The sequence below is a fragment of the Passer montanus genome, unplaced genomic scaffold (genome assembly GCF_014805655.1).
Source record: "Passer montanus isolate IOZ18808 unplaced genomic scaffold, ASM1480565v1 scaffold28, whole genome shotgun sequence".
Lineage (NCBI taxonomy): Eukaryota > Metazoa > Chordata > Aves > Passeriformes > Passeridae > Passer > Passer montanus.
The window spans coordinates 3,440,920-3,585,098 of NW_024367483.1; the positions used below are offsets into that span (position 1 = coordinate 3,440,920).

At 40.5% G+C, this 144,179-nt stretch overlaps 1 protein-coding gene and 1 long non-coding RNA gene across 2 annotated transcripts; one reads left to right on the forward strand and one right to left on the reverse strand.

Moving 5' to 3' along the window:
• Positions 1-9,572: 9,572 nt before the first annotated feature.
• On the reverse strand, positions 9,573-114,348 carry HTR1F (5-hydroxytryptamine receptor 1F). The gene is made up of 3 exons (XM_039713294.1): positions 114,014-114,348; positions 65,014-65,114; positions 9,573-13,217 (listed from the first exon to the last, which is right to left on the reverse strand). Exon 3 carries the CDS (start codon positions 13,177-13,179, stop codon positions 12,076-12,078), a length of 1,104 nt encoding a protein of 367 aa, XP_039569228.1. The 5' UTR covers positions 13,180-13,217; positions 65,014-65,114; positions 114,014-114,348; the 3' UTR covers positions 9,573-12,075.
• Positions 79,876-112,242, forward strand: LOC120504111. The gene is made up of 4 exons (XR_005627948.1): positions 79,876-79,939; positions 86,235-86,317; positions 108,668-109,231; positions 112,114-112,242. It is a non-coding gene; the product is annotated as an uncharacterized LOC120504111 (long non-coding RNA).
• Positions 114,349-144,179: the final 29,831 nt, after the last annotated feature.

The window sequence follows — 144,179 nt, forward strand, 5'->3', positions numbered from 1 at the left end:
ATCCAACCTCTGCTGCCAACTCAAACCTTGGTCTCACTTTTACAAACATCTTTGCAACTGTTAATCTCTGATGTTGAAAAAGACACACCAAAAGAAAGCACACCCACCTGTGAAATGGAAGTGTAGAATGAATGGCTCTTTATTTTTCTGGGTTTTGGTAGATTTTTTTGGTTATTAAAATAGAAAATAAGGTGCTTAAAGAATTCCTCTTGTCCTACTTGAGTTTGTGCCTATAGGGCTACAGTTTGGGCTTTTTAACAACCTTGAAAAGAAAATGAGTAGATCAGCAAGGAAACGGCACATCACAATCATTTCCCATAACTATCAAGATTGTCCACAAATGGTGCTGGCTGTTATATCTGGATTTGATGAACTTCAGGCAGAAGCAGCCTGGAAGGAAGGAGCTTCCCTACATCAAGACAAAACAGCCACCTGGCAGGACAAACTGCTGGCTGACAGTGCTGTCATTCATATGAATGTCTGGTTTGGTGCCTTTTTCTTTTTTTAATCCCCATTTGCTTGGGGAGCACTCATTAGCCTTTTTGGGACAAGGTAATATCTGTATTTCTGTACTTGAAGAAAAGTCTGGGTGCTTGACTTTGCTCTTTTGACACACTTGGAAATGTGCAAATGGAAAAACCCATGAATTTGTGGGCAGTAATTCTGCACGTAGAGGTTACGTTTCTGGCTGCCCTGTGGTCTGTGAAGCCTGTCTGAGCAGTGGGCTACCTGTGAAGAAGTGGGTTGTACTGAAGCAGGAGGAGATCCAATTCTGCACGTAGAGGTTACGTATCAGAATCTGGCTGCCCTGTGGTCTGTGAAGCTTCTCTGAGCAGTGGGCTACCTGTGAAGAAGTGGGTTGTACTGAAGCAGGAGGAGATCATGGTGATGGGGTTAGAGCAAGGAAATGACCACAGTGTGGGGGATGTGTGAAAGAAGGAAATAGAAATACACCTCTAAAGCTCTAAAGGCCAGGGAGGAAATGGTAGCATATGTCAGTCTTTTGCTGCATTAATAAAGGATTATTTAGTATTTATATTTTGGGTTACTAAGCCATACTTTATATGTATAGACAGATCAGAAAATGCATTGCTGAGGGCAGTGATATCCCTCATTCCATTCCTGGCAACAAAGGCCAGAGTCATCTGGAGCACATTCATGGTCTGCATTGTTTCCACAGCTGATGCCAAGCAAAGGGCAAGCTGGACTAATTGGTCAGCAGGGGACTTCCTTGTATGAAAAAGGCCCTCAAAAGGCTCAGGAGTGACCATACCTTAATGACAGCAGGCTGTCTAGCAAGCAGTGTTTGTATTTCAGTGGAAGGACTAAAGGGACACAGGCCTGTCATCTTCCTTGGCTGTGTGTTTGGGCTGGCCTTTCCCTGACTGCAGTGACCCCAGCTCTGAGGACCTGAGAGCCAGCATGTCCCACACTGTCCTTCTGCAGCTGCTGCTGGGACACCAGCTCAGCTGAACACTGAGACACCTCCTGGGAGGGTGCTCTCCCTGGGTGCTGGGTTGTGGATTTCACTCATTCTGGTTGTGCTCCATGCCACGCTCAGCAGACTGGCTCGCCATCAATCTTCCTTTTCCTTACCAGGGCCTGGGGAAGCTTCTATCCTTATTTGTTTGAGATCGACTTGCTTCATTTTACCTTGGGGTCTTTGACATGTACCTTGTGTGATGCAGAGACGATCACTCACTCATCTGTGATCTCCTGAGATGTTGGTGACAATGTTTGAACTTCCCTGCTACAGTAATGAAACTCCAGGAGATGCATTTGAGCAAGGAGACCTCCCATGCCAGAACATTTGTCTGGATGTTCTGTAGTGACAGAAAGAAATAAATTGAGGCAGGGGAATAAGGGAAGGAGTTTACTCCACACTTGCTTATTGTATGGTGAACTACTGCAGGTAGAAAGAGTCCCTGTGATATTTTCGCACCAAACAAAGGTTGAAAATTTTAAAGAGCGCTATCTGGCAAGAGATCCTACCGACACGTTTCTGGGCAATTGAATAGGAGGATGTGGTTTGCACCACATCATGATGGGTTACTGTTCGTACATCTCTCCAAGCAACCTGAAAATGTAAATTCTCTACTGTTTAAAACTAGTTTGGCTTAAGGGTGTCTGAATATCTGTAATTACCACCAATATTAGCAATATATTCCACAGCAGAAGGGAATGAGATGGGATCACACTGCCACTGTGTATTCCCATGGAAATGCAGCGTGTATAACTGTAACTGGCTTCACAGTTGTGATGAAAGATTTGGATTGGTTTTTTTTATGCTTGGTTTGATTTTATTTTCCCCTCCCCCTTAGAATGCAACAAACCTTGGAAAGAAATTTCCAGCTCTGGTGAAGTTGCTTGTGTGGGTTTTTTTGTTTTTGTTTATTTGTTTATGTGTTTTGTGTCTGTATGACAGTGAAGAAAGGATATAGGACAGAAAAAAGAGATGTTGACAGAAGCACAGGAGTCAAAAAATCTGTCGTAATTTTTCTTGCTTAGCTTTGCAGAGCAGCTCATGTATTTCTGTGGCTTTTGTGCTGCCTATATTTAAAAAAAGAAGAAAAAGCAAATTCAAACTGCAAGTGAGTTGCATAAACAATTCTGGATTTACTTTTCCAGAAACAGGAATAGACTTGGACGGCTGACAGAAACCAGCTGAAGCATTTGGGTATAAATCAATGGTTAGGCAATGCATGAGAGAGAATTTTTTAACATGAAAAATGCCAGGGGAATTGGAAAGAGCCCTTTCTAGAATAGTTCCTGAGGTCTTCTCTTGCTCAGAAAAAATCTGCCGTCATGAATCCTTTATGTTTGGCAATTTCTAACTCTGAAAAAGGATTGTTTGTGGTACTTTAGCTCTGTGTTCATGTACAAATATTTGTGGCCTGTATGTATTTCTTTGTGTACATGTTCTGGTCTCAGCTGAGACTTTAAAGCTCCTCTCCTCAGTACCAAGAGTTTGTATTGATGTACTGCTGCCCAGTACTCCACCAAATTCAGACATGCTGTTGGTAGAATTTCACAGAAAGTGTTTGAAGACCGTAAGACTTCAGTTATTCACACTTCAGTATGATTTTTCTTTCCTGGAATGAAAGTCCAGTCATTGACCACTTTATAATTCCAGAGCATAATTCTCCCCTGCCCTGTGCTTTGCTTTGTCCTTGTGCAGTATGAGAGGGGCCGCAGATTTTGGAAATGAGCAAGTTTTGGCCACTTCGCACATTACTGTGCAATATCAAAAAGTGGTAAACAGCAACTGTGAACAAAACCTCTAGTCCAGTAACCACAAACAAGTCCAAATCAAAAATAGTTATAAATTATGTCATTACTTTAAATAGAGTGCTAAGTGGCTGTTCCTGTAGTACTTGCTATTGTTGATTAGTACTTAGAATTAAATCCTGAAATAAACACATCAGAAAGAAACGGCATCTCTAGAAACCACCTTAGAAGCTTCTACCTGTCACCGAGGCCTTTATTATTGTTTTATCAGCTCCCCTGATCTCTGGTGATTTGTAATTTTTCTCCCCTACGTACATTTTTCAACTGCATAGGTGTTTTTGCACACCATTTCAAATGACAGTATTTTCTGACCTTTGCTTGGGAGGTTGTACACGCACTGCTGAACTCCCCAGACTTGCCAGCTTTAATTGGAATTCTCTGGAGTCCCATTCAGCTCACAAAATGTTACTTCCTACCTCAGTCTTGAAGCAGCCATGAGAGGCAGCAAATGTCATGTTCTCTTTCTGGGAAACCTCCATTGCCTCTGGCACCTGGTTGTCCCAGGAGCCTCGTGCTATGGGAGTTTTAACCCAGTGGAAAGCTATATTGCAGCTCCCTCGTTCATCAACCCAGCCTTCAACCTGCTCTGTGCTCAGTGGCTCCTCCCTGGTTATTTTCCTAGTGATGATTCTTTATGTGAATCAACCATTCACTGAAATTTTTCTTCCTTTTGTGTGTGTGGTGCACCAAGTCTCTAAATGAGCAGATGCTGCCGTCCATCAGACACAGCAGCATTGGCTGGTTGAGGGAGGTGATTGTTCCACTCTGTTCTGCACTGGTGTGGCTTTACCTTGGGTCCTGAGGGCATTTTTGTGTGCCATGATATAAAAAAGACATGGAGCCATTGAGAATGGCCAAAGGAGAGCCCACTGCGGTCCATCAGACACAACAGCATTGGCTGGTTGAGGGAGGTGATTGTTCCACTCTGTTCTGCACTGGTGTGGCTTTACCTTGGGTCCTGAGGGCATTTTTGTGTGCCATGATATAAAAAAGACATGGAGCCATTGAGAATGGCCAAAGGAGAGCCGTGAGGATGGTGAAGGGACTGGAGGAGAAGCCTTATGAGGAATGGCTGAGATCTCTTGGTCTGTTCAGCCTGGAGAAGAGGAGACCGAGGGCAGAGCTCATCGTGGTCTTGAACACCCTCATGAGGGGAAGCAGAGCGGCCGACACAGCTCTCCTCTCTCTGCCTCCCAGCCCTGAGGGAATGGCATGGAGCTGTGCCAAGGAGGAGAAAATGGCCTGGATATCAGGAAAGGCTCTTAACCCAGCTGTGCACTTGAACAGGTTCCACAGGGAACTGGTCTCAGATCCAAGCCTGCCAGAGTTCAATAAGTACTTGGGCAAAGCTCTTGGGCACATGATGGGATTTTGGGGTGTGCAGGGCCAGGGGTTGGACTCGATGATCCTCCTGGTTCCTTTACAGCTCGGTATATTTATTCTCTGATAAACCCCACTACTGAACGGGGGTGCAGGCAGACATGGGGGTTCTGAGAATCCTGCTGGCAAAGGGGGGATCCCCTGCTGATGGTTTCCCCACTTGTCGGCACGTTTGCTCCCCCGCCAGCGGGCGGCCCGGGGTGCCATGCAGGGCACTCGGGGAGCGGGGCTGGGCTGCCAGCCCGGCCGGGAGGGTGTGTGGGGCCGGCAGCCGGGGCTGTGACCCGCGGGCAGGCAGCGGGAGCTCGGCCGGGGCCGCTGCCGGCTCAGGTGCCGCTAGAGGGACCCGCCCGCCCGGGAAAAGGCTCCGCGGCCCGGCACAGCGCCGGCCCTGCAGCGGCTCCGCGGCCTGGCACGGCGAGAACCGCCCCGGATCGCCTCCCGTCCTTCCTCTTCACCCCTGGCTGTGTTTCTTGCCCGCTGAGGAGGGTTTGCCCTCTCACGAAGTGTTCAGGGGCTCCGGCAAAGCTGCTCTGTCCCGTGAGAAGCTCTCAGTGAGAGCCTCTCCTTTCCTCTGTGCTGTGTTTCCCTGCCTGCACCTGAGTCAATAATCCCTCGCTGCAATCTGGTTTTCTTTGTACACTTGAGGTTGAGGGAAGGCAAAGCAGGTTATCATTTCACAGCCTTTCTTGTTCTCCTGAAGGATCTTTAAACGAGAGCTCTTTAGCCCAACCATACAAAATAAGTCAAACCTGATATTGAAATAACTTTTTCCCTTCCCTCCCAGTGTGCAGTGTGTTGTGGGTGAGAAGAGAGTGTGAAGTGGGGTGAATAGCAAAGGTGGTTCAGAGGAGTGTCACTTGATTTATTTTCTCTTAAATCTGGGCTGCTTCCTTCTATTTCTATTTTATGCCCTATTTGCAGGTTTAGAGCTTGGAGGGTGTTTCAGTTGCTTTTTGTTATTCTTCTCCAGTCAAGCGAAAGAGAGGAGTGCTGGAGTAAATTGTTATGGAGTACTTTAACACCGTGTTCAGTGAGCTGGAGACACAGGCGAGGGCCAGGCTGGCAGGGCTGGGGAGGATTGGCATACACTGGGGTATTTGACTGAGAAGAGCAGGAAATGTGGTAGTGGTTTGACTGTATAAGTTGTACTTCTGAAATATAAAGCAAGCTGAGCATCTATCCCTGCCATGTCTAAAGCAAGGGACAAAGTCTCCAGCTCTCCAGGTATTTGAGGTGGCTTTTGAGAAGGAGGGAGGGCATTGGAATGTAGATAAGATTTTAAGATCTCATTTCTTTTCCTCTGCTGTTTGTACCTCTGAAGATCTCAGTACTCGCAGTTCCCCAGCCTCACTGGCTGAGCACGGCTGGTGCTGACCAGAGTTGTCACAGCAGTTTTGGAGAAGGACCACGTGTGCTGGGCTGTGCAGTGCTGCACTGACCCTGTGTGGGATGGAGGTGGCAAAACCACCTCCTCTCCCTCTCTCAGCTTCGGGAGGTGCCAGGCAGCTCCGAAGTGAACTGGCACTTCTGTTAGCTGGATCTGAGCTGTGATGAGTTCAAACGAGTTTATTTCAAGGCTGCCAGGCCCTATAAGGAGAAATCTGCTCAGTCTTTCTCTCTCACTGTTCTCTTCCTCCTTCCCCTTTCCTGATTTGCTTTGCTTCACAGCTCTCATTTTCATCCCTCAGACAGTAACATGTGATTCCTTGTACAGTTAAGAAAGTGGTTCCTGTTCTCCCCCTCCTTTCACCTCCCCTCCACCCCAGGACCTCAGGATGAGGTGCTGGCTCCTTTCTTCCCTTACCTTTTGATTTTCTAACTATAAAAATGATACAAGACCTACCTGAGATAATTAATTAATTAGTATTCCTTCCACACTTTGAAAACCAGGTGAAAGAAATACTTGTCAAAATGGAGGAGACCATCAATGAATGAGGTTTGAAACAGTCCAATAGTAACATATCTTATATTTATGTGTGTGAAAAATGAAGTCCTGCTTAGCTGTTATGGATATATCTTGCTTGGAAAACTGTCTTGGGTTCAAAATGACTGCAGTTTACTGGCTGTTAAAGTAGATTTGGAAGACAAATCCCCAGGCTGAAAATGCAGCTTGAATTTTTCTTAAGTTCCAGTAGTTTGGCTGACAGTTCACCTCAAGCTTCAGAGGTGAACTTTTTGATGACAGAGAATGCAAGCCCTGTATTGACCAGAGCTGTTGAGGTGTTTCAACACCCTGAAAATGTAGCTTGAATTTTTCTTATCTTAAATTCCAGTATTTTGGCTGATGGTTCACCTCAGACTTCAGAGGTGAACTTTTTAATCACAAAGAATGCAAGCCCTGTATTGACCAGAGCTGTTGAGGTGTTTCAACACTGTTTTGCTGATGACTGGCATTCTCCTTGAAAGGATCTTTTTGTGTCTGGCTGGGGAGCAGTGCTGCTCTGTGTTGAGCCCACCTGGCCCTGAGTCAGTTGAGCCTGCCTCCAAAGTAGTAGATGAATGTGAAAGTTTTTTTTTCTGCTCTGGATGCAGGCACAGCTTTGCTGCTGTTGGTTAGTGGTGTGTGTTTGTGGGGCAACTATCTTCCAGTGACTGCCAGACTAGAAACATCTGGAGTGTAAACTGGCTGGTTCCTTATTTTGTGGCTGTGGACTGTTTCATGCAGCTTTGTGCTGTGAAACATAGGAAACCAGGCTTAGCCAAGAGCAAGTTGCCTAGCAGACGCTTGCTGTCATACAAATTAACCACAGCTTTTGCATCTTGGAGTGCTGCCAGAGCACAGAACCAGCTATTGCATTAAATGTCTACCACCAGTCATGATCTAAACCAAAAGTGAGAAGATTAATCCCTCTTCTAGCATTACCTAAGCAGTTAGCGCTTTTTGTGGTGTTAAACATGTTTTTCATTTTTAAACCCAAACCATAAAATACAGCTCTGAGTTTCGGATAAATGGGTGTACAGGAAGAAAGGAAAAGTCTTAATTTAGTGAGGGAAAAATATCATCCATATATAGGAGGTATCTTGCTTTAGAGTGGAAAGAGAGGCTAATTTTTATAGTGCTGCCTATCTAGTGCATAGCAATGAATGCCTTCAGAATGATATTTTAAACAATTTTAGGCCAGTGTTATGTATATAATATATATAATACTAGTGTATTATAAACAAGAGTAGATACAATTGGTTTGAGCTATTAGTGGATTAAAAGCAATAGCATTGGATAAGCAGCATCTTTGATTTTACACAGCCCCAACCAGGATCTGAAATTCATAATTGTACTAATGTACTCTGACTAATGAAACACAGTACTTTTTCCTTGCCTGAAAATATTCCCTTCTGAAATTTTCCTGAGTTAAGAAGTAAGTAATTTGAATGTGAAGTAAACAAATGAAATTTATGAAACTCATGCTTTGGTAAATTAGGATAGAAAGTGAGGGTATAAAGTTGCTTTCAGTTGCTGGTGTTCATTATGTGTGGGGGATTTGACACCAGAAATCCTGTTTTGAAGTTGGCCAGTAACCTTGGCTATTCACAGCCCTTGCTGCTGACTTTTTTTTGTTCTGTTCTCTGTAATCTTTCCTCTTAGCCAAGATCAGTATCATCAAAGATTTAATTTTTCTGAGTTACTTTATGATGGCTAGAAACACTGAATCACAAAACCATTTATGTTTCTTTTAGAGGTTTAGCTTTCCTGGTTGAGAAGTGAAGTAAGCAATTTGATTCTGGTTCTCCAGAAGACAATGAAAGATCCGAAAAAAAAAAAAAAATGGTTTAATTAATTTCAGGATTTCACAGGGGAATCTTGCTCGTAATTTTTAGCAGTTCTGCTATTGGTAGTACTGTCCCTGTAGTAGGACTGACGCATATTAGGATTCTTCTTAATCTTTACTGGGCTTTTACAAAGGTTTCCTCTCACTTTCTTGCAGAGGCCAAGTAGTAATGTGTACTTGCCTAGAAATAATGTGCTGAGTTTGTAACTACTGGAGAAGATAATTTGGCACGGAGCTATTTCCGTGCACCTCCCCAGCACCGAGAACAATCAGGCGCCAGCTGAAGACAGCGACTGCCAAAAGCGCATTTGGATGAGGTGGGTGTTTCTGGGTGGTACAGTCATGTGTTAACAAGTGTGACTGCATCACTAAAACAAATGTATTTCTGAGTCCCCAAGCTCTTTGTAGGGGTATGCCATCCCCAGGAGGAAAGGACACCGATAAAGCATCTGGCAGGGAGGAAAGGCAAATAAATGAGTACAGCACAGCGAGGTGTATCTAACTGCTTGCTGTTTGTAAAAACCATCCACCTGAGCTGGATGTCGTGTTCACAGCTGCTTCAGGAATCATTCTCTGTGAAAACTGAAGTGGGAGTGGGTCAGCTGCTCCAAATCCAGTTCTCTGGGTGTTGGAAGAAATCTAAACTGATGTGTGGGTAGGAGAAAGCAATGGGGAGGGCAGCTGCAGCAGTGATGGGGACCCAGGAAGCTTTGTGCAAACTCTGGAGGACATGTAAACCCTTTCCCTGAAATACACACACAGAGTATTTTGATGGAGGTGGGAAACCAGACACTTTTTTTTTCCTCTTTGCTGAGACTGAACTCTCACAGGGCACAGAGCTACTTGCAAAAAAATCTTTGCTCCAGTGCCTGAAATTGTGCTCCTTGAACCTGGTGCTAAGGTCCAGTGCAAGCCTGTGTGCCTCATGGAGAGGGAAAGCAGCATCCTGCAGACATCTTAATGTCTATCCATTTTGAAAGGGCAATTTTTGTATTTTTTCTGGATGCATCACATGCATGGGTAAATGCTAGAGATGAAATGATACTGTGTGGTGCTGTGTGGGGAAGTGTTTGGCACAGTGGGTTCTGTAAGGGAACGAGTGATGAGTCGCAGTCAGACACCAAGAAATGATGGTCCACAAGCCGCAAGTGCTTTTAATGGAATAACTTCCCACTTGTTTGATCAGATTTCTTGTAGTTGCCTCTCCCACCGCTGTTTTGAAGGGTGAGCAGATACAGCTCAGTGAAAACGATACAAAAGAAACCACCCTGCATCTTGAGAAATGTTTAGCAGCTTAATTAGTTTCAGAGTATAATACTGTTAACAGTGCATAAATGACAGATATTTTCTGTTTATCTACATATGGTTCCTTCTTTGAGCTTCACCCATTATTATTTAAATGAGTATTTTAAGTATCTTTTCTCCTGAAAAGCAGCCCCTATTTTTCCTTCCAATTTGACTTCACAAGATATTGTCAAACATCTTACTAGTAAGAGGATACACAATATAGTCTGTGCTCCAGCAGCCATAAAGAGAGAGGAAAGGGGAGAGGAATGGATTCCCCCAAGACACCCAGGTTTATGACTCAGGAAATGTGGGAAACAGAGGTCTTCAAGAGTGAATGATTTTGTGGGGTTTTCTGTGCTGCTTCCTGCTAATCTGCTAATCCTTTTGGAAAGCTAAAATTCATGGCTCTTTCTGGAGACAGCAGAGCACAGCTGATGCTGAGAGCAATTTTTTCTCTCAGCATAATGCAGCTGAGGTCATGGGGGCTGCAGAGGCTGTGCTCTGACTGCAATGGTAATAAAGCGTGCTGGCTTGCACTGAGCATGAGCCAATTCCACTCTGTCACATCCCAGTATCTTCAAAATTTAGCTGTGCCACTGCTGTGCTAGAGCTCCATGGCATGACAAGTGAGCTTTCCATTAGATTCCTGGCTGTGTTAAAATCAACAGCAAAGCAAATGCACTGTTTCTGCTAATTCTGAATAGCATTTCATTTGGACTTTGATGTGAAAGCAGAATACAGTAAGTTGCAATAACAGAAACAAATTAGTTCAGTATCTCAAGTTTCAAACCTTGTCATCTTGCAGGAAGCCCTTTTGACAGCTGTTGTGTCAGCTAGTAGCCAGTGGGGAAAATACAAAAAATATTACAAACTCCAGAGTTTGTAATACAGAGGAGGGAGAGGGGGAGAGACAAATGACAGTGTTGACTTTTTTGTTGAATACAAACCACTGAAAGTCTCTTGGAAGAACAATTGCAAGGGCCAGTGACACCTTTCCCCAACTAAAGGTGACAATAGTGCTGTCATTTCTCAGTTCCTTTGGCTGGTGGCCCGGGTGCCAAACTGGAGAACCTCTCCAGGAGATTGCTGCTGCTGACTGTGGGGTTTGTAATCCCTGTAAGGAGCCTCAAGTACCTGTTCCTGTGAGGCAGCACTGAATGTCTGACCAAGAATTTGAATCTGAGCTTTTAGTGACACAGACTGAATCTATTAGTCCTGAAAAGTGCAAAACCTGGGCTTTGGTGTGGCTCTTAACAACTTCATGTCTTGGCATCTAGAACATGTAAGTCAGGATTGGCCAAGCTGCCAATCTTTCGAGCCCTGGAAGGGATTTGTTCATAGAGATCATCTTTGACTAAGTAATTTAGGGTGGGCTGGAGTTCCTGTAATATATTTTTAATTCTGCTGGGAATGGGGATATGGATGGGTGCTCACGGGGAAGGAGGGATTTAGAGGCGAGCTTCTCAGTGAGCATCCCACAGGACCCCCTGCCTGGGTGTGCAGTGCATACTGAAGTCACTCCCTCTTTCCCTGCTGCAGAAAGTGCTGCACAGCCTCTCCACAAGGAGAACTAGCTGCTCTTTGAGTCTTCCCTTTCCCTTGGAAATGGTGTCTCAGAGCACCAGGCACTCCATGTACCCAGCTCACTGGAGGTGCCCCAGATGTTTGGTTGTTTCCCCTGGGGTTCTGCTCACATCTGCTGTGAGTGTGCAATGGCAGAGGGCTCCCAACACTCGATAGTTATGAAACTGGTAACCCATGAGAGCCCCGTGCCTGCTGCTGGGGTGCTGTGTAACACAGGGAAGTCCACCTGTGGGACAAAGCAGGGCTGCAGCTCACTGACTTGGGATGATGGTAGATATATTAAAGCTACTACCCTTGGCTGTGAATGGCTTGGCTCTATGCTGCAGGCCTGTGCCAGACTGTTAAAATCATTCTATGGCGTGTTTTATGTCATATATCAGTACGATTTAAAATGTGTGTCATTTTACTTAACATTTCATTGATGACTGAGGGTTGCTTTTAAAAAAGTTTTGTTTCTTTGTCTATTTCAAGTGCATATTTCCTTCATATTTAAGGTAATACCTTATGCTTCAAGCTAGGCAGCTGTGCAAATCCCAACTGGATCAGAGCTACCTCTTTTTCTAGAGCAAAACCAGTCCCAGATGATCCATCTCTTTAAAACTTGGGCAATTAGTGCTCCCAATATTACCTATACAAAAAAAGTCATTATAATGTAAATGCAGAGTCCTGGTGCTTCGCCTTAAATACAACAAATGCCATCTCAGTTATATAAATTTATACAGGTTAAAAAACAATGACTGTGTTCTCCTTATGTGAACAAAAGCTCTTAAAGGTATTGCCCGCATCGTACAAGCTTCTGGAAGGCTTTCTTGAAATCTTCATTAAAGATTGTGTAGATTAAAGGGTTAATAAGAGAGTTTATATATCCCAGCCATGCTAGGAAATTAGACATGTCCTCTGAGATATGACATGTTTCACAGGTGTTAACAACTACTTCTTTTACAAAAAACGGGAGCCAGCAGATCACAAATGCCCCCAAGATCAAACCCAGCGTCGTTGCTGCCTTTCGCTCTCTCGTGCTGGAGATTCTCTGTTTTTTCCAGGACTTCTCGTGCTTGGATTCAGACCTGGGACTTCGTAGGGTGATGTTGATTTTATCAGAGCTCACCAGGGGATCTGAGGTCTTCTCTGTTGTGCTGGGCATTGAAGCTGATTTGGTGCTTCTTTCACCTGCATCCAAAAGGACTTGTCCATTCACCCCCTCCTCCCTCACGATCCGGCTGACGCTTCTCCTGTGAAATGTCTTTGCTGCTTTGTAGATCTTGTAGTAAAGGATCAGGATCAAGGCCAGCGGGATGTAGAAGGCGCCAAATGTGGAGTAAATGGTGGAAACAATGTGGTCGTGTTTGATGATGCATTCGTCCTCCCTGCTGGTTGTTTGGTGCCTCCAAAACAAAGGTGGCATGGAGATAAAAATGGATATGATCCATACAACTGCTATCATGATGCCAGCGTGCTTAGGTGTCCTTTTCCGGGCATATTCCACGGCATCCGTGATTGCTCTGTACCGGTCCAGAGCAATGGCAGAGAGGTGCAGGATGGAACAAGTGCAGCACGTGATGTCCACGCTCAGCCAAATGTCACACACCACCTGCCCCATGATCCAGGTCTCCTTTACGATGTAGACAATGCTGAAGGGCATCACCAGGACTGCCACAAGGAAGTCAGTCACTGCAAGAGAGCAGATTAGATAGTTGGCGGGGTGGTGGAGCTTTCTTGTCACAATTATTGCAGTCATCACGAGAGAATTGATGGCCGTTGTCATTAGAGCAAGCACAGACAGGGTAATGGAAATGAGAATCTTGGATGTTGCCCATTTGAAAGGTTCTTCTGATGTACTGTTTTGTTCAGTTGAGTTTATTAAATCCATGTTCCCTTTTAAAGACGATCTTTACCCGTGGCAGTTACCTGTTGGAAAAGTAAAAATATTCAGATGATGCACCCTTGATTTTTGTCATCCTAAAAGACTGTGGGCCCTAAGCTTACAAAATGTTCAGACTTAACATTAGAAATTATTTTGGCTTCAAACTCCAGCCTGGTTCCTCGAGTGGCTAAAAATAGTTACTTCCCTTCCAGCTAGAGGCACTTATTCTGAATGCTTTGTAGAGGAGTCCTGAAACTGGTTAAATGTGAACAACCTCATCCTAAAGTAAGCACTAATACTACTTCTAGGCTTGTGCTGACTGCTCCACTAAGCAATGTAATGACTGTTGAAAACATTAATCCAGCAGGCATAATGCTTATTTTCCCCATATAAACTCATTTTCCCCATCAATAAGTGACTCATTCCTCGTGTATTAGCTAAACATGGGATTTCTTAACTGGGACATAGTTTTGAAGAGAAAATAGAATGTGGAACATTGCCATATGCCCTGGGGTGACACCATACAAACAGGAGAACAAAAAAAATGTTGTGAAAGTGTCATTTTACGTCTTCCTCTTGCACATCTCTAAAATGAAAGAGCTTAATATGTTTTAAAGCTTCAAATGGTTCACTTATTGCCTAAGTGAAATATTAGATGTACGTTAGAGTCCTAAGAACATCTTTACTTTTCCACAAATTTTGCTGTTCTGTGGTTTCTGCTAAAGAAAACGGAAGGAAACCTGGGCGCTACTTGTTCTGTTAATGACGTTTCTATGGAAATAGCTTAACTACTCCTGTGGCTCAGCAGGGAGGAAAATACAGAGAAACACTGATGAAATAAGTTCTTGGTTGTGTTCTGGGGATGTGTTCTTGTCAAGAAGAGTTTCTGAGTACCCTGCAGAACGCAGCTGAATTGGCGTTTCCAGCCTTTACTGTGAGTGACAAGCTCTGCTCTAAAGAGGATCAGGTTTCATCCTTTAGTGAGTGTTGACCTGCAATTTCTTGTGTAAGATCTACTTGATGAACACCTCAGTGGAGTTATCTCTCACAGATTTTTGAGTGTGGTGAGTGAGTTGCACTTGTGTTACATTGGATGTCACATGTAGGGAAATATGTGAAATTATTGAATATTTTTCTTTCAGAAATTTGGTTTCATTAACATAACTAAAGCTTTTTGATATTATGCTGGAGTGACTGAAAAAGAATCTCGTTTGCTGTTTATAACCTTGGACCCAACTCATTCACTTGGTTTGATATTTCAACCCAGGCAGTGCTTAATATGCTACTGACTGCTCAAGAGTGTTTTTAGCAATGATTGACCAACATTTAATTGAATGGAAGCACAAGAAATGGAAATATATTTTATGTGATGATATTTGCACATGCTGAGCAGATACTTGTCCTGTACATGAGCTGATCACAACATGTGTGTGCTTTCTGTGTTCCTTTCTCTGAACTTGAAATATACTTTACACATGTAAAAACAGATCTTTCATCATGTCAGTGTCACCTTAAAACCTTATGAATCCACACTAATTTCTGTTTTACAGATACTTTTGTCTGTAGCTAGCTGCCTTCAGGGAAAGAACAGACACATATGCTATTATCTGGTGAATGCTCAACCTTTGCTAAATAAATCTTCCTTTTCAAGCTTGTGCAAATACATAGGGGAAAAAAGTTTATTGGGGAAAAACTAAGATATCTGTTCATATTCCGCAGTTGATCATACTATGGCTAATCACTCATTATGTTTAATCACCTTATAAATTTCTAACTCTTTGGATATTAGTCCTTAATTGCAAGCAAGGAAAAAACAATTTAGAGCTAATGAAAGCTGATTAATCGTTTTTGAAAGATTCTTCAGTTTGAGACTATGGAGTAAGGAGGACATTATGGGTGGATTTGTAAAAGTGGTGAGTAGGAATGAGTATTGTCCTTAGTGCTGCTGTGATTTGGAGGCTCTTTATGAGAAGCACGGTGGCAGAAATGTGCACATTTCTGTGCAGTGATTCTGCCTCTCTGTGTGGAGGCAGAGCCATGCAGAGGGCTGTAATGCTCAGGACTGCTCGTGACAGAATTTGGTGGCTTTCCTGGTCAAGTGAGGTGGGGATCCTTTTCTAACTGGTGCAGCTTTACTGGGTGATCATTAACTAAAAAGATTGTTTTATAAATATGTGGAGTTGAAACATTGGCAGTATTTAATGACTGCTGCTTCTTTCTCTTTTGCTAATGGCCAGAGTGACCTAATTCTGGAATTTTTTTTAAGTGGAACTCAGTTCAGTCAGTTGCTATGGCTGGCTTCTGTCCACAGCAAGCAACCAACCCACTTTTAGGAGTATGAAGGATGATCCTGTAGACAGTGCACTGGGTTAGAATGCAGGAGAGCTGACCTCTGCCCCTCTGCTTTAGCCTTTCCCTGTCAATTTTTGAGCAAATTCATTACAGTGCTTCTGCTAATTCACTTGTAAAACAAGAGGAATTCCCTGGAACATTAGTTTGTTTATTTTTATTGCTTTCTCTTACTAGCATGATTTATCTCTTGTGGAATGGGTTTAGCAGTGACTACTTCAAGCATGCAGCTATTTTCAGAAGAATTACTACAGTCCAGATGTTTGTAAGGCTACTTTTGTGGAGTTGGCAGCTCGATGCCCTTCTTGTAGAATCTATCAGCTTATCACTGATAACTCAAATTCCATGGCACCTGTTCTTGCTGCAGATGGAAGTGTTGTTTTTTATTATTACCTTTTCAGTACTCAGCTGTTGTTCCAAAACTCTGGAAAGCCCTGAAATTTTGATTGCGTTACATTGTCCTGAATTTAAGACTGGTGAAAATGATGTTTTGTACTTTATTCATTATTTATTTATTATTATTTATGATTGTTGAACAAGAGCTCTGCAAACAAAGGAAACTGCTGTTCACCTAAGATAGCATGCCTCTTATCTTGGACATAGGAATATTATTATTATGGAGGAATTAGCCACTTCTACATATCTTTTTTCTTTTCCTTCCAGATCTGGCATATTAAGGTGACCTGAATGTAAATACTTCCTTGTCTGTAAACACACACATATATCATCTTACTGATCAGGTGGGAAGGCATGGGTGAAAATGTCTGTGCAGCCTTATCACAAAAGGAAACATTGAATTTGTCTAGAGGTCACTCAAGAAAAATTGATGTTGCTGGTGTTTCAGCTTTTTCTGAGCATGTGTGTGTGTTATTAAGCCCATAACCCGCCATTTGTGACTAAGATTTACCAAATAACAATGTAATTACTCTTGTTCAACAGCCTGAGTCTGCCTTTCCAGGTTGGAAAACAGTACTACTCTGCCCTTGAAAACATGAAAAATAATTAAAAATCCCTAATGCTGGAGAAACGTGACTGGGAATACCTTTGAGAAAGGCATCATCAGTCTGCTGTTTGGGGTTCTGAATGTAGATTGAACCGCTAGAAATGTACAGCTCTTGATTTTTGGTCCTGTTTTTGTCTTTTTATTTAATATTGCTTTAAGCATTGGTGGGGAGAAACTTGCTGATTAGGGTTTAAGTAGTGATTTTGAATACAGGTTTTCTGAGAGTACTGGGAGGGGTGGAAGAAAGTGTTTGCTTATTTTCTGTGTGGGTTCATTAGCAAAATGTGTCTTAATTAAATAACAGCAACGGAATTAGACAGCAAAACAAGCCAGGGATTGAATTTAGGGCAATTAAACTACTACAGGCAGCAATAGCAGTTTTTGTTCTTTAAGTAAACACAAGACAAAATTGTGCTGGGGCAGAGAAAGCTCCTAGCTTTCCACCTTCCACCAGGCTTCATCTGGTTTTGAAATGAAACACTTCACTTGCCAGCAGGTGTCCCATTTAAGAAAGAGGAGCTTGTACTTGGATCAGATAGGGGATGTGTACTTTCATCTTGAACTCCCATGTCCCAGTGGAGGAGGAAGGGTAGAGGGACACTTTCACCTGATTCTTGGTGTCCTTAAATTCTTTCCTGCCCATAACTCTTCCTAAGGCTCCTAAAGCCACAGTGCATCCCTGGGACAAGGTTTGTAAGGGAAGTTCCTTGCCAGCTGAAGGCTGCTGCAGCAAGCCTGCCTTTCCTGGAATGCAAAGTAGATGTCTGTCAGCAGACTGAAGTGCGAAGCAGAAATTACAAGGTTGCCAACTCTCCTTACCCACTCTGCATTTCTTCATGCTTAAAACCTTATTTTTTTTTCTTTTTCTTCCCCCCATATCTGCTACTTAACTCAGAGACAGAGTTATTTCCAGTTCTTAATCTGTCAGCAAATATTTGTATATGCATGCTAAAGTAATGCGTAAGATTCCCTGTTTAGGTGATGCTATCCAGTCCATGGGACTGAGCACAGTTTGGACCTGAAATGTATTGGCAGCTGGAGGAATATCTTAAAAGCTGTTTAGTTTTGCTGTATGAGCCTCCACAAACTGGAGTTATTTATAATTCCCACTTGTAAAAGGTCACAACAGACCTAGAAACACAGACAACAAATAACTGCAAAATTACAGATAAATCAATTGAACTAATATCAACTAAAGATAATGCGGAATTCTGTCTCCCAAGCACGCTTCAGAGAAGCAAGGGCAAATAAATAGGCTTTGCAGCATGCCCTGAATACCAATATAACACAGCAAGGAAACAAATCTGAGTCCTGGAGAATAGGTATCTCCATGTCTGAGTACAGCGCTCTGATTTCTTACAGAATAGCAAGGCAAAGTCCCTTTCTGTGCCTTGAACCTGGATTTGGTCCTTTCTTAGCTGTGTAACAGTCTTAAAAGTCCTCCTGTTGGCAAAATGATGTGCTGCAGTATGCTTTGTGTCAGGCACAACAAGGATTATGCTTGCTTTAAATTTTCTGGATGTCTCTTTAAATTCGTTCTGCCAGCAGAAATAATCCCAAATGGCTAAAATGACAAAGTCTGATGGACTTAGCCCTGAAAATTACCCCCGCAAATGTCTACTCTGTCATCTTATTTTTCCTGGAGCAAAACCAACAGAGATAGGTAATGCTTCCACTGAAGCAGCTGAAATGCAAATTCTGAAGCCTTCCTCGAGCTGCCAGGGAAGGGGAATTTGCCCTCTGCCACTGGGTGCTGACAGGAGAGATGCAAGCACCAACTCCAGCAGGACAGGAATGAAGACAGTGCTTTCTGGTAAAAGGGAAGCACTGGAATAACTCTGTCCTCATCTCCTTGGTGCAGTTAACTCACCTTCATATTTCCCACTCCTTTGCCAGGTTCTCTGCTTGTGTGTCTAGGACTGCAGTGTAGTCCCAGACTGCCTGTCAAGCCTGCCTGGAGGATCCCTCCCCTGCTTGTTGTCATGTTATCTGTAGCAACCACTGCATCTGCTTCTGTGGAGGAATGTGATGTTCAGAGGGTAATTATGCATTCCTTGCTGCTTCTAACGTTGAAGTTAAGGGTTCGGCTTTCTGTCTCCTTTTGGAAAATTAGTCACTTGCCTGTGTTTGCTCCTTATTTCATGTCCCTCTGCCATCTGTTTTAATCTAGCTGAGGGGTGTCGGGGGGAGGGAAGGAGGAGCAGCAAGAACACAGGATGATGGACTTGCTTATATAACACATGACTCCCAAATCCAGCTTCAGTTACTTGGGTGGTCACAGAGTGAACCTGTTAGGATTTGATAATTTTTGGCTGGAGAAAGAGAAAATTTCATTCCTCTATTCATAGTTCTCCAGAAGAGATGACAGTGATGTTTCTTTGTTAGATAAAGGGATTTGGTTTCCTCCCTTATTTGAAGCTGGTCTGAGCCCCTAGTCCAGATCTCTCAGGATAATGGCCTGGCTAGTTGTCTCTTGTGTTGTATATGTTGTGGAAGAGTCCCAGAGGATCAGGTCCTGGACAATAGTTCCCATGGGAGCTGCTTCCTGCCATCTTTTCTGCTGCTCATGCTCAAAGCTCTTTAAATAATATGTGTGAGAAATAGTGTTGGAGCACCCAATCCCCCAGTGTGAGCTCCACACTGAGCAAAATGGCACCTCCATGATGATAAAGACAAAATCCCATGTAACGCTGTGGCCACCACCCTGTGGCACATATCCCCTTGGACTTGGGGTTGGGATCTGAACTTGAACATAAGTGGGCCACTCACTTCCCATCCTTATTCTTTGGCATTCATCCTTAGTTTAGTTTGGATCTAACATGCCTGAAATGTTCCATTCAACCAAAACTTTTCTGTATTAAGAAAAAGTTTAAAAGGTTTACTTTAGTTCTGGTGAAGAAAAAGCAAGGTTCCTGTTTGTTTTTACTTGAAGTATTTTTATTTTTTCTTTTTTCTTTTTTTTTTTTGATTTGTAGTGAATCAAAGTGACTAATCAGCCATTACTTATCTAACTTGTACAACTAGATTCTTCCTAGGCAGGAGTGGCTTGCTTTCATTGCTGTCAACTGAATTTGTACAGAGGGTTGAAAATGCGGGTTCCTGTTTGTTTACTTGAAGTTTTTTTCTTTTTTCTTTTTTCTTTTTTCTTTTTTCTTTTTTTTTGATTTGTAGTGAATCAAAGTGACTAATCAGCCATTATTTATCTAACTTGTACAACTAGATTCTTCCTAGGCAGGAGTGGCTTGCTTTCATTGCTGTCAACTGAATTTGTACAGAGGGTTGAAAATGCAGAATGGCTTTGCTTGTGTTCCAAGAACACTGCCTTTTCAGGTAAGGGCTTGAAACCTGTAGTAATCACAAGGCAGTGCTGGAGCAAGGAGGTTGAGAGGCAGTTCGAGTTTGCTCAAACAGTCATAAAATGCAGCCTTGTTTCTCCCACTTCCCACTCATCCTTATGCTTTGAGGCCATGTGTTCTTTGACAGCCCTCTGAAAACACTTGTGTGTGCAGCTGCAAGTCCCAAACCTCCTTCACTGACAGACCACCCTCTGAAACTCTTTTACAAGAAGGAGATTCAGTAACAAAACAATCAATATTTTCAAATGCGTGCCTGGAAAATATCTCTATTTCAATCTATAACATAACATAATTTTCAGACTGTACCATGGTCCAACAGTTGGGGAATTATTTTTCTGCTGTGTGATCACCAGGATAGCTTTGAGGGAGAATTGTAAACTCTCAGAAGAGTTTGCTGGAAGAGGAGTGAAAGTGACACGTCCCTGTGCTCCTCATCTGCAGCAGGATTCTGTGTGACACAACAACAGCACAAGTCTGTGGCTGATCACTTACACTTAGGAGAGATGGCAGAATTCACTTAATCTTTAATCTCATCTCTGACTAGTTTTTGGAGACTGATGCTATTTTAGATAGTGTTTGTCTTACTGCATGTTTCCCAGTCTCTGTACTTCTAGCTGTGTCATTTGTCTTTGTTCTAATCCTCATCTGATCATCTTGGAGACTGAAGGTTGTTTCCCCTTGATCTTATTATCCATATGGCATAGGATAATCCTATCAGATGCAAGCTCTGCCTTGAGTTTGCCCTGAACAGCACTTCTCTAACATTTCCTTTATCAGGACTAACTGAGACAATTCAGGCTACTTCCCCTGAATGATGTGCATGTAGCCCTGGCCAAGAAAAACGTCAAGCAAAACAAACAAAACAGTCCTTAAAGCTGATGATTTTGGAATAGGGAGGGGTATTAAGAGCATCAACATTTTATAGGAAGTAGAATTGAAGATTTTTATTTTTGTCTTGTCTCCGTGGGAAAGACGGAGAAGAAAGCTGCCAGAAAAGCAGGAAGAATTTGTGGAAAGCTTTCTCAAAGTGATGCATCCATAGCATAGGATTTTGTTGTGGAGGAATGTTTGTTTTTTTTCTTTCAGACAATTATTTTCTGCTGGAGGATGCCTTGCCTTGATGACTTCCACTCGCCTTGGTGACTTGTACACTTAGGTTGGGGGCTGTCTTTCTAAAACTCAGGTTCTGTGCCTTCAAACTTAGATCTATACTAACCAGGACATGATTTTTGCTATACTCTGCATGGGGTGCCACAGTGCTGGTGATACAATACAGAGAACTGTTCTTGTGCCTGCTTTCTCCTGCATGGAGCCAGAGCATTAATGTGGGCAGGTAACTGATCAGACTTTCCATGAGCACCACAGGATAATCAAGAAGTCCTCATTTGCTACTTTCATGTGCTTTTCCTCTTGTGTGGAGTTTTTGTTGTTGGGATTTTTTTTTTTCTGTTTGTTTGGTTGGTTTTAATTATATTTTTTTAGGGATTTAAATTCTAGCATTGACACAACTGAATATTTTAGCCAGAAGAGTTATGTTCACTCAGTGAATTGGCATAAATGCTAATGGCAGAAACCCCATTAGTTCCAGGGCTGTTTAAACCATCTGTGTCTTGAGATCTGGGATGCAGCTATGCTGGCAAACCTTCTCTAGTGCAGATTGGGCTTTAGCTTTCTTTCTTTTCTCATTTCCAACTACTCTGCAGCTCTTGAGCGTGCCTTTCTCTTTACTTCAGTTTCTTATTGCACTGCAATGTGATTCTCTTTAAAAGCAGTGGCATTTAGGCAGAATAATCCCAGCCTACATGAAATCAAGTGTGTGGTGAGGAGAGCTGTGGAGATAGGGGAGAGTACATCACGTGCAAGAGTTGTGAGGAGCACTTGAGGAAGTGGAATGGCTGGGAAGGAGGGCTGCTGGAGTAAACCCCTGCTTAGTGTTTGCATGTGTCTGTATCCCTCACTGGTGCTGAATTGCATTGAAATGATACAAATACAGCAACTTCCTTGAAGAGCTAAGATGCATCAAGCAGCACTTCCACATGGTGCTGTGGAGGTCAGCATGTGGGATTTCTGAGATTTCTGGCAGGTCTCCTTGGCTCAGTGTGTGTCTGCAGCAGCAAGGATGAGAGGAAGGCAAACTGGAGCAGCTGCCATCAGCCCAGACTGGCAGCTGGTCTGGAAATGACTTGTGTGTGGTCTGGGACTTGTGGCAGGACTGGTACCCCAGCAAAATCTCCCAAGATCCCACTTTGGCAGAGAATGGATGTCTCTGTGGTCAGCTGCCATCAAAGCTTGCTGAAGAATTCCTGGACGCATTCAGCTTTGGGTGTATTTTTAGGGGTACAACACTTTCCAGAAAGCTTGCAGCAGCAGGACAGTGTCAAAAGTGTCCAAACACAGAAACAAGGATTTATCTTCCTTATGAAGTTTCCTGAATGTGCCAGGTCTCTTGTTGTAGATGCTGTGATTACTAAATCAGCTCTTAAGCTTTCTAATTCTTTGTGAACTCATTTTCATTTCTGATAGGAAAATAACAGACTGTCACACACAACTTTTTTCCTTTGCATAATTCAGATGTAGTTGTGACACTTGACACACAGCACAGATGACTGTGAATGGCTCCTTAAAATTTAAACAGATGATTCAGAATTAATTGTGAAAACCAACCTTATAGTTGTCCCAAGAATTCAGTACAGATGATCATTGTCTAAGAAGATCACCCAGCTCCAGCTGACCCCCAAAATTTCTCATTGATAAAAGCAGTTAAAGAATCTTGAATGATAGACTAAGGAAGAATTTAAAAGTTTTTGGTTTTCCTGTTGATATTTTTTTTTCCTTTGAGAATCTATCAATGTTGGCTTTCTGAGATCTTTTAAAACATAACATTGTGACTTCACCTTCAGCACTGTATAGAAGTTTAGGTACAACTTTGTCCTAGGGATTCTTGTAGGCAGCACTTTGGCTCTTTGTTTCCTGAGTAAGAAAAACCTATGCAGTTTCAAAAGGGGTTGTGCAACTCTAACTTTTAGATTTAAATTGTAATCATAACATGAAGAGGAAATAATTCTAGCAGCCGATTTCTCCTTAAGTTGTATGTTGACAAAATGAAATTTTTGTTTTTATATGATAAGAATGTTTCTTTGAAAACCTGGTGCACTCTTGCAATGTATTTTAATATATTTCAAAATAACTGTTAACAAAACCTGTTTGATTGAACTTGCACATGATAACATGAATAATATTGATAATATTAGTTTGGTTGTGAAAAGAAGCATTAAACAGACTGTGTCTGATTGCCCAAATCCACAGAACGTGCATGAGTGCTCTGAACTGCTGCAGGAGAGTTCAGAAAACCTCCAGTGGATTCTCAGCAATTGCAGGTTTTCTGTGGCCCCTGTTGTTTCTGAGAGAAATCAAGATTGTAAGATGTGCTTTCACATAATAACATGGTAAAAAGCAAGAGTAAAGGACAGAGCCAAACGGTTAAAGTGCTGATCTTCAGAGACTGGAAGAGGCCTGGAAAAATCAAAAGTGAGCCCTTGCTTCAGCATGATCTGGCTTGTTTGTTATGTATGGGAACAACAACCTCATGCTTAGCACTGCTGGAAATGCTGAATTCTTTTCCCTGGGCTGCTTAGAGCCCAGCTGTCTCATTGGGAAGCTGGAGGATTTCCTATGGACTAGAGCATGAAAAACTGTTTTTCTACCAGGAGATTGGAAAATACCAAATTATAACTTCAAAGCTGTCTGCTCAAAAAAGCTTTTTCACTTTTAACCTCTGAAGCTACTGAAATTTATGGAAAAGGGCTTTTAACATTTTGACATCGATGTACTGTTAATAAGGAATAAGACCTGTAGTACAGGTTCTACATTGTTTGCCCTTGTGTAGGTACACATGTGTATATTGCATCATATTTTTCCCCATCATTTCTGTGTTTTCTATTTTAAGAAGTCATCATTGAAAACGACATTTCCTTAGTGTTCAAATTACTTCTTTGCTCTTTGAAGCTGAAGGATGTTATAATGTTAACTCTTCTGGAAAGTAGCAATGAACAGATTCAGGCAAGTGCCCACTTGTGTAAAATACCTTGGGGATTTTTCCTCATTTTAAGTTTTCCCATTTTCAGCCACTAAATGCTGATGTTACATTCTGTGATTTTTTTCCTCTTTGTTTCTTTATTCACAATCTTTTGAATGTGACTACTGTAAAGTACTTTGGGGTTTTTTTCCTCATTTCAAGTTTTCCCATTTTCAGCCACTAAATGCTGACATTACATTCTGTGATTCTTCTTCCTCTTTGTTTCTTTATTCACAATCTTTTGAATGTGACTAGTTAATATATACCAATTATTCCCCCATCTATTCTCAAGGGTTAGAGGCTTTCTCAAAAGGACACAGGTGATTATATATGCATAAATCAGAAGGATGCTCTCTCTAATCAGTTGACCTGGGTATCTAAGGCTTCAAGTAAGACTGAAGAGAAATAGCCAGATCACCAGCTGCTGGAACAGGAGAAATGGCTGTGGTTGCCAACCTCTGAAGAAATTATATGTATTTTTACATGGAAGCTCCATCTGTTTGTACTTGCTTAGCTCTGGGATTTGAGGTTGAAAAGTTCCAACACCATTAGCTGCAGTTCCTGGCTCTGCTGTTACTTGGCCTCTACTGCAAGATTATTATCCTTTCTGATAATTCAAATGTATTGTTTTATACCCAGGCAAGCAGTCATAGTATTTTGTACCTGCAAAGAGTTTGAGTTTCTTTGTTCTCTCTGTTTCTGATAATGCCTCCTAATGAAAAAAAAATCATTAGGCACTAATTTAGACCATGCAGCAAACTTTATCTAAAATCTTAGAATTGGTTGTGTGGGCAATAACATTGTATTATGTTACACATTTTCTTTTGATTACTGCAGTATGACCTGGTTTGACCATAATATTGACTGTCAGTATTCTCTATTCACTAGATAATAGGCAACACTGCATGGAAGAAAACTGCAAAGACATAACCATTCATTCATCAACTATTCTAAGTCCAAATTAAAATTTTAATTTGGAAAAAAAAAACCCTATAACAAACAGAATAGGAGCTTTCAGAAAATTTGTGATTTGAGGTAGTGTTGTTCAACGTAAAAATGCAGTGCACTGAGGTCCTCGCTTCCCTATTATTTTCAGCTAGCAGTGGAAAAAATGCTGCAGACCTTTAAATACCATGAAGGTTTATCTTGTCTCAGTTGGAGATAAGATATTTTGTGAAAAGTAGATGCAGAAGAGCACTGAAGAAAGAAGCAAACCCCCCCCGCCAAGTCTAAGAAAAACCAACGAAATAGAGAACAGCAAAAACAACCACAACAAACCAACCCCCAAAAATAAAATTTGACTATGTCTTATAAGCATCAAATATGGCAGAGGATCATTAGATTAACCTTTTGTTATGATGAAAAGCATTGCTGTAAGATGTTTTTCAGCTGTATTTAATGGGATCAGTAGGTTTATGCTCCTTATTACATTGGAACGGATAAAGATTTTAATTTAGATAAATGGGTACCTGACATGGTCTGTTGTTGTGGGTTTTCTTTTTTATATAACTGCTGCTTTTATGTTGGCTTCTGACTTTTGTGATGATTAACAGCTAATTACTTTTTCTGTAGTGAGCAGTGCTGAATTTGGGTGGCAAGAAGGAATTATGTTCTTTGTGTGGATGTTGCAGCTGGAACAGTGTAGCAGGTGTCCGTGTGGGTAATCCTGGATAAATCCATGAGCATCTGCCCAACTCAGAGAACTTGGCTGCCCTTTTTGGTTTGCCTCTGCCCGATTTGGAGAACTGTGTCAAAATGTGCCTCTTCAGGCCTGTGAAACAGATGAATCAGTTTAAATGCTAGAGGTTGTTATTCAGTTGGGAGAAGTTGATATTGGTGCCAAAATTGTTTTGGAAAGGTCCCTATTGGATGTCAAAGCAGGACAATACAAATCAAACAACTGTGCTGGCCCCTTCCTGCCTCCCTGAACTGATTTCTCTCTTCTGTCCCAGGGCACCTCTTTGCTACCTTGGCATCCTCCCTGCATGCCCAGGATCCCACGTGCCCTGCAGTGTCCAGCAGCTGGTGCCAGGCAGGGTGGTGGGATCCCGCTGTTGCTTTGTGTCTGCTAGGAAATCATGCTTCATGATGTACTAGGAGAGCTCGGTGAATGAATGACTTCAGTGTGTAAAATGGGCAATCCAGCACTTGTGCTTCGTAAATATATTGAAAACTGTCATCTCTGCAGATAGTCCTGCAATAGAAAGATTGAATTAAGGTGTAAAATACATTTAGGCTAGAAAGCATCCAGCTCAAATAATCTGTTACAGCTTCCAGTTTTTCTTCCTTCAGTCTGAGTGCAGGACACTTCACATCTATTTAATTTCATCCAAGGTTGCTTGGATGCTGTGGTGTGGCGTGCCAGTAGTGACCCCCTGAAAGTTATGCTGCAGAACCACTCGAAAATAACAATGTTCAGTATCTACAGGTGTCAGCATGGTCAAATGGTTGCACATTGCTCCAGGTAACCTTTTCAAAGACAAGTGATGATGAGAAGTTTGTGTCTTTGAAAGAGTGAATGGCTGAAGCCTCAGGGAGCTGCTATCAGTGATGCTGTGTTTGGGGGCACAGTAGGTTCTTTTTTCTTCTTCTCTCATCCCCTCCTGTTTGCACAATGAAATACAGCAAAAAGGGGGGTTGCTCATCAGATGCTTTGAACACAAGGCAATTATTTCAGTCCTTTTCCCCCAGTAATTCCTTTGCAGCTGGAAAAAACAGATGCATTCCAGCCTGGGCTCCTGCCCTGTGCCACTGACAGTCTCATACATATTTTTCTATGTCTGGCTGAACAATTGCAAGATCAAGGCTTAGGGTCTGTAAGACTTAATAGGTTTTAAGGTAAGAACTATTTGATTGTTACTTAATAATATATATTTTTAGCCTAATGTGATTAAAAATATTTTACTGTTATGATAGTTGTTACAGAATACCCAGAAGCAGGATATTGAGCTGTCTTCAAATTACAAGAAGTTGCTGTCATTGTGGCTCTTCTTTTGCTCACATGTAATAGTAGGGAAGAGGTGCTTTTGACCTCTTTTTCAACTGCTGGGAGTGTGCTTTCTTGAGTTTTTGTGTAGGTGGGAAGTATTCCTGAGAAGGAAGCTGGACTGCGTCAGTGACAGCATTGTGCTGACACAAGTCTGTAGAATAATTGCTGAGACATCCGTTTAGATAATTGGTGGCAGGGGGCTCTTCATTTGCTTGGCTCTGTGGCACGACAAAGTTATTTTCCAGTCTAGAACTGAAGGAAGCATTTGGATTTTTGACTGCCACTGTATGGGAGATTCATAAGAACAATAATAATAACAACAGCAGTTACTTCTTCAGGCTTCTTCATCTCCATGTGTTGGCTGCATTGCAGGTTGCTAATAAAAGTGGTGTTATAGGTTGCAGTGGCTTATATGTGGGGATAGGTCTTTTTATATTCTCAGTTCACCATGGATGAGGTTTACTCCATTTGCACTTTTAAAAGCAGTTATGTAACATCAGCAAAAGGTGTGTCAGAGGAAAGGCAATTGACTTTGAAAAGTTTTCATAAGCTGTGTTATTAAGTATTTATCTGTGTGGTCTCAGAGCAGGTAGTCTGGAAAGTAACTGCCTTTAAGAATGTCACAAATGCTACTTGGGACTGCTGGGAGAGCACTATTTGGACCATTTATCTATCAAAACAAGAGACTGATGAGCACAGGAACATTCTTCTGACTATGGTAAAAATGTCAGTCTGAGCAGTTCTTGCCGTTTCAAGCCTTTGCTTTTCATTTAAAATTATACTGCCATTTGATCAGAACATTAAAGTCTGGCTCAAATTCTGTGCCCTGTTCAATCAGGAGATTTTTTTATTCCTGTATGCATGCAACAGATTCTAGAGAACTAACAATTCATTCGGTAGGGAGTGAGGAGTCCACATGCCTCCTGCTGGATGTGGTTTTGTGTGGTTAGAAATTATGTTATATTGGCTATAAAGAAGCTTTTAGTGCTAATGCTGTAGTCATATATAGAGGAGTTTTTGAAAACACAACAAACGTACTGCCTATATTTACTGACTTTAGCCAAAAGACAGATTCAGCTGCTTGTTTCTCCTGAAACTCTCTTTATGACCAGAGAAAAGCTCATAAAGATCTCCTGTTCTCCATGAAACTGGATAAAAAACCTCATGCATCAATTTCTTGAGAAGCTCTTTTAACATCTAGGTGACTTCCTGTGTACTTTTAAAGAACATATCATCTTGCATTGATATTTAAATCAACCTATAGGAAATACTATAGCTAAGTATCTAAAATTGACATGATTTAAAGGAATTAAATGTGGTTAAATAGTATTTTCCTATTCTGCTATATTGCAAACAGTATGTCAGGGACTGTATTTGTTTAATTGTATTTTTAATGTTTAGACTTAGTGGTGCACCTGTTCCTCTAGTCTCTTCTGCAATTTTCCTACTTGTACATAAGGAGTTAATGAAATAAACCTTCTCTATCAAGGAGAAGTAATCCCTTCTTCAGTACATGGAATTATGACACTAATAATGATTGACAATGGAAAATTCATGTACATATAAATTTAATTACCCATTTTTTGTCTTTGGACATCTGGATTGCCAACAACACGTGGCACTAAAATTGGTTTTTGGGTTTCTTTATTTTATTAATCATTTAGATGTCTGATAATATTAGCAGTAGAGTGTCTGTGAGTAGGGAGAGAAGTTGAATATTTCCCGGCCCCCCATTTCCTTCCTCATCTACTAAAAACACAGACACCAGCAAAGTCAAAGACCAGATTTTTACCTTTTTGCTTTAGCTGCAAAGAAATGTAAAAAATGGATGACTTAATGCCCCAGGAGGGGGTCAAATAAGTACTTTCCTTTTGCTCTAGTGGCAAAAATATCTTGAAGTAAAGCTGAGCTCAGTCCCCTGTTTCATAGAGCTTTTAGAATATTTTTCCGTGCAATTTGACGGAATGCTCCCATTTGGCTGCCTTTCCCATGCCATACCCCTTGGCAGCAGCGAGTGGGTCGCATTTTCCCTGCCAATCTCTGCACAGTCTGCAAGTAGTCCAAGCCATGAGCACTGTCCATTAGTTCTGCAGCAGAGAACCCAGCAGCAAATCCTTCCTGATGCATCTCCTGGGGAGCAGATTTGCTTTTTGGGTTCCACTGCTTCTGATCCGTCAGGTAGAAATCCAGCCTAAGCACACCGAAAAGTTACAGAGGACTTTGTGAGCTCTTGCTTGAGCTTCATGGGGTGATTTATTAAGCCTGGAGAGCCATTTAGAAATGTAATGGGTGTCTAGGATGCTGAAAAGCTGCCTGAGACCAGGAGCTACCATTAAGGATGACATACTGGTTTCAGCAGCATTTGCATTTGTAAGGTTTTTTACCTTGAAGCAATTATGGTTTCACACAGGTGTGGTGGTGTAGGAGGGTTTTTGAAGGTGCAAGCTGGAGTCTAGGGTGCAAGCACTTTGCACCAGTTCTTGGGAGCCTTGATGTGTGCACTGGGTGAGCTGAAATTAAATGCTGATTGATCCTGTTAATTGATCCATCACAATCCCCCTGCCAAAAGGTGCCTCCTTCCAGGAGAAGCCATCCAAGTGCCTTAAACATCTGAAACAGGGATTCAGACATGGCAAATCAACATGTTCTTTTATAAGGATGCAGCAATTTTCTTAGTTGCTAGTGAGAGAGAGCTGAGTATAAATAACTTAAAGACAATTTAGCTGGTCAACAGCTGTAAACTTCTCTCCAAGTAAAGCCAAACATCTTTAACTAAGTACTTCTTGGTGTGCTTCAGCATAACAAGGCAGAAGGAAGCTCTTGGGTTTTCTTCTAGCCAAGGCAGAGCTACAGGTGGAAGATCCTTTAGATAAAAAAGTGTAGCTCAAGGATGTATCCATGAAAGACAATTTTTGTAGAATTTCTTTCGAAGTCTTACATTCTCTAGTAAGAAAATATTTTTTTCCAGCAACAAGAGGGTGGCTGAAAATAACTCTGCCATAACAATAACAACTGTGCTTCAAAGGGCAAGAGTCTCCTCCTTTTCAAATTAACTTGGTACTTAACTTGAAAGTTGACCCCTTTTGCATTTTAAGTGCTGAAGTTAAACTGTGGCACATATTTGATTCCATGGCTGCTGGCAAGAGCTACTGTTTGGAAGCAGTGGGGCCAGAAAAGACACTTTTCTGCCTATGATGGCAGATGACCCAGCTCCAGATGAAGCATCACCAGTGTTGTTCCTAGGGGAGATTGTCCTTGCCACAAAGGGGTCAGGTGTTATCCTTAGTGTACGTGGCACCTCAAGAAGCAAAGCAAGCAGCAAAGTTCAGGAAGGAAAGTTGTATCTGTGTAGTTGGTAGGCTGTCTTCAGGCACATTTTACATTGTCAGCTTTCTCTCTTAGGTTGAGCTTTTCCTCCATGCTTTACATCTTGTGTTTCTTAGCAGAAGCTACATGAAGGATTAAAAGTAATAGCATATTTTTTTCTGAGCTTTTCCTCCATGTTTTACATGGAGTGATCTTGTGTTTCTTAGCAGAAGCTACATGAAGGATTAAAAGTAATAGCATATTTTTTTCTGTTGGAGAAAGGTATCCCTAGGCCTAAGCTCTGGTAGTGGAGAAAGATGCACAGCTGATGTTTATTCTAACACTTGTTTGAGTGTATGGACAAAATAAAACCTGTCTGTCTTTGCCCTGATGACACTGGACCTGGGAAAATCAGATAGCTCCCAAAGTGACCTCTCTGTTCCCTCTGAGAAACTGCCATTTTTAAGCTGGAGAGGAATGATCCTAGCAGCTGCCCCTATTATAAATCTCAAAGGGACGAGCTTCAGGGATCACCCTGTCTCCTTGTCAGTGCTGGTCAAAAGGATGAAATGCAGTCACTCAGGAGGTGTGTGGGAGTGACAGCTGCCTCATGCCTCATGCATTTCTAGCATGGCTGGAGGTGGTGTTTGTCTTCCTATTGCTCCTTCATCTGTGAGCTGCAGCTTGAAAACCCCATGAGGAAGCTCAGAGAAGCTTTTCTCCCAGTAGGGCCTTCTACTGTGTTCAAAATTTAAAAAGAACCATGCTGGAGCATTAGAGAGCAAGCTGGAAGTAAATGATGACAAATCAATTAGCTGCAAGTGCTATTTAGCGAGTGTTTTGGATTGAAATAGGCACCTAAGAGCGTGAAGTATTCTGTCAAATCTTTGAACATGAGGGTGAAAAATGGAGGAAGTCCATTTTAGTACACATGTTCAGCCACATTAATTAGAGCTAACTGATGATTTTCTTCTGCTGGGAAATGTTGACTCTGTACTCTCAAAAGAAAATCAGCTCTTTAGAGGGAAAACTCTCCAGCAGGTTATTGTGTACAGGCTCCACTTATGACTGTGTGAGATTTCACTACCCGTGTGTCATGTTCCACATTAGGAACACTGGGGGGAAGTAGCATTTTCAACCAGAAATGGTGGGATTTAAATGACTAAATGCAGCCATCTAATTCTTAATTGTCACCCTACACAGGGAAGCAGTCATCTCCAGGGCAGAGTTAATTCTCAGCCTGAAGTAGCTGTCTCAGTTGAGTCAAGTGAATTATGCCTGGAGGTGCTTATTTCTCCCCACTGATTGTAAAGGGAGCCTGGGAAGATTGACTCAGATATAGAAGTGTGCAGTGTGGCCCTCTAGAGCTAAAGGAGATTAACCCTGCCCAGGAGATCCATAGTAGAAGATCTAAAGATAAGATTTCCAAGCAGAACATTTCTCATGTCCATTGTGGTGTTACACAGTGGCCAGAGAAAACATGGCACAAAAATTTTAGAGCTGCAGTGGTTCATCAGTGAAGATAACCAGCAGAGCAGGGCATACAAGGAGCATTTTTTAGGTTGTTTGTAGTAATGTCAACATTGAGATGACCTCTGCTGGGGAATTTATCGCATTGGTGTTCACCACCTGTCTTTACACCCTTGTAAAAGGCAACTCAGAGGAAAAGCAAGAGAACTTAAGCTTCATCTCATTTCTGCCTCTTTGTATTACTCTTACAAGATAGGTGCTTTCCTGTAATACTTCTGCTATTAAAATTCTCCTTTTCACTTTCTCTTCTAGCTGGAAAATTGTATATGGTGCCACTTGGATTTTTTCTTATTGGCAATAATCAGTTTCTCATAAACGAGAATATGGGAATATGAGATGTGAGGTAATGGCCCAATTTATGGAACTAAAGAACTTTCAATGAGTCTTCAACAACCTATTAAAGTCTAAATTTACACATTTTAAAAATGTGCCATGGACATAGGGATGTGTTAAGGGCCTGTGTCTAGAACAGCAAAAGTTGGCTATTTCCCTATATTAAACTATAAAAGCACTTCTGACTTCAAGGACATGGAGCTGCAAGCTGCTAAATATATATATTTTTTGAACCAATATGTGTCTCTATAAAGACAATGAATTGTGACTGCCTTCTCATCTTGTGCAAAGAACAATAAGTCTTAGAAGGCAGAAGCTTTAAAGATTGGTACTTAATTAGAAAGTGTCCTAAATGAAAAGTCAGCATTTTAATAAATTTCCTCTAGGATGAAAGAAATGTCTCTCAAAGGAAATTGCAGCAGATGTGTGAGTATTTGGGATCACTGGGGAGACCTTGGCATTTGAAGGCAGAGAACTTGAGCTGTGAAGAGTTTGCTTGGTAGTTTTGAAGAATGTGTCTGTGTGCAAACACTGTGTGTGCATAACATTGAAAAATGTCTATAAACACATTGATATAGAGGGGTTTTTATACACACTAAAAAAATCCCAAAACAGCCCCCTCCAAATACAGGAATAGGCATCTTTCTTAGTAGCACTGGTAGGTGGGAGGAGAGGTGGTAGCAGAAGTTGTTGTAGGCATTTGTGAGGAAACAGCACAGCCTGAAAGGGATAACTGGAGCCAAAGATGGGACCCCTGATTCCCAGAGCTGGGAATCCTGCATAAAGTCACCCTTTCCTGCCTCCTTCATTACTGGTGGGACTTCTGAGAGTTTAGTGCATGCCATGGGTCCTTGACAAAGCAAAAGCTGTCAGGGATGGAGGGCAGTGGGGAATCTCCTTCCAGCAGCTGTTCCGTGGTCCTCTTGGACGCCACAGCTTGGTGTTCCCAGCCCCTGGATTCCATCCTGCCCAGGGCCAGGTGAGGTGCAGCCGGGAGGTGCCTGCTCCCTCTGCCCTGCTGTGCCCACAGCATTATGGGGAAGTCTAATGGGGCAGGCTCCTAGCCATCCTCCCCATGTGGGTTTTGGTTACCTCACCCTTCCCACACTATTACCACTGGGAGTAATTTCCAACAACTCTCACATCCTTCCTCCTAAGTGATCCATGAATAACTTGGAAAAGCTCCTTTGGGTCATTATTTTAAATTGGCAGCTGTGAGTGATGCTGCTGTGGGAAGCTGGTACACAGTGTCTTGCACTCTCTTTATGACCCAGCTCATCCAATATGCTGGTACTTGCAATGGGCTTCAAGGGACTTTGATGCCTAATCTGTGTTTGAAGTCATGTTTGTTCCTAGTATTTTTTGTAATTTAACAATTACAGAAAACTACTTTTGGTAATGTAGGCTGCTAGGCTGTCTTCTTGGTAGTTTCAGATCACTTAATACTGATTTTCTTAAATCAATGTAAAATTTGTTAAGTCAAGCAATGTCCTGTATGAGTTTATTCCTCAGTTCAGACAGAAGTATTTTATAAACTCCTCTGCAGGAAATGTCCAATTGAGTTGTTAAAATTCCTTGCCAGATTCAAAATTACATTAACTCTTTTACCAGCATAACAGGGGATTGTTGAAGAAACATCTGTTCTGAAAGGCTTATCAAATTTTTACTCCCTCATCATCAGATTAGTTTGTTGTCTTGTTCATTCAGTTTTGTTGCCTGACAGTTTACTGCAATTTTCTGGTAATTTATTTGACCTAGAGTTTGGGATTTAAAGGTTATAAGTACTAGGCTAGTAGGAAGCACTGGTTTAGTAGGAGAGATAGAAATATTTCCCGCATTATAGCACTTTTGATAATACTGGTAAGCAGAAGAATTTTCTTCATTATCAAGTAATTTAATGAATGTTTCTATGTGATAAGAGCCCTCAATTTGCTGCTCTACACATCCTCAACCTCCTGCATTGCAATGACAACTTTGTATTTTGTGGAAGGAGAACTTTGAGAGTTACTGTGCAGTTATTTTGTGTTTTGAATGGATGGCTGGCAGGGATTTCTAAGACTGACCTGTACAGCCAGAAACAAAGTTTCACATTTCACAGTATCATTTCCCACCTTGCTGTACCTGAGCAGCAGCCTCTGCTTGGCCTTCCTCAAACTGGTTAGTTCCTCCAAAATACGCTCCCAGAAGTGCCTGCCCTCAGGAGCCAACAATTAAGTGGCTGCTCTCAACCAACACTGGAATATTGATGTTAGTTTTCCTTACTTTATAGACATATTTATATAAATATAGGAATATATGTATAAAATCTTGTCATATGAACTTACTGTAAATTCCCTGCTGGTTTTGAGAATTACAGGATGATGAAGGCCCTCTCCAGACATTCTTTACCTTAGAGAACAGTCCAGTTCTCTAGAATTCCATCTGGGATACTACAGTGCAGTGCAGATGAGCAACAGTTTCTGCAATAATCATGTTAGTTCTGCAATAATAGAATTGGTTCATTAATAGAATACCAATTCTCTAATTATCCTATTCTCTGTATTTCAAATCCCATAAACCTCATTTGTACAAGAAAGCTGATTAGCACAATGCTGCAGCATGAAGCTGTAACAGCAGAACAATAAATGTGCTATGCATTTTATTAGTAATGCCTTTTTTTTGGTGATAAATACCTAGCTATTTTTAAAGCAACAATACAAGACTTATTGCTTTAATTTTTGTGGGAAGTACTAAAGGATGAACAATTTCATTGATATAATGAATATACCCTTGCATACAGATAATGCTAAATGATTGGGGAAAGTGAAGTTATTTGAAAGATTTTGTGTGCGTGTGTATAAAGTAAGTGATCCTTAAGGACAAATAAGGAGAGAAATGTGCTAAGGAAGCATTTTTTACTGGCCTGATAATTTTTTTTAATTTGCTGGTCTAATGGTTTAGGCGACCCATTAGGTATCTAATGGAAACGTTTAAACTAACTATTTTTAAATTACATTTTCAGTAGTAAGCCAAGTAAGTCAAGTACAAATACAGTATGCAAAACTGTTAATAGAGTTCATGTGGTACACAGCAAGTTTGGAAACCCAAACTCTATCCCATGTGTGCCTATGTTTAGAGCAGGTCAGTGCAGTGATTCTAAATCTGAGCACATTGATACTATTCAGAACTAAACAAAAGAGTGAAATAAGACAGAACTCACTCATTCTTTGAAAAAATTTGTAGAAGTTCCTTAACAGAAGAAATAACATATTGTGTGCTTTGAAGAGAGCACAAAGAAATGTGGGGGTTGTGACTGACAGGTTTCAGTCTTGAAAATGGTAAAAGTTTGAACATCTTTCAAAAAAGACTGAAAGTAAGAATGTTTGAATCATGCTGTTTGCCTGTCTTTTCCATGATAACCAGCTTGAGCTGCAGAATGAGATGTCGCTGTTTATAGTACTTTTTAAAGGGGAATGGAGTCTATGCACATAATGCTTTAAATATTTCTCTCTCTCTCTGGGGATACTAAAGTGGCCATTTTGGGAAGAAACAGAAAAAAAAAAAGAATTCCAGGTCTCTTCCTCCTTCAGAGAAGCACTTGTTAAAAATAACCATTACATTTCTTCCTCAGAAACTCTAAAATCTGAGCAGCTTTGCCTTGCATTCAGATCACTGCAGTCTCAGCAAGCACAGGTGCAAATATGCAGCACAAAGGCCCGTCTCCCTGGGGATGATGCTGTCCTGTATTTCCTCCCCATCCCCTCCTGCTTGTCAGACTCTACTTCTCACACTGCAATTTCTTCAGTGTTACACAAGCTGCATTTCAGAGGAGTGTTTAGAAGAGCAGAACAAACACTGAATGATGCCTTTCTGGAGGCCTCTGGGGGAAAAAACTGATCAACCCCAGCCTCCCTCCCTCCATGCAGCATTTAGCAGCCAGCCCAGGGTGCACTAGCTGTGTTTACCTCTGGCAGAGATAAACTGGACATCCTTGGCAGCTTCATGTCCTAGCACAATGGGGATACTTAAAGTTGTAGCTGGCTGTGCCTTGCTGTGGGTCAGTAGGAGAGGCAGGAATAATAACACAGATCTCTTGGAACCATCAGCTCAGAGCTTTAATTACCAGGTGGCCAAGCAGCCAAAACTTCTAGAGAGCTTGACTGAAAAGTGTTCTCTTCCTATCTTGGCCCTGAAGAATTGGGAGAATGGAAAGACAAGGTGCTGCTGAGAAAATAGGGAATGTAGAAGGTGATGAATGCTTCTTGTTCGTCCGTTTTTTGAAATGTGATGAGACAGTTGCCATAGAAATGCTGTTCTCTGCTCAATACAATGGGTGCCAGTTCCAGGAAGCCATTGACAGCTGTCACAAACAGCTTTCCATGAATTTAAATATCTAGAGTAATGCAAAGGGAAATAAGTCCTTGTGTTTCCTTATAGATCAGATGCTGTAAGTTTTGATTTTACTTAGGGGAATATGACTGAGCAGAGCATCAGCTGTTACACATGGTCTGCAAAGTGAACGTAACTGCAGTTTGGTTTTGCTGTAAACAAAGAACAGCATATGTTTTCCAGAAAGTAATTAACTTGCATCTTTTAAGATTGTTTTGATAGACTAGAACTTGCAGCTATCTTGACTTACACTACCAGACTATAAAGCTACACAAATTAATTTGTTTCAGAAGACAGTTTTGGCAGTTTGAAACAATATACTCCATAAGAATAAAATGCCCAGTAAAAAACAGTTGTCAGCTGTAAATAGTTTGGGATATCCAAACTATTATGAATACAACCAGTAAATGTATCATGAGAGGACCTTTAGCAAGGAAGAAGCTTCTTGGCCAACATTCCTCATCCCAGTGGTGTGCTCAGATACTGCATGAGGGAACAGCAGCTGGGGGAGAGCACTGAGCATGTAGTATGAGCTCCTGGTCTACTTTTTTGAGTTATCACTTTGTTCTGCAGGCCTCAGTTGAAAGCAAACTCCTTTGGGCAGAAGTTACTCATCAGAGCAGTCAAAGTTGAGCTGCCTCAGGGGAGGAAGAATGAGCTGTACCAAACAGCCAGTGGAGACAATGAGTAAGAAAATGAAGGCTCTAAAAGTATTTTGCAGATGAAAGAGGCAATTCATAGATACATTTAGTAGCTCATGCTATTTACAAAATTTTGGTGGTCAGGCATTATGCTTGTAAGAACTTGTTTCTTTTATTATGAGATGAGAAAGATGAAAATTAAATTATTTTATGTAAGCAAATCCCTTTATGGAAGACTAGACTCTGTTACAAATGAAGAGAGGGCCAGTTCATTTTCTTTTCCCCAGAGCTTTCTGGACTGGAACAGCATCCTTAAACAGCCTTATAGTAATTTAAAAACTGAGACTGACTGAACTTTTTTAAAGAGCCTTGCTGCTTTCCTTTTCTGATAGTTAAATTTGGGTATGCAAAAAGACATGCCTGAAGTAATTACCTGTAAAATTTATCTGTCCAGGTGAATGTGTTACGTAACCTACAGACAGAGCACTTACTAAAAACTGCAGCTGGAGGGTTGTTACTTTGCTTCTCCTGCACTGCCCTTCCAGTCTAAAGGGACCTCTCTGGCCCATCACGTCTTAAAAATTGAGAGTAGGATAGCTGCAGGCTAATTTATTAATTAATGGGAAGACTTGAGTCTGTGTGAGAGTCTAGGTCAGAGATTTAGTGTTCCCTTTTCCTTTCCATGGAATCTGTCTAACACTATAAATTGCCAAAATATTCAACAGCTACTCTGGTGGGGAAGAAACAGCTTAGCAGCAATACAGCACCCAATCCCCCCTCAGGGCACAGTGGTCTGGCACTTGCCTCGCTCCAAGGCCTCTGTGGATCCAGCAGGTGAGCATCACAACCTTCATCTCAGACTCAGTGCCTCCCCAGGTCCTCCTGGCAGGGTTTCTGGCTCTGCTCTGCTTGTTATTAATTCTTGCTGTGCAGCAAAGGTGCAAGGAGAACCTGCTCAAGTCCTAAGGGGGCAGGGAGAATAGTTGTCCTAGAACTGATTAAGCATCACTCCGTGGGCTGCAGATGCTGTACTGGGAACCTGGGAAACAAGGGGGTCCCAAAATGACTGGGCTCCAAGGGGATTCAAGGTGCAGATCTCTGATTGAGAGCTGTGGTCATCCCTGCTGAAGGGACTTGATTGCTCAGCACTTTGTGTCTTGGGGAACTTGCCAAGTTCTTGTTCATTGTAGGACAAACTTAATTTGGCACTACTGACTGCCAGAAGCCTGAAGTCACACTGAGGTTTAGTACTCTGTTTCCTGCAGCTACTGTAAACAAATATGTGCTGTCTGCTAAGAGCATCATGTACTTGTTCAGCATTAGATTTACAGACAGCTTTGTTCTTGGAGCAGTTCTTTTATTCATCATTGTATAAGTATTTGCAAATCTATTTTCTCAACATCAGTACTGATCCTGTTCTTGCTTTTCCATCTCTGATTTGTTGACTATCGTTAATCTTGGCAGGATTCAATTACTTGAAATAACCATATTGTCTATCCTGAAATGGCCTACTGTGAGGCTTCAAATTTGAGGGCTCTTAGAACTGCAGCTTAATTTACATGATACTGCTAGCATTTTGAAAGTATTTATTTCAGTTTGTAAACATTCTTGCTTTGATGAATGGCAATCTATTGTCAACAATCCTGTACCTTCTTTCAACTTCTCTGCTTTCACAAGAGACAGGACTGATTTTACCCACGCTGTTTGTGACTTTTTTTCCTCTTTAAAAACATATATTTTCTTCCATTCTGTTGAAATGGAGAAAACTTATGTCACTTGGTGTGTGGATGTGGCAGTAGTACTATCCACCTGTGGACAAAATAAATGCAACCTCTCTTGAAAGTGCATCACAGCACAAGCTGTCTCATTTATGTCACTGCCCTTGGGAACCAAACCACTAGGAATAACAAGGATTATGCTGAAGAGGTGGTGCAAGCATGTCCTTCCTGCAATCCACAGCCTGTGCTATGAGATGGAGCTCCAGAAGGACCTCTCCCATCTCATATTTTCCTGAAAATTGAAACTTAAACCTGCTTGGACAAATTTCCCCCTTTATGTGATTGAACCTTTTCTTATGGTGATTTCTCCCCTCCCTGGAGGGAGAGGCAGTAAATCTACAGCAGATTTATGGTTTTCTGTCAGCCAAGGACAGCCTGATACACTGAAACCACTGTGATCTCCTAGAAAACATGGCAGGGTAACCTATTGAGTCTTGTAGAGCACACAGCTGTCTTCTCTTAGAGAGGAGAAAGTCTTTTGGCTTGTAAAAGCTTTGGAAATGAAGGATAAAGAACAGTAAAAGTTGCCCAGTTTCTGGGTTCTGCATTCTGGAAAGTCTGGTAGATTGTAAAACTTTTTAAAGTAAATCAGTTACCTGTATATCTCTAAGTCACTGGAATAAAAAATATCCTAAACAATACTTACATAATGTTGCAAGATTTCTTATTCCCAGCTCATTTAATGTTGTTTTGTTCTCTGACAACCTATGCCTCCAGTAAGAAATTCCTCCTTTGGGAATGCCACAGACTGTGCAGAGTGCAGGGCACAGTCCCTGAAGTGGATGTGTCTAGGTCTGAATGTAGAGAGACTGATATTCCAGCTGGAGTGGGTGGTGTCTCAAAAACCTCAGGTGGGAAGCAGATGCAGTATCACTCTAATGTCTTGGTGATGGGTTTGGAAGGCTCTGCTACCAGCCTGGTTACAGCAAGAGCATCAGCATTCTGAATTAAATTGCTTGAGTCATAGCAGAATGCATCAAGAAAGATTAATTCCTGTCCAAGAATACCTGATAGGTGATGAGGTTTGAATTTTTTATTTATTAAAAGAACAAACCCCAACAAACCCAAGCAAATCAAACATCTCCCCTTTCCCTCTCAGCCAGTCCCCTGTCTGTATTTTGTTTTGCTGTATCTCAAGACCCAACACCATGCATGCTGTGGTGAAAAATGTCACTGATATTACACGAAGATAATTACTGTTTTCAGTGCTGCTTGGAGCATTTAATTTCATGTTCAATACAAATGAAACAAAATGCTTCCACAAAATAACTTCACAGTTTCTTCCCTTTGTGTTTCCTTGGAGGAAATCTCCATATTTTTCTGGATTATCTATTCTCTTCAAAGAATACTTTTGCCCTGGCTAAAAGTCCCTATGAGGATTGCCCGTGACTTAAGGGAATACTCCATCAGAATTTATTTTTAAATATCAGAAAGTAACAGAAGAGGAGGTTGCTTGAATTCTCTGTTAATCTGTTAGTCCACAGATAAAGTGTTTAATGTTATTCATGAAATACATGATACTTGTGATAATGAGTGATTATCTGTCCTTTACCATTAAAGGCAGAGTGTAGCTACTTGCTGCATGAATTTACAATCTGCCTTGCAAAGGGCAAGCCCCAATGGGGCTACATTTCAATGAATTGGAAGAAAAGGAAAAGGACAGGTAGATGTGCAGCACTTCTATACCTTTTTTCTTTCAAGTGCAGCTCCCTGAGTAAAAGGCCATTAGACCACTGCAGCTGATGGCCCTCAGCCCCAGTTTACCATCTCCTTAAATTGAGTCAGTGGTGATTGCAAGCATCTAAAGAAGAACTACAGGGTGCAGTGTCTCACTCTAGAATATTGCTTCAACCTTGAATATTCTTTTAAAGCAGCAACTTTTGACTTTTTTTTATGGCAATTCTAGAAAATTGTAGAGAGTAATGGCAAAGTTGTGACAAAGCCTGAAAGGCAATAAAACTGAAATGATAAGCAGGCATATAACTTAGAAAATTGTCTTCTTTCTCCTTTGGTGTCGTAACAACTCTTGTAGTTTTGGTAGAAAAGCAATCATGAGATACAAGTCTTCCAGCATGCAAAATGTTTCTACCAGGGGGTAGGGATTCATCTACCTGCTGCAAGATCTGGAGCCCAGATTGTCTATGGCTTATCCTAATTTCATGGGCAGAAAAGGCACAAGAAGGGAAAGGAAAGCTGACCTGAGTTTTGCTGTGAGCAGGACGAGGTGAACGCTGAATTCTGCCTTAGGTTATGACAAAAAGAAAACTGAACTTTTTGTGATTTTAAGATTGTTAGTTTGGGTTCTTGGGCAGTAGATGGCCTGGTAGCTCAGTGGTTTATCTATCCTGCACTGCTTTTGTGCTGTGTGTGCTTTGCTAAAATATTGCTGAGCTTCTGCTCTTGTGCAGGGGCCAGATTTCTGCAAAATTATCATCAAACAGCACCTGTCTGCCCCTTGGGGATCCTGTGTGCTGAGTAAATCAGTAAGTAGACTGTAGAACTTTATTAAGACTTAGGTCTTTGCAATGCCCTTGGTAGTTCATCACTGCAAAGCAGAAATGCAGCAGTATAATTTCATAAAGGCCAGTTAGGCCTTTCAGAAATAACACCAGTAGTTATGCTGATAGATCAAGTGTGGGATCTCTGGATATAAAGCATGGCTGTTCATCATGGGATATAAAAATTTATATGGAGGATCCTGTTGTGGGAGACTTTCTGTCTGTGTTGAAGTGGGCTGGTCGTAGCTAGAATTTGATTATCTGTACCAGCACGTTTTTGAAGTGAGAAAAGCTATTTGCATAAAATACAATAATGCCTCCCACCTGACATTTACAGCAGAGACCTTCAGAGGGAAGAAAAGAGTATTTTCCTAATTTTTACTACCTGTTGTTCATGGTGATATCTTTAGCTGCAGGCTTGTCTTGTTAATTGATTGAATTATTTAAGGTGCTGATTTATTTAGTGAAGGCAAAATTAGTATTTTTGTCTCTGACAGCCGTAGGGCTTGGAAGAATAGTCAAGGTATATTTTTCCTGATCTGTCAGTGCATTACCCATGCTTCCTGTGTAGTAGGTAAAAAGAGATGGAGAAATATGATTTCTTTCTTTTGAAATGCTTATTTCATACTCCCTAGAAGCTTCTCTGCACAGGCCTTTTGGCTCTTTCTCCCTACAGTGGCCTCCCCATAAGAGCTCAGGATTTTGCTACAGCTCTGGATGAGCCTCATGAAATTATTTAGAAAGGTGCATGTTGTCCTATATGTTATTGTGTGTAAGCCAGAACTCCAGTGTATGTATTTTGTGGGTATTTGTTCACTGTTTATAGTCCTTGTCTGCACTGATAGTGTGACAAACTCTGATGCTGGCTCAGCAGAAAGTCCTTCTGGGTTTATGTGCTGCTACTGCTTCCCGTGCCTCTGGCTGAACAGCCCCCTCACTTCCCTCTCCCAGCCCGTCCCAGTAAAAAAGTGTGAGCTGCCTTTCTCACCCTGGAGCCCTTTCCTCTCCAAAGCATGCACAACCACAACAGCATCTTGCAGAGGCACCTCGTCACTTGTAATTTATCCTTTCTTCCACAAGGAGCAACGCTGCTAAGTCCTTTAACTGGGGATTAATCTTTCTGTCTTTTACTCTTTGAGCTGCTGCCAATCAACTATTATTTATAAAACAAGCTCTTGGGTGATGATGGCAGATCTCATAAGTCACTGCTCAGTTTCTGCCATACCTTACTGAGACTACTGGCATAAATTTAAGTACGTTCAGCTACTCATTTCTAATTTGGTCAGTACAGAACAATTTTATCCCCATATTAATGCCCATACTGGCACATCCAAGCAAGCAACCAATTGCCCCTTAATTTACCCCTGACAGCTGTACAGATCAGAAACAGAGGGCAGGAGTTACCCTGTTGTGATCTCTTGAGAGGTTATTCAGAAATGCTATTCTACCCTGCAGTGCTTAAAAACAGGGGTGCTACTACTGAGATCCACCTTAGGAGACCTGGGTGAATTTTGGGGAAGAAGGAGGCTTGGAATCTCAGAAACTAGAGCTGATAATTTTGGAGATGCTAACAAGCTTCAGCAGTGTGCTGAATTGTTTTTATGGAATGGCCTTTATAGCTCATTCCTTTCTTTGCCTCTGAAGCTATTGCAGTATTGCTGATAAAACCTTCATACCACACTAGTCCCAAGAGAGATGTAGAAGAAAGGAGACAGATATGTATTATTTAATCTGTGGTTTGCGCCATGCTTTATTCAATCTCTAGATATGACATGGCTGGTCAGTGTTGTGTTAGTCACAAAGCCTTCTGCCAAAGTGAACCTTGGCAATTTTGGATGGTTATGCAATGCCTGAACTTCCAAAACTTTCTGAGGAACAAGCTCTCTTTGGGATGTCAAATCTTGTAGTTCATGCTTTAAGCTAAATCTAATAGCCTGAAATACTTTCCCTTACTGTTTTGCAGCATTCCTGGATCTGGTGTTATCCAGGCGATGCAGAAATGCAAAAAACCCCACCAGAAATATGGGAGAGGACTGTGAGGACTAAATAAACCTCAGAATGTGTTAAAAAAACCCCTCAAACAATTCCCTCCCCAGCCCCCCTATTTTTATTTTTTTTTTTTAATTCTGGGCACATGTTCAGATTACTTTCCTACTAAATATGCAATTTCCACCTCCCATAGTGGACATGCAGCACTGGTTAAAATCCAATCTCATTTAAATTCGGTACTCCACTATCGAAAAAAATTTAAAAAAATACTGCCAAAGACTTGAGACCTACAGTTAGAAGTCACATGATGTCTAGGTCTATTTTGCTAACCATCCCCCATGCTTTGTTTGTTCCCCAGCCTGCAATAACCAACTTGAAATTTACTGCTGCCATTAACTTGCTTATTATCTAGAGACTCCTAATGTAGCTGATGAATACCTGTATTCTGTGCCACATTGTTTTCAAAGGCTTTCTTTTTCCTGTTGCGAGGTGTGAGGCTGATCCCACAGGTTCTCACTTTGAAGCACTATTTTTAATACTAATTTGGTGAAACAGGAAAGACAGCAGCAAGCTTTTCCTTCTAACTTACACAATCCATAGAAAGGCCGAAGAGATCTTAAGGTTTGTTTGCTCCTCCAGGTTCAGAGAGCTTTCATTCACACTGCTTGATTCACACTGCTTGATCTGTGTGGGGACACTTGTCTTCCTAAGCCCAGTAACAGTGAGACTCCTGTGGAGAGTCACAGAAACCCAGAGGTCTTGCTTGGATGGGGCAAGTTGCCTCATCCAGCCTCCTCTTTGTAGCTGGGGCCTTGCTGACATTAGAGATAAGGTCAGCCATGGAGTTTTGAAAATCCTCAATAACTGAGACATTACAAGCTCTGTGGACAACTGCCCTGTCCTGCCAGTGAGGAATTTTTTCCTAATGTCCAACCTGAACCTATCAAGACAATGTTTGTGGATGTTGTCATTCTTCACTATCTCACCTGACACTCTCAAAACCAGTGTGGCTTCATGGTCTTTAGCCTCCCTGATAGTACTTGCACTAGATCATAATTTTTTTAGTCTGATAGATCACCCCTTCTTTGAGGAGGGAACATCCTCTGTTCTTCACCCTCTTTCACAAGCCATGTGCCCTGAGCCCTGATCATCTCATAGACTGGATGTTTTCCACTTTCTCCACATCCATCTTGATCTCTCCCTTCTTTGCAGAAGTGGCTGAAGTACTGCAAGTCTGGCCTGATCAGTGCTGACTGGATTGGGATAATAACCTCTTGACCTAATGGACCTGTTTATTTTGAAAAGGTCATTTGCTTTGTTTCTGACACAAGTGCAGCATTGCTTTATATTAATCTGGCACCCATGGTAGCCTCAGGAACTTTTTGGCAGGGCTAATATCAGCCCACTTGATTTCCTGCCCTTGCAGGTGCCTGGGGTTTTTCTTGCCTGAGTGCATAGCTTTGCACTTGGCTGTGTTGAACTTCATGATGTTTGTTTGCTCAGTCCTCAAATTTATGGCCAGCTCCCTTTGTGTCTGTCTTTTGTCATGTCAGAAACTTCTAATCTATTATCCTAGAGGATACAAAAAAAAAATCACAGGCAAGTTTCTGATGCGATTTATTCTTTCGGGGGAGATTTCTCTATCCATTAACTATAGAGGGAACCATGGAAGACTTATTGCCTAAGCTATGGTTGCCTTTCAGCTTTAGTTTCCAAAAGTGAGAACAGTGGGAGATACAGAGAAATTAGTATTGTGTTTTCTTTTCATCCTGCTGTGCAGTGCCAAGTCTGAATGGAATGGAACAAGAGCTTTTTTTTTTTTTTTTTGTTTGCTGTGATGTTCTTCTGCTTTATATCTATTCTGCCTTCCAAATATTGTGTTTCATCTTTAATGGTTATGGCACCCATTAAGCCGAGAACAGTCTTATGACTGAACCATCTCCACAGACTGTTAGCCTCATTATAGAGCCTTAACTTAATGTTCAGACTGTCAGTGCATTAATAGTTGTTTGGTATAAAATGTTGGCTTGCCTTCCTGCCTGTTCTCTTCTCTTAAGGTTCCATTATTTGTAAATTGGGCAACTTGTGGCCAGTTAACCCATTGTGGGGTTTTCTTGTTTTTATTCCTGCCAACATCTGATACATCTCAATTTTTATTGTATTTTCATCAGATCCCCCTTTTATTTTATTTTAGTCACTTTATTTCAGACAATAAGACCCCAATGGATATATTTCTATGCATATTCTTTTCTTTTAATTTTTGTAGTCTCTCTCAAGGGTTAACTGCCTTCTGCTATTGACCATGCAGATATTATTTATGTGTATTTAGCTTCTGCAGTAGTTTTAAACTTTAAGCCAATGTGTAGATTAATAAAATTCTTTCAGTAGAAATGCAGATCCCCATGTGATAACTGATGTCATGCACTAGTAGTGTGGTGGGTTTGTTTTTTGCCTAATTGTTTTGAGTGGTTCTCTTAGAAGCTGTTCATATAAAGGTTAACAGATGAAAACAACCATTCATTTATAAAGATGAAAACAACCATTTTGTTTTATATATGATGGGAAAATAGAAAAGGAATAATCTTAGGCTGTAGCCTACAGTAGAGAAAGCCATATGGGATGAGTACATGTAATAAATATCTGGCTGATATTGCCTAGAGGATTCACAGCAAAACACACATTTGACTCCCTTTGTTCACTAAAGGATAAAGGGCTAATAAGCAAAACCTGGTTTTGAGAAACCACAAAGATCTTTCACTTTGATAGATGTTTTCAACAAAAACTTACAACATGAAATCAGCATGCCTCATTCTGTTCTGTCTCAACTTGGACCTGGACTAGGTGAGAGGGACAGTATTTTAACAGGGCAAGAGGTGTACTGTTGTTAAGGACAGCAGAAAAAGGCACTGGGCTGATGAGTGACTGACTTGCTCTCTCTCAGCAGTAGCAATTTCTCTTTTCAGCCACCAGCCATCCTCGATGCAGCCATATGAAAAGCCCACTGCTGAGGGGGAGTGAGTGTGACATTCTCTTCTGTGGAACTCAGAGCTAATTTAGCACAGTCCTCCTCCCCCATTTCTTCCTTCATGGATTGCAGTGCTGTGGCTGTATTAATGAGGCACCAGCCCTGTGGAGTATGTTGTTCTGGTGCCAAAGTTCAAGACTGGTAAAAATGTCTGAAAATGTTCAGTTTTCTGCAGATTATAAGTTTTTACAAAAAGATTCTTTCATTCATTTTTTCCTTTCTTAGTTGTAGCATTAAAAAATTACCCATTTTATATAAAGAGATGTTTAGTGCTTGAAATTTCATTGTCTTCCACCCTGGTTTAGCTGTGGATGAGTTTACTCAGATCAGAGGACATCTCTGGTGGTGTTAATGGTACCTAGTTTTCATGGATTTGGTGGTTTGCTCTATTCACAGAAAGAGAACTTACAGATAATAACCCTGAAAGTTTCTTAGATTATTTCCTACTGTGAAATGTGGGGTGAGAATTTTGTAGGAAAAATGACCTGAAACACTTCACAAAATGGTCTCTGGACTGGTGGTGGTTGGAGGATTGGGCAGCACTCTGCTCGTCAGCTAAAATATGTGCCTGCTTCACACTGCTTTGTAGGGGAAGCCACTCTTGATTTCATCAGTGTCTTCTCTTTCAACTCCAAGGTCCTGATTTTGTTTGGCACTAGGGCTAGACAATAAGCAGGAAAGTGCCTGAAATGGATGCATGGAAAAATCATGCCTGGAGAAAGTGCTTGTTCCTAACTGCCACTAGCTGCAGGTTGGCTGCTGGTTGAAGAATGAATAATTGCATTCCTTTTTAAATGACACACTTTAGAAGTGGTGTGGATATTCCCTTTTTTTAGTCAGTCACATGTCCTGATCCAGCAATGTGTTTTAGTTCTTTTTAAACTCGGATGATACTTTAAAATAAATAAAACTAGCATGTGCTCCAACACTGTTCTCAAGCATGAGTTCTTTCCAACATCCAGGCCTTAACTTTTAAAAAAGTGATAATTTCTGGGATAATTTCATGCATTCAGAATTCCTGTGGGCATTCAGCTGACATGCCTCATGATAGACACCCAAAACCCAGTGTGTGTGTGTGTTATATGCAGGAACTGAGAGCTGACCCCCAGCCCAGTGCCTTCGCCACCATCCCACCCCCAACCACTGGAACTGGAGAGTGCACAAGGCAGGAAGCAGAAATCAGGGCTGGTTAACCAGGCTGGTTATTTCAGGGATGAAGCTGATAGAAGAGCAGAAGCAGAGAAGTGCACTGAGGGGAGCAATTTTAAATACTTAATTATAGAGTGCCTGAAGAAGGCTGGGCGCTTGCTGGAGCACAGATCAAGTGCTTTCTCCTCTGATGGGATTAGGCCACTTTGGCTACTTGTGTCAAGTCCCTTTCAGACGTGACACTGCTTTGATTCCTCCCACTCTCCAGAGGACTGTAATTAAGAAGTTACTGCCTCCCAAGTGTGCAATTATGTTCTCTGAAACCCAATAACTAGCCCTGAGTGGCAAACATCCCCTGCCTCCTGCATGAGCATCCTTCTGACACGTAGGTACCTCAGCTTTGGTGAACTAAAGAGGATGTTTTGTCCCCAGACAATGTGTTGAATGTGAAGCATTAGAGAGGGGATCAAAAGGAAGACATGAAGTAGGTAAAACACAAATAAAGGTGGAAGTATTTTTGACATAAAAGCTAGAATAAAAGCTTATGTGAAAGTCTGAGTAGTTGTTGAGTTTGCCAGAAATGAGGAATGAAAGACTTCCAAGGACTGCAAGTTTGGGTTTTGATATTTTGCCAGAGTTTCTGTGCTGTTGACAAAAATAAAATGCAAGGAGTTATTACCCCTTAAAGACTTTTATTTACACTAGCCAAACATCCAGTTATGCCAGTCCCAATTTTAATCTTCTGTGAAGGCAAAACTCACTTTGTGAAAATAGTATATACAAGACAGAAATATAATCTGCTGGAAAACTGGTTTTGAACAGTAGTCTTGAGTGTTTTACCATGCCAGTGTTACTGTCACATCTGACAAATATTTACATTTCTCTTGTTTAAGGCACTCCAGCAATAGAAATAAACAATTCCTAGGCACCATTTCCCAACACAGTCAGAATTTGCAGCTAAACCTCTCTTGTTGCCAGGCATGCTGGGCTCTGGGTGGGCATGAAGCCTGTTTTTGTCCCTCCTTCACTGCAACAGCCTTTAAGCTTCCAAACGTGCTTCCTTTGTTTAGACTAAAGAACTTGATTTCTTTGATATTTCTTCTTACTCCACATTTTTTACTTATTTGAATTTTTTTCCTTGTTCTTTCCTGTGTGCTTTCCAATATGACCCTGACCCTACTAAAGTGGTGAAAAATGACTGGTCTGGGGTGATGTTTTATGTATTATACTATAATACATTATGGGCTTTTTTCCCCCTCTCCAATAGCATGGCATTGTTTGTGATCCCTAAAATCCTTCTCTGCAGAGTCCCCCACAGCCCTGCTTTGTACAGGTGATTTATTCCCAGCTCAGTATAGTGCTTTGAAATTCACTATGGACAATGAATGAGACAAATGTTTCTTTTTAAATGGGCTGTTTCCTCCAGTTTGCCCACAGATGTTCTTGATTTAGGGGTGAGTAGTCAGAGCTGTGCCAAAATCAAGGACACATTTTACTAGAAAAAGGCAATTGTCTGTGCTTGAACTGTTGTTCTAGAAGGCAACTTGCAGCTCAGGAGATATTACCATTGGCCTTCAGGGAAGGTTAAAAATAATAATAATACAAAAATTTTAAAAAAAGTATTCTAGGGGAAAAAAAAGAGTATATAGTTTCAAAAGTCAGGTTCATTGCCTAGTGTCTTTAAGTAGTATCTTTTCTCAGTTCTACAAGTCATGGCAACTTTCAAAGTAATTAAGTATAAACAGTTAGGCTAGTTCCACGCCAAGGATCAATGGCAACACATTGAGGAAAAAAACCAAGAAATAAACTATGCAAAAGGTTAAAGAAGCACTTAACTTTGTTTGGTAGATGATTCTACTTAATTAAAATATAATTAATTTTGCTAAATTCTGACTTGGCTAATGAGCATAGTTAACAAATACAAATACACAATAGAATCTTCAATTCCTTCATTTCCAAAATTACTTTTGGAATCATTCCCACTCTCTACCAGCTGTTGTCATGTCTGAGCTATAAAGTCACGTGTAACAACTAACCTGGAAATATGTTAGAAGCACCACAGTTATTCCAGCTGCTTCGAGCAGGGAAAAGTGATACATGCATAATATTTTACATTAGTATTTCTTCAAAATGTGTCCTGAGCATTGTTAGAAGCACTGGAGGCAAGACATGAAAATAATAGCATTACCTGGCTTGCAGGCTACTGCCTTCCAAATATAACAGAACTTCAACATGAGTCTATAAATCTATATTTTTTTGGGTATCCTTTCAATTCTGTTACCTGTACCACTAGTTAATTCTTGTGTTCAGAAGGAAGGGATGAACAGAGTGTTTTAGTTCCAAATGTGCACATTTCTGAACAGAACAGGGGGCACTACAGTATTTGTAGCAATCTGGCTGTTTCTTAGTTAATTATAAACATCTGGTCAAACTGGCATTCCTATTACTGTACATGCTACAGAATATAGTATCTTCCTTCTGCATCCTGTTGGTTTTCATAGGGATTTCTACTTCCTACAAAATATTTCTGTTAGTGTTGACAACAGCTCCTTTTAGCTTGAATATGCCTGTATGGATGAAAAAAATCTAGATTTGCACAACAGAAGGTAAAAAATCTAATTTAGGCAAATATTTTAAAGTGTTGTTGAATATATTGAAAAACCATCCCACACCTAAAATAACAAATGCCTGAATAGGACATATCAGCACTCTGCTGTCACATTGCAATATGTTGTATGACATTATTGGATCTCCAGGTTTGCTAGAGAAGAGTGAAGAGGGAAATAGAATTGCTGTTTCATATCTTCGAGAGGAATGTAATTATCATGAAATTCATTCAGGTGCTGATGCCTAAATCTATCCACATATTTTCCACTGTAAGTGTGATTTTTGACTTCCTGCAGCTTTGCAAAAAACAAAAAAAAGCAAACCCTCAAACCAAACAAAAAAAGAGTTGTCATGCTGATTTTGTGCCTTAGGACGAATTGGTAATGAAAGGGAAAAGAAACAAAAAACCTCAGGATTTAGACACTTGCCTCTGGATCTTAAAATCAGCTTTAATTCTCTTTCTGTTCTAATATCAGTTACCAACTCTGAAGTTACTTAGTAAGGCTCTTGTCCCTCTGTATAATCTCAAATTCTTGACTTGAGAGCGCATCTCTGATTTGCAGGAGTGATAAGGTGATGTGAAAAGCTGATATCCAGGAGGTGTAGAGTAAAACCAGAGGGCAGTGCATTTCTAAAACCTAAGGCCACTGCCCATGGGGGTTGGGGCAGAGGCCTTAACTGGATTTTGGAAAAATCTGTAGTGATGGACACCACAGGAAAACACCATGAGCATTTCTAACTCGCATTGGGCTAAAAGTATTACCTTCCCAAATATGTCTAAAAATATTGCTTATGTAACTTTAGTGTTTTTTACAGTGTGATAGTTTGTTTTCCTTTAGAATTTTCAACATGGGTGTTTGCAGTTATTTATTTTACGTTTCTGGGCAAGAGAAACCTACTTTACTCAATGTCAGAGAATAAATTAAGTCATCCTTCAGTGTGTCACTTTTAATCTGGAGATCACTCTGAAGATATTTTTAATGATTTTGCATCTAGAAATATCAGTCTGATAATTTGTCTAAACTCCTTGAATACCAGATCTTACAGATACACTTATTTAAGGAAACTTATGGTTTAAATTTTGACTGCACTGTATGAAAAATATGTTTCTTAAAATTCTTCCTATCGTTTACATGGATAAATAGTAATATATCATTTTGTGACCTTTACTGTTATCTTATTTAGAATCCTGAAAGAAATCTGAAAAACGAATTTGATTTAGAAAGAATATATATTAGTTTTATTTAACTAGCAGGGTACTATTTTAAAATTATAGGAATTTATCTGAGACGCACAATTTTCCTGTTTACTTCTGTCTTACCCACAGACCAGATAGACGGCTGCTTGACTTCCTAGATTTTGATATCCCAGTGTGTAAAAGCAACCTCCATCTCTCCCCTAGGAGGGCTGGAAAAGGCTGTGGGATATTGTGGAATGTTATGCCTCATAAATCCTATCCTGTCATGGTTTCACTCCAGCTCTCTTCCTGCTTTCCCTCATTTTCCTGAGGAGATGCTGCCCTTGCACTCTGGCTGTGTTGCCTTTTTGCCTCCTGTTTTATTATCCAGGCTGTTCGTGCACTGAAATTGTCTCTCTTAGAGAACAAGCCAGTTTCTAGCAGGAAAAACCTGAACACCAAAGCCTGCAGGTTTTATGTCTGAGCCTGCTGCAGAGCAGCAGTAATGACACAGGGCAGCACCACATCTGTCCCACTCCGAGAACATCTTTTGTATCCGAATTCTGACTCCCTCATGCCACAGCACAGCCATATAATTCAAGTGTTATGGTGTGAAAATGTTACTCTACCAGGTTAGGATGTGGGTTTTTATCTTTTTAGCTTTTACTTGAAAAACAACCCAACCATGTGATAAGAATTATATATAATAACTATGTTTTGGTGCCACAAGGGCTACCAGCCTGAGGGAGAATATCTGAGAGACGATTACAGACTCAAATCAAACATTGCTTTGGCCCTGAGTCATGGCTGCAGCATTTCCCACCATAAAAAACTGGTAAATGGACTGGCCCAGCAGGTGCTAACTTTGGCTCTGGAAGCACACGGGAAATTGCTCTGGGGCTCAAACCTGGGGTCAGCTTCCTGTGCTGACCATGAAACTGAGTAAAATGAGTTGCTGTGGTGAATTGTTCCTTCCTAGAGAATCATCTCATTCCATCTGCTGTCCTCTAAGCACACTCATACCTGACAGTCTTTATCTCTGTTCCCGGCTCTTGCAAATGAAGGGGTGATAAGAACTAAAGAGCAGAAAATTGTCCCAATACCTATGGATAAGTGTACAAATGCAGTGCAGGCAGCACTTCCCCTAGGAACTTTTCTGGTCCACCTCATTTTTCCTGGCATTTCAGGAATTTTCCATGACTTTCTTTCCAAAATATTAGTTATTGTCAAATTATATTTGCTCCAGAGGATGCCAGGTCTGGGCAGCCTGAGACATCTACACCAACTGGTTTGGTGGCTGTCTTTCTTTTTGCTGGTGTGCTGCACAGACACAATTTCCATGTGGCTTCATGTGCCTATTCTACAATTTCAGTGTTTACATTTTCTAAATGAAGACTAAATTCTAGATAACTACTTCTCCTGTGTAGAAAAATGACATATACCTCTGTAAGAATATCTTAAACTGGAATGGGAATTCCTGGTTTCCCTTTAGTCTTCCATGTTAATTTACACCTTGGCCTCTGGTGACAATTTTTAACTGAGGTACTACACTTGCAACCCCTTTGGCTTCTTACGTGCTGCTGAAAGTTGGCCTGACTGGTGCATCTGGGTTTGTAAAGGAGTCATCACAGAGCAAGCAAGGTCAGAACTGTCACTGTTTCAAATGAAAAGTAGGATTTCAAATAAATGGGGAGATTAACATTGTCCTCTGAAAAGCAGCTCTGTTTTTCAGGAATAAAATTCACCTCTAACTGCAAGAAGAAAATAATTATCACCAAGTTACTAATAAGAGCACTTCTGAAATATGCATGCATTTGGACTGAGATGTTTTAAGTGTGCTTGAAATTTATCTTAATTATGGCTCTAAGCATATAAGATGATGAAAAATAGTATTTCTATTTTGTAGGAGTGGGTGGTGTTATCTATTAACATAAGTTTGAATTCACACAGTAACATTTAAAGTCTATTTATAAGTGAAAGACTAACAAACAGATGAGTGAATATAGGTCAGAGAGGGGAGTTAGAGAGAATGGGAATAATAACACCTCTGGCTACATGGGCTGATGAGGCACCACTGCTGCCAGGGAAAAAGGATCAGAAAAATAACTTGGTGTCTAAGTAAACTGTGGCTGCTTGCAGCAGAACAAAATACCAAACATTCTGACTGAGCTTCACAGCCCTGCAGACTGCCTGAGGAGCTTTGCATTTCGTCCCAGAGGTAGATATGGAGTGCTTATTATTCAAATACCCACCATTTATCCCTGATAATGCTTTCAAGGCATACCTGACTGAACTGTAAAAAACCAAATCTGGTCAAGTGCTGGTTTAATATGCACAGACACCGCTTGCAAACCACCATGGATTGTTTTCATGAACTACAATTTCACTGTCAAGATTTAATTAAGAAATATATCAGAACCTTTGGAATAAGTGAGGTGGTCTGGGATATTGGACAAGTGCACTGTGTGACATAAAAATTTGTGCACTGACCAAGCTGCCTGTCCAAAAGTGAAAAAGGACAGGATTGCTTAAAAAAGCCACCAAACCATTCCCCTTACCTGTAGTGCACATGGTGCTTTTACATCATTCTCATCACCATGGGTCACATTATGTAGCTGAGATTTGATTGTATGAACCTACATATTGCAGTCTTGAAAATCCTGGGAAAAGGACACATTTTATGGCACTATAAAGTCATCATTTTTCTGCTACTGTATCAAGATTATTACATTCCCTGAAAATACATAACAGATTTAATCCAAAATAGGATTTTTTTTTTCTTTTTGTACAAGCAAGCTGTCTGGCAGGCAGCAGGAAATAAAGAGAATATTTATTATTAAGTTTTAGTGACTTAAAGTAATATTTGTATAAATGCATACACATAGAAGCACTAAAAAAAAAAAACCACAACAAAAAAAAGATTAAAGCTGACATGTTGATTTTAAATGAAGTTTTGAAATAGTGAAGCCCAATAGGCAGCTAGACATCATTCACAAATACAAACTAATATAAAGAAAGAAATGTTTCTGCTCTAAATCTCATGTGTTAAACCTAATCAGTATTTACTGTATTATCTCTGAATAGAATAACGACAGCACATTATCTGTTTCAGTAATGCAAAGTTAATTTTAGCTGTCAGAAGGTTGGAGTCAAAGACCTATAAAAGAATATATTTCCTGAGTGAAATCTAAAGGGACATTTTAATTTGTTTCTGTTCCATTGCTTCTGAATAAATTGTTTTGAAGCAGATAATGAATTAATGTAAGTGCTAGTCTTCTGTTCTGGTCCTGAAATTTCTAAAAGCATTCATAAGAAAGCTCTTTTTTCTTACTTTTAAAGTATAACCAAATACATTGGGGTTTTTTTTTCAGTGTTAAAATGCCTTTGTGAGGGCAGTTCAAGCAAGAGTTTTCAAAGTTCAAATTACCTTAAGTAAAATTTATAGTTGCGTCAGACTTGTTTAAAAAGTTAAATGTGCATTTATGTATAATTTTCAGGGCTGTAACTGTTCCCAGATACTCACCATTGGGGAGGAGAATCTTAAACTTGGAGAAAGTTTCTGAATTTTAATTTCCACTAGCAAAGTGATTATTTGAAGGTAAGTCATTTGAAGGTAAGTGATTTAGAACTGTTCCGAGATAAAGTGAACAAGCAAAACCCTCTGCTGTATTTTTTCAACTCACTATAATGCATATTCAGCTTCTGAGGCTCAGAGCTGCAAATTTGTCTTTTAGCTGTGCCAGACAAATTACAGAGAAATTTCAGTGGAAGCAGGGAAGGTACCTGCAAGCATGGTTTTAATAATAACACACAACCTACTACTGAATTCATGAGACCCTGGCTATGAAATTCTTAAAACTGCAGCACCAATCACCACAGGATGCTGAAACAGCCTACAATAAAAATAGATTGGAATCAGATCACAGCAAATTCATGGGTAAGGAACCACCACTGTTATTTGAATGTGATGACTTTACAAGTAACCTCCATCCCAGGAACTCCTAAGATATTTTGAGCAGGACTGTTCCAGCGTGGCTGTATTGAAGGTGTCACAAAGTGAATGTTTTTTGGGTCTTAGTGAAAAATTCCTCTGTAGTTACATGGAAGATCTTATTGGTTCATAGCAGTGAAATTGTAAAGAACTTAATAAGGACAATGTTCTGTTTAGTGCCATGGGGTTCTTGCATGCAAGCTGGAAAGCTTTTGCCAGATTGTTAATTGACTGAAAGGATTCCTCCAGCCCTGAAGAATCAGGCTGAGAAGTTTTCTGTGGCAAAGTAGCAGCTTCCCCTTCAGTGATGGATTCTGGGCCCTGATGAGCCAGAGGGCTCAGTCACTCTCCTCTGTTGGCACAATGACTCATTTCCCTGGCTGCTGCTGGAACCTCTGCCTTTCTCCAGCTGACAATAAGTGAGGGCTGTGCTGTACCAAAGCTTGCAGCACACTGAGCTGTAAAAGCTGTTGCTAAACACAAGTCATTTTGTGTGTGAGGCTCATGAGGGAATGGGAGGGAGATACAAGAGCTGGCAAGTTAGCCCAGCACTTCAATGTACAAAAAGCCTCTAGTTAGTTTGACTAGTTTGACTTTCTTAGGTTTTCCTCTATATGCCTTATTTTTTCCTGGCTGGGTCCTCATATAAACTCAGCAAAGTGGGTACTCCCCTATTTTCCACAAAATTATGACTTTCTTTTCTGTAGGATAACCTGTTAAATTTTGCCACTACCTCTTTCTACCCCTGGAGTGTCTAAGATACCAAGAAATGTTCTTTCAATATCCTTCAGATTAGAAGGCTGATTTGTTTGAAACAGGCACGAGGATCCAGCTTTTGCTGTGCTGCACCCTCTGTGTTTGCAACATCAGTGACCACAGCCCAGCCACCCAGAACTGGCAGCATCAAGACCCCAAACCCCCAAACTCTCACTTGCTCCCTTATTCCAGAGTTTGCAAAAAAAAAAAAAAAAAAATTGGTGAGCACACGGTTCCTTCAAACCCATGCAAAATTTGGTTTGTTTGTTTTCCTCTCTGCTTTCCAATAAGGACAGAAGCTGGTGAAAGCATAAAGCTGCCATTCTTGATGGAAAAGTTATTAAAAGCTGGAACCACAGCTTGCAGTCCCTGAGAGGGCTCTGCTGGCCTGCCTGCTTTTTATACCAGAGAAGTTCTTGGTAGTTGTGTTGCTTCTGAAGGGTTGTGAGCCCAAAACACAATTTAAGCTGCTTTGAGTCAATTCCTGAGGACAGCTGGGTAGGGGAACATACATGTGTTAGATATAGAATAAAACAGGTGCCTGTGGAAACATTCTCAGGGCTGCAAGTTTACAATTGAAGGTGTATTTGATGGGCAGCAAATGTAAACTATTAAATCCCAACCTATGTGCCCTTCAATTGTCAGGCATAACTTCAGCTTCTGAAGGGCTTTAGTTAAATTGTTACAATTCATCTGGCTAAGAAAGACTACGAGTGTTTTCAAAACCACTTTTCCCCAAGCCTTCACTTTGCCTATTCATACTGAAAGCTCTCTAGCAAATGGACCACTTATTATTGTATTTTTGTTCAATATGAGTGCCTGGGTTTTGAGGCACTGCAGGGTTTTGTGTTACTGCAGTAACATAATTATGAGCAAATAACCACTCCAGGGTAATTCCATACAGACCTTCAGATTCACATTTTTGTACCTCAGATACATTCACAGCTTACTCGGTGCATCAATTAATTAAGCTAATCTGAGCCTACTTATGACAAATGTCTCTAGCTCCAAGTCATGGAACTGTTTTAGCTTTTTGAAACATAAATTGCAAGTGTTGAAGGTTGGGGCTTATGTTTGTGGGTCTTAAAGCAGTGAAAGAGATGGGAAAGAAAAAAGACCAAACCCAGCAATATCTTTGTGCTAGTGAGCATGAGAAGCAAAACTGTCAATTTTTGCCCTTTCTTCTTATGGGTCAGTTCAAAATCCATCTCTCTGAGCAGCAGCTCAGCATTTGGCAATCAGACATGTTGCCAAATAGTCCATTTCTATTATTTTAAATACCAGCATGAATCCACAGCAGGTTTCTCAGCTGATTCCTTATTTTACATAATTAATCAGTGCAATAACTGCTAAACTTTAGAAATCATTTTATGGAGGTGATGACCAAGATACCTGAAGAAGTTCAAATACAGGTTTAATGTTTCCTCCTGGTCAAACACAGCATTTTTTTTTTGTTTTAGGATTGCCTTGTGTAAGCTGCAATAACAAAATGTAAACTGCTTACTGATGCAATTTGCCCTAATATTAATCATATTTAAGCAGGTGATCTTCTGGTTTTTTTTTTTTTTTTTGCTATCTTATCTACTCTTTCAGCAGCTGAAGGCATGATGTGTGTATTTGTCCAGCTTAGCAGTATACATATTTATAATTTAAAACCAAATCCTCTTCCAAAATAAAGGAAATACTATTTTTATAACAGACCTCAGAGAACTGGACTTTTGTTTGCCTGGCCAAGTAAATACCAACTCATTGAAGAAGTATAGAATTAAATCTAAATTTCCAGCTTGTTGCAGGGATAGGTGAAGATCTGATGATCTTTGTCTCAAAATTTCCATTCCAAAGCCCTATTTCTCTACTGTTATTTATTTTCTAAGCTAACCTTAACCAGCTGGTTGAAATGTCTGTCTGCCTTGGGTTATTTTCTTTTCAGTGTAGGAAAAGAAGAAAGAAACATTTCCAGGAAATATATGTTAGAATATTTTCCAGCAGTCATGTTTTTCTGAGTCAGACAGAGAATAGTTAAGTTGTTCTTGTCAATGTAAAATGTCTGTGAATATTTTTCTTGGCTGAGAAATTCTAGCTGTCTTTTTTGACCCTGACATCTGACATAGGATGACCTTGCTGGTGGCCTTGACATCTTTGTGGAAGCTCAATTAAATCTGAGTAACAGAAAAAAAAAATCTTGCAAGGTTCACAGGCTTAGTACAGACTTCATAGATTTTTGAGAAATGAATTCTGCAAAGAATGCCAGTGTTAAGTTTTGTTTTCTCATAGGAAAACCACAATGCATTGTATTTCCATTCCATTTCCAGGCTATCATCATTCTCTTAGGTGCTCCATCATCTCCAGCATGTCAGCAGCCGATTCTAAAGGATCCTGTTTTGTCAAACAGCACTTTGTTAGCAGATTAATCTTTGGAAGCTGCTCTAGGTCAGAGGCACATCAAGAAATCCTGTATTTAAAACAAGTAATATTTTCATTTGGCTGCCTTGTATTTTTCTCTACAGAAATATTGATCTTTCTTGCCAAGAAAGGACCTGAAAGACCCCAGGGCAAAAGTTTCTAACTACAGGCTCAGATAAAACCCAACACTCTTTCAGGACAACATTTACATGCAAGCTTGGATTTTTATGGATTATAGCCCTTAGCTGTCATGGGAGACAAGGCTCAAAGCAGCACAGACCTTGTCAAAAACTCTGCAGCAAGGACACTAAAAGCACACAGCAGCTGTCACACAGAGGAACCTCTGGAATTTGCTACTCACTGAAGATTTGCCAGCATTCCTTGAACAGACCATGCTACCTGTTTCCTTGCACTGGGGACATTGCAAAAGGTATTTGCTTCTGTTAATCTACCCTGTGAATTAAAGCTTTTTACCCCTACTTTTTCTTTCCTATGTTTCTGATAAACTCCTCTTCCTGAAGTCACCAACTCCTACTGAGTGAGAAAGTTTCATGCACCTGTTTATATAAAGGGAAACAAAACTGTCATTTTCTAAGTTTTTCAGCTTCTTTTAGCAGAATTCCTCTCACCTCCTTTCCTGTCTCTGCCTAAACTAAAAGTAATCTGTGCTAGACAGGTACTCTTTGGCACTTTAGGCACGCTTTTTGGGAAAAGAGTGAAGCAAATACTGGGGTGAGATTGTGCTGACTTATTCACACCAGATGCCTTGCACCTTACCAGTGTTTGCTTCTCTCTATTACTGCAAAAAGAAAGTTGGAGTGATTGGTTCAAGATGTATCTCTTTGTCAGTTGAATTCTAAACTTTATTTGCAGGTACTAAGTGTTTAAGCTTTGACTGAGAATAAGAGATATTTGGCAATATTCTGGTGGGAAAAGTGGTATTGTGATAGTCAGCAGGAATGGATTCTAATAGATTTTAATTGATCCTACTACAGCATAGTCCTGGTGTTTAGTGTTCTGAGAATCCCACATTTTTGAAAGGGAAAAAGATGTCTCTTCCCTGAAGTAGATTGAAGTGCAAGAGAAAGAGACCTTTAGTACTGTATCTTAGGTTTTGATTAAAATCCCAAATTTGAGCATCCATCTGCTGAGCTTTTAGAAAGTGAATCTGCAGAGCTTTGCTGTACCCACTCTATCTGCAATAACTGAGCTTTGTTTAAGTCAGCTAAATATGTTTAGGTGATGAAAACACTGTGCTCAAAACAGGACACAAACTTATCAAATATTGCCATCATTTTTAAAGTTACATTTTCAAAGTCTGAACATTTCTTCCCCCTATTATTATAAGTGTATGCATTTTACTGAAAAAGCAGTAACTTGCTTTCCCTTATCTTAACTGTAAATGACCCTATTCATTTGTAGCTAAAATTGTCCTCCCCAGAGTGCACTGGCTTCAGCAGAATTACAACTTGCATGATTTTAGCTGATAGACTCTACTGCAGATACATAACCTAAAGAAGTAACATATTTCTGGCAATACATGATAAAAGAAGCACTTGGCAAAGGTCAGCTTTTCAGATGTCTTGTGGAAATCTCATTAAGTACAGTCTTCTGATAGGTCCTCTTCTTCTGCCTCAGTGTCTGTACCAATTGTCCTGAATTTCTGATTGAAGTTTGGCATCTCAGTGACTTTTCTAACAAGTTAGAAGGTTCCAGTATAATTAAAATAACCTCAAAGTCAAATTTAACAGGTGAGAATTTTGATAAAACTCTTTGAATTAACTCTATTGTATGAAAGTAAAACAATCTTTAAATTATCAGTCCTTCTGAATGTAGGAAGGTTTGAGTGAATGTCAGGCAAATTCCTAAATATTTGAACAAAAAAGCCTTGCTGAAGCAATTATTCTATATTAATGGGATCTATGCCAAAATGAAACCCTTGTGCAAGCAGGGCCTATCTTCCGTTCAGTTTTCCATTTTAAATCTGAACTTTCCCTTCATTTCAGCTTTCTATTTGAAATCCTAAGTTTTTTATGCCATGATGACTTCTTGTTAAGCTGCTGTTAAAAGTCTAGGTTGGTGCATATGTTAAAAGAGTGCAGGTAATAGACATCAGAAACAAAAGTAGACAATCCAAAAGTCATGATGAACTCTAGGTCAGTGCTGAGGCAAAACTCAGCACTACCAGCATTGTTTCTACCTACAAACTCCAGGAATTGGTTAAGCTGAGCCACTACAAATAGAGAAATGTTAATATTTATGCGGTGATGTTTTGTTTGACCATCAAGCCAATTTTCAGCTGACAAACTGCTATAAAATAAAAAGATGGACAGCAACTAAAAAAGAATAAAATTAAGCTGTGTATTAGGTATGAATCAGTTACAGAGTGAGATGACAAGCTCATTCTCTTTCCTGCTGGAGGTGGGGAAGCAGAGCACTTCATGACCTCGTGGTTTCTTTCAGAGCACATTTGCTTTCCTTACATGCACAGCAATATGTGAGCTTAAGGGCTGGCTCTTAAAATCTGCATTTACATTGCCCTTTAGGACGTTGTAAGTTACAGAGAGTCTTCATTCATGTTTTACAAGAACCTGTGTGCCTACTTTCTGATCTTGTACTTGTTCAGGGTGCTTGATCCCAGATCTCAGCATTGCAGAGATCCCTGCAACCTCTGCTGCATTGCAAAGGCCTTGGACTGGGGTGGCTGCCAGGAGGCAGAGCAGTAAGGAACACATCAGCTCCAAAGAGCTAAGGCTGAGTTCCATGGGGCACTGCAGGGGTTAAACTTGCTGGTATCCTCTCTGCTCATGTACAGAAGAGTTTGTGTCATGTGAGCTTTGGGTCAGCATGAGCCTGCAGGATGCTCTTGCCCTCTTCAATAAACTTAGTCACTTGTGCTGTACTGTGTTGGGGTGCTGAAACTGAGAAGGAAAGCTCTGTAAATTTGAAACCTAAAGGTAACCCCCATGAGACATTCAGCTGTCCCAAATATAGTTGGGACAGCTGAATGTCTGGTGAGTGCCCCAGTGGAGGCATCACTCCATTGAGGATGTGCATTCCTGTGGAGCACCCTCAGCCTAAATCACAGAGAGTATCTCCTGAGACACCAAAGAAAAATATTATGGAGTCCATTCAAAGGCAAGTAGGTGGTAAATGTTGACATGGACTACAAAAGATGAAGTAGCCTACCAGATGTTGGAAGATGCAAGTACTTAATCCATGGGAGAAAAAAAAATGCAGGGATATCTTGTGCTTCTGTAAAACTGTTGTCTGTGTATTCCAAGGATGGAGACTTCACAAGCCAAGTGCTGTCCACTGACCCAGCTTCAATCTCAGCCTTATTGAGGGGTATGAGATATAGGAATGTTCTAGCAATATGCTGGTAATTTAAATGATAGATGCTGGTAAGTACTTTTTTCCTTCCTGCCTGAGCTTTACTCAAATTCTTCCATTAAAATATATAATTGATACCTAGACAGTTGCATTTTGATTTGCATCTCTTGCCAACCCAATATATCTTTCAGATAAGCCTTTCATGCATTACTTTTAATAATGTCTTAAATTAAAAGGCTGCTTCCATCAGCATAATGAAGCAAGATAGCCAAGAAAATAGCTATGTGCCTGAGAAATTCATTAAAGGAAAAAAAATCCATGAAAAAGGGATGATAATGAGAAAAATATTGAGCCTTGAAGATGACAATACTGAAAGGAGAGACTGCGTTTAGGGCTTACTTACTGCATGGGAGGGGCTGTTTTCTCTTTCCAGAGATCTTGACTTTTTTTTTTTTTAATTCTGACAAATCACATAAAATTTTGGCAACTCAGTTACTTTTAAATTGCCATAGGCATATGGGAGTTTACTAGCACAAAACCTGTGCCTGATAGTGCTATCAGGGATAATCCTTTGTGCAACTTATGTAAGTGTTAGTTTTAATGATTTCCTTTCTTCCAACACTGAGAAACCTACAACTTAATAATGACAAACACCAGAGCTGCTCAAAGAAGGCAATTTATTGTAATCAAGATATGCTTTCTAATTACCCTCCTGGTCTCTATTTAAGTTGCAGATTGTGCTGCTTATATTAATCTTAGAAATGCATTGTTCTCATACAATTATTTTTAAAAAAGAAATATTTAAAAAGGTGCTGAAAATATTATAGAGAATAAAAGGGACTTGCTTAGTGAGCACTAATGAGGGCACGTGCTTGCCTTTGAATTGCATTCCCTCTTCCTCTTCCTCTCCCTCCCATCTTTATCTCTTCTCTTCAGCCAGAACAAGAAAACCAGTTCCCATCTGACTCCTCTCTGCCTGTCTGCTGAGCTGTGCTGCTGCTCCTGGCAGGCTGTGGGCACTCAGGGACACACAGAAAGGGTTTGCAGGAGGAGCTGACACACATCCAGCCTCAGACAGGTGTTGTAAACCTGCTCTCTGCTTGCCGTGACTGTGCAAAGACAAAAGGCTCTGCCTGGGACAGAGCCACCCTTGGCTGCTGGAGCACAGATGGTGTGGAAGTGCTTTGTGAGACACAAGGTGTTAGAAAATGCTCGGCTCACTAACATGTGCTGTCAAGACCTGTTTTCTACAAGCTGCCAGCCTGTCATTGTCTTTTGGAAACCAGCGTGCAGCCAGGAAAACCATTTCCATCAGAAACAGAAGCCTTGTTTATACTTCACTTTCATTTTCTCCTACCAGGTAATTTCTCTCTCTAATGTCACCGCAGGTATTATAGTAGAATTAAGGAACAGCCAAAATTTCTCTTTCATTACATAAAAAACCAGTAACTAGAAGAGAGAAAATAGGTTTTAAAAATGACAAGAGTAAAGGAAAGAGAAGCTTTCAAACCAAGCATTCCCCCCACCTGAATCTGCTGAACATCCCAGATACAGTATAAAAGTCTTCCTCTTCTCTATGAAGTGTACTGATGGCAGTTGGAGGAATTCCTGGCCAAGATAAAATCCAGCTTAGAAGTAGAAAATAATACAAGTTTGGAACTTTGTCTTTCTGTATATATTCTTCATGGAAGCAGCAAAGGCTTGTAAAGGCTAAAACTGGTCCCTATTCTGACCTATTTTTCACTAAAATCTGTGTTTCATTAACAGTACCATGAACCAAATGGGTGACTTTAGTCCATTTTACAGTACCCAGTGACATTTTTTATTTTTTCTATTATTACAAATGCAACAACTTGTCTTTACCTCTTACTGTAAGATTTTAAAAGTGCAATTTGCTGTATCTTTCAGAGTACAGACACAATCCTGAGATGGTAGGGGTCAGAACTTTTATAGATATAGATGAGGGTAAGGAGATCTGAATATGGGAACACATCAGCCTTAAGGTCTTTTTCTTCCTCTAGCAAAAAAAAAATTCAAAACCAAATGAAAACAAACTAAGAAACAAACAAACAAAACAAAACAAAAACCAATGTGATTTAGCACCTTAGAAAGTCTCTGAATGTCAAACAGTGGCACATGACTCTACCCTGTCTCAACATGTGGAATTTTCAGGTTCATTTATGAGCAATCATATTTCATGTTCATTTGCTCAGGCAATTAAATGATTGCTGAAGATTTATTTTGTTTCTTTTTGCTCTGTTCTTCACATGTCTCAGTGTTAAATGACAATTTTTTTCTCCTGATAATGTCGCAGGAAGCTTTACCCTTTTGTTTTTAAACATTTTTGTATTCACACCAATTGTCCTTTCTGAAATGTTATCAATGTTAAGCTGTTGTATTTGAATGACTACAGGAAACAAGGATTTTGGGATTTCATCTTTGTTGAGTCTACAATTAGGCTATGGAAAAAGTCACTTGGTAAAACTGCACAAGACAAAACCAGAAATAAAATCAGGCATACAGTGGCTAATGCAAAAATTGAGAATAGTCTTCTCACAAAATATCTCTGTGCTGCTGGGCTTTCCATCTTCAAAATGTCTTACAAAGGTTAAGTCTCTAAAATATATCTGTGCAACGAAGCATTATATTGGCACCATTGTTTCTTTCCCCTCAGTTAAAGTAGATGTTGAGTGTTTTAATGTCCAAGGCTGTGGAGAAGGTCGCTCAGATCTAGGACTGCAGACTAAGCTGCTTCTGCGGTGCCTGAATTTCTCAGACTGGGCTGGACATTCTTCATTTATTGAGTCATCCTTCTGTCAGCCACTGCTCTCCTCTTCTCAACTGATTGTCCTCTTTGACATATTTTCCTGGCCGATCTGCAGCTTTCCACTGCACTGAGTGTGCTCAGATTGCCCCATTAAGCCTTCAATAACCCCACAGGTCAACCCTCACTTGGCTGCATTTCCCTGCTCCTACTTGAGCCTTTTTGCACTGCAGACTTTTCTTTCCTCCTGTATTACCTTAAGGAAAGGTCAGTCTGGCAGAGGTCAGCAAAACTTTGTATTCCAACCTGCTTTGCAGAATCCCTATGGAAGACCCGACCAAATTAATTTGATCTCTAAAGCAGGTACATCACAAACACATTGTATGAAGTCTCTGTGTGAGAGAGTAAAAAGCAACTCACCATCTCCTGTGTCAGGGATCACCTTGGAAAAGCTGCCTCTGGGAATAGGACTGGTAGTAGGAATTCAATCAGTCTTAGCAACACTGGATACTGCCAAAAACCTGAAAGAAAGCAAAAAACCATAAGCTCTGTAAATGACAATGAATGATGTCTGCTTCAGAGGAAGGAAGATATTCTTCAGGCCTAAACGGTAGTTTTCAGGATCTCTTCAAATAGCTGGGAATGACTGTTTAAAAGCTTAGAGACCAGAGCCAGGAGCTCCCCCTGCTCAGAGTTCACATAAGAGCATAGCTGGTGACGACAGAAACACTTTGTAATGAGCTAATGACCAGCAAGGGCCTTGCAGGATTGGACACGCCAGAAATCGACTCCACTTGAGGAACGCCAGAAATCGAAAGGTCTGACTTATACTGTGCTGAAGATAAATGACCAGTTAAAGGAAAGGGGGAAGGAAGCCTGTGCTGTTTGGCCTAACCAGCAGGTTTAGTGTGTCTCAAGCTTTTAGCACCCTGGTGCATCTGTCAGGTGCTAATTGTCAACTCCCACTGACTGCAGCAGGAGCCTGGGGCACTTGGCATTGTGCAGTATTAACCTGCTGTTATTAGACTATAGAGATAAACATGCCAGAGTATTTGATGTTTGAACTGCAAGGCATTGTTTCTTGCATTCTCCCAACTTTAATATATATTTTTTTTTCCCAGTTAGCAGTGTCTCACAGCAAGCAACTGCCTAAAGAGGAAACATAATGCAAAAGAATATGCACTGTGAAAAGTCTGCACTGTGAAGTGCAGAAATATATCATTCTACCAAGAGTAGGCTGATTTAATTTTAAATATAAAATCTTTAAATAGCTAATGTGCTTAAAATGTAGAAAATCAGATAACAAAAGCAGTTCTTGTTTCAAAGGAGAATAGCAGGCAGTGAGAAAAATGAATAAAAAGAAGACAAAGTGACAAAGGAAATATCATTGATTTCCTGGGAAAAAAAAAGGGATAAAACCTAATAATTTTTCACACATTATCAAATAACATGGTAATTTATCCAGAATATAATTATGCTAACATTTGGCTGTTACTCGGTATCAGATGAGTTCTTTCAGCTCAGAGTGTTCTGGGGCAGGTTTTGAGGGTGGTTACAGACATGTTTGTTGGCATTATGGCTAATATCCCTGGAGGTGTTCAAGAAATTACTGGTTGTGGCAATTAATGCTGTAGTTTAGTTGAAAAGGTGGTGTTTGGTCAAGGGTTGGATTTGATGATCTTGGAGTTCTTTTCCAGTCTTACTGGTTCTGTGATTCTGTGGGCTAGGCTAGGATGGTAGGTGATGTGGCTTCTTGAGGTTTTCAGGGCAACTTTGGGAAGTTTTTGTTTCATTATTGCTGAAGGTGAGAGCACCCAGAAAATCATGAGTTACAGCATCAGTGCTGAATGTTTTGCAAAAAATTGGGCAAGTAAAAGCTTTTATACTTTTGTACCCATGCCACTGGTAGATGTAAGACATTTTTCAAAAATTAGGTCTCCTGCTTAGTACAGAACATTAACCTTCAAAATGTAACTTATTGGCAGTAATAACAGAGTTTAAAAGTAAAATGAGTGCCTGTGCTCTGTTTTTTCCCTGCTCTCCTTTGTAATTCAGATTTCTCTCTCTTTAGGCAAGGACAGAAGGCAGAGGGGCCAGCAGGACCTGCTGTGGGAATATGCAGCACTCAGGTGATGATCCACTTTGCTGTATCTTATTGAGCATCCACCAGATGATCATCAGTAACTGAAAGAGGTAGAGGCTGAGTAGCCCTTTTATCTGGTTTTGTTTGGAAGTTGGTGTAACCATTGCCTCCATCCTTTTCTCTTAACACACTCCTTCAAATGTAGCAAAGCTCTGTTCTGAATGGGACTGCAGGAGTGCATAAGAGCTGGGATAATTTTGGGGTTATCTTAAAATGCTCAGAAGGATTTCCATCTTAAGGGGTGAAAGCTGGCTTTAGTTCTTGTTTGAGATCTTGCACCTTTATTCCCAGGTAAGAAATTTTAAGTATCAGAACATTTAGGCAGCACCTAAACACCTCAGAGATTTTATTTGGCTTTTCTAACAAATAAGAAGTCTGTTTCTTCACAAACTCAAGGCCTTTTTGGTACATGCCTTACCCCTGCAGTCTATCCTTTTCCCTTTCTCTTCTTTTTCAGCTTTTGCATCTTCACATTTTTATCTTCATCTCAATACCGCTCTTTGCATTCAGGCCATCTCCAATTACATTCCCTATTTCTCTCCTGGTCCTCTAATGCAAAAGGGAATATTTCTAACATGCACGTGGTTACACAGTCAAGAATTTAACTGCCAGCCAATGACTTCATTCCTGTCTGAATGGGGAGAGTGACCTCTGAAGGGGATCTGGAGGCCCCCTGGCTGCTTAGATCACTATTTGCTTCCTGATATCTTGTTTGGAGTGCTGCCAGCTGCTCCTGTGCAGGGAGATTTGCAAGCTGCCTACAAGCTCTTGTGAAGACCTTGTCTGAATGGGAAGGATGTGGGAGTCCTTGTTGATGATACAGCTGTATGGATGGATGTTTTACCTCTTCATTTATCATTATCATTATAATTTCTTTATCATTACCTTATCATTTTCAGCTTAATTAAAATGTAAGCACCCTGGACCTAGAGGATCAGCATAGGAACAGAACAGACATCTCCAAGATAAATCTTACATAGCTGGAAAGCAAAGTTCATATGGATTTATGCTTTCTTTTTTTATGCGTCAGAAAAAACCCAGGTAATGTTCAATGAGTTAAGTGCGGTTGGGTTTAGAGTAGTGCTAAATGCAGCTGAAGACAGAGAAGAAAACATTACAAAACTGCAGAAATAAGGATTTTTGGAATTATTGATAGGTAATTTACAATTAGAGTAATTTTTGTTATGGTAGAACATCTCCACATAAGTAAAAAAATAAAAAAAGAGGAATTACCCCAAGTCCTATTAACTCTCTGTTTTGTTTAATAAACTGAAGCCAAGCTTTTAAAAGATTTGCAGTTGTTTTGTACATATGAGGACTTAATATTTCTGAACAAAACCCAAACCTCTTTTTACCCAATATAAAATAATTTCACATCTGCTCAAAATCCCAGCAGTCTCAGTTTCTGTGTGGCAGCAATTTCCTCTAGGAAGGTAGTCCAGCCAAAGAAATTCTGGACCTGCTTCCATCTCTGAAACAAATTTATTATTTCCATTGCTTCTCAAGCCTCATGGTACTCCTGCTTCAGGTCTGAACATTTATTATGCAGGTTGAATTCTGCCAGTAACCAAAACCCAGTACTATCAATTCCAACCCTCCTTTCTTAGCAAAGACATTGATATTATGAGGGCTTTGGTCTTGTGAAACACAATGCGAAAAACCTCGTGAAATGTGTGGAAGGAAAGCTTTTCTTGTGGTTTAAAATAGCACCTGCAATAATTCCATGAGAAGAATAAAAGTGACTTTCTTACCATGTGGCGGATACTAAATAAGACTTTTTGAAATGGTACCTTTTTCTAGGATAATTATGGAAGAAAACTAGCTTTCCATGAATCTAACAGCTGTTTTAAAGGCTCAGCTGGCAGCATCATTTCCTATCATGCAGAAGATCTAAGTTCAAGATCACACACAAGTTTTTGTCTTCTGAAAAGGCAGGGGGAAGTAAAGGTGGCATAAAGAAAATCGCAATCTTACTGCAAAGGCAAACAGAAATCTCTCTGTGATCATGAGCTGAGTTTGTGTTTCCTCTACAAAAGTAGCAAGGAGTTAGAAGCAGATAATACTCCCTAGAATGGCTTGACATCCATAGCTGGATGAGAGTTCTCTTTTTCTTTAAATTTACAGTGGCTGCATCAGATGTTCCAGAAAATGATGGATCAGTACAGTCCTATAAATCCCCAAACACATACGTAGTATATCTTCTCAGAAATAACTTACAAAACAGCCTTCCAGAGGAGAAGAAGTCTGCAATAATGACAGCACACTGACAGTGCAATAAAGAGGAATTCATTATTCAGACTGCAGGGGTTGACAATGGCCAGAGGGCAAATGCATAAAATAAGAAGAAAGAGTCAATGCTCAAATGTCAAAAACTCCCTGCCACAAGTGGGAAAAAAGAGAAATGTGTTCAAAATGTATTTCCTCTGTATAGGAATGATGGTGGTGATGATAATAATATTTATCTGAGTATGATAAATACTGCTGAGGGTGAAGCATTATATGACATCATCTGTGTATAAATAAACTGTTTATTTGCAGTTTCCATTGCCATAAAATTAAAATAAACCTTTGCAATCTAGAATGCGGCAGCAAAACAATGAGTTAAATATGTAGGATGGTTGGTTTTGTGAGTAATGCTTGTTGACAGTTTTTAAGCTACTGTTCAATTCTAGAAACAAATCTGATTGTTATAATTATTTATTTTATTACCTAAAGAGGATAATACTTACTCACAAGTGCAACTACTTCAGTATGCAATTTTGCAGGCATAAACTGCACCCTCAAACAAAATCTCAATCCCACAAAGGAACAGCAATGAGCTGGGCAAAAGCCCAGTTGTTTTTCTGGAGTTATTTAGTTCTAAACAAACTTCCCTTGCAGTCTGTTTTTTATTTTTAGATCCACTTTCTTTGCTATTCCATGCTTTTGTAAGAAGGAAGGATTCTTGTTCTGTATTTTTTTCCCCTGACATTTCCCATATGAAGTTACAATCCTCTGATGGCTTGTATGAAGAGGATTAGAAACATGTCATCACTAATTGCAAATGAGGATTTAAAGGAGGGCTGGGCAGGAGAGGCACAAAGATGAGATTGCCTGGCATGTCTAGATGAGATTGCCTGGCCTGTCTTGATTAGGCTGTGGATGCTTTGTGCCTTTCTCTGCTGCTCCAGGAAGTTAGCCTGCCTCCCACATCTGTCCTCATCTTATGGCAAGGGAAAATTGTTGGTTGTTGAACAGGATGAAAGACTGATTTCTTTACTGTTCCTAAAGACCCATTTGTGCCATGAGGACTACATAAAGTTAGTTGGCTCATAATGCACAAGGGAGTGTGAAGATGAAAAGAGGAATCACTTTTAACTCAAAAAAAAAAAAAAAAAAAAGAATAAAGACAGATGACACTTGTGGGATTGTTTCTTTCTCCTCAACAGATTTTTTTGTGTTTGTATTAAACTGTAAACTGAGTCACTGTATCCTCACATACACCACACAAGTGTGGAAGTAGCAGTGGCTGAGCAAGCCCTCACCATCTGTGAGCATCCCCACTGCTTAATGTCAAACCAGCAGCAGTTTGGCTAGTAAGGTTAAGGAATTACATAATTTAAGTGGAATTACAACAGAATTATGTCAGCATGTGTTCCCCGTTCTTTTGCTTTGGGATGAATCAATTATGAACCATAAATCCAAGTAATTGATACAATATTTATAACCATTTAGGCTCCCAGGCATTGATTAACCATGACTGAGAGAACTTCTTCTTGTGGAAATAAATGTTGGATCATAAAGAGCCTGTAAGTTCCCATATAGGGCTGTGAACTACTTGAAAGGACATTTTCCTCTAGCCCTAGCATTCTTTGAAACGTTGATGTCTGAGGAGATAGCACACAATAAGGAAGGCCAAGTAGTCAGAGTTGCTTTACACTCTTCTGTATGGATAATTCCTCAATGAGTCACATAAGTAGAGGAAATTTAATGAAGATGCCCCTTCATCTACTCTAAAAAACAATGCTACTTTCTTCAGGCCTTGCAACAAGGTCAGAAGTGACTCAAGGGTTCCAAAAAGCGGTAAAGATGAGCCAGAGTGATACGAATTATCTTCAGACTTGTAATGGAAAGCACAGAGTTTTGTCAAAATTTTCAGGACTTGTCTGTCAAACCTTGACAGATCAGGATTCTGAAAAGGATGATTTCTGGATTAAGACTGAAAATAAAGCCGGAACTCCACTTTCAAGAAGAAAGTCTGTTTATTTTAATTAATAAAGAAATATGCAGTAAAACTACCTCCTTCTCTGCCAACAAAGTTATAACCACAATTCCACCTCTCTGTCTGTCTCTCTCATGACAAATTTTGGGCTCTTGTTTTGACGATAAAAATGTCTTTTTCAAAGCCATTTAGAGAACAATCTGTGACTTACTTAAGGAAATAATGAAATGCCTCAGTCTCAGAATTAAAGGCAAATAACATTTTTAGCTGTATTAATAGACTTGTTGATGTAACCTGCTTGTTCTTGGTCATCTAAGTTTATGATGTACACCAGTGTCTCTCTGCAAAAGCTCTTTTGCTAAAATGGGTTCATTTTCTCGTCATTTAATCACTCAATCAGAGCACTTCAAATGAGGAAAAAAGAGGGATTAACAGACAGAGGACTAAGTATGGGATTAAAAAAATGTGTATATTGTTTCTGGACTGGTACAACAGACTGTGTGCTATCTCTTTCACAGACAAATGTCTTACATATCAAAAAGTCACGTCTCTAGAGCAGGCAGCCCTTCAGTCCTGTGTAACATTCTTTTAGCAAAGTTTTCATATGGCTCAAACTTTCCTGGAACAGTCACTCTCTTTTAAAGTGTAGCTATTGGTGATGCAAGACTTAAAAGAGACAAAGTTCTTGGAAAATGAAAGGGAATCTTGACATAAGCTTTATCAGTGGCTTGGCACCCCTTTGGAGACAGACAACTTTGGTGTTGATTCATCTTTACTCTCAGAGTTCTGGACACCACGCTGGCTTACAGAAAGATGTTGAGACTATTTAACTCCTTTCTTCCTGATGCAGGTGGTTCTGCTGGAAGAGTTTTTGGGGAAGAGCTCTAGCTGTGAAACACAGAAATGGTGATGGATACAGCAGGGAGCCAGTAAAGGTACTTGATTATATTTTTCTTCCAGAGAAGGCCTGTAGACCTAACATAAATGTTTATATTATCCTTCACTGCTGTTTTCAATTAAATTCAATTTAAGAATCTCAAATTTCGCACAATATTTTCAAAACTGGCTGGTGTTTGTGAGGCCCTGATGAATGCAGCTCCAAAGGATGCTGCTGTCAGAGGTACCTTTTGAAATAGATGTGTTTAATGGTGATGTGCAGTCAAAGAATTGCTCTCCATCCTGCTAAATTACATTTTGTTTCAGCACTCCAATCTTTAAGCCATATCCAAAAGCTGGATCTGTTTAGGGAAATTCACTGGCAGCCTGGCTGAGATTATATCTCAAACACATCATTTTAATATGTAGTTATAAATCACTTCTAACTTTCTGCATGTAGAGTGCTTTCTGTTGATGTATTTGAGAACATTGTAGAGAGGTTTGTAATTAAATGAGGAAAAAGTAGGACTTCTTTTATGAAGAAATAAATTTTTAATCCCATAGAAATAAGGGAATTTTGAAATTGCTGTGCACTCTTTATTTTGGCTTTGTACCTGAAAGTTGCTCAAAAGTAATTGCATTTCTCTTTTAAAGACAGTGGAGGGAGAAATAGCCAGCTTTCTTTTGCATTTGGAATAACAAAAAATATCAAGTAGAGAGACCACAGATTTAGGTAAAGATTTCTAGATTTTTCTACAACATTTTCTGGGACAAGCTCTTCAAAATCTTTTGCTGAATCGTGTACTAAACCATATCTTTCTATGCATTAAAAAGTGCCCATGCTTCACAGTAGGACTTAGCTTTAAAATGATGTACTAGAGCTACACAGTTCAGTTTCTAGTACCAAATGTAGAAAATGCCTTTCTCTTCCTTGTCCTTTTCCAGCCCAGGGTGCCCAGTTTAGTGCTCTGTCTGTTTTTGATTAAAGGTGAGGTACCACCATGATCCAGCATGGTAATTACTGTATTCCAGTGTAAGTCATGGACCATTGCTGCTATTATTTATTATGAGACAAAAACATTCATTCACCCCTCTCCAACTACAGGCTGCAAATTGTTAATGGCTCAACTTTTGCTGTGAGTGAAACCACTTTATTTTTCATTTGCTCCAGTTGCTGAGATAGCTGCACTATCTGTTGTCCATTCTCTGTGGAAAAATTTGAAATTTGCCAGTGCTCTCTTTCACTATGGATCAGAAACCAGATAAGTTTTCAATGTTAAGGATGGTCACTTGTACCTCATCCAGTTTCTCCAGGCTTAAATAAATGTGCACATTTGTTAGATTGCTCTCTCTAGAGAAACATTCTTTTTTCCTTTGTGGAGTTGGTGGGGGTATCTTGCACTTGAGCCTATATTGGCAAATTCCAAGAAAAAATGGATGATAGACTAAGGAGTTTATTAAATATGGAGTTTTTTGTGAAAAAGGTTTACTAGGTTTCCTTCATTTTGTACAAAAACAGAGGCTGATATGGAGCAGAAGTCTACACATAAGCAAAAACCCCAAAATAACCTCCAGCCCCACAACTTTTCCTCCTAGAACTGTTTAATGTGGGAAAAATCTGAGTGCACAAAGCCACTCCATCGTGAGCTAGTGAGTCACTGCCTTCAATCTGCGCCTCTGGTTCAGGCTGACGTTATTTGCAGCAAAACTTTTTAGGCTTGCCAGTTCTCTGGAGAAGATGTATATTACAGAAAAGTTGGGAATTTTCAAGATAGAGCTCATCAATTCACCACGTATAGCACTTCTGAGAAACCAAGCATCTAACAATAGAGAAAGGGAAGGGAGAGGAGGAGATATGGATCTGAGTACAAGACCTGCAGAAGTGCATTCATCTTGTTAGGAATTTTTAGGACCTAAAACTTCTTAGTATTTAAGTACCTGCCTTGAAGAAGCGGTAGGTAGCAGCAATGGGTGAAAGTCTTTTTTTAAAGAAGCAACTGTGTTCCTTTTTTAATGGAAAAATCCACACAATCTGTCAAGGAGTGGTAGATGTTCTTCAGAGCAGACAAATTCCAATGGCATGATATTTCCTGCCTGTCCTACTAATGAATAGGACATTCAGTAGAATGGCTTGGGTTCCTCAGAGATCATTGAGTTCTGATCCCCCTGCCAGAGGCAAGGACAGAGAGGAAGCAAGGAGAAGTCAGAGAAGGACAAGAGGCTGGAATGAGGTGTGCAGTGGAGGGGATGAAGGTAGGCAAGCTACTGTAACTAGCCATACTTGAAACTGGATCTTTCACTCCGTTCCAGCAAACACAAAACAAATTTTTCATTGCCCTCAGCATCCCCCATTGCAAATGACAGGAATGTACAGGTAGAAGAAATATCAGTCTTCAAAATCTGAACATTTTAAAATGGAAAAATGCTACTGATTTTAAGTACACAATATTCATGCAGAAGATTAGAGAATCAGTTTTATATTGAAAATATCGAAGTGCACACAGAGCACTTTTGGGGGAGTAGTAGAATATTTTCTTTTATACTCCTATGAGAATTCTATTGTGCTTGCTCCACCATAAATTTTCCACTATTGTTTATGGACAGTTCAAGAATTTGAAGCCAAGATTTGATGCTGCAAAAATTCAGATAAAAGCCGTGAGGTAAAGGAGGAAATGTGCAGAACATCTCAGAGTTTCATATTCATATTACCTCAGAGAAAAAAAAAATCTTTAAGAAAGCTGGATGTATAATGAAAAGGCAGATAAGTGTTTAATCTCATTATTTTCCTGTCCTAAACTTCAGGCTCACATCTTCCCCCTTGGCTTCTGAAGACAGAACTGCTTACTTTTCAATCATGAGTAATGCTTGCCTTTCCTAAAAACCTTCTTCCACCTCTTAAAATAGTTTCCAATGTTGGAGCAAGGTACAACCTCAGTCAGAAGTGGTGAGGTCTAACCAAATGTCTCATTATCCTGACTAGAGAGTTAAGGCAGAGCTGCAAGCTCAGCTAGCCAGGAGGAAAATAGTCTTAAAATATCAAATCTTCTAAGCTGGGAGATGGAAACAGGAAAGATCCCAGGGTTTTTAGACAGACCCTGTTGTTTGAAGCCTCTCTTAGCCAATGTGGCACCTGTCAGGACTCAAGAGAACACCTGGCTGTGTGTTTACAGAGATGTGTCAGCTGATAGTCATGGTTGTATCTCACTTCATGTGATGCAAAGGAGGTCTGGCACTTGCCGCAGGGTGGCTCCTGTGGAGACTGTGACTGCCTCAAAACTGCTCCTAGCAACTGCTGCCATCTCCATCTCTGGCAGCATCAGATCTGCTTGTGGGGACTGGAACATGAAGTAGGCTCAGAAAAATGCACCTATGGCTGCTCTTCTTTGCCTGGGAATGAGTGACTTGAGACAAGATTCTCTTCTGCCCTGCTGGGCTTGTTCTCAATCTGTTTTGCCAGGTCAAGACACAGAAAAGAAGGCACAGCAATGGAACAGTGCTGGGCAAGAAAGGGGCGGGGGGGGGATTGCTAGCCCTCAGCTTAACGATAACCTTCAGGGTCTGGAGGATTCCACAGAAGAAAAGTCTGGATGAGCAATGCTGGAGATGTGGCAAATGGCTCATAACTAGCCATGGTCTGCATGGAAGTGGTTAATGGTAGTATTGGGTTTATGATTTGTGCTCAAAGAGCCTAAGCAATTAGATTTACTCCTAAATACCACAGGACCCATGGGGCTACTTGAGCAGTGAGGATTTCTGCTGTGGGAAAAGTCTCTGTAGTGACTAATACTTGATTTAGTAGTGGGGATGGTAACAGCTGAGACAGAACGTGCTCAAGGTGTGTCAGTGCTGGAAACACCATTGAAAACTTTGATCCCAAGGATGAGGGTCTGGTCTGGCCAAGATTTGGGAAGGGGAGTCAGAGGGAAGGATAGTGGTAGAATGGGGAGGAAGGTCACATTTCCTGCTCTGGCTGTTTTAGGGGAAACAGGAGGGAGGAGAGTGACTCCCTGCACACTGAGACTCTGCACTTCTGGGGCAGCTAAATGGAAGATGTGGGGCTCCAGCACTGGCAGAATTGAGCATACAATTTGTAATGCCTACATTGTGAATGCCACCTATAGCTGATGCTGATCTGAAGACTAAGATTTGCTGCTGCTTGGTGCAGGACCTTGAGGACTTCTGCTGACAAAACCCACTAGCATATGGATGCTTTTGAAAGAAGAAGGTGTTGCTGAACTCTGGTGAAGGCTGCGTTTCAGGCAAAGATTACATTTAAGGAGCTTGGCAATGAGAATTCAATAATTATGTTTATTTTTCCCTCCTAACATATTTGCTTGGCAGTTTAAGGGAAGGATTGATGATAATATAAAGCAAGTGGCTCCAGATGTGCCAGAAAGATTGAGAGGAAAGGAGGTACAAGCAGGGTGAAGGCTGGATGCTGACAGCAGGAGTGGAGTTTCAAGGGAGGCTGCTCAGAGTGAGAACAATCATGAGTGAAAGAAGGAAAGGGGAGGGAGAAAGCATGAGGGAAGAGGCAAAAGTCAAAGGGAATTTCCAAAGGCTTCTCTCTTCATCCCTCCTCCTCCTCGTCCTCTGGATACACCCTGACTTAACCCATGCCCTCTCAAAAACTGAAGGAAAACCTGAAAGCTACAGCTCTCCTTCCTTTATGTTCACACTAAATGGTTTGATGCCTGATTAAATGACCTGGCCAATTTCAGCATCCAGAGATCACTGCACCTTTTTCACCTCTTTTTCTCTTGCTTTTTAGCAGAAAACAGGACACAGCTGATTTTTTTTTTTAAAGAGTACTTTTGTTCTGAGCATTTAAAATAAATATTTTTATGTTGTGTGTCTTAACATTTCTGGATATTGGTCTTCATCATTCACAAGCACAGGAATAGCATGTCAAAAAAGTACCAGCTACTGTATATCATGAAGAAAATGCATAACACGGTATTAGATTTACCTATATCTGTGTATATATTTGCATACGAGTGAAGGACTGAGACACCAAAAATCTCCAGATCTCAATAAAAGGGTTGAATAAAAGGAGAAGCAGGATACTGACTGTGAGGGTGACATGATATTGTAACCTGAAAACTAATTAAGGAAAGAACAGAATTTAAATAACATTTGGATGCAACAGCAGGAAATACAAGGAACAGGTGTTTAACAAGATTTCTTTTGACTGTTTAACCTCTTTGCTAATGCCAAAAATCCCAAACTCTGTCAGACTTCTGCTTTACCTCGTGTCAGTAGTTGTCCTTTTGGCTATTTTATGACTCAGAACATTTATTCTGCTGTTAGTTTGTCTCTAGGGACCTGGGTCTCTGCCATTAAGTGTTTTTGATCTCCATTGCATGCGTTGTTTTCTCTTCAGGGAGCAGTGGGATTACATGGTTGCAAATAAGGCCCAGAGTTTGTAACTCTGCTCTGTGGGCTCACAACAGCATCTGCAGGAGAGATCACCTCACAAAACTGGGTAGGATTTGTTTCCCAACACCTAGAAACCAGGGAAGGCTTTTCTTTGTGATCACTATAACATACAAAAGCATAAATAAGTGTTTTGCAGTGTTTCAGGTATTTGTACAGTCTGGAGGGATATCAGTGAAGAGAGTAGGTCTCTGACACCCTGCTGAGTGACTGGGATTACATAATACACTTTATGTACACATCTCTTAAGAAGCTCCTTGTTTAAGTGACCTTCTAGCAATGAGCTCTTTCTCTCTTTTATATTCTGATTTCACACTGTTTCTTGGATTTAGAAAACGAAAATAATTTCAGGTGATACATACCCGCTTTAACAGTCACCTTTTAATTGTGTAAGTGTTTACTTCCATCATGATTTTAAAAAGTTTTTTCCTGAATTTCTTTTGTTCAGTGTTTGAAGTGAAGAAATTGTTAGAATAGTATCTCTGTAAAAGCATGCTTTCTTTAGCAGGGGGTTTCAACAACTTTAGACAATAGACAGAGTCAGTATTGGATGTCAGATTCTGCCTGCATGAACTCCCCCCCCCCTACCCCCACTCTCCTCCTACACACATTTAGGCCTCTACATGGCAGGGACATGCATCTCTAACTCTTTAGGCTCGTTTTCAGAAATTGATTCCATTAGCTGCTGCTTCTTTTTGTTATTTTTCCCTTTCATCTTCCTCATTGCTTTCCGCCCAGCATGCAGTCCAACCTGCTGGCTGATGCTCTCCTTCCAAATTAGAGGGTTTGACACTAGAATCTTCCACAAACAAACTGATCTGTCTTTTCACCCCATTCCTCCAGTAGATGTATATATGAGAACTTTCTCCTCAGCCTTGCTCTCCTGTCCCTGACCTCTCTCTCTCAGTACAGAAGGGCTGTGCTCCCTGTCAGGACAGCACCCTCTGTCACCTCTTGCTGGCTCAGGGCTGTGACATTTGTTGTCAGCTCTTTGTTGCTTACTGGATGTTATCTCCAGGGCTGATGGTGGCCCAAATTCCCCTGCCAAAGATCCTGCTTAATCTCCTTCCCTATTGTCATCATCAGTTATGATCTGTAGGTTTTATGGTTTCTTTTTCCAGTTTCCCTCCTTTTTTTGTTTTCCCCTCATAACAAGTGCACCAAGGACACACTTGCAGTGTTCAGGGACCACCCTGATCTCCAGGATGGGACTGCTGGAAGGGGAAAGAACATTTCTGACCTGAAGAACCTATCAATAGATATACCTAGCTCAAAACTTCCCACAGATTCCTTAGCTTGAACGTATTTTCCAATCTTGAATTTAAAAGTAATCAACACCACTTGGAAACAGGAGATCCATTGTGCAACATGATCCAAATTCTTGCAGTGTCATGTCTGAAATCAGTGTTTCAGCCTCCATTTTTAAGCTCCTGTGACGCAGGAAAAGAACCAGGCTTAGTGCAGGATGCAAGAGACTTGATTGTGGATGCTGATAGAAGGGTGGGCTTGAGTGCTTAGACAGGATTCAACCCATTAAGCAGACAGATGCTTTAATGTTTCTTACCCTAGAGGGTTGCTTCCTATACAATACTTCATCTTTTATGATCTTAATTAATACTAATTGGTAGATGATTGCCTCTAAAAGTACTATTCTATGGAGAAAATTAATCTCTGATATTACAGTGAATGATATTTGGGAGAAACCATAAGGTACTGCTGCCCTATGTAAATGATTAAATAGATTGCCTTTCTCTGTTTTGATTTGTATCTGTTTATATATTGTTTTCCTTGATAGTCTATATTGTACCTCCCACACCTGGGGAGTTTAATCACATTTTTTAAACCATAATGTGTGGCTAGACAAGATCACACTTTTGAAAACTGTAATGAACACTCATTATTAAATAAGGAAAATAGCTCTTTTTTCTTTTTCTTTGTTTGCTTTCAATCAGCATACTAACTCTGCTTTTATGTAGCATTTCCTCCTCTATTTATATAGTAGGGTGATTTAATTTTTGATCTATTCTTATTTTGAGAAGGAATCCTGCTGCATACATCCCCAAGATCCTCTTTTAGTGAAGACTGTGATTACAGAAAAGTAGAAGCAGAGATCTTAGATCTTAGTAAACAAAATCAGAGGATGAATTAATGTTTAAAGCTGGCTGTGACACTGAACTTGCAATTCACTTATTATTTTTGGCAGCAGCATGTCCAAACTGCCAAGACCATTCTTGGGAATCACAGCTGTGATGTCTATAATAGCTGAACTACAGGAAAGCTGCAGTTAGGTCATACTGCCTTGTCACTGCACATGAATAGTGCAAGTGATAATAGTTACCATTACTGCCTACTCATTTTGCAGCATGTTTTGTTCAGTTAAAACAATTCCAATTATTAATAGCATGATAAAATTGTCTGCTGAGTGCATTCCCTCCTGCTCTACATGGTTGACTCAGGTAAGGAGGGTGGTAGGAGTAGATCAGCCCCAGCTGAATCCAACTGGGCCCTGTGGGCAAGGGCAGAGAAAGGTCATGGAGTGGGCTGGGAGGGGAGATCAGGGGAGTGGCTGGGGCCAGGTGGTTTTTGGAGGCCACCTGGGAAAGGAGAATTTTCAAAGTGAACCTGGGGAGAGGCCAAGGTTAGTCAGAGCCATCGATGGAGGGGAAGAAGCTTGCTGAGCACTCTGTGCAGTGAGTACTTGAACGCATTTTCATAAGCAGGAAAAGGTCTCAGGAGTTTATTATCAGCCAGAGCTGCTGGTCAAGGGGGAGGTGTTAAAATTAGATGCTGAGCTGGAAGGGTATTTGGAAATTGATGCTTATTACTGTGTTTTAGCAACCTAATTCTCAGAGTAAGTTATATAGGGCGTGCTGCCAATTATTTTCAAACAGAGCTTGACAGAGTGCTCCTGGCCTGAGGTAAATACTACCAGCTCCAGAAGAGCTCAACTGCTGTTTCAGAGCACTTACATAAACGTACATTCCACATCTACAATTATTTGTTTTACAGGATTAAGTTTCTTTTAGATACTATTAATGGTTTGGAAACCTGTGCCAGCCTCCTGCATGCACAGGCTGCTTGACCACAGGTGTCTGATTTAGAAGGTCTGCAAAACATCTACTTTGCATCTTGCAAGCAGTCCAGAAGCAAATTGCTTGATAATGCTGTTACCAAGACAGGCCATATGTGGTAAAATGGGAGAAGCCAGAGACAAACAAAATATTATAAAAGCCTAAGTACTTGCAATAGTAGGTGATATGATGCAAGAATTGTCCGGAGCTCCAAAAGATTCTCTCTCTTGTTAAAGGTAGTGAACTGAGTTTTTTTAAATTTTATTTTTTATTTCTTAATATTTTTTTTTTGCTCAGATTTTTGCTTTTCTCAGCTGGTGCTGAAATGGTTTGGCTTAGCCCTGAGGGAAGTGCAGGGGAATTGTTGCCCCTAGACCTGGGGATTGAATTTTGGCAGGGAAACTGGCACGTGCTCCTCACAGCCCGTTTTGAGCTGCAGCCAGTCAATGGGGCCAGCCTTGGGGCAGTAAAGCTGAATGCAGAAAGACACTCTAGATTTAATCTCACAGGATTTGGGGCAGGAGGAAAGAAAACTTGGAAAACAAATAATGTGTCACATGTAGAAAGAACTTTCTTGCTCTTGGCAGGCAAACAAAACAAATTGTGGTGCAGAGGCTTAATACACTATAGGTGCAATTTTTTAAAAAATAGTAATTGTTTTGGCTGTACTGCTGCAACAATAACTCAAGAACCTGTAGTACAGACTTGTTTTTCATTCTGCAACAATTCTTAAGTTTATAAATCCCTGCATAATGTGATTGAACCATGTTTTAAAACAGTGAGAGCTCTTTGTCCCAACTGCTCTGTCTGGAAGATTGATCCAGAGTTTCATGCTGATAAGCATGAAAGCAATTTTTTTCCTTTGCCCGGCTTCGAGTTCTATCTGGTGCATTACGAGTTCATATTTACTTGAATTTTTACTGATGTCTTTGAAACAGATCTTATTTTCCTGTTTGCCCCCTCTCAACTTTGACATGAAAAAACTGTCCAGGCTCTTGTAACTTTTCCATTCCTGTAATAATTTTTCTGTCCTTCCTCTGTACTCATTCTAAACTTACATTACTTTTTTCAGAATGTAAATTACTAGTAAAGTAGTCCAAATAGTATTTCAGTGAAATCTTTTAAAATGGTCTTTTTCTCTTCCAAAATTATCTTGCCTAAAGCATTTTCTGATGTAATTAACTTCTTCCACACCAGCATCACACAAATAACTCGCAGCAAATGCTGATTGACCAGTGCAACCTGATTCTACTTCTTTTAGCCATTTCTTTGACATAATCTCTATGGAAATAGTATGAATTCTTGATATTGATCCCTAATAAAATAGTGATTAGGGATACAATTCCATCTCCTAAGCTGTAAATAATATCTTCCTTTTTTTAAATAATATTTTTCTTTTTTTTTTGTTATTGCCTCTGGGCATAGAAACCTGAGAGCTCCAGTCACGTTGGGCAGCATTTTGTAAGGTCATATTTAAGGATAAAAGCATAAATCTCACCCATTGATCACCTAAAACCTCCACACTTTCCTGAGACACATATAAAACCTAAAATGTGCCCCATGCAGGTTGGTGATCGTGGTTACACCAGCAAGACAAACCCTGACAAGGGTTTGGTTGCCAAATTCACTCTTTTGGATTAAAGTCATAAATAAAAAGGCAGAACAAACATAATAAAGTTGGATGCAATACTCAGCCTTATGAAGCTTTTATGCATTTAATATGTGCAAGAGCGAAAACAAACATGAATTTGAATATAAAAGAAATACTGTAAAGTGAAGAGATTCTGTTTGAACAAACAATTTCATCCCTGATTTTTCTTTAGAGTAGGTGTTTTCAAAAACAAAGTCAGTGTTAAAAACGCCACTGTAAGCTGCCATACTAGAGGATGATCTGGAAGTTTTTCCTATAGCTTTGTAGTGAAACATTGCAGACCTTGCTCTGATCTCCTGTCTATAACCAGACCATTTATCAGGCAATGTTTAGTTATGGGGAAGAAGCAGGTAAACGTACAAATGGCACAATCAAACAAAACACATTTAATTGCAAAAGTTTGGGGTTATTCACTATGTGGAAAGTGGACTATATCTAAGACAAAAAGCCGCTGTTCTATTCCCTAATAGTGACAGATTACAAAAAATTACGTTCCACGACTCCCACAAGTCTACATCTGATGTGCTTGCAGGGACTAAACACAAGTCACTCCTCAGAGAATACTGAGCTGTGAGGGATGCTGAAAAGAATGTGGGATGGAGGAGGCAAGATGGAAAGATGGAGGGAAGAGCAGATGATGTTCTCTCTCTGACGAGACACATAAAAGCTGAACAGCCCCATTGTACACCAACGTGTTTTCAATACCTACATATTTTCAAAATGCATTAGAAATGGATTGTTACTACGTCTAATGTGTGTCACCAAAGCACAGCTTGTCAGGGAAAGAAGAGACACAAAGCTTGAAGACAGAGAGAAGTGTGTTCAAATCACAACCTTGTGCTCCTTCAGAAGCTTTGTGCCATCTATTCTCCTTGGTATTTCTTGTAGTTAAAGGCATTAATGATACTCCAAAATCTTATCCTTGCAGTGTCCAAAGACAATGTTTGCAAAGTATTTTGATGGCTAAAATACCCACCAACTAAACAACACTTTTGCCACTGGAGCTTGTGCACTCAGATGCATGGATAATAGGAGGTGGGCAGCTCTCTGTACTGGACAAAGAGAGCTTTGTGAAGAAAAGTTTATCTGAAATTTTAAGAGTTTTACCAGAGCTTTACAAATTCATATGCACGGAAAGCTAGAGAATAAATTGCTGTACAGAAAATTAATAACTGAAGTACTGAAATAAAATGTTTATAGTGAGCAAAAATACTATGCAAGGATGGTTTGGTGTGTCAAGAATGTCTTGTAGGAGTTATTGAAGAAGTAATGTAAGTAAAGACAATTTGGGCTATAACAAGGAAGTTAAGCAATCAAGAGATGAGATCCAACAAATATCAAATGTCAGAAATTTATTTAAAAGCCACAATAGTGGCAATATCATCTTGAAGGGTGTCATAGATCCATCTCAGTTGATGAACAGCTAATTAATCTTGTAATGCTAGAAGCTAAAATAATCCCAGACAGTGGCATGGGTGAGGTATCTTTACATCTGGAAGAGAATATATGATGAAATTAAAAGCTTCTCAGATCAGCCAGACATTCTTTATGCTCAGTGTAGTGTTCTTCTCTCATCTTGTTCTTCCCTGAAATGAACTTTTTGGCTTGATTATTTTTATAATAATTTTGTTTAGGAGGAGTAAATGTTCATAAAATTCCCATTCCACTTTAAGTATCCTGAACCAGCTCAGCCTATGACTGAGAATATTTTTGCTATAAGAGAGCCCCTTTACTTGAGGAAATTAACACAGCATTCCAGTGACACAATTCTGAGAGGAGTGTGATTTTTATATAACCTTAATCCATCCATTTAAAAGAAGTGATGCAGTTTCTACTTTTAATGGAAATTCAGTTCTGCAGCAGAAAAACTTTCAGGGAAGAGAGAAATGTCCTTAAATGTAGACACATAGAAGTGTTTAGGCTTGAAAAGACCCTTGAGTCCAAGCATTAACCCAGCATTGCCCAGTCCTCCACTAGACCATGTCCCTAAGCACCACATCTGCATATCTTGTAAACACCTCCAGGGGTGGTAACTCCACCACTTCTGTGGGCAGCCTGTTCCAGGATTTGACAACTTTTTCCATTAAGAAGTTTTTTCCTGATATGCAATCTAAGCCTCCCCTGGCACAACTTGAGGCTGCTTCCTCTTGTCCTGTCTCTTGTTACTTGGGAGAAAAAAACAACCCCCACCTGGCTGCACCCTCCTTTCAGGGAGTTGCAGAGGGTGATAAGGTTCCCCCTGAGCCTCCTTTTCTCCAGGAGAAACACCCCCTGCTCCCTCAGCTGCTCCTCAAAACCCCTGTGCTCTAAAGCCTTCCCCAGCTCTGCTGTTCCTCTTTGGATGCCTGTAATGCAAATATCTATAAATTACGAGGATTTTTTTTTCATTTTCTTAATGTTCAGTAGTCTTTCTAGGGTGCAGTGCATTGCATATGAAAGTAAAATGTCTGAAACAGATGAGAGGATTTTGTCTTTTTCACTTTATTGGCTACAAAGAGAGTGTGGGATGGCCTGCCTGGATAGGTTTCTAAGTTACATAAGAAAATCTTGTCTCAATGGCACCAATTGGTATAACTTCATTAAAAAAATAGACTCATAGAAAATATATGGTTGCTGCATTACTATATTTTGTATGAATATCTGGCTGGACTGAAAATTGGCTGTGATAAATCCAGTGTGCTTTAAAGTGGATCAGCAATACCACTTGGCAAATCTCTCCTACTAAGCTAGGATTTTTTTCTTTTCTACTGAGGAAAAGGGAGTTCTTTTATACTTAAACATATAGTCCAGAGTCCACCTGGCTGAGGAGATGCTAGGTAGATCATATTTTTTGCAGGTCTCTACTCTGAAACCTCCTGCAGGAGTAAAATACCTGAGGTTCTACTTTTGGGTCAGTTCAGAGCAGAGCCTACAGCCCTGTTCTCAGCAGCAGCTCCTCACCACAGGCAGGAACCACCATAAATGAAGTTTTTTATGGGGCCTGTAACTGTCCCAGATCTCTGCAGTTGCTGTAACTGGCTGCAATTCCCACAGTCCTGGAAAAGTCCTGTTCCCTAATAGTACATCTCTTTTGAGGGTGTGTGCTAAACTACAATAGAGAGTATATGTTATTTAGTTAATGTCTCAAGTGAGAATTTTGGAAACTGGATATAGACCTTTCCTGATCTGTGCACAGTACACAAAGGACTGTGCCAAATCTGAAATTACCATGACTAAACAGCTCTGCGTTAATCATCTTGCAAATTTAATTTTAAAATGAGAACAAGAGAACTTAAGCTCATCTTTCACGTCTCTGAGGGGTTCTTTTTTAAACTTTTTATTCCCTATTCCTCCTTTTCCCTGTTCATCTACTGAAGAGTGAAAAAAGGACCAGAACAGTAGATTTCATTTGGCTATTGATCCAATGTGTTAATGCTTCTACCACTGCCATTAGAGCTGCTGTAGCTGGAAAATAAAGCAAAGGAAATATTATTCTTAAATTTCTCCAACTGGTCTACTGGGTTTTCCTACTTCACATTCTTCCTGAGTGATAGAGAGTACTTTAATTTGCACAATATTAAGACAAACAAACAAAAAAACCCACCCCGAAAGGCAAGCCCATCAGAACCACTTTTGGTAGCCATAAGTGTGTAAAAGCAGTGGCTAACTGTGCCACCCTCATCCACACCTGTGGCAAACCAAAAGGGAATACATATTGGTTTACCCCTACAAGAATCTTCTGATTTGTGTTTCCAGCACATAACAGCAGAAGCAATGCACAGGCTAAATGATTTAACAGCTAATAAAATAGTGACTGTCCAAACTGCTTGTACAAATAAAAGGTTAGATCAAGTTCACACTGGGTTTTCTTAGACATACATCTAAAATGCAATAAGAATTCTAAAGGGAACACATAGTGCTTAAAATACCAGTGGAAATTCAAAGATTCTGTTCTGCACCTGTGCTAAAATTCATGCTTGAGGCAATGCCATGAGAGAAACATAAGCTACTGGCGTGCATCAAAATGAAAACTTCAGGCTTCTATTTATGCACATTGATGCATGGTACTGGTGCGTTATGTGCATCTAAAAACAAAAACCATTTTCTCTCCTCTTTGAATGTTTGAGGCCAGAAGGAGCAAATAAAGCCCTGCCACAGGGAAAAGAGTTCTCTTGTGTTTTTGTGGGGTTAGAAAGGATGGGGCTGTATCTGGGTCTGGCCCCTGTGCTTGTGGCGGTCCAGACACCACCCCAGCAACCCATTTGTCCTTGTTCCACCCCTTAGCACGACATCCCAAACCCCCTGCTGACATGACTTTGGCATTCTGAACCAGCAAAAAACGATGCCTTGGAGTACCAGAGGGAAGGGTAAGCCAATTCCCTGTATTATCTCCTTTATCTGTCCTGCCTTTTTTTTTTTTTTTTTTTTTTTTCCTTCTTGTCCCTGGGCTGTTAGGGAATTGGGAATTGTGGTTAAAGCTGCTTCTTCAGGCTGATGCTTCAAATCCAGCCCAAAATAACAATGGCAGTTTCAGTGTATGTAAAATTAACTTTTCCCAGGTTTCAGTGGATCCTGGGCTGCACCACTTGAAATAATTGATAGTGCTGCCAGGAGTCTTAGCAGACAAGCCAAAGTCTGCAGTTGTGATGTCCCCAGAGGTCCTCCTGGAGATCTGAGCTGAATCATATCCAAGGGGCAATGGGAGGTTGTTATGGAGCTCAGGTTCTTTAGTCTACATACATGTTTTGAAGGGGTGGAAAAAAACAGCTTACACAGATACATTCCCAGTTATATTCACCAGGTACATGTCCTGTACACAAACACTGTTAGCAAAATTTCTAAAAGCTTGTAAAACAGTGTAGCTTGCTGCTCAGATATGAACTGGCTGTGTAATGCCTCACTGGATGTCTGATGAGAATGCTACAACTGTATTTTACTGATTACTTCTGGCTTTATAGAAAAGCTAACACTTCCTTTAGTTTTAAGCCACAAAGCTCTGTCCAGCTCTGCAGGCCATGGTTTCTGCCCATTACTCCAGCCACCCTGCTAAAATCTTTTGGTAAAGCAATTTTACATTTCTCAGAGGATATGACAAAAGGGTGGAAGAAAATAGCAGAAAGATATAGGGTCTAAAAAATAGATGAAAATAACACTGAATCAAAACAGCATCACCTTAATGGTCCTTCCTTAACTGTTTAGTTATTAACCATTTATCTGAGAGCAAGAGACACAGATGGCACTAACTCCTCACCAATGCATAGTGCACGATAAATGTCATGTTAAAATATTGTATTAGTGTAAATTAACATGTAATTTTCCCACAAACTTCACTCAGTTTGTATGGAATTGATGTATTAATTTATTAATATTTAATGCTTCTACTCTGTGAGCTCCAGTAAGAGTTGTCTGTAGACTTTGTCTGTTATTTACAGGCACATATAATTGTAGTTGACAGCAGGAATGTAAAAATATTTGCAGGTAAATTTTACTCAAATAAAAATCTCAGCAACTTAAAATTATTTGAGGATGTTGAGGAATATATTTTAAACGTTAACCAAAGAGCAGTTAAACGTATTTCAAACTGTCCCATCTGGCACAGCTGTAAATAACAATCTGTCTGTTTTAAACCGTCCTCTGTTGACTGTGTCAGCAAATGTCAGGATTATTTGCTACTAGCTGACAATTTCATCTTTGAGTGTATTTATAAAGTTCTGCAGCACTGACACTAGTACATATATCATTTCTTGCGGATCAGTATAATGCTGAAAGAATCTTTGTGCAAACATACTTAAAGCTCTTCATCTTTATGTCTGAAGATGTTGATATGGATGGAGTTAGATTTATCACCATCTTCACTTTGATCCCCTTTCCTCCAAAAAAAACCGCAATAAGCTGAAAAATTCATGCATCTGGAGAAGTAGGGAAGAGAGTTTCATCTGCCACTGAAATCACTTAGGCATGAGGGACTGGCTGACTTGTGGATTTGAGTGGGTACAGCATAAATGTCTCATAGATATTGTGTGTGGCACAGTGGTCTTTCATAAGTGCAGAATTTATGGGTGTTTCCTAGCTACTAGATGAGTGGTGTGTAATGTGATTCCATAAATTACTGTGAAAAGCAGATAGCAGTACAATAAAAGTAAATATTGTTAGCAGGAACCAGTGTAGGTTACCCTGTATGAACAAAGGAAAAAAAATTGAGAGATCACCTCACTCTTGCTCATGAGGGCTTTCATACTGACCTCACACTGGCAGGGATTCCTGACCTTTGTTCTAAATGAAAATCAACATCTGGCCTGCTGGGTTGGATATAAGACAAATATTATGTGGTAAAGTGTGTTTTATGAAACACATTTTTCATTCTTTAAGTAGCAATTATCAGTTTGTTGCTTCCAGTTTAAAATAACTGCTCACTGTATCAGATAAAGAACGCTACCTGTGCCCAGGCCATGCTGTTACCCTTGCACAATGCACATAAAACTTTCCAACTTTCTAAGGCCAAAAGTGGATGAAAACAAAAGTGAGACTTTTAAGCACTAAAATTTACACTGTTTCTTAAAGAAGAAAGCAAAACTAATTGGCTAATTTTCTCTTTTCAAGCCCTGGAAACTTATTTGTCCTAGAATATTTTTCCATGGGGTTGGGTAAAGAGGAGGTGCTACAAGTGTTCAGCCAAAGGCAGAGTAAGACTAATGTGAAAGCAGCACTCAGTCCCAGGTATCTCAAAAGCTGCTCTGAGAAGAGACTTTATCTAACATCTCCCACTTCGATGTAAAATTACCACCTACTCAGTATGTTATTTATGTGTATTCAAAGGCACAGCTACTTGCTTGCATTTCAAACTGATGTTTTAACTATTCTCTTTGGTGTGCTAGCCCAGCACAGGAGATGTGCTGACAGTAAACCAGGTCCAACATTTTCTTGTACATCACTGGCGTTGTTTGTGAGGTCTGGACTGTACTGTCTGTGCAAAAAAAATACTGGCTAGACACAATGCTCAAGTGTCAGTGAAACAACTGGGCCAGAGGATTCCTCATTAATGGTAATTATGCATGAGAAGGACTTTGCTTGATTGTCAGCTTGAGTTGGTAGCACTGACAGATTGGGGAAACCAAACCAAATTTAGCTTGCAGATAATATATACTTTACATGGAAATAACTGACAGACAACGACTTAGAAAGTTCCTGCCTGTTGCTAGTGTGACCACTTTGCAGACAGAACCATCATATAAATGGAAGGAAGTAGAAAGCACCACCACCCTCTCCTGAAGGTTTCATTGTGATCAAGTTAAATTTGTTTAGAATGGAATAGTTGGGTACAGAACACCTTTAAATGCATCATGAAAAACGTGTTGATAAACAGCCTGTCCCTTCTGTGAAACATAATTGGAGAAAAAAACAGCTTTAATGGAAGGGTCTGTGAAATTTAGTGTCTGTGAGGTAGCCAGATTTAAGATAGACTGGGGTATTTTTGTTGCTGTTAGGTTTATTTAAAAGCAGAATTTTCTTTCTGAAGTTGAAACTTTTGAAAGAAGTAGTCTTGCATAAGCAGGATTGCAAAACTAAAAAAAAACACCCTTGCCCAAAATCCTGAACCCTCTTCCATGTGGGATAGCAATAGGGTAACGACATCCCAGCATCCCTCCAGACCCCTTCATGCTTCAGGGCTAGAAGGAGAGCAGATTCTCTGGACCTTCCCACAGCCCCCTGTTCTCTTGTTGCACTCTCTGGTTTGTAGCAGTGTCTGAACTACATCAAACTGTTGCTCTGAGGATGAGAAAATAGATGCTAGCAAATTTAATTTCTAGCTTTGAAAAAAGTTCTGTGATCTAATTGAATTCTATAACTGCATATCAATTGTTATAAAGGCAAAAAAAAATCCAAAAACCAACCATCAGCCCACATTAAGAAGATTCAATAGAAAATGGAATTTTAGGGATAAATAAATACAAGTTAGCTATGAAATGTCTCTTTTCAGTGGAAGAACAATTGAAGTGCATACTTATTCAACAGATTTATTTTTTTTAAGCTTTCAGAAATGACAAACATTAAAGTTGACTGAAAGGAGAAATTACAGAATTGAAATTTGTGGTGTGTATATATATATCTGCAATTATTACTTAATAAGATGCATTCAGAAGTAGTAAAGATGTAATATGCACTGAAAATAGTAGGCATGGAAGAAAATTGCATCAAGAAAATGAATTAAATTGGATTTCAAGCCATCCATTACACAGTGGAAATGAACTTAGAATAGAAAGATATGGCTTGACATGCAAAATAATTATTTTTAAATGCGTATATGCATTAAAAGGTTGTGTCAACATGCAGGCACAACTCCAGTGACCTTGTCTGGTAGGGCATGGGGAATTTCACCATCAGACTGCTGCAGGCTAATTAGCACTGCTCTCGTTTTCCAAAAATAGAATAGTCAACTTTATTCTTTATTTGCAGAACCCTTTTTCTCTTGGACTATTGCAAAGCTTTTTAATAAGAAACCTTGAAGTGAATTTGTGAAATGAGTCAGATATTTTAACTGGGTGTGTCAAAGCAAATAAAAAGGGACTTATCAAAGTGATGTGTCAGTGGCAGAGAGAGCTGGCTGAAGAGTTCACAAAAAAAATATACCCAAGTTTGGTTGAGCCCTTTGAGGGAATATCCCATTTGCTTGAAACTTGAAAAGCATAACAGTAATCACATAAAGATACTCGTGCCTTCCATTCTATTCTCATATTTCAATACAGTCAATAATTTGGTTTTGGTCTTACAAACTGCATAAACTCAATTAGAGTTAAGAAGTAATTGACTGAGGGAAAATAGTTGGTTGCTTTTCCCTAAGTGTGTTTCTCAACTGGGTAGCATGGGTAGAGTCAATTCCATGAGTGGAGGGTGAGCCATGTAGGGATTTCAACCCCTGCTACAGCAGGCAGGGCTTGACTTTTCCATTTCCTCCCTCCTCTCCAAGAGAAATTGGAAGAACTCAGTCTGTGCCATGCCAGCACATTCAACAGAAACCTTTGCCTTCTGTGAGAACAGAAAGAACAGACCTGTTTGTTTCTGGTCTAGGAATGGTCTCTCTTCTACTCACCTCAGGCCAATTCATCTCCAAATTCATTACCCAAACTCATTAATCTCCATTTTGAAATACTTCTATGCCAATTACCCTTAGAAAACTGTTCCCCAAACCCAACCTCTTTGCACTGAAGGTTGGATATGTTCTTCCAACTTCATGTTGTGTTTGCTCTCATGGCAACATAACCCTTCAGCTAAAAAATTATTTTCCATTTTTTGGTTTTTACTTCAATTGTATATTTGTTGACAGAATGCTTATCTGCCAAAGCTGTTACTTTGGCAAACTCAGCAACCTCTTTGCAGTTGTATGGTCAGTTAAGAATGGATTGACACAGCAGAATTATTGAAAGTATTTGCTCTACCTGCTATTTTGCATCCTGTTCTTTCAGAATTTTGCTGTGATGATTATTTGGTCTCAAAAGACCAAATAAGCTCCTTAGCAATTTTTTCCTAACCTTATTCCTCTTAGCCATTCTGCCTCTTGTTCCACATTCAACATCATCTCCTCTGATTGAAACGAGGCACAGAGTTCTTTACCCAGTTTTTGGGTTTTACCCAGATTATCTTTTATCTCTGTCCTTCCTGCCTAACTCCATTGCCCCCATCTTATTTTAATATCCTTTGCCAAGTCTAATTTTCACTGTGAGTCTGCATTTGTTAATTTCTAACACACAGCTTAATTTGATGCTCAGTACTTTCTTGTTGGTTCTTCATACCCAACATCTGTTTTTGTTACCACTGTTCATCCTACTGGGCAAGCCTATTTACACATTTAAAAGAGCAATCAAAGACTCAAACGATGGGAAAACACATTCCCTAAATGTGGTAATGCACTGTGCTTCACAGCTTCTATGTCAGGTCAGGTTATTCTAGCAGCCTGTTTTTGTTGTCCTAAAGGAAACTCTCATTAGACAGATGCAACATTCCCTTTGCTTACTTGGCATTGCTTAGTATGTACCATTTTCTATGTGGCTTTCAGGCTATATTCTGAGTGAAATACCTATTTGTGTTATATAAAGATTTATGTGGCTTTACGTAGCTTCTATATTCACTCCTAAATGGTGATGAAATGAAACTTTTCTATTTACTCCATGGATGACATTTATGGACTGAGCAAAAATGAATGTGAAGTACTCTGGGAATTCAGAAGTGAAACACAACAGTAGTATTGGTTTCCTCAAGAAAGACATGATTTTTGATACGGTGGTGTAAAATGAACACTAACCAGAATTTCAGCAATAAATCAACTTTTATAACAAGGACAGTACATTAAGCATAGATATATTTATGTTAACGCAGAAGTTTTCAACTCTGTTTTGTACGTGTGTTTAGCTAATTTCATTCCTCATATTCTCCACCTGCTCCCACACATCTAATAACTCCTTATTAAGGTTGCCTTTTGTTGTCTCCCATCCTGTTTCTCTTGAATTTCCTTGAATTGCCTCTTTTTTCCTACTGCAGTTTGTTTTCAGCTCCTACTTTCAGAGAAATTTCTTGCTTCATCTGACCGCCTTCATAAAACTAAGCAGCTTTTGCCTTGAATATTTTGTGATAGGCAACTTGGAGCACTGTAAGGTCTCTTGCCACCTCAGTGTGAGGGGAGGGGAAGCTGTCCTTTGCAGCATCTGTTGCCTAGCAATGTTTCTCAGGTGCCTTTAGCTGTGCTGCATTGTGATCAAAGCTGGAAAGGCTGAACGTAAGGGAAAGCGAAAATGGGCTTGAAAAACACCGCAATCAAAGCATAGCTCGGTGCAACGTTCATGATTTCTACATGGCAGTGGAGAGAGCCCAGCAACACGTGCCGTTGTGTGCAAAAGGCTTAGCTCTGCTTCCCAAGTGCACTCCTTGGAGGAGAGGAAGCAGCATCGCCATCCAGCAGTTCTCTGCTGGACTGTGTGGCACGACTCTGCTTGCTCAGGAGTCAAACTGATAGAGCTCAGCCTGGATTTCTGTTCTGTTCACATCACCTGAGACTTTTTCACTCACCATCAGGTGGCATTAGAACCAGAGCCCGGGGAGGCAGCATGTTTCCTGTGGAATGCATTGTTGCAGGTGAGAGGGAGCACCCTGAGAAGCTCTACTGCTTTTCACCCAGGCATCGCTCAAAGATCCAGGCGTGGATTTGCATGTACCAGGCCATCACTGTGACCCATCTGAGCTATTTCACAACATTCCAACTCATCCAGCCCAGCCCCTCATTAAAGGTGGGAAAGTTCCCCATACCTTAACACTGACCCTGTTGTTGTAAGGCTTAAAAAATAGAAATTGTAGAATAAATCTCGTGTGAGAAGGATTTGTTAATATGGATGATGCCCAAGTTACTGACACATCAGGCTAAGTTCTACTTGTGAGATGATACTAATAGCAACACTGCACAACCTTAGATGCAGTGGTTAGTAGCATTCATGTTACAGGGAAAAGGAGATTAATTATCCTTGCAAAACCAATCCTCTCTAAGTGACATCATCACGATGGGCATATCTAGATTAAGACAGTATGGCCCCAGCCTAAGATACCATTTTCCAAAACTGTGTTTATAGTTTGGGTGTTTGGGTTATTTCAGTGTGACTAATAATTAATTTAGGCATTCATACAAGTGTTTTATCTATGAAGTGACCCCTGAATAGAAACATGATTATGTACTCTGTTGTTTAAAAATTGCATTCTCTGTGTAGTAGATAAAATTCCAGGGATAAAGATAAATAAATCATCCTAAAGACAAAACTTCTCAGAAAACCAGAAAGATTGGGGTACAGTAGCTAAAAAAAAAAATCTCATGGTAATCTCTTGTCTTTCTTTAAAGTTCACAAAAGAAAAGATTTCATCACCCTGTCTTGCAAAAGTGTGAGAGGGAAACATGGTAGAAAGATGATTTTGAATTGCACTTAAAACTTTCAGCACTGCTAGAGATTTAAGCAGATAAGTATCTCCCCCAAATAGCAGCTGCCAAGCAAGACTCTTCAGTGTTTTTGGAACTTCACAATGACATTTCATATACCATGCTTTTGGCATGTGAACAAAATCCATACCCTGCTGCTTCTCCTTTTCCTGATACTTCCTCAATTAGAAAGATCTTAGGGTTTTGGGTTTTTTTTTTTTGGTCACAATTTTATGTATTTTATTCATAAAAAGAAAATGAAATTACTTTCAGGGAAAAGGGAAGTTAGTAGCATACTCACCCATCTCCATGATTCCTGCAGTATTTTCAGACTTCAGCCATTCTATACTGCATGTGAGTTTCAAGTTTAAACTGATCATTTGTTAGATAACCTTTCAAGAAGAAGAAGATAGTCTCATGTTTTGTTGACTGGAGAAACTTCAATTGAAAGTCTTGATTTGCAACAGCTTTTTCCTTAACTTTCTGAGCTTGAAACATCAGTTTTTCTGTCTCTGTTTGGTGTCTGGTTTGAAGTTTTCTCAGAAAGGTGTTTCTACAGTTCTTTACATGAAAGCAAGGGAATGAGCCTTCAGAAGTAACAGATATAGGACTTTTAGTCTGAAGCTATTTTTCTTTGCAAGGCTGGAGGAGGGAAAGGAGATAGGAATGAGATGGTAACAGTAGAATTATAGTTGGACTGAGAGTCTCACTGATCCCTATTCTGGTTTTGGACTTGCTCGAGCTTCCACAAAATATACCTTATAAATCAATAAATCAGTGAAGGCTTTTCCTCCTCTTTAAACTCCGGGAGGGAAAACATTCATCTCCCTGCTTTTGAAGGCTTGGCTACAATGCAAGTTATGAGAAATTATGGTTTTATTTGAAAAATTTTGCACAGCAACTAATGGCCAAGATTGGTCATTCCTCACTACCCTTTTAAATCTGTGCTGCAATGCATCTTTGACACCACAGCACCCCCAAAAAAGTTAGTCCCATGATTGGTTAGTCTCTCATATAGAAGGGCTGGGAAAAATTCATTGTGGGTGTTTTTTCCCCCTCAGACGGTGGTGAGAAACCACATAAGAAGATCTGGGAATGCTGGAACTGGAGACCAACAGAAACTCAAAAATCTTCTGTATCATTCACGTGTCTTTTGCAAACCATGCTCAAATTCTAGCTGTTGTGTGCCAGCAGGGAAGGAAGGGGTGCAGTGAGATCCCCTTGGGGGTGCTGCTGTCACTGGGTGTGCCATGGCACAGATGGGTGGCCACAACAGTCAGTGGCTTTGTCAGTCTGGACAAAGGAGGATAAAGTCTAAGGGATAGCTTTTGTAAACTCTGCCTGCACCAAATGGACTTCCACCTGCTCGGTTTCTGGGCTTAGGAAATCGGTATTCATTTTCAGGAATGGATGTGACGTGGGATGAGGGTATTTAATGGTATGAGTGTGAATATTCTCCAGCCATGTTTTGGACCCTTTTTGCAACCCTCTTGCCTGTGACTGGAGCCCTGCTCCCTGGCACAGGGTGGCTGGGCAGCAGCAGACATCCTGCTGTTCTCATCCACTGGTTTGTGGTGTCTCTTGCTGGCTGTGCAAAATACAATTTCAGCTGTACCCTCAGTGGCTGCAAAGGAATGAGATTTTGGAAGGGTGGAAGGACAAAGGCGGTGCTTGCTGCAGAGCCAGAGGTAACAGAGCAAGGCTTGTTCACTGGGTTTTGCACAAGGGCTGTGGCAGCAAGAAGACAACAATTTCCATGGATGAAAGGTGTGTTCAGAGACACTTTACACGGCTGGTGATGCTGCCTCTGGTGCCCTTGTGGGTAGTTGTGAAGCCTAGTTGATCATAAGTGCCTCATCTTCCTAATTTTAATCTACAAGCTCCATTGAATCTTTATTACCCTGCCTGAATGCTTTTCCAGTGTTTCTGAAGAAGGGCAGGGCATTACTTTTACAGTCCAAGTGATTTTATGAAAGGGATTGAACTTGGGTCAACAACAACTCATCCATAAGAAGTGCAAGTTTTAGGGAACTGAAACATAAACCCTATCAGAAATGGCACAACAACCTAATTCAGTGCAACCATGTGGATGTGGAAAACCTTCAAATTATCAAATTAATTCTAGCTTTTGCTCTTCCTCTGAGAAGAAAGCATGATGTTATTTTTCTTTTCTAGAAGCTTTGCTTTTTCTCTCAGTGCTGAAGAAAAGTGAGAGGCTGTTGCATCCTGGAAGGAAGAGATTTCAGTATGCACAGTGTGCACAGCCTGGGCATTGCTGTCTGTGAGGGGCAGGGCTTGATTACGGAATGGTAGAGAGTGACCATATGTTACCAAAGTATTTTCCAATTCTGTTTCTGCACTATCTTCAAAAGCAATTTTTCCATATCCCTGTATCCCTGCCTCTTACAATTCTCTCTCTCTCTCTTTTTTTTCTCTTTCTTATTTCTTTTCTCTTTTCCCTGATTTTATTTTATCCTCTCCTTCTACAAGACCTCACTTTTTTCTCCTCCTTTTCTGGTCCCTGCCCAGACTTCAGGCTCTTATGTGTTCTGCCATTCCCTTTCCAGTTCTTAGCCCAGAAATCTGTCAGTTGTGCTGGAATGTTGCTGAGACAGAACTAAAACAGTGGTAGAGTAGGAGAAGGAGTTAAAACCAAAGACTGGGAAGCTTTGAAACAGAACACAATAGTTATTGTGCTAATTTTCATCTCCATAGCAACACTAATGCAATGTCTTTCCCTCACTCCTGGAATTCCCCTCCAATGTCTCCTCCTGGGCTCAGCCTGGAGACCAGCACTGGCACAGGGACTGGGAGGGTGCCTGTATGGCTTTGAATTGTTGGAAAATGGATGAGATTTGAAGAAATCAGTAGTAACCTCCTGGTGCAACTCTATGGGCTGCCCCTGAGGTGTGGGACAGATCTGACCAGGAGGTTTGTCACCAAGGAACTGAAAGGGTCTTGTTGAGATGGCAATGACAGCTGGTGCAGTAGACAGCAGTTATTCTGTGTGGAGCTTCTCACTGAGGTTCTGTGAGGATGAGAGGTCAAGGTCACTGTTACAGGTGACCCGTCAGAGAGACACTCTTGCCTTTGACTGTATTATCCTTGAAATTTGGGGCTAGGTCACCTGAAGGTCTGAGCAAATTGCATAGCAAAAATACTAGACATTTTGCACTATTTTTTTCTGAATTCAAAGCATTAATAGTGTGAGACTGTGATTAATGCAAACTCAGTATCTTAAAATCTGTAGGCATCTTTACATATCTTACTTTGGGTAATGTATCTTGTAGAAGGTAAAGGTAGCTGAAGGCTCAGAGCATCATTCAAACTGCAAAGCAAACTACAATCTCAATTGCATTTTCTCCTATACCTGATATCTTGGTAACCATGCTTGCATTATTATAAGCTTTGGGAGCTTTTTTAACCCTTGTGGTGCTATCATACTGAGCAAGAAAAATCTGGGAGGGAGGAGACTTTTTGATACTCCACAAATGCAAGTGTCCCAACACTGCTGTGCCATTTGGAGAATGCCAGAGGGCAAACTTTGAAGAGGCATAAGAAGCACCAAGAGGGAGATGAAAATGTTAGAAAGTGCTGTTGTGACAGATGGTGAGATGGTAGGCTGTTCTCAGATGGAAACATGTTGAAGAGTTTTGCTTCTCCAGTCTGGACAGCTTCTTGAGAACAGGCTGGGGGCAAAAACATCCAGAAAGCCTCAGAACAGCCTTAATGTGTGAGCTGTAACTGCTGGTGGAAAAGAGTCTGTGAGGAGCTCTCTCAGTAGGTGTAATGTTTGAACATGTCCTGGTAGCAGTGCTGGATGTCCATGAAGATCAGGACATCCAGCCTTGGCTGAGAAACATTAATGCTGTCCACAAAATATGGGAATGCAGTGGTGATCTTCCTAATAATCCATTAGTGTCATTTGGAGCCAAACCAGCACCTACTGGGAGCCTTTTTTGTCAAGGGACCTTGACTTCTCTTGCAGTGGGGGAGTATCCAGGTTCCCTTCTTGGCTCCTGGTGCTGCTGGATCAGCTCTGGCACTGCTCTGGCAGCTAGGAATGAGCACAGAGCTGTTCCTTTTGAGAAGGTCTTTACTTGGATTCCTCAGGTTTGGACTAAGAGAAGATCTCTAGGAAGGTGTGTAGTTCTGCAGCTGGAACGCTGTGGTGTTTAAGTGGGAATGTTACATGGGCGCCCCATGGAAACAAGGAGCTTGCAGCTAAACTGAGGGCTCAGTGAAGGAAAGCTGCAGGAAAGTTAACTAAAACCACAGAACTGCTTTCCCTGTCAGCTGACTCTGAAGTTAGTGATGTCATTTTCAAGCAAGTGTTCCATTCCATCAAAATTTTATACTTACTATTCTTACATACCCTTCTTAGCCTGCAGACATGAGGCATTTCTATTAAAAAAAATTAAAATAGGAATAAACCTGGGCATCTTTTACTTCCTCCACTACCTTCTGTCCATCCCTTCTCCCATCTTTAAATCCCATATCCTTAACACCCAAATTAGGGACCTTCCTCTCCCCACATATTCAGAGCCTAGAGCGTACATGTAGCTTGCAGAGCACTGAGTGGGCTTAATGTACCATCAGGCTGGAACGTGTTAGGAGCTAATTCTGGGATGCATGAGCACAGGAATTGTCATGGGAACACAGCCTATAATCAAGAAGGATAAAAATGCCAGTAGGAAACCAGGCTATGGGAGACTTCCATCATGTTGCTCAAAACAACCTTAAAGAGAGAATTATTTTGCAATTATTTCAAAGGAGACACCATGCCGTGGAAACCCCTGACAAAGCAAATTGCCTGTAATTAATAAAAGAGGGAACTTTAAAAGAGTATTTTCTTCTAGTTATATCCAAAGACATAAACCTGCCCTTCTTTTAGACCCACTAATAAGAAAAAAAACCCCCAACATTTGGGGAGTCAGTTTCCCTCTGACTGAAACTCAGCTAGTAAACATTGCGTAAAAATATGTTTCCTCACTTTTTCTTTTGTTTAACTGACAGAAAGGAAGGTTTGGCTCAGCCTACCACATAGTCAGATGCTTTCTTTTAATCCAGTTTCCTTGGGAAATAACAGTTACATGATTGTGCCATTGTCAGTCCTCATGAGCTCCTTTTGAAGTCATTGCCCAGTTTCAACTAAACTTGCAGACAGATCAAGAGTCCCTTTGCCTTTGATGAAAACAAGCAGATACAAGGCAAGCCCCTGTTAATGGAAAGGCCACAGCATGTGTTCAACATATTATTAGACATTAGAGAGCCTGTGTGAGGGAACAGAAGGACTGAAAACTTTTGTAAGAACAAAAACTACAGCAAGCAAGCTTTAAAAGTGTCACTGGTCAGATAACTTTTTGGGAGTTGCTGTACTAAGCTCCATGATATAAGTACTTGTAATTGTTTTCTAATTCCAACCTGTGCAGGGCCTTCTGATAATTAAAGTGTCAGCGCTTCAGTGATGAAAAGCCCCATTGAAAATCAATGTTCAGTTGCCATTGCTGCTTGCAGAGAAGACAGAAAGGTCTTGTGAAGGTCTGCAGAACCAGCTGTGAAAGCCTTCTGTCAGCTTGGTGGGAGGGGAGAGCTGTAAGACCAAACCACCATTTGCAAATTCTCATCCTTTAAACTTAGGGCTGGCTATAGAGAAAATCAGAGGCATGTCTTTTATGTGGAGGCCTCCAGAACTGCATGTCCTGCTTAGAACTTATTTGCAGGTATTCTGCCTGTTCCCATACCAAGAGAACAGACTGAGTAACCCTGACTCAAAGCTGCAGGGAAGATCCTCACAGGAAGATCTGCCAGGATCTGTCAGTGTAAGCAATGGCACATCCTCACAGAGCTCAAATGCCTTTTACCCTTCAGTGTGGATTTTATTCCCAGTTCTTTGTTAATCAGGGGAATGCTCCTCACCTTGCTTTATGAGTCAGGACAGTGAGATGTAGGGAGACTATATGGTGACACCAAGTTCACACATTTTGGCAGAGGATGGAGTTAAACCCAAACCCTCTGAGCTGTTGGCTGGCAGTGACTCTGAGAGATGTGGGAAGGGGCAGCCTTGGGCTCTCTGCAGGGTGGAAAGCTCTTCCATGTGCTCTGTGACCTTCTTCCCTTCTCAAAGCAGCTCTCTGATTCCTGCTTGCACTTTTCTGACTGTGCTTTGGCTTATCAGGTTTCCCAGAAGTGACCATTATGCCATCACTTTTGAAGTGACTTTTGAGTATAACCCAGTGCAAGACTTGGTATTACAAACCTGCTTACAAAAATGGATTGCTGCCTTCCCTTGGAGCATTCATAAACTTTGTCCAAAATTACTCCAAAGTAGTTGCTAATAGCCTAGATTGACTCTGACTGCATAAAAGACAAGTAATTTCAAATTATGAAAATTAACTACTTACATAATTTGATTTATTCAGTTACAGTCTCTGTGAGGATTTAATGATGGTGCCTTATTCCTAGCTCTGCTGCTGAACTGACAATATATCACAAGTGTGATTCAGAAAGGTCTAGCAAGAATGCTGGGGTGGTATGAGGGAAAAACAGGTAGATGATATAGAAGAACTCAAGTTTCAGTCTCTGGCTTGTAATTATTCCATCTTTTTCTCATCTGTGTTTATCCTATTGCATTTTGCTTTAGCTGCTTCTTTAGGATCATGTTTATTATGTGTATTAATATGTATATTTGCAATCTGATTTCATCTTGTAGTGGAATTCCTGGCTCAGGCTTGCTGGACTTTTGCAATCCATGAATGATTCCTCTGCCTCAGAAATGACTTTCCTGTATCCCTACTCCACACAAGCAGGCACAGCCCCTAAATCCAGCCCAGCTCCTGCCTCTTGCTAAGGAAGATGCACCCTGCAGCCACTTGCAGATGCTGGCACGGAGCACATTCATAAGTCCCTGACAAGGAGCATAAGGGATGGTGGTGGTGTGTGCCTGTGTCTGAGAGGCAGCAAGCTAACAGCAGGAAAACCTGTTTAAATAAGGATTTACTTCTGTAATCAGACCCAGAGCCCCGTGGCATGGTGTGTGGTACAGCCTCCTCCCTAACACAGGGAATCTAAATCTGAAAAGCAGAGACTGCACTAGGAATATTTCTATCTTCACAATTTATTTGTTAAGGTATTACCCTTGCTCTGAATTCTACTTCACACTGGCCTCTGCAATCACTCAGCTAAAATGGGGTAAAAAACAGGCAAGCACTTGCACACAAAAAACATTGTGACTTGAGCAAGGGGCACTTAGAAGTAACTTGGAACCTAAATTTGCCAACAAACCTAAGGGATAATAGTAGCTAGCTCGATAAGCTTCCAGAAGGCAGACACATCTTTCGAATCTCCTCTTTAGTTCCTTTAAGGCACTATCATCACTTTGATCTAAATTGAATTGACTCCAAGCCAGTTTATTGCAATGTATGAGCTGCTCCCCTGTAGATGCTGGAGATGAGCCTCTTGCCTGAGAGTTGGGAGTGACACAGTTCTCCCTCAAAGGCACCAAATGAGAGGTGAGAACAGATTCCTGTAGTTCCCTCCACCACAGAGACAGAAGAAAAAGTGATTCTCACTTTCAGGATAGGTTTTAGAGGTAGATGAGATGCAAAGAAAGAAAGAATGGTATTGTTTACTCTTTTCCTCAACTAAAACTACCTTCTCTTCCCTGGCTGGGAGGTGGCAGTGTCTGAGAAGGAGAACTGTTCTGCTCACAAGGCCCTCTCTACCCTTCCTGGCTATTTCCTTGTTGCAATTCAGTTCTTTCTGAGCTGGCAGCAATTGCAGGCAGGAAGAGTCTGAAGAAAGGAGTGACAAAGTCTTCTTTACTGAAAGCAAGAGCAATACTTCTTGATCCTTGATCATTGATTGCTACAGCTCTTCAAAGGGCAGAACATTCAGCAATTGCATTTGATAGGTGTTGGGCCAGGAGATTTGTAACAGGAAACATGAGGGGTATGATTTGTTCTCATTACCACAAAAAGAAGATTTTTGTTTCAGTTGGGACAAACAAGTCTTTTATTTCCTGTCTTCTTTTATTACTTCACCAATTTATTAAATTCTTTATTTTTATTTTCTTAATATCTCTGCAATGCCTTAGCTTTTTAGGTCAGTGACTCATATCTACAGCTGCATAAGAGCAAACCTCTTCATATAAATGGCTTAATTTTCAGGCTGACCATGTAATTTTATCATTCTTCAAATGATCTATGCTTCTCTAGATTAAATATATGAGTTTCCAGAAAATAAATGTGTTTGGGCTGCACAGACAGAGCTTTATGTCAGATTCCTGCCAAAGAAGTCTGCACAATATTGTCTCAATAAAAAATGAGAAAGTTAAAATCATTTAGTCACAGGTGTACTACACATTAAGATGCAGAAAAGGCATCACTAAATTATGTCATTGCATAAGTAGTTCCCTCAGTAACAGTTAAGGGAAGAAACTAGTTGGTCACAACTAAAGAAAGTGCAGCTTTTATGAAAAGAATTGGCAATAAAAAAGTCAGAATTGCACTTCTGTGTGAAGTAAGTTCTGATGAATTCAAGCAGCTCCTGCAGTTTCCAGTGCTCCTTCCTGTGTAAATGGTGCTTCATCCCATATGTATTTTCAGCACATCTCTCTGTCTGAGACTTTAACTTGGGTTCTATGCTGTTGCATTGAATTTCAATCCAGATTTCTGTGCCACTTCCACCAAAGTACCTCCCAGATTTATGAGAGAAGTGAAGATATATGTACTGTTCCCTTCTTTCTTGGTTACATACCTCTTTGATACGTGGAAGTCAGATTTCAGCAGACTGATGCCTTCAGGTCAGAAAAATGGTTGCTTTGTCATCCTTCTGCATTTAAGTCCATTTTAATTCTATATTTTCCCCAACAAATTCAGGTCAAACCTGTTTTTCTAATATTTTATAAAGAGCTTTGTCATGTAACTTTTCTGATGGAGCAGAGATAAGCAGATTCTAAAAAAGGCTTTGACTGTTATGAGCTGATTGGGTGTGCTGCAATGGCCCTGGTAACTGCAGAGGGTCACCAGTTTATCCTCACCACACACCCAAGAAATCTGTCAGCATTGTTGCTGTGTTATCTGGGGAGATGAGAGGCAAACTCCCTGCCCCCCTATATCATCCTTAGGCAGGGGTCTGCCTCTCCCTCTGAATCAATAAAATGAAAGGAACTGTCACATTTCCAACCTCCCAGACTGCAGTGGGATGGACATTCAGTAAAACCCGGGTGAAACTGCAGCAGTGGAGACCACACAAGGATTTAAAGGGAGAGCAGCATCTCTGAGGGTCTGCAGTGGAAAGCATTTTCCAAAGAGAATCAGGACGTATCCTCCTCCTTCTCCATCCTTGCCTCAGGATATGTCCAAATCAAGCAGATCCATTCTTGCAAGTGGATGCAACACAGACCCTGTGCTTCTGTAGTGTTGTTTTCCCATTTATCATGAGTTGCACCCACCAGCCTTCACAAATAAGCCTCGACAAAGAATTTAATGGGATTTTCTGCAAAAGCATATGAAAAGGAATGAAGAGTTTGCCAAAAATGTGTTCCTCTCTTCATGTGGATGTGAATCAAATCCTTTGGTTTACTTTCTATACTCTTTGATTCCAGCAGAGGTCAGCTCTGCCTGTGCTGGGGATGGACGAAGCAGTTCAAAGTGTGGGCACCTGCACACCTTGCAACACAAAGCTCTGCTTGCTTCCCACTGCCCCTCTCAGCACTAACTTCAGCCCATTTCAGGCCCTCCTCTTAAATGGAGATAAAAAGGCTTTGAACCAGAGCATCTCTGTCCTCAGGACTGCACTAAAAGCTGGTTAGAGAGCTCTTCTTGCTGCTGCTCTGTGGCTCCAAGCCTGTTTGAGAACAGCCTGTAATGAACAGAAGGAGCAGGAGACTGTGACAGTGGTTTTTGGTGAGGTTAAAACTGTTGCAAGATGAAAAATCCCCAAAAGCAAGAAGTTATGTCTGGACTGTGCTTTCCAGTTACTGAACTATTAGGGAAATAGAAATACTGCCATCCTGTTACAACTCTCTTCCTTTGCTGCTGTACCAGGATTGTTAAAAAACCCCCTAAAGCTGTGTTCAACAATGTTTAGTTAAGGTTTGTTCTGGCAAAAAAATTTTGAGCGTATCTACAAAAAATTTTACTTCTTGAAATGCCATTATTTTGGTGGATATATGGTCCACTAAAATTCTTATTTCCTCTATCAGTAACAGTGGTTCTTTAGTTCTTCACAACATAAGACAATACAAAATTTGAAGCTCTTCAGAGCACAAGACAAGAAACATTTTGAAGCTGAAGGCAGAATGTGTTGACAAAAACTCTCTAGTTTAACCATATAAATCTTCAAATGTCCAAGACATGTTTTTATCCTCTCTTCTTTTTTAGAGATTAAATTGTTGCTACACTGAGATGTTTTGTTAATTGTTATTAGTGATTGACACACTTTACAGACTTTTGAAGGCAGAAATTAATGAGTGTTTTTCTGAAATTAGATGTCATGCTTTCAACAGAAATCTTTCATGTAACCAGTGATGTGTGCCATTGAGGCAGCATCTGCTTCTGAAAGATAATATCTAAAAAATCCCAAAGAATCTCACTGTAAATCTAATGCCTGGTTTTCCTAAATAATACTTTTCACACTTTTCTGGTACGTTTTTTGAATTCAGCTTGTTAATACTAAAAACCAGAGGAAGTTTCAGTGCATCTAAGCACCTCTTTTCTTTGTTCTGTTTTGGAGGTTTTGTAGATTGAAATGACTGAAATGACCAAATGGGGTTTGCTTATTTCTTATATGTCGTTGTACATAACAAGAAATGAGTGCCATTAGTCTAACAAACTACCAGGGGAGACAATAAATTATTTCAGCACAAGGTCAAGGATAGGACCAATGAGCAGCAGACTTGACTTGTTACCTGAGAATTGCGAGAAGAAACATAAGCCCACTAGAAAGAGGTGATTAAGGTGCACCTTCACAGTGAACTTGCACTCTGTGTGCAGTTGTGCTGTCCAGCTCCGGCCTTTAGGAGTGTCAGACGAATGTTAGGCAAAGCAAGGAAAGCTATTTTTCATTTTAGTGCTTGTTCCTCCTGATGGCATTATCTGTTATAGGTCAAGCAGCTACAGCTGACAGCTTCATAGGTCATCTTAAAAACAAGATATATACCCAGTGCTGTTGCCTCTGATTAAAGATCACATATCTAAGTGCAGATGACACTCCTGGCTTTTGGGTGACTACAGTGGATTTGGAATTCCAGTGTGAACAGCACATTGTGTCCCAACACCACATACACACAGAGCCCAGGCTGTTGTTCACAAGGGGCTGTGTAACTGCCTCACCAAAGAGCAAATCATGTTCTGGAAAAGTGACAGCATTTGTAAGGCTCCTATTTTTTGTTGTTACAAAGGGATCTCGATGGTCAAACACTCACAGGTGCTGGCTGCCACTACAGATGGTGACGAGCAGGCTTCACACTTAATGCCCTCTTTACCTGTCTTTCTTTGGCAGCTGGATCCTATTGTATTTGCAGGCGCTCTCATGGCAGGGAGGAATGATGAATCTGATTCTATGTTTTCAGAAGGTTAACTTATTACTTTATAATACTATTATATTAAAGAATACTATACTACAATAAACTATACTAAAGAATATAGAAAAGATACTTACTTAATGCTCAAAAAATAATAATGAAAACTCTTTTTCCAGAGTCCCGACACAGCTTGGCACTCACTGGTCAAAGAGTCAAAACAACTCACACCAGAATCTAATGAAACAACCACCTGTGGGTAAACAATCTCCAAACACATTCTAACAGGAGCACAACACAGGAGAAGCAAATGAGATAATAATTGTTTTCTTTTTCTCTGAGGCTTCTCAGCTTCCCAGGAGAAGAATCCTAGGCAAAGGGATTTTTTTAGGGAATGTGAATGCCACAGGATCCAAATACAGGTATTTAGTAGGTCAGATTTGTCTTTACAGAGAGTTCAAAGCACCACTGACTTTTGTGCCAAAAACTAATGGATGCATCCTTGTCTGCTCATCTTGCTGTTTTATTTTGTTATCTGTCAAGTGGTAACTGCCTTGCCCTGGGCTGAGGAGAGCCTGATCTGCTTTTCTCAAGGAGAAATCTTAGGGTGTCTCTAGGCCATTGACAAAATCTGAAATGCAAACAGAAAAACTTAATCCTGAGTCACAAATCTCTGAAACAAACAGAAAATGATGTCTGTCTTGCTGAGAGTTCCCTGCTCCCTAGCTGAAGTGGGGCTGGTGCCCACAATATTCTTGTTAACTCCATCTAGAGCAGTGTGAACAAACAGCTGTGCCCACACTGTGTGGCCTGTAACACAGGGCCACGTATCTGAAAGACACCATCACTGTTCTTTAGAGATTTTTATGGTTCAAAAGGCCTAAATTGACATGAGGGCTCAATCAGTGGATTGGTAGTTTGATAGCCTAATATCAAAAGGGGGATAAATTGCACATCCTTGGACATAGCACGAAGGTTTGTGAGCCCTTGAGAGCAGAAGATCTGCTGGAAGTGTGCTGGAAAACACTGTGCAGCACAGAAAGATCCCAGTCTGGATTTGGTCCTGGCTATTGTGCTTATTTGAAATGGTCTCCTCAGCAAATCACCTCTAAATCCACATCTGGCTTTTGTCTTGAAAGGAACTCATTGGTTTTCTGCATAACAGGGTCCAAACAAACCCACGCTGATACAGCTTTGATGATCAGGAGATAGGGACTTAACAGCAAATCAGAGAAGTGGCAGTGTAGACACAGATCCTTATTATTAATAGTAAATGGTTGTTTATTCTAGATGTAAACATCCTAAAATATTAATTAAAAAAAAAAAAGCCAAAACCACATAATCACGCAAGGCTTTGGTCTAGATGAAAAGAAACACATTTTGCCTTTTACAAAACAGCAGGGGCCCCTTTTGCCACTGGCAACTGTCAGTCTTCAGGTAATTTCATAACGAGACCTGCAGTACAGTCTTTGAGAAGTGTAAGACTAGAATGGAAGAAAAAAATTAAAAGCCTTCAGTAAAAGGCAGAGTGAGAAGGAGCTTGATTTATGACCCTAATGTAAAAATTCTTTGTGTGGAAGAGATGGTAATGATGCCATTATGTTGGGTAAGCCCAATACAGAATATTGTTTATGTAGATGCAAGTGTTAGGACAGAATGGAAGTCATTTCCCTAGGAAAGAAATCAACAGCCTTAAATGCATATTTTACAGAGACCAAAATGCTATTAGACTTCTAAAGTTTGACTTTCCTCTTTTCTTAAGAGGGTAATTGTATTATTTTCTTGTTTTCTCTGGTACATTCAAATTTTTTTCTGTGTCACTAAATAATGTCTGTCATTTTTTGCTCCTGGCTGCTCCCTTGGGTGGCCCCTGGTTCATTCCCTCACTGATCTGGGGTTGTCACTGGCCCCATTATGGGTACCTGGCTCTGTCTGTCTGTGTTTGGCTGTGTCCCCTCTGTGAGGAGTGCCTGTGCCGGGGTCACCTGGGCTCCCAGCCCGTGTCCCCCTTGCAGAGCAGCCCTGCCCTCCCTGCTCCCCAAGTGCCCAGGTTCAGGATGTGGTTAGCCATGTAGCAGTTTTTCTAAAAGGATTCACCAGTGACATCATCAGGACATGAATCAGCTCTCTGATATTGCTGGGTGTCATCTCTGCCCAGCCTGTCATTTCCCCTGTTAAATTGGCACTCTTGATTGTTCCTGCCCAAGAGCATCCCTGATATTGGTTCTATTCAGCTGCATTTTTTAAGACAGTCTTTAATTCTAACTCAGTTTTTCCATCCATTTGCGTTCCTCCCCAACCTTTCATCACCTGCACACTTACCAACTTTAGAGGTTATTCCCTCAGCTCAGCTGTTAATGAATAATTAAACACTAATTTTTATTAAACTATTAATTAAAACACTTCAGGGTACCCAGGAGAGTCTCCTGAACAATCACAAGTGGTGTAAGGTTTATAACTTGACAATAGTTATTATAATGAGCTATTTTTGATAAAAGCTTTCCAGACAATGGTACATACTCCCAGTATTTTCACCCAACACACATTTATTGCTTTGTGTCTGTGGCACTGTTAAAAGCTTGTGCTGTATTTAACAGGATTTATTATAACACTAATTAGAGGAAGATACTATGATAACTGACTTGGCTGCATCTCTTGAGTAATACTGATGAGGTCCAAGTTATCCTACATCCTTCAGTGATTGAGTTACCAATAAACCATGGCCTAAAATCTCTCTCAGGGATGATATTTTGATCACAGACCTCCCTGATTCAGTTGTCTCTGCTGGTTTCAGAGCACCCCCTTCTCATCAGTGATTCAGTGAGGCACAGTCATCGCAGTGAGGTGACAAACTTGTACTCCGTGGGCTCCACCACTGCCTACTGCAGTGGTTTCTCCAAGCCAGGCTGATTTTTTATAATCTAGCACAAGGCTAAGGATAAGAAAATTAATATTGATAGCTACTTCACCCCACTCTACCTATTAAATTTAGAGATAATCTTAGGCTTAATACAAATAAACGGGATGGGTTTAATGCTATCAAATCAACAGTACTAGATAAAAAAAAAAAAGAAGAAAAAAAAGAATGTGTTTCTTTCCTCCTAGAGGAAGAATCACTCTGATACAGTGAGAGATCCAATTATGGCCCAAATTATGGCCATCTAGAGACTAGCTAATGTGGTTATAATACAAATAAATCATCTGCACTTAAAACTAGAAAATGCTTGTTTTGATGTATTACAGCCATCCTCCAGTAAGTGTCATGCACAGTGGGGTCTGGATTCAGGCAGAAACAACAGCCCAGAGGATTATTGCTGCCCACACAGGACGTTTTCCAGGCAGGGCAGTGCTTCCACGTGAGTGCAATCAGCAGCACTCCAGCAAGTCAAAACCCAGGAAACTCAAACAGCGGAGGATGAGGACGGATGGGCTGCCTGACACCTAATTGCTGTGAGGCAAGAAAAACAGCAGGACTGGGAGGACAGAAGATGCAAGGTGATGCTGAAGTCATGTTCTGCTGCTGGCCATAAGAGTGATTCACTGAACGGTGTGTCCCCTGTCAGAGCGAAGGAACAATAAGCAGGAACATTTGGTATTCCAGTCCATGAGAAGACCCAAGCCAACTGTCCTGCTCTGCTCACTCAGCTGCTGCTTAAAACAACTACAGACAGTTCTAGGAAGAAAGGAAAAGGAATATAACTTGACTAAAATGAACTTTTATTTCCACTGCTGTGATAAAGGGGGAAGGGGATGCTGACTTTTGTCGTTTTGCCTGTAATTGTTATTGCAGACATGACTATGTTACAGGTACAGTAATTTAATACTCTCAAATTCTATTTTGAAGGTCAAAGTGTTCTAACATCATCATATTTTTGACTGTGACTTACAGCAGCAGAGTTTGGAAGTTCTCCTCAAGTCAGGAGAAGCTGCCAAATGAAACCACACTTCAATAGGTACAAAGTACCCTTTGGCAGAATTCCATCAAAATATAATCCCCTCTCATTACTGCATAAGCATTTCTGGGTGAGGTAGCCAGTTCCAACCCTTCTCACTCTATGTACTGGATCAGACATTTCTGTGATCCTCACTCATGTCAAAAATCTATGTACTGGATCAGACATTTCTGTGATTCCTAGTTTTAATTTCTGCTTTCCTTTCCTATTACTCCAGCAGGCCTCAATGTTGCTTCACATATCACCACAACTTTCTTCATTCATATGGGTTTTGTATTGGCCTCCATGGAACTGTTCTGTGTGTTTGTGTACATATGTAAGCACAGACACCTACTTATTTATGCAAGCAGGCACCTAAATCACCTTGGCCCCTCTTTGCACCTCACAGACAGCTCAATAGCAGGATTGTCACTCTGCAATCCAGTATTCCCTGTGGCAGAGAATGACTTTTTAGCAGTTAGGCACTTAGGGCATAACTGCTGTGTTTGTGCATGAGCCAGCTGACTGGCTGATTCTTTTTGGATGTTTTCACCATCAAACTATTCTGTTTTCCACAATCAACACAAAACCAGTTCAGTCAAAGCCTGAAAAGGTAACAGTGCCATTTAACATAGTGGAGTAATGGTTTCTTACAAAATGCAATGAATTAGGCACAAGATTCTAGGAACAAATAAGAAAAAAACCCCAAACTTAGGCAGGCATTTTTTCACTTTGATAAGCCTTGTCTCAAATTTGGGGGGTGCTTGCCACTCAACATTTTCAAAGTTCATGTTGCATTTTGACAAGAAGAAACAATACTTAAACAATGACTTAAACATAGTCAACAAGGCTAGTTTTCTCATATACTGATAGAGCTTTTCCAATCCTCCCATTTTGCAGAGGAGCCAGTGATGTGGGAGTCCTTAAGTTGGACTTGTAGTGCTGAGCAGCTGATGCTTCATGGCAGAACAAGGCTGTTTAAAATTAGCCATCCTGCTTTTAATTTTGGGCTTTTGACCTCTCCCCTATGGCAAACCTGCAAATGCACACACAGGGATGAGCACCTGTAGGAGGCAAACCCAGTTTCATAACTCTTCCATTTTCAAGCAAGCTTCCCAAATTACCATGTGACACACTCCTACTGCAGGCAAGGCAAACTTGAAAATGTTTAGTCAATTCTTAGGATGTCTAGGTCTGTATATTTCACTGTACTCCCATGTGCTTTTCTTCCTCCAGTAACTGCAGAACTGAGGACCTAAAGAGCATGTGGAGGAAATGACCTCCAATTCCATTCTCTTGCTGCAGCATTAATTTATAACATGAATCATCAAGAAAATAACACTTTAAATTCAACATATATAATATACATTCCCAATATTTTCTAAAATGTGCCCTGGTTTTAATTAAAATGTGAATTGTATAGGCAGAAGGACTTGTTCCTCTGCCAGGAGCAAATCTCCAGCCATGGATAACAAATGCCCATGGAAAAAATACTTTGTTTTTTTCATGCATTGAAACTTCCCCAACTTTATTACATTTGGAAACATAATGTAATAGCAGAAGGCAACATTATGTTTGACATATATAATCGGTTTACAAAAAAAAAAAAATACAACCAGGGGACACATTTTTGATAGAACCACTTTTTTTTCACACAGTAGTTTCAGGATAATGGATCACATTGATCCTTTTTGCTAAATGGTATGACAAAGAAAATGAGCATTTGTATAAAAATGCCATAACAGTTGAAGCTTGAATTAGGGAGTCTGTAACCTTTTCTTGTGCTCATAAATTACCCTGCAGATGAGAATGTGACATTAAAAAAAAAGAGAAAGGCATCCAAAGCCAAGAGATGCAACCCATCAAATACTGAAATGCTTTATGTATATGTGTACCCAATGTTAATCACTTCAGATCCTATAGCACAAATTGCCTCCAGCAGTTTCTAAAGTTATATCACAGGTTAAATGGACACCCACAGATAGAGATTAGTCATTTAAAAGACAAAGGTATAAAAACTGATTTCAACTGCTAAAGCTGTCTTAAAGTTAGTTTTTTATGCATTTTGAAGCTGTGCCTTTTTTACCCCATTTCTGGGTGAAGGGTTAATAGTAGGGCCAAACAGTGAATCTGACAGTATATAAGGCTTTTTCCCAGTAAATACCTTAGAGAAAATTGGGGCAAAAAGGTGTTACTCTTTCAGATCAAATAAATTCAGTTGTCGCTTTTAATAGCTGTGCATCAGTAAGTCATTAAAAATATTTGAATTTTAATCACTTGTGCCCTCTCAAGCACTAGAACAGTGGTATGTCACCCTCAGATGTGGAATTAGAACAAAATGACATGAACACCTGAGAGATGACCTGTAACCCCAGCTCAAGAGGGATCTCAGTACTGAGGAGTCAGATTCTGCACGCAGTGGGTGCCTCCTGCCTGACTGAATTCTGTCAGCCCTTTCATTTGCTGCCTGGGTGAAAAACAGGCAATTTGGAGCTCTCAGGGAAGGAGGGAGGAGGAAGCATGCAAGGAAATTTGCTTATTTGCAGGTTTCACTGGGGGCAGTGACAGCTGTAGAGTCCAAAACTACTGGTAATAATAATAATAATTACAATAAAACTCCAAACCAACAAAGGTTTGATTACTCTCCTATTAAAACAGCAGACTTTTAAGTAAGTCAGAAATCCTATTTTAGATATTGTATTAACTTTTCACAATGGCTTGAAGCTGATTTCCTTTTTCTCTCCTTTAACGTTCCAGGTACCTCAGTCTCCACAATCAAAAAGAAGAAACTCCCAGCTATTTATGACAGGATTGGTGGAAATCTGAACTTTGCAGGAATTCCACCAAAGAGAGAAGATGTGAATGGTAACTGTGACGAGGCTGGGGTACCAAGAGCAGTTTACTTACAGTACATTAAAACAACCTGTACTTTTCCAAGTGTTCAAAAAGCAATAATCCTTGGAGTTACTAATGCTCTGAGCAGTGCTGCTGACCAGTCACTTAACCCCTTGAAGTCCTGTGTGCAGGAGAAAAGATGACTCCTAATTCCATATTCCTGTTTCATGCAACACTGCAAGAAGTGAAGTGTGCAGCATCAGCACACAGCAGTTTGTATGATCATGAACAAAAATATTTTTTTTCAGCCCCTAAGCAAAATCTCTTGGGTCAACAGATCTTAAGAGTTCAGCAGACCAAATTAACCAGCAAATGCATGTTTTATCCCATTTTTAACACTAACACAATAAATGATGGATGAACATAAGTTTCTCAAAGATTAATTTAAATACAGATGTAATCACAGCAGGCAGCAGTTCAGAGCAGAAGCTGTGCCAAGTGCACGTGGGGTCCTGCCTCTCTTCTTTGACTACTGAGACTCATTTCCAAGGCAAGGTCCCTAACATTTGTGCCCAACAGCAAATATTGTAAATCCCTCCTTACTTTTTCCTTTCCCCTGCATTGTTTGTAATCCTCTGTGGATCAAAACCTCAACTCACAAGTCCTGCACTTGGACAGTACCAGGTGTGTGCCTGTGCAGGTGAATATGCTCATGCATAGATTAATATGCAATTGACTTCTCAGAAAGGAAAGAAACAAAGTCAATAAAGAGCAACAAAGTCTACCCTGAGCTAAGTTTTTCCCAAGTCAGACTTGGAAGTTTAGATGGTGTTTTACAGCAAAGTAAAGTTCAGGTCAGTAATTTTTATTTACAATGAAACTGATGCTCTCAGTTTCTCTTGTTTGATGAGAGTAAGACAGTCTTTTCTCCATGTATACATGGATTTTTTTTAAACTAGCCTCTCAATTTTAATTTTCCTCAGGTAAATATCTGCTGGATTAATAGTCCAAAAAGAAGAATAGTTTATCGTAGCAAGCATAAATATCTGTGGAATCATAATACCTAACAGAGACATTTAATTTCCTAAAGTTGGTTTTCATAATATGCAGAAAGCCTGGGGTTGCCCAGTCTAATAAAGCATCCAACCACTACAGGGACTGTATAAAATGAATATCCTCTCAAACAAAAGCCCTCTGGATTATGAAGCTGCACAAATTGTGTGACCTGTACAAACGAGAGCATGCTTCGATCTCTGAAAAGGCAAGTAAATAATTATAGGGCTAAGAAACACTACTTCATTTGGTTTAAATGATCTCTTGGCAGAATCCACAAGTTGAATTATGATGAAAACAGAAGACAGTTCACTTGTTAACATCACAAACTAGAGACATTCAAAGTCTAGTCAAAATCTCAGCTGTGAATGCCAGCATACAAAATCTATCAGCCCACAGGACTGCATGTGTGTAGCATACACACATCTTTGCTGTATTATTGGCAAAAATTAAAGGCAAAGCCAACTAAAGAGGATGCTGCTACAGGAAATCTCATCTATGTTCAGGTTGTTAAAGCAAGTAAACATATTCCCAAGGCTGGTATGAACGAGGAACGTTTTTATTCCTCAGTCCAACTTTAAGAAAAAGCAGAAACAGAGTCCTCCTCTGTTCTGAACCCCAATATTTAAAGTTCTCCAGCAGCACAAGATCAGATAATTAACAAAAACCAAAAGATGAAGAAATGGAAGAAATGAAGCCAGATAAATAACAAATATCTACATATATAAACACTCAGCAAGCAAGATAATGAAAAGTTAGCTAGATTTACCGTTTTAATTATCCAAGTGGGTGGTTTGTTTGGGTTTGGGGTTTTTTTTTGGGGGGGGGGGAAACGTCGGAGCTGTTTTCACGAGGATTCGTCCATACGCATCCGCACCGCGGCAGGCGCCGGTCCCGGAGCGCGGAGAGCGAAGCGTTTCCCTTCCTCAGACGGCGCTGCCCCCCGCCAAAAATAAAAAGAGGAGGGGAGGGCGGGGAGGGGCGGGAAGCGGCAGGGAATTCTCCGGCGCCGCCCCGAGCGCTCCCTGCCCCGGGAGCCGCGGGCAGGGGGCGGATGGTGCTGGGGGTGGCCCGGCGGGATGCCCGGAGTGATGCCGGGAGTGATGCCCGGCAGGATGCCCGCCGCTCCCGGGATGCGCCCACCTGCATCCCCGGTGCGATGCTGACCCTGCGCTTGTGCCGCCTCCGCGGCTCCAGGGCTGGGAGGGGCCACACGAGTCCTCCGGAGTGGGGGGTATCCTAAATTAGATACCTGTAATAATAATAATATAATAATAGGATACGCTGGTGTATCCTATTTGGGCGGAAAGGGTGCTGCCTGGAGCAGGGATGGAGGGGGAGGTCTGTTTCAAGCACCCGGCTTGTGTGGGATCTGGGATCTTCGCAAGTGCGCGCTGGTGGGTGAGGCTGTTCCCCTGCTCCGATATGTTACGACCGGGCTGTGAGGAAGGGGTGCCAGGGTGCTTGTGAAGTGGTGCAGAGGTGGACGAGCGTGTGCTCGGCTCTTCTGCAGGGAAACAGCGCAGCTGTCAGAGTTGTATGTTTGCACCAGCAGAACCTGAAGTGGGTGACAGCTTGCCCAGGAGCTCAGGCACGGCTGGGAGCTGTGACCTGCTGTCCCTGGGCTGAGCCCCAGCTCTCCAGCACCCACTGGTGCACACCCTCTCGGTGCCTTCTCTGCCCCTCTCCTCGGCGCCCAGCGCTGGGACCCAGACACTACACAGCTCTCAGCGAATGTTTCCAGCGCTCCATCGGAGGGGGCTGAGTGCCACACGCACAACCTGTTTGCAGGCAGTGCTTTGAGCTCCCCTTTGCATGCTGTTCACAGCTCCCTTCCATGGGGCACATTTTACCCCGGTGCCAAGTAATCCAGAGTGCTGCTCAGTGTCCTTGCCTTTAGCTCATGATATTTATTGTTTGCTTGGACTTCTATTTATATGAGTTTTTTATTTCTGAAGCAAACCCAAAATGAGTTTCAGTGAAACCAGTCCCTACATCCCATTGCAAATATTTATTCCACAAAAGAGTTGAAAGTACTAAAAGGTAATTTCTAGCGTTGTTTATTAAGAAAAACAAAGTCTTTAAAGACAAAAGTTCTATAAACTACCTGCACCACACAGCCACGTTGTAACTTCATCAGGCTAATTGGATGCAGTTTCCCTGGGTCATTTGGTGCCTGCCAGGTGCTGAACTTGCTGCTTAGGACCTGTGTTCTGCAGGCTTTTTAAGTTGCAGGTTTGTATGAGCTAAACACTGTTTTTCCTTTTGCAGGTTTTGGCACTAGAGAATACAGTCTCCTCTCTCAACTACATGCATCACTGGCTACTGTTTGAATTAATGTATTATACCACAAGTGACCTTAGAAATGGCAGAAATAATAGCAAAACGTTCCTGCTCTGTCCATTGCTGCTGACCAGTAAGATTCAACTGTTTATGATTAATCTCTGCACTGTAGTCTGCATCTGGTGTTAGATTGATGCCATTACACTCAGTCCAGCAGGAAAGTGAGAGTGCCTCTCTAGAACTGACAATTTAGTGTTTTTGGTTTTTTGGTTTTTTTTGTTGTGTCTGTAAGCCTTTAAAATACATTTCTCCTAGGGAAAACTGCCTGAGTGACATTGATGGTGGCAGAAACTCTAGTAATTCCCAAAACAGTATGCAAGGGCATTGCATGCCACAGTGAGAGCAAATAGTCTCTCCATCTCCTTCAAATATCTCTTTAGGACCTCTTGCGTCCTGTGGTGCTTGCTAAGAGTTTGCTCGTTGTTATTTTGTGTGCTGTTTTGGTTTCAAACTGTGGCTCATCCTCAGAATGTGCCCTGCTCAGTGTAGTGACATCTTGTTCAGCTGCTGTGCCTCACAGAAACAGATTTGATGGTAGCAAGGGGCTTTTCTGTTTTGATCATATCAGGTAGCAATTTAAAGCTTATTTTTCTGAGCCAATATTTTTTTGTCATTGTCTTTCACACAGGAATGGTCATGCTGGGGCAGGCAGAAATTCTTTCTGAGTCTCTTGTTTTCTCTCTGAGGAGGGCTGGCGGTGGGTACATAGGAAAAGAGTACAAGAGCTGGGCAAGTAGAGGGAGATCCTTGTCCTGGAACACCCTCTTATCTGCCTGAAGCTTAGGCAATGCAGGTTTGAAACACTGCTTGTGCCTTTGTATCTTGAGGGATCTTTTTTAAAGGAGTGTCAACAGGTGGTGTTTGAACACATTTTGCTTTTGGTATCTACTACAACACTCCAGCAAGGCATTCTGCAGCACACGTAGCCATGAGGATTATGGAAAACTATTTCTTGATTATTTTAAACTTCTTTCAAAAATAAATGTGTCAAACTGAAAGTTAAGAAGTGGTGGGAAAGTTTTTCTTAGCTTAAGTGATATTTGTATTAGTTTAGATAAAGTTAATCCCCTGCATTAAATTAAAAAAAAAACAAACCAAAAAAACCCCAAAAAACCAAACAGAAATGGGTAATTCAACTGGAAACGGCTGCATTCAGGGTTTATTTGGGAAAGTCCACACATCCTATGTAATTAAATCTCAATTTTTTGAGGCAGTCTTTTTGCCCTGAATTTGCACGACACTCGCTGCATTCAAGTCTTGATCCTGGACTCAGTCTCTAAGACATTATGATACTAAAATGGTAATAGTGGATTGTTTGAATGGTAAATAAAAGGAAAATTTTAAAATTATATGGTGGCTGGTCTCTGAGCTGGTGTGTAAAGCTGGTGTTGGAGAAGAGCAGGGCAGGAAATCCTCAGTTTAACACCTTATTTGAAATTCCAGTATCCAGCTGTAAAGTCCAGGTTGCTTTCCTCTTTCTCAAACTCTGCCTCTCATGGTTATGTAGTGAAAGATGGACTAGAGCTTCTTTGTAAGCCACCATCATTTGTAAACTCTCCTCCCTTCCTGACAGTGTAGGCTTGATTCATCAAAAACTTTTGGGGGTTTCCATCACATTTAAATTCCCCTTGTGCAATAAATCAGGTGGATAATTTGTATTTTTTCTATGGCATCCTTTTGCAGGCTCTTTTCCTTTCTGGGATGTTTCTTTCCAGGAATGTTAAGAAGCTTTAGTTGTTTCCTGCTTCTCCAGCCTTTCCTATTCACTTAGGTGGATCAGGTTGCTGAAGTTTGCTTGCAGACACCTTTGCTCTCTTCTTGGGTGGTAACTGTAGGTCTGCAGGTCTGGAGGTTAATCAGATTGGAGTTTTTTCCCTCCTGTTCTTCCTCCTTACCTCTCATATTACCTCCCTACCTCTGCTGATACCAGCTGTGACAGAGGGACAAAGGAAAGTTTTAGTGAGGTTTTTACAGTTGTGACACCATCAGATGTCCCCTGGATGCATTTGCTTCCTAGGGAGTGGAGAAGAGGCCCTGAACACATTTGTGTGGATATAACCAAAGACACCAAACAGAAGATAAAACAGCTCGAACTGATGCAAGAAATTAATGTGGCAGATACTGCTGTCAGAAAAATTTCCTCCCACCGGGTTTATGAAAGGCAAGCATAAAAGTGGCTGTTTGGTCTCTGGGGCCACACTGTCTTGTGCAAGAAGCTCCTCCTTGGCAGTGGCATTTATTAGGGTGATAACTCAGCATTGCAGGGATGCACATCCTTTCTTGATTTTTACTGCTATGCTCTTAGCTGACCATTTCCCCTTGCTTTTAAATTCCTCTATGCTTTTGCTTTCCTTTCAGCGCATTTCTGTCTGTTGTATGTGTCCTGACTAGCTCATGTGGGGTGAAGGGAGACTGAATCAGTGTGACACAGAGATTTGGGGCAGACTCAGCCCTAGGACAAACTCCCCTCAGAGCAGTGTGAGGGGTCTCAGTGGCTTCATGGACAGGAAAGATGAAAAGCAGCTGGCTGAACAGTGTTTTATTTTTTTTTCATCAGAGCCATCTTTTGTAGCTGTTGCTGAGTCCAAGGATGACCTAGAGCCTGATCCCTCACAGTTCTTGCCTTTTCTACTTTACCATAAATACCTCCTCATTTGGGATAAACTGTGCAGATGCCAGGGTAACTTCAGTTAGATGACAGGGGTTATGATGTTATTATTTACATCATGATGTCTAGAGAGGTGAGAGTTGACTCTGCACAGCCATCATGTGCTGTGGTGTGCCCTTAATGAGGGTCAGGGGAGCAGGGACAGACATCTGCAGTTTGTAATACCAGGTGCTCAGCAACTCTCAAAGTCAGACCATTTGTTTGCATCCTTTAATTAAAACACTCTTAGTTCACTTAAAGGCCGATTATTAAGCGAGAATGAAGATTGCTGCTTAGGAAAACAGATGATCATTTTTGCTTAATGAAATGCGTGTGTCTCACTGCTATCCATCTAAAGAGGGGAAAACGTGAAGATGTTTATTCCCTGTAAATAATATTTACACTCCATGTATTAAAACCTGCTCTCATCACAGAGGCCAAGGCATTAAGCTCAAGGGAGCCCTCCAGCACATCTAGCAGGGGCTGTGGGGCAGGGCATGGTGTGTTACGCTTCTTGAAAGAAAACTGGAGAAGCTAAGGCTGCCTCTTGGGGAAAAAAAAAAAAGGAAATGCCACACCTATTATGTCAGATGGTGGGAAAGGAGATGCCCAGCAACTGGAGACTGAAGAAAAAGACTGGAATTTTAAAAAGCATGAATGTTGCCTCACAATGGACAGGAAAAGCACAATGCAGCGAGAAATCACTCAGAAGAAAACCATGGGTCTTACTGTTACCAGAAAAATTCATTTGAGTTTTCAGAATGTGGAAACTGGATATGACACACAGCTGAGAGGGAGGACAAGGATGCTTATATCCTAATTCATTATGTCAGTAAGGAGTTTATTACCACTTTCTTAGATTTAGTAACTTCCACTCCAGTTGTCCACTGGGACTTGGGTGGCTTTCTTCATGCCAGCCTATACCAGAGTGTCTATTCATGTACAGAACTACAGAAGCTGCAAAAATCCCTATATTTTCCTCAGTCTTTCAAAAGTGAGGGTGTCCTCCATATTTTGCATATTTCTAAAGTTCAGATTCTATGAAAAACAATTATTTATCCAAAGTGATAACTGCTTAAGAGATAGGTGCCTATGACAGCCCTGAGTTGACATAGTGTTGTTTGGTCAAAGGTTGGACTCAATGACCTTGGAGGTCTTTTCTAACCTTAATGATTTTAGGATTTATGAAATCTATTTTTAATTATAACAAAGAACATAGAAAAACTTTAGATGAGAGCCACTAGAAGTCTCAATCATTTTCACTGCTCCATTGCTGGCTAACTACATTTAACAGATGACTTATTTAGACAGATTGCTGTCTCTGGGAATGCATGTTTTTTCTCTTCTGAAAATTGTATTTTCCACTTGGCTGGGGGATGCTGTTCTGTCAGCTGCTGTGATCATGTTTGCACACACGCACACACACACAAACACACAGAGCCTGGTATCAGGGCAACATCCCACTGGAAAAGGAGGTGTTTGACCAGCAAAAGGGAAAATTGCTAATTGCAGAGAAAAATGGTGTACAATATTCTGATAGCTACAGTAATAGTGCCCTTACAGCACATCATTAAGTTCATTAAAATTCAATTATTTGATGAAGAGGTAAAAAAAACCCCTAACACATTCTGATCTTACTGCACTTCTTCCCTTGGGATAGTTTAGAAGCATTTTATTCAGACTCCTGTCTAGAAAACCCAGAACTTAATTCCCTCCAATGAGTTTCCAGAATCATTTTGATAAAAAGCACTCTGGTCTCTGCCCCAGGGTGGTGACCACTTACTGGGCTGATTTTGTTCTGATTCAGATTTGTTGAAGATTTACTGAAGTCTGTGGGGCTCAGTCACTTTCACTGAGAATGAGAATCTTTGTCATATTCAAGATAGTTTTAAAGTGAATAAAAACTTGCTGAAGGGAATAACTGCCTCCACCTGATGTAAAAAAAGCAGGTCTAACAATGCAAATGTTAAGAATACTTAAATCTGTTTTCTTCAGTAAAGAAAAAGTCATCCATATCAGTCATCAGGAATGACAAAGGAGGTTTCTACATCACCTTATTCAAAATGAACCTAGGATCTATGCTGGAGAAGAATCAGAAAAAGACAGCCAAACAACAGAGGAGTAATAAAGCAAGTCTTCCAAGGTGGCTAAATGGTGTGCATGCATTTATTTCAGTGCTGTCAAGTCCAGCATCCCTTGCTCTAAGCTTTTTTTTACACTTTTCATGGACATTTGTCATGATTTGTCATGCCCATGGAGGATCCCACAGTGGAGCCTGATATTTAAATGTGACCTTGTTAGTGGATACCTGAAATAAAGCTGTGAGCACAGCCACCCCTCCCTTTACCCCTGTGCTGCTGGTGGGGAGGAGAGAGAGAAAATTGTGAGTGAAGTTGAGCCTGAGGAAAAGGACTTTGGTGGGTAATAAAACCATTTCCCCAGGTCAAATCTGTTTTGCTGGTGAGTGACCTCTCTCTGTTTTCCAGCTGAGAAGGGGAATGATAGACCAGCTTCCATGGGCACCTGGTGTCAGCCCACCACATCCAGAAAGATATTAAAACATTTCCAACCCAGCTTGGCACTAAATACCTTCTACCGCTTCTCTTAAAGAAGTCCTTGTGTATGGTTGGCTCTGATTGACTAAAAAATAAATAGCTCACACAGAGAGAAAACATTTAATATCAGTTAAAATTACTAAAGTTGCTCCAATATCTCTGAGTCTTTTTGTTTTCTTCTGCTTTGTTTAATATTTTGAAAATTGCATTGAAAAATAAATAGCCTAGAGACATATTTATTGTAAAGGTTTTGAATTTTCCATTATTAAACAGTTTGACTGTGTCGCTCTTAAATAGACTGAGCTCAGGTGAGAAAATGGAAGAATAGATGAGACAAATATTCTAATGACTTCTAAATAAATGCACCTTTCCATGACAGTATTTGCTTTTAAAGAACCTACTCTCTGAAATAGCTTCTTGCATCATTAGTGAATAGTGTATAGCTGGCTGATTGTTCATCTTCTTTTGTGCAAAACCTTGGTGCATTTTCTTTGAGTACAGACTATGGAATGAATATGTTTGAGGTTTTAAAAGTCTCTGCTTTCTAAAAAGCAGCTTTGCTACAAAGCTATGTCTCTTGAAATCTGTAAGGTCAGGGTTTTTTCCCCTCAGTTTATTGACTTGTAAAAATGTAAATCATATTTTAGGACCCTCCCCCACTCATCTATCTATTTGTTTTCCTCCATCTCTGAAAAACATATTATTTTGAAGTTCAGATGGGTTTCAATCTGTAAAAAGTCCTGCTGGAAGAATATAGGTGGAGTTTTGTGCTGTTATTTTTACATAAATCACTAAATTATGCCTTTATTTTCAGGAGATATTTAAATGTAACTTTGTAAGTGATGATGAGATTGTCATGGGGAAGCACTAGTGAAGAGCAGATTAAAAAAAAAAAAAGAAAAAAAGAGCAAACACAGATTTATGTTGATGGGCTGCATGTTGGATGAGACCCCCAAGATCTGAGGCTGATAATGTTCATGGTCATTCACTACATCCAGCCTTCCACTTACTTAAAATGGAGAGAAAACTTCTAGGGGTAGTTGCCTTTCACCAAAACCAAGAAGACTGAAGAAGTTACTGGCACTTGTGCTTTTAGTTCATGGTCATTCGCTACATCCAGCCTTATTTAAAATGGAGGGAAAACTTCTAGGGATAGTTGCCTTTCACCAAAACCAAGAAGACTGAAGAAGTTACTGGCACTTGTGCTTTTGCCATGAAAAACCTCAGCTAAATGTCCCATTGTTTCCCAATAGAAAACCACCTCTGCTAAGTTTTCTGCCTGGCATTACTCATCCCTGTGCCTCCCCTCTGTTTTTTTCTGAGAGATGCTGGGCTCTCTCTGTCACCATGGAGCTTTGAACATTTTTCTTTCATACATTTCCTGGGAACATCCACTTTCTACATATGTTTTCTATTCTTCCATTTGTGTTCCTCTGTCTCTTCTACCTTGCAAACCCTTACATGCCTCCAAAGCTATTAGGCCTTCACCTGCTCCCTCATAGAGAAAGATGGCTTCTGAGCAGGTTCTTTCCTCTGTTATGTATGCTTTTTGCTTTTTCAGTCTTTAATCTGATCCTCCACCTCTAACAAAACCTTTGGTCTTAACATTTAGTAGGGACAATCTTTCAAAATTATTTTAATACCCTTAGGGTAGGTCTTGCTTCTTACTCCTGTTTTGTTTTAGAATAGCCTAGAATCTTGATGAGAAATAGTGAAATATCATTAAGACATCTGTCACATCCGTAATCTTGAGATATATTTGGTATAGGAATGACCAGTGTCTCATTAGTTTGTTCCTGACATCATCTGTGTGGAGGTCAGCTACTGCTTTCCTTGAACTTTAATCTTTCCTGGTTTGCATTACTTTTATGAAATTGCCTTTGCAAGGAAAAAGGAAGCCTAACGTGAAAACTGAGATTCTTCCTATGTGTTTTTTCTGAACTTTTATGCACACACACACACATATATATGTGTGTGTTTATATTGATATATATGTAATGAACATGGGGACATCATTCACCAGTCTTTTGGAAGGTTTATGAGGGAAAGCATTTGAAGTTAATAATAAAACACATTCCAAACTGTAAACACATTATTTTTGATTTCACAAGTGTAACTGTTTATCTGCTTTGCAGGCTAGGTGGAGCTTGAGGACGGGATCCAGCTGACTTTGTTTGCCATTAGATCCAGCTGACTTTGTTACCAGATCCAGGTGGGAAACAGGTGATTTCTATAAAGCAACAGAAATGAGGAGCTGGGTTTGCTTGTTTGGAGGAGGTGTGGGAAGGTCTGAACTGCTTTCAGCCTGCCTGGGCTGGTGGCCTCTCTGCTTCAGCAGTAGAGGGTATCCTCAAAAGTACCACCTTAGCAGCAACTCTAGTTCCTCTGGGTAAGTTGTCAGCTTGTTTTGGTGCTCTGCAACTGAAAATTTAGTTATTGGAGGAGAAGAAGATGGGACTTTGGAGTTGGCACCTGAAGTGTCAGCCTTCAGGCTGTGGACAAACGATGAGTCCTGGTGGATGTTGGGGAAATGGCGAGTACTGCTGACTCAACAGTGTCTCTGATTGATCTCAGTGAAGTTCAGGTAAGGAGGTTTATGGCTGATACATTTCCATTTTGTTCAGGTTTTGTGCTGATAGTGCCTGGTATCACCAGGTGCCCATATCTGGAGGGCATCACCTGCAGGGATGTGCTCCAGCCTCACCATGTGCTGCCCCAGGGGCCTCTTGAGTGAACAGTCTTGTCTTTGCTGCTCATCTCCACCTCACTGTTGCCTGACTTTTCAGGATGTTTTAAGAATCAAAGTTTTGATGCATGTTGTGACCCTTGCATTTAAAGAGGAGGAGGTATCTGGTGTGGAAGGCCTTGCTGTTGGTGGGTGCTGTGGCCTTGAATGGAAATGTTTGTGCCAATAACCAAGGGGTGAACAGTCCTATTATTCTTAAGCTTTAGCTGAGCATGCTTTTGAGAATGTAAAATTATGTTTTGCCATTAACCTTGAGACAAACATTTGGAATTAAGGCAGTCAAATGCTTTGATGCTCTGAAAAGACATATCCCTATTTTAACTCTTAGTGTATGCATTTTTGTTCTCTTTTTCTAATGAACTGCTATTAACCTAAATTGGAGCCCATGGAGATGATGGAAAAGGAACTAATTGGAATTTATGAAATTTTTTTAAAAATGAAATAGGGAAATAATCTGTAAAGGGCTTTGGTGTGGCACAAGAGAGGCTGGGCGAGAGTACTAGGTTCCTTTTCTCTGTAGTTGTTTGTAATTAATAACAGCTTACAGAAAGGTTGTGTATACTGCTGGAAATGCAAACCCTGCAGCACTAGCCTTTTCCCACAAGTATTTTCCTAAGCAAAACTGTCCCTTTGTGACAACTCTTTCTACTATAAGCTTGGAAAGAAACAAAAGATTCAGCAGAGTGGCACCTGTGGTATTACTGAGAAATTGCTCCTGAAAGGATGCTGCAAACTAATGAAATATTTTTAGTATCCTTCTGACTCTTTCTGCTCTCCCACTGTTTAAAACTGACTTTTCTTTATGCTTTCTTGGAGAACTTGTGTATACTGACCTTTAGAATGTGCTGCTTATTGATGATGATCCAACATGTATTTAAGAACATTTATTTTGCTGAATACTAAGCTGAAACACTACAAGTTTTGCAGAAAAGACCACAAAACATGTTGTGCATTATTTATTTGATGTAAAACCCACCCAGTAGAAAACTGTTGGATGATTACTTTTTATGTAAAAAAGTGGCAAATTAATTCCTTTGTTTCCATCTATGGCTTTTTCTTTCCTATTAAAGTGTCTTTATCTGAACCCATGAGTTTTCTCACTTTAAGCCTTCTGATTCTCTCCCCCATCCCACTGTGGGGGAGTGAGTGAGTGGCTGTGTGGGGCTGGGCTGAGCTCGTTAAACCACGATCCCCCGAAGTGCAATTAGAAACAAAGATCGGTTGGGACAGAAACCTGTGATTGCTTTAACATAAAGGTCATAAGAGAATGTTCAGGGAATGTTCATACTCGTTTGCAAGTTTATTACTATCATGCTGCTGTTGTGGTAAACTCCTTTTCTTGAAAGGTGAGAACTGAAGAAGAACACAGTGTTCTCTTCTGTCTAGGTTTAAGTGAGTCACCTGGTTGATGCCTTTACAGCAATAAGATAACTGCCTGATAATGGTTTGTAGCTTTTTTCCCCCCCCTTCTCCTTGACTCACTTAGAATGAAAACTGCAGGATTAAAACATGCAAGAATGGTGGTGGAAATTCTAATTTTCAAGACTGGCTTAATTTCAGAATAGATGTAGGTAAATGGAATGCTGCGTGCAATTAATGTGCTTAAAATTCAATATCTATTTCTGATGCATTGGGGAATGTTGGGGTTTCTTTTCCAAAGCTTGCTCTGAAGTCTGGAAATAGAAAAGCAACTTTTTCATTACAATGTAAGGCTGAACATGCTAACTCTACCTCTATGAAACTTTGGCAATGACTTATTTTTATAACCCAATAAAATTGAATGCATTTTTTTCAATTTGTTCTGCTTGCATTGTTGCAAAGTACTCCCACTTTTTACGCCCTCAAGAGTGAAAAACAATTCTTTGTAAATGCTTTTCACTGAACCAACAGTTAGATATAAGTTACACCACTTGCTTTAAGCACCTGTCCAAGGATATGCACTGCTAATAGCTTTTTCCTAACAAAACTTAATCAATAAACATTAACTGGGGAATTGGAGAATGCAGGTTATTTGTTTTATTGTGTATCACTAAATAACATTTTCAAGTTTGATGATCAGCCTACCTTCTGAATTTAAATTTCTGCCAAGCCTGATTTATTATTGTGGCTTTTTTTTTTCCTCAAAGTGGTTCATATCAACATCAGGGTGGATTTTTCTACTGATATAGGAGTTAATACATTTTATCAAAACTTACAGAACTTGGTCAAATATATGCAAATATCTTATTTGTATGCAGCAGAATTTGCACACTCAATTTTGTGAATGTAAAACCCAAACGATGCTATTAGAATTTTGCTCAAGGCTGCAACGTTACAAAAGAAACTTGGGAGATTTAGAGTTTTGCCAAGTTTTTTTTTTTTTCCTGCTATCTGTAAGTCTTGATGCAGCATGTATACATCCACCGCTCTGTGTGAAATTTTCAATATTCTGTTACACTGTGCCTTCATAGCAACATCTGTCTGTGCATAAATTGGTCAATGATTCTTGTGTTTTGCTCCAAATCCAGCATTGTCACTCCTCCAAGCTCAGGCCAAGGTGAGAGTTGGGAACTGCACTGGGGCTGTTTTGGGGTTGATGTGCTGTCAGTAGCTGCAGGGAAATGTAAAGGCTGTTTTGTAGCTGCCCTGGGCTTTTTTTGGGCAGCCTCTCTGTGAGGCTGCAGTGCCTGACTCTGCCCAGCTCTTCCTTCACCACCTGTGTTCAGGAATCCTGTCTCATCCTAGTGAGTTCTTGAAGTGATTATTACATTAGTCTCTAAAATATTTATCATTTCTCTCAGCAGACAACTTGCCTTTTTTTTTTTTTTTCCCCTCTCTGAAAGAAGTGCTGCAGTCAGGACCCCTGAATCCTCCACAGCTGGAGGGGATCTCACTGGGCTTTGGAGCCTGTGGGATGAGTGTCTGCCTAGCCCATGGAAAAGCAGCCCAGCTCTTCAGAGGAGCTGTTCTCTCCTAGGACTGCTGCAATAGCCAGGGATCACTCACTGATTGTTAATGGCTACATGAAGATTAACTGTCCTAATTTCTCTTTTCCTGTGATAAAGTTGGAAATAACTTGTTTCCCGAGGAGGAACCACACAATCCCCAAGTATCTGTTCAGGTGGAAGAATTCATTGTGTGGTATGACCTGGAGTAGATGTGAAATGATCTGCTGAACTTGCCTGATATGCAGAGGAAAGGAATTTTGCTTCAGAAAGGCCTTAAGATGTGGAAGTGCTGATGGTCTGGGTAGGGAATTATGGTTTACAGAGCTGATCTTTACCCTAAAGTTCTCCTGGTGTCCTTGTGCAGGGTAATATCCAGTAACTAAATACAACATGTGGGGTTTTTTTTCTTTCATCCATGGTATGTATAATTTTACTTTGAGTTCAGTGAGTTTGTTAATTACCTGCAAGTCTGAAGTTACTTACAGACAGCTTTAATGCAAGGTAAATAAAGCACTAGGCATAATGCAACTTTTGGATAATAGCAATGATAGTTTTCAAGCACTATGGTAGTCTCTTGACACTGCAAACTGGTTGTTTGGGTTTTTTTTTCAATTACAGCAGAAACATAATTTTTCTGTATGGTTGCTATCTTAAGTATTTGAAATGCTTAATAGCTAACACTATAAATAAAAGCTGATGCCTTCACATTAGATTGGGAAGTTTGCCTTTAATAATAAGAGTGATCCTTTCATGATGGGGGGGTGTGTGTGTGCAGGGTTTGGTTGTACAGCGTGATGTGCAAAGCCAGGGTTTGGCTGGCACTGTGGTGCAGGAGCAGTTAAACCAGAGATAAGATTACTTTTATTTTAGTGGCTGAGTGCTTTAAGAGCTTGTGGGTCAAGCAAAAGGCAGTTAGGAGGTAGTGTGCCATTTTTCCTGGGGTGGTAATTGACCTGTTTCCTGGGACAAAAGCCTCTGTGGATCTCAAGCTGTGGTTTAGCATGTTGCTAGCTGCTGAAGCACAGCCCTGAGGAGGGGGATTAGAGGATGCTTTGGATAAGTTAGGGCAAGGGCAATGCCTGGAGGAAAATTCTGAGTGTGAAAGATTCCCTGGCTTTAGTGTTCTCCTGGCAAAAACAAGGAGTCTTGGCTGTCTTGTAATTGTCATTGAAGAGATTTTCTCTTTTTCCCCCATGTGAGAGCTCACAGTGTTTGAGCAACAAAATGTTGGTTTAATCTTCGCTCCTTAAGTGTCTGTGTGGTTCTTCTGGAACCACACAGCCCTGGAATGTCAGGGGTGGTGTTGGCAGAAGCAGCACATGATTGAGATAGTCAGCCTCTCCTGCAACCAAAATCCTCCCTTGTAAATGCACACACTCCCTTTAGCCTGTGAACAGTTCTGCTTGCTGACTAAGCACTTGTGCTTCTCCCCTGCCTCTCTCTGAATTCCTCTTGGCTGTAATCTAACAGTCACCTGCGGAAAGGGAATAAACGTTGGGATATTTCTGCTTTTGTGTAACAACCACAAAATACAGCTTGCAGTGCACTCCATATTTGACTGCTTTGGAAGGAGGGCAGTCAATGTCTCCTGCACCCAAAATCCTCTCTTGTAAATGCACACACTCCCTTTAACCTGTGAACAGTTCTGCTTGCTGACTAAGCACTTGTGCTTCTCCCCTGCTTCTCTGAATTCTGTTGACTGTTATCTGACAGTCACCTGCGGAAAGGGAATAAACATTGGGATATTTCTGCTTTTGTGTAATAACCACAAAATACAGTTTGCAGTGCACTCCATATTTGACTGCTTTGGAAGGAGGGAAAACTTGCTTCTTCAGGGAGACAGATGCCATTTAGTATACAGGATGTTTGTGATAAAGTAAAGAAACACTGCACTCATGGGGACCTTTACTTTCTTTTCTATTTTCGAATATGGATATTTCTAGCACAAAAAACCCCTCTGCCTACAATATGGGAACAGAAAAAATGGTAAGAATTAAGAATTTAAGTCTATTGAATAAAGAGAATCAAAACTGTAGGGGAAAAAATTAAAATAGAGGCTTGCAGGATGGTGACTTTGAGATTTAAGAGGGAAGAGTTTTCTCTATAAACTGTTAACAGCAATGTCACTGTGTGAAAACCACAGGGGTTGGTTTCAAGAAAACAGATTTTCTGCTATTGATGGGAACTGTTTATCATTTTGGAGTTTGGGTTTGGGTTTTTGGGTTTTTTTTGCTACTTGTATACACAAATTTAATTAGTGACAATAAAATGCGTCTTAGCTCAGCTGATATCTGCAGCATCCATTTCCAGCAAATAGTTATCACTCCTGTTCTTCACTCAGTATAATTATTTTTCAGCAAAATAGTCTCTGCCCTCAGATTCACAGCACCATAGGTGAGGATATCACAGAGATATCTCAGCATTGTGCACTTTCTGTCTGTTTTACTATTGAAAAGATGTCATATTTGGGTTAGCAGTAAAAGGAAAACAGTTGAAAATGTATGAAAGAGCAAGAGGAGATGGGGAGGCTCAAAGTAGTTGAGGACAGATTTATCATTTTAATGATATTTTATGGTGTGCTCCTGAATATGCATCAACAGGTTGTAAATAATCCAAAGAGAGGATTTGCACAGGCTCTGAAATGCTCTCAGTATCCCAGTTCAATTTCAAGCTGTGACAAATAAGCATAAATACTGCAGGCAGCGTTTTGCTCATCTCTCTAGCATTCAATCACTTATAAAACAGACTTAAAAGAAACAATGCTGTGAAACCTGGCTTAACTGACCACTGGGGAGGATGACAAAAAGTGGGAAATATCTTTTTAATGGATATTTTATAATTCTCTGGAATGCTTCATGGGAAATACTTTTTTGATATAAGGGTGATTTCTTGCATAATCCTAAATGTATGGAAAATATGACTTATGGAAATAACGGCCCAGTTTTCCACCCACTAAAAAACTTTGTAAGCAGCAGTAATTTCACAATGACCTCTTTCTCTCACTGAGGTCTGCTGGCTGTGTGAGGATGTTTGAAAATAGTAGTGATCATGAATTTGCGGAAGAAATTTCTCTTGGGTGTCAATTCAGACAGGACTTAATTAGGAAATAAAACTCTCTTGGGTCCTGGATAAAATTTCTGGTCATAGTTGGAAATGGAGAGCCACCTGCAACAGGAAATAGTGGGTCCTTGTAGTAGCAAGGCTTTTTTAGGGTAAGTTAGGACTGAGCACAAATATTCTGACTGCATCATATAACAAGGATTTGTTTCTGTGTAACCAGTGGAAAAGCTCTGGCTACTACTCAGGATGGACAGGTGTTTGTTTTCATGCTTTCCAGAGGGTTTCATCATATGGGGTTTGCTGAAGTGACACTTGTACATCTCTTTAAAAGACCCAAAATCAGCTGGGTTTATTTATTATTATTCTACTAATAGAAGGCAGAGGGTATTCTGTAGTCGGACAAATGAAGAAGACTTAGAAGCTGGAATATTTTCAGATTCATGTTCCAAATGAAAAATGCTTATTAAACAAATTGATAGAAACTCCTCAGTACAAAATGTAAATGCACTAATGCACATACAATGCCTGAACATTTTACATTATGGTTTTGAAAGCTGCACTTCCAGAATGGCACATAAGATTGGTGAGCGTCCTTCTTTCTAATGACTATTGATCAGCTTTGTGCTTCAAAGCTCCAGTTCCTCTTTTGGGATAATTAATTACTGGTCAGACACTGAGCACCTGAAGCCTGCAGTTTCTGGAGACACCAGGTTTTCCCTCTGCTCTGCAGTGGAGGGAGCACTGCCCACTCTGGTGGGCTGTGGGAGTGTTTGTGAATGTCTGCAAGGGACTGAGGTGATGGAGGACTGGCAGCCACCTTCCCCAGTGCCCTGTAGGGGGAGGAATGGGGAGAGAGGGAACAGTGTGAGGGCCAAGGCATTCAATGCTTAAGGAAAGGGATTTATAAATGGAGTTTTAAACAAGTCCATGTGCTGGCAGACAGAGCACTTAACCATGAAACACATAAATCATACAAACCTTTCTCATTATCACGTGGCTGGATTCACCATGATAATTTTGCTGCTGAACCCCATTGTGAGATGATGTAGCAACCACCTAATTCTTTGGTGTGCTTTTCATTTGCATGTTCCTGACCACCTCCAGGGTGCCAGCCTGGTTCTGAAGTGTCCATGGAAACCTGAATGGACCAGAGGAGGCTTTCACTTTGTTTCCCATGGAGTGAACTCCACACACAGGAATGTGCTTCCTGTGCGCTTCCTAAACTTCTTGCAAAGTGTGAACGTGCATGAACACACACTCAGCTGTCAATTTAATAAGAAGCTGACATTTTAGTTATGAAAACCCTGATCTGTCCAGTGTCTTGGATGTCTAGATGTGAAATCTATCATGAAGGTAAGTATCTGCTTCTATGCCAGGAATTAAATCACACTGCCTTCATAAAATCACATCACAGAGAAGTTTGATGAAGTGCAATCCATTTTTCAAGGCAAGGGCATGGTCACTTGGCTACAGTCGGTGTCTGAAAAAGCAGCTGCTGCTGCTTCATCTGTGAGATGGGCTGGCAACATTAATTCTGTAACCAAATAAATGAAGATATTTGCAAGAGCTTTTGGTTTTCTCCTTAAAATATCTAAAGGTCACACAGCTTCTTGAGGGTTGACTTCAGGCAATGTTGTTTATTGGTTTAAGGACAAAGTTTCATTCTTTGTAGGAAGTGCCTTACTGAAGATGAGTAAAATCCTGACATGACAAAGTTCATTCTTCTTGTGTTATGAAATGCTGCTGCTTGTGCTGGGTGATTCAAGGAGTGCTGGCATGTCTTGCCATTGTATAACACCCCTTTCAACCATGGTGTGTTGATTTCTCCTGTGGACACAAGCAGGTCTTTAGAAAGACAAATGGTGACAGATGCTTTTCGAAGTTTGCCTGAGCTCCAGACATTCAGTGAAATATGAATTTGTAAACTCATGAAAATATAGGTAGGTGAATAAACAGCTGTGCAATATGGAGGAAGATGGGAATTAATTGTGCTTGAAGGTGTTGATTGAAAAATAAAGCAAGCCAAAGCAGTTCAAGGTCAGCCAACAACTTTTTGCTTCCTTTTTTTCCTTCACTGAAGATTTATTTCTTTCTGACCTGAAATCTTGAGCTCTCAGCTTCCTTGAAGTTCAGATTGTGACTCTAAGCTGTTGAACAGTATGGTTTGTATTTATTTCTTGTGCTGATAAGAAATCAGACTGTTACTCCTTATCAGAAGGATTGAACAGCAATGTGGTAAATGTTAGATTAGATCAATATTTTGAAACTGTCATTTGCAGCAGGAGGCTGCTGTGAAACTACAGGGCAACCCCGGATTTGTTATGTTTGTTGTAATTCTAATTTAGTTACAGGATTTATAGTTAGCTGAGACTTACATTGCTTTATGCCACATGTTATACCCTGCTGAGCCTTCCTGTAAAAATCAAACAGATGTTTCCAAATATATGGGTGATTAGGTTTGCTCAAAATTTTGCTGTTCATCAATTTTTATGCACAATATAATAGCTTTAATGGACTTTAGGTTGAATTACAATGGCAGAAGTATTCTGGGTGGAAATTGAAAAAGATGCCCATAGAACACTAATGCTGCTGCATGGATATAGCACACGCTGAAATATCAGTCATGAATAAATGAGGCTGGACCTTTACAACTTTGTTGATCCTGCAAGATCCTAAATATGGGAAATTCAATGGCTCCGCTTCATGGAGATCACTTCCTGAAAGTATTTAAACTTTCAATTACAATATAAATATAGAAATTTTTATCTTCTGCATTCTGATTTGATAGGGTCTTTTTTGAATGTCAAAGCTTTTCTCTCCACTGGTCCCATGTGTGTACGACATGGTGACACTGACGTGTCCTCTCTGGTGAGAACATCTTTGATGTTGGTAGAGCTGATTTTCTGATGCTTGGTGGCCTCTGCATAATTTGCATGAATAAAAATGTTGTTTCCAGCTCTATGTACAGGTGCAGTGAGATGCAGCCTTGCCCTCAGCAACTAAGTCATCACTGAGTCTCTTTGGAGATGTGGATGCCTGTTTTGTCTTTGCTATAAAGGAATTTAGATTTTGAAGACTTGTATGGATGTGCACACATCTTTCTTTATGTTGTATCTTTTCTTCCTAGAGAAGTTTGTCACCTGTTTCTGTAACTCACTGATAAAGTTCATTTTATGTAACTGAAATATTTTAGTCCTCTTCCAGTAGCAGTAACATATTCTACCACTTAAGTCCAAGAACAATTAAAATAAGTAATTCTCTCTTTACTTATACAAATATAATTTTATATGAATTTAAAATGTACTTGGATAATGGGGAAGGACTCATTGCCACTGGTATTCTTCCACAGCAAGTGACACATCCACTCAGGTCTTATCAGAGGTATTTGTTTTAAAGTCTTATTTAGTGCTGCTGTTATTGGCTGTGTTAAGAACCTTTTCCTGTCATTCTTAATGCAACGAATTATTTATCAGCAAACCTACTGCTGAGCTCTCCACCCATGTACCCAGAAGGATAAAGTAGTGGGAGAACTTTGGGGGGCTTCCTGCACTGTGTTAGTAAAGGGAGAATTCAAGTCTGGTTCATACTCTGAATTGGCTGTGCTAGCTCAGTTTTAAAGGTTTTCTCTGCTTATAGAAGGTTTCTCCATGAGCAGAAAGGAGCCAAGCACAACAACCAAAAATTATTTTGGTTTAGATTTACAATAAGCAGCAACTTCTATATGTATATATTGCTTTGGATGCATGGAATAATGGCAATAGCTTCTGACTTTGAGTACAAAGTAACTTTCACAAAGGGAAGAAATGTTGAATTTTGTTTTGCTTGCTTTCTTATATCAGTTTTCTCCTTCTTATTCCCCAAATCCCTTATTTGTTAGTTTTCCCTTTTGATTTTTCCCTTTTACTCTGTTGCCCCAATGAAATTGAAATCCTTTCTTACAAGACTGGTGAGACAGAGGCAGATTTGCAATCACAGTAATGAGAAGATGGCACAATTTATTATGAGTGATAGCATAATTACTAGGAGATGTGATTTATTACAGAAAGCTAACTAGATACCAAGGCTGTTGGCATGAAGTCTCCTCCTCTTCACAAGAAGGACCAAAATACAAACTTGCAGTAAGTCAGCAGTTCTTCCCCATTTTGACTTGGCATTTGCAACAAAACATTTTCTATCTAATCCAGCTCTGGAACTAGCAAAAAGCCAAGTTCTTTGAGAAATTTTAGTAATGATCTGGAACAAGAGTAAATTATGCCAAACTTTTGATCTTTATATATAAAAACCTTCATAAAGGGTTCTAAAGTTGCTGTACTTACAACTTTGTAATTTTTCATGTTTGGCATGCACTAAGCAGGGCTGCAATGGTATCTGTATAAAATACTTCTACCTCACTAAAAAACATGACATTCTTCGACTTTGGTTTATTAGTGTGACACTTCAGTTATAAATTATCCAGATTCTGCACTTTGTGAGAATTTTGCTCCTTTTATATGGAGAGAAACAATTTTATTTTTTTCTTATGAGAGATCTTGCCAAGAACTTCTGCTCTTTCAGTATTTGCCAAATGTTTTCAGTCTCACCTTGATATATTGGCTACAGTTCTGAGATACTCCAAAAACCTCAGCCTGTAAGTAATTAGTGAGGCCACAATTACCTTGCTGTTTTCCATCTGTTGACTGCTCTTCTAGAGTCACTTTCACAATATTCACCAACTCTGGCATGTTTAATTTGCTTTATGAGTTGTGTGACAAGAAATAATCTTGTTCACTGCACAGGAAAGAGCTTGTGGTGCTTGTCTGCTGTGTGTGGCATTAACCTCAGCCACAGTTACCCCTAGAATGGGTTTAGGGTTAAAATGGGGGGGAAAAAAAAGATGAATCAGGGAAAAATATGCCTGAACAATGAAATGGTTTTGAAGAAGCTTTCGTAGGACAGAAAGCAAGATAGAATGGTATTTTGTTTTGGTGCATTCAGTCATTAAACTTCACACCTGAAACCCCCTGTCTGATACCTCTGCTGCCTGATAAATTATGAGCAAAGCACCCCATTAATTCTGGATGCAGTGAAGAACCTTTGGAGCATTGTCAGGAGATGAATGTATGGTTCAGACATCAGAGATCATCAGTGTGTCTCCAAATCTCTTTTGTGGCCTTTTTGTGTCTCTAGAATAGGTGAAAGCCCTACTGTTTCTGCTCTCACCTGTTTCTGGGCTTTTGAAATGTGTGAAATTCTGATTTTGGTCATGCTAATGTGAATGGATAGATAGTAAAATGTGTCAGAGTGATGTTTGAATCTAGTGATCCCTTTCCTGTCTGCTATGGCTTCTTGTATAGATATGAACCTAAGGAGTTTTGGATGAAAACCATTTATCTCTTCAAATTATTTTTTTTTCCTAGTTCAGCATCACTGTGTGCTCACCCTCGCTGTGAATGTTGGTAAACACAATTTTGTCATACTTGAGTGTGGGTCTAAGGGGAACCTAAATCTTCTATAACAGGAATCCACTGATCTTCTCCACATAACTGCACCCACTTTGTCTTGGAAGATGTACAGATGTTTTTTCAATGTTTTCAGTTTAATACAATAGAAGTTCATAAAAAACCTTTGCTAAGAGGGTTAAAGAGATTTTGTGTTGCTTTAGTATAATAATTTCACAGTTTTTTGTTGATAGTGATTAATCACATTCCAGGGCTAACCAGTTTTTCTTCCCAAAATATGTTTATGAACACTTAATAACAACATGAATTATCAGATGGAAGATCAATTTTTACCTCTATGTTATATTCTGATCACTGGAAGATCTGAAAGAATTACGTGTAGCATGGAGGGAGGATGGTGTTGATGAGTGCAATGAATTGGAGAACCAGAAATTTCCATTTTGAAATAGAAGACTTAAAGCCTTTTCTCTTAACTGAGAAGCTGTATCATTTAAATGAAAATTAGTGTGTTTGGATATTGGTTGCAAAAATAACTTAGTGACCTTTTCTTCACAAATGTGTTTTAGGGTTACATTTTTCTTTTTGAGAAGGAATAATGTTTTAAAACGTTTTTAGGGAGACATTGCAATTGGCGTTTCTTCATCTTAAGCTCTTAAGAAAATGAATACTGCTGTGTGTTGTGTGTGCTGCTCAGTACTGTCAGAAGGTTTGGACAGCAGAGATGTAGCTTTGGACTGGAAGTGGCTGCCAATTTGAGGTAGTTAGCAATAAAATAATTTGCAAAATATTTCCTCCAGTGAATTTTACTTCAACAGGATTGTCTGGTTTGTTGTTTTGCCCAAGATAAGTTACTTCATGCCTGAAACAAAAGGTGCTTTTCTTGCTGTCAGTTAATTGTTCCATTTTGAACTTTTTTTTAACTTGTAGGAGTCTTCTAGTGCAGTGTTCATTGGTTTGCTTGTATGTAAATTAATTCAGTTCCATCTCTGAAGAAAGAATTTTTTTTCACTTTCTCTCCAATTAACAATTTGGAAATTTTTCTAGTTACTGCTTTTCAAAATAATAAAAAATATGGTGCCTCTAATTAAATTTCCCTTTTTAACATTGTATTCTGCATGCAATATTTTGCTTGAATCTGTCATGTTTTCCTACTTTTGTTACAGCACATGCTACAATTTGCTCCTTTCAATCTCAAGTTGTCAAATTAATTAGCTTGATTACACTGTATGTCATCAGACTAATAATGCACATCCTTGTCTATATCTGGATCTGAAAAGAGTGGTAGTTCAGCAATCAGTATCTGTGGAAATAGTTTCACATTTTACATCTGAGAAAATATTTTACCTGGAGATCTTATGCTAATGATTTGGAAAAATCTGAAGGTTGAACTGGTGGGTAAAGAATCCAAGAGCTGATATGCTCATGCCAACATCTGCAATCTGGAAAACTGTTTGAAAAAACCATTTGCTGAATTTGTAGATGCCTCAGTTGGGGAGCAATAAAAAGCCTTTGGTACTGTTTTCTGGATTCACTTGTAAAACAAGAGGTCAGAGCCTGGTGGAGTGTCTCCAGTAACCTTTTCACTTTCATGGTTTTTGGCACTGTTTTCTAGATTCACTTGTAAAACAAGAGGTCAGAGCCTGGTGGAGTGTCTCCAGTACCAGTTTTCTGTGGTGTTGGAAGGCTGTGGCTGTGAGGTTTCTGAGCCCACCTGGCTTTCAAACACTCCTGGCAAGGCTGGGAGCTCCAGACCCTGGGTGTGAGTGGATAATCTTGCTAAGTGACATGGGAGAGAAACCCTGGGTAGTGGATGTGTTGTCCATGGTCTTACTGAAAACTATACTTGAGCAGAGGAAATGATATCAAAATAGGGTAGATTATGCTTTAATCTTTGCTATTAGTGATTGACTTCTCCCTGATGGGGAAGAGATTTGCTCTTGCCTCTCAAGATGCTCTTACCTCTCTTCCCTGAGTATGTGAGAGCCTTCAGCAAAGTCCTCATTGCTTTTGTGTGGATCTTCTGAGATGTTCTGGTAAGACTTGCAGTCAGACTGGAGAGAGAGGATGAAAAAACTTGTAAGAAAATGAAAATCAGAGGGCTATGAGCAAAAGGAAAGATACTGAAAAAGGCTTTGAAAGTCTATTTTTGTGCCACAGCAGCATTTTAACCATGTCTAAATGGTTATGTTGATTCTGAGGCCTTGGTTTGTGCGGGTACCCTTTCTATTAAATAAATCTGTATAACTTTACTGACTCTTTAGGATTCTACTACAGTTACTGAGCAAGAGCCTCATGGAGAATCCAAATTTTTTTGGAATTAAACAGGGAAGAGTGTCAGTTTGCTTTGTCCCACTGCTGGTGTCATGGCATGGGAGAGGTGACTGTATCTCCTGATACCCAACAGAGCTGCTTGCTTGCACAAGTAGCTGCAACTTGTTCAGTTTCTTTTGTACAGCTCACAAACACAGGGAGCATTACAAAAGGAGCTATTGCTAAACAGTTGAAAATCTTCCACTGTATTTCAGACATTTGAAGCTGCAAGGTTAAGAAGAGGTAGACGTGGCTTATCCACAGCAACAATACAAAACAAGTGTCTGTTGTAATTCAAGTGATGATGTATCCATTTGTGAGCAGCTGGCACACATTTGTGAACTATCCATTTATCAGGAGGGATATGGAACTGAACAGACACTTACATGCCCCTTGCTCCTATTTCTAATGATGTGCTCTCTGCATGGACTTTGTCATCCTTTCAGGAAAGGGGAAGAAGAAAATCTGAAGATGGTACTGGCCAGGAATTCTGTGTGATCACAGAAATGTGGTGTTAGCTGCTGCAAGCTGTTGCTCTGATGCAAATGTTGATAGAGGGATGGTATCATCTTCCCTTTTGCTTAAGCAGCCACAGGAACTGTTTTGCAGAAGAGAAGGGTGAATTTTTGTAATATTTTAGTCACTTTCAAATCCTCCACTAGGACTCTGTATACAGTGTCATGGACACCTTTCCTGTAGGATGGTTTTAGTAAATGAAGCCATACCTTTGGTGGCCGACTCAGCCATGCCTGTGGAGTAGACCATGGTTTCCTAGGGCAGGCTCTACCCCAGTGTGATCCACTGGTGTGTGGTAGCCTATTTCTGGCCATAATATATCTTAAATCCTGGCCTGCTGTTCCTGCCAGCTATGTCTGTCAGCATGGAAAGTATAATGCTGTAGTAGCAGTTCTGCCAGTAGGGAGAATATGGCCTGATGGTGTTTTAAGCTCTGGTCATCCCCAGCTGCTGGAAGAGCATTAGTCTAAATGTTTCTTGGTGCTATTCATGTGCAGATGTCTGGTCATTTTCTATTAAAAAAAAATCATTCACACTGTCCTGAGAGAAGTGAGATGGGAAATGCCTGTGGGAGTGAGACCTGTCTTCCCTCAGTGAAGCATGGGGGATCCTCTGCCCAGGTCCTGCCCTACAGAACTAGCTTAGGGATTGTCTTGGGACCCTGCCTGGTGGTTGGTTTGCCAGGGACTTCTGTGTTGATTTAATGGTGTTTGGTTTGTGTTTGTAACTAAAGCCAGAGGTTTATGCAGTACATCCCAGGCTCTTCTCCTCCTCTTTGACACTGGGCATAGTGGCTTCTCTGCGTGAATGACCCAGTATGTGGGAGGAGATTTATCAAAGTAGCAGGCTTGAAAACATTGCAAAGTACATCTTGTTCCTAGTGATAGTGAGATTTCTAGGAGAAATGAGAGTTAAAGGCATTTGAGTTGATCAAGGGAGAGATGCTTGTTTTCATATCTTAACACCTTAATCTTAACACTGTCTTATCATAGTTTTCACATCTAAACACCATCCTTCCCTTCCCACCAAAACCACAACTTGAGGATTTGCTAATCCTATAAATAAATCTATGATTAATATGTTTAAGCCTCGTATCCTGCCCAAAAGTCAAAACCAGCTCTTTGCTTCAGGAAATACTTCACGGAAAGCCGATGTGCTCTGGAAAACAACTCACTGAGGGGAGGCAAAGCCTCAACACAGCTTGTGGAGAATTTGTGTTCGGAGAGCAAGTGGAGAAACAGAGTTTTTTTTGAGCCAGGAGAGCACAGGCTGAGCAGCATGCTGCCTTAGGCAGAAAGACTCAGATTGCCAGCAGGAGTGTGTGCTGTGCACCATGAGGAGCTGTGTGTGCAGGAGTGGGGTTTAGCAGCTGATCTGTGCGGCCCTTGGAGGTGTTTTGCTCTCCCCACACACACTGGCTCTCTGTCCCCAGGCTGCCTGTCTAAATCCTGCCTGCAACCAGAAGTGAACTCGTGTGGCACTCCTGTGAACTGGGGGATGTTTTTTCTTACTGAGTATTTTGATGCAATCGGCTCTTAACTGGAAAGACATGTTCCAAACACTTCTGCTCAAGGAGAGCATGTAGGAGTTGGACCGAGCCCCAGCACTGGGATAGCTCAGGGGAGCTGAGCTGTATATGCTCTGTGCTCCTGTTCTTTAAAAACTGGATTGTGCTGCAATTAAATCTACTCTAAAGTACAGCTTGGGTGCTTGTGTTGAGCTCAGCTCAAATTTGGAAGATGGCTTATCCAAGCAGCCTGTGCAGGGAGGGGAATGAATGGAATAACCAACCCTGGTTCTAGTTCAGAGGGTTCCACTGTCAGCCATCTGTATGGGAGGGATTGGTTTTCACAGACTAGGTTGGAAGAGACCTTAAAGATCATCAAGCCCAACCCATGCCCCAAACCATGGCACCAAGTGCTGTATCCAGTCATTTTTTGAACGCATCCAGGGATGGTGACTTCAGCACCTCCCCAGGCAGGCCATTCCAATATTTCATCACTCTTTCTGTGAAATCTTCTTCCTAATATCCAACCTATATTTCCCTGATGCAGCTTGAGATGTGTTCTCTCTTTTGACTTGCTCTTCACTGAATTATGTTTCCTGTTGATGGCCTATGCTATTTTTTCCTCCCCATATACTTTTTATTTTACTTTGCTCCCCCTCAAATCCACAAATTCTTGATGTCACAGAGTATTTGAGGAAATAGTAAAGTAAGAAAGCTTTGATAATGTAAAGTAACTGCTGGAAAAACAACCATCTTGTTTTATGATGGCTTCATGAACCACAACTATTGCACTTTGTAAGAAAATAGAAAGTTTTGCTCTTTGAAGATGGAACAGGGCTTCCAGATTTCAGCCTATCCTCACAAGGAGCACCTTCTCTGTGAGTTCATCTGCTGTTTTTAGCACTTGTCACTTTTAGTAACTGTTGCCCTCGTACATGTTGCCATGGACAAATGCTGTATTGTCACTTTTATGTGATCTTTTCTGAGGTGTAGCAATGCATTGCTAGGCCTGTGTATAATGGTGTGCTATAACAGTCATTAGAGAAAGACACAGCTACAAATAAGGCTTTCTGACTTCTTTTTTTCTCACCTGTGTGACTGGTGATGAGGCCATTACATAAAGATTTCTCCTGGAATGAACCTCTAGTCATCAGAGGGACTGCAAACTGCTTGGAAGACAAGCTTTTAAGCCGTGCATTTGGAAAGATTGCAAGGATTAATATAACTGAACTTGAGAATAATGACACATCAGTGCTGTTGGGATAAGTTATTTTAAAAGTCTGAATCTGTCTGTAAGGCTTACGCGTTCATTTATTTTTTCATTAACATAAGAGACTAAATATCAATCTTTCCATGATAGCTGTGTTTTGTAGTGCTTTGTCAGACAGTTAATTTAAAGCCAGTCATCTTTTTACCCCTATTTGATGGATGCATAAGGGAGTGGAGAACTGCAGGCATTTTGATTTGTGCTTTTGCAGCACTAGCAGTATCTTGAAATGTTACTATTTTTTGCAATTTTTAAAGATGTATATTTGTAAAATTTAGATAAATGTTGGATCACTATGAAGAGAGGGGATATTATAAAATATTTAATTCTAGCAACAGTCTCTGCACCTTCATTTCACTGTGATATCGAGTCAAATTCATTTTTAGTGTTCTTGTAGCAACAAATTCTTTGGCTCAGGAGGTTGGTCAGTTTGTATTCTCCTAAAAGAAAGGGTAAGAGAGCTTCCTCTGTTCTCTCCTTCCTTCTCCCTGCTGCCCCTTCCCTATAATAATAATGATAGTATTAAAAGAGTAAAGATAATAATAAAAGAGCTTGGCTGTAATACCTAACACACTACACTGAGAAAGACAAAACCTGCTGAAATGAGATATCTACCCTCAAGTTTGAAAAGCTTTTAATTTAAAAAGGCATGAGGAGATTGGAGCAATACCTTATAAACAGGAGTGATTTTGCTCACATTCTTATGTTCTGTTTGCAGTTTCGTTATATGAAGTAAAGCAAGAAGGGAAAGAGCTACATTGTGTCATGTGAGGAGTACTATGGAAGAAATACCTTTTATTTATGGTACAACAAAGATGATAGAGCAGCAGTTGAAATGGTACTGGTCAGAGAAATGATCTTTCAAGATAAAAGTTAATTTACTAAGTTCTACTTTTTGAAGTAGTAAGACTGAGTCATATGCAAGTATCTACATCTTTACAGTGATTAAAGATAACCATTTTAGCTTGCTCTGCTTTTGAACTGAGAACAGCAAGACAGTGGTACAGCAGCAAAATGATAAGATGGGTATAACACAAAAAAAGATGAGTAGGAAAGGGAGAGGTGAGCATGAAGCAATTAAAGTTTTAGTTGATCCTTACGGTGAAAAGCTGTTACCACTGAAATGGTGATTCTTCAGCTGCCAGAGCGCACATGCTGTTATTTTTACTCTGCTAGAGTGGATGTTGTTATCATGCAGGAAAATATTTGACTCATCATGTCTTTGGGGAAGTTAATGATTTGGGCTATAATAGGACTTGTTTCCAGAAACAAGGACTGTATTTCTTCAGTGTTGTAGTATTTCCAACTCAGTGAATAAACAACCAGAACACCCAGTAATTGATACAGTACTTACAGATTACTGCTGCCTGTCCTTGCAAAACTCCTGCTGTAAAACAAGCCTTTGCTTTTATCAAAGGGACCTGAGGGGAACAGGTTGAAGTGGATAATAATAATTTTGCTGGCTTGAAGTACCAAGAGGACTTGTTCAGTACTTCTAGTGACCTTACTGTGTCTTTCTGACATCTGACATGCAGATTCCTGAAAGCCATACAAATGGGTGTGGAGTCACTGATTGCACCCCTGCCCTGTCTCTGTCCCTGAAATGGGTACTTAGAAAGGTGAAGAAAGTGAATGGCTACAAAATCAGCCCAACAACTGTCACTTGCCTATGCAACTCACCACTGATGTACTTTTTTAAAAAATGTGCTGAAGCTGACTTAAATTCCGGTTTAATTTAATCCAGCCTTCAAAAAAGAGCTCAGGGTGGTTGTAGTTGTCAGTCAGTCAGTGGTCATGCAGCAGATCTGGTGATGGAGTGGCCCTGCTTGTAGGAATTAGTATGGCATTGTCTTTGAAAGGGACAAAACACTTTGCCTAATCCAGGCTGTGTCAAAAACGGGGTGTCACACTCATGTCTTTGGCCCTTACTATTCCTAGTGAAAGATGTCTGAACTTGGCAATGACTGTTCTTACTATTGTGGGATTTCTATGATAGGGTCAAGATAAGGCTGAGAAAGGCGAGTTCACAGTAGCTTTGGGTTTGTGTGCAAACATGGAAGTGATCCCAAGGAACATCTTGTGCTTGGAGTTGATACTGTTGAAACACAGATGCAAAGCAGGAGAAGACCTAAGGATTCCACTTTATGAATAGATCAGATTCCCATGCTGTAAATAATTTATTTTCATGTAAATGTTAGATAATTATCTTTAATATGGCCATGACGCGAGTTCTTTCTGGCTGAGAGGCCTCCTGTCAAGTCTTTAGGAGATAATAAATTCACCAATGGCAACCTGAAATGATGGAGTAAGTTCAACCTCCCAGCTGTGATACTTAGCAATAAGAGGTGGTGGTTGCCTTGTCTGCATTTGTTTTGCTGCATCAATGCGAATCATTCAGCATCTTGACTTTGAGGGTTTGTGCATAAAAAAGTATTAATTGTGAGAGCAGTTATTAGGTACAAACCCCAACTCACTTTAGAAATATGAAGTACCATCAGGGAGAGTGTTCTAGTGGCGCTTAATTTTTGCAAATCTTTAGAGCAGGTCAACAAACAATGCACCTGAAAGTTGATATTACTTTCTCATAGTGGCTGCTTGAACTGATAGTGGTTCAAATGAATTAATCTTTCAAACAGGCTTGATATTGATTCTATTTTTCTCTTCTTCAGCCTGGAAAAGAGAGAAACCTCATCACAGTCTGCAACTTCCTTATGTGGGAAAGATGAGGAACAGGCACCATTCCCTTCTCTGTGGTGCCCAGTGACAGAACCGAAGGGAATAACTCAAAGTTATGTCAGGGGAGGTTTAAGCTGGATATTAATAACTCTGCTGTGATGCAGTCTTAGTTCTAGTCCTAGATTTTAGAGTAGTCTTAGCTGTTTGCAATTCCTGAGTGACACAAGCCAGAGTTGAACATTATAATGTGGTTCAATTTATTGTTTTCCTTCTGGTTTGACACCATCTCTAGAACAACTGAGATGGTAAGCATCATTTAGCATGAGATGGTAAATGATTTCCAAGTGATTCTATTTGATCAAGCATAAAAGACAAATGCTGATGTTAATGCATTGAACTGATCACTATCTTGTGTGGGTGAACTATGGCTTAGTTTCTGCATGCTACAGCAAGAAGATATTAAACTGAAATCTCTGCTAACAGTTCAATAAGCCAGGACTTTCCAAGGTAAACAGCTCAGTCATTTACTTCAAGAGATGTGCCCAGAGTGCTGTTTCTTGTGCTTTCCCTGTAGCTGTAGACCTTAATACACTGCCAGGTGAAGCAGGAGGAGAGCTGTGCTTCTGTAGGCAGATAGAAAGAGCTCTGATGCAGAAATCCATCTGAGAAGCAAGTGTCCAGTGTTTTACCAGCTGATGCATGCTGAGTGCTCCCAAAACAAGGAAATCGTTTTTCTGATGTAGCCAAGCAGGCTTAATTTTGTTTGATTGCTTCCCAGAAGTTTGGTTTGCTGTCATTCTCTCACTTTCTGCTGGAGTTTGCTTTTAGTTTGTGTGACCAGAGTGCTCAGACTGCAGCTCTCTCAAGAATCTGGATCTATGTGTGCTGCTGAGGGTGTTTCTTTCACTCCAGCAGTTTTGTGTTGCCTATCTCTCAGTATATA

Bases quoted from the DNA above. Each gene is read 5' to 3' on its own strand.
- HTR1F (XM_039713294.1), bottom strand. From the start codon at position 13,179: ATGGATTTAATAAACTCAACTGAACAAAACAGTACATCAGAAGAACCT.